A 107840-nucleotide genomic window follows, 5' to 3' on the forward strand; every position below is an offset into this window, starting at 1 on the left:
ATGCTGGTCCAGCAGTCAGCAGCTTGGGCAGAGGAGGTAGTGGGGGGGTCTTGCTCTATCCCTGAATTTCTCATTGCTCTCCATATTAATGGGTGCAGAGCCATCCTCTCCAGCTCACTGGGCAGTGGCCCACCATCTCCATAGCTTCCCATTCTAGCTAGGCTAAAGACCTCAAGAAAAACAGAGGATGCCTGTGAGTACAGTATTCACTATGAAATAGCACCAGAACTTTAATTTCTGGATGAGTGTCAGTGCAAATCTTCCTATTCATGGTGGCTTTTGCTCAGGGCTCTGCTGCTTATTGCTCTTCACCTGGGCTGGCTCTTCAGTTCCTCAAAAAACACAGAGAAAATGACACATGTGGCTGCTGCTGTGCACAGATCAGAGCTGCCAGGAGCTAGTCTCTTGCCTCCAGTCTGGAATGGTGATCAGCCAGCTCCACCAGTGGACATGGCACATGGATGGCATCCACATCCTGGAGACTTCAGGATGAGAACAGAGGGTCTGCTGTGCCAGAGCCCTCCACAGCCTTCTGCTCTTTCTTCTTTTGCCTAGCACTGGATAGAGGTTCCCCCCGTTACCTGTGCATGCAGCCCAATTAATTGGGCGATTACTCTGTTCCTCCTAGGAAGGTGTCTGGTCTTGGGTAGAAGATGAAGAAAGATGGGAATCTGAGTATCCCCTTGACAGCTTCCTCCCAGACATCCCTGACATTGCTAATTATGATGTCTTTAATAGGAATTGCCTCAGCTCAAGCCCTGTGGGCAGCTTTGCACCTTCCCCAGAAGCTGTTCTGGCTGGAGTAACCACATGGCCTTTGGAGCTGCTTTTTGAGGAGGCCTGCTGGGAAAGTTAGGAGTTTTGCATGCCATTAGCTGGAATCCAATGGTCTTTATTTACTCTCCAGACCTGCAGGATGTGAGCAGAGGGTAATGGTCTTAAAAGAAACCTGATCAACTTGGTCAAGATGCAAACTCCTGTAAGTACCAGGGGAGCACGAGGTAGGAGATGGGACCTGACCCAGCAGCAGAACCGTGTTCAAACTTTGATTAAACCTCCACACCCATGGCATGAACATTGAGGAAACCTATTCCCCACCATGTAGGTGGCAGTTTCATGTACTAGCAGAAGGTTTATCAGGAGGAGTTAGGGATTTCCATGCCCCATTCCCTGGCGTCCCAATATCAGGCCCTCCAGATAATGGTGCCACTCTGTGAACATCTCCACCCAGGCACAGGGACCCCTGTCCCAGAGCTCACTCCAGCCCCACGCACTCTCCCAGCTCTCTCTGCAGAATATGCTGGAGTCAGGATTTACAGGTGATGCTTCGTGGGGCAGAAAGGTCCCTTTTCTGTGGGGCACTAAAGCGGTCTCATCCCAGCAACCCTTCACCCTTCTTCACGGCAAAATGCAGCGGGTTAAAGATGTGGTTACTGGCCCCATCATGGCACTTGCCCCAGTTCTTCCAGCACCATCACCTGGAGCACTTGCTGGTTCCATAGGTCCATGTTAAAATTGAGAAGCACTAACAAGTACAGAGCTGGAGCAAATCAGAGAGCAAAGAAAACGCACGGTCTTTCCTTTGGAATTAAAATCCCAAACAGCTGGCGGGAGTAAGAAACCAAGAAAATCAAGGAAGAAAGAGAATGTTAAGCTGTCTATTCTGCTGGAGGCAGATGACTAGGCTGCAGAGCGTTGTCCCCATGGCTGTGCTGTCACTCACCTCTGCCTGCAGCGTCCTGTGCAGCCGCGGGGGCCGCGGGCAGGGCGCAGCCCCTGCCGAAGCCCAGCCCGGCGTTGCCAGCACGCTGCAGCTCCAGCCACCGCTCCAACAAACCTCGGAAGTGCAGGAGCCGCTGACAGGTAGCCAGGGCCCCGCGGATGCTCTAACGCGGCCCCTGCTGAGCGCGCCGTTGGCTGGGACCAAGCCCAGGCACGCAGCAGGACACCAGCCACGGGAATCCCTCCTCGGAGAATGAGCAAGGAAGAACCAGCATATGTCAGGCAGCGGGAGCCCGGGCAGCAGGTCCCATCCGGCATTGTGCCAAGGTCTCAGGTCTTTGCCCAGAGCATGGGGCTGGAGATCGGCTGCCTGGGTTTTGCAAAGCTGTCTGCCTTAGCTCGGGGTGGGGGGAACCCCTTGCAGGGATGCTAGGATGATAACCTGAGATCCCTGCTGGACACGGTGGTCAGCATCACTGGGGTGTCTGTGGGGCATTCCTGGAGCTGTTGGCATTGGAGGTACAACTCCACTGAGACCCACTGTCCTGCAGCCAGCTGGGATGTTCGTGCTCCACGGAGGAACCAAGGGTTAGAAAACAAAGCCTAGAGACGTGATACTGGTCCAGGGTATGTCTGGATGAGGGTACAGAGGGGGTTTAAAAGTGAGCTCACCACAGAGGGACACAGGCATGTGGCTGTGACAAGGAGGGATGGATGTTTTGGCTGTGCGCAGCTCTGCCCAAGGCTGCAGCTGAGATCTGACAAACTCAGTACTTGCATCCAGGAGCCACAGTCACTGGACAGACAGGGATGTAACACTCCTGCCATAGCCTGGGCATGGCCCCAGCAGCAACATAATCCACACATGGCACTTCCCAGACCCTCGTCCCCAGTTTGTGCCATTCTTGTTGGGACCGGGGCAATAACAGGGTCCCAACATCCCCTGAGCTCTGCTCCTGGAGCTTGGCTCCAACAGCAGCTTAATTCCAACAGCATTGCTCCTGCCCCGTGCTCCTCATCTCTCTGCAGGCTGCACTGCTGGTTTTAAGTTTTATGTTGTTTGTCTCACCTGGCATGTAGAGACAACCCCACACAAAACAGTGATGCTGCCAAGCCAAAGAGTGAGCAGAGCGGCTGTCCCAGCCTGGCATGCTGGAAAAAGCTCACGTTTAAAGGAGGGTGGTTTGGGTGCAGGTGAAGCCTCAGTTTATGCCTCACTGACGGCCTTAATGCCAACATAGGGATCATAAAAGTAAGAGAATGGTTTGGGTTGGAAGGGACCTTAAAGCTCCTCCAGCTCCAACCCCTGCCATGGGCAGGGACCCCTTCCACTGGAGCAGCTTGCTCCAACCCCTGTGTCCAGCCTGGCCTTGAGCACTGCCAGGGATGGGGCAGCCACAGCTTCTCTGGGCACCCTGTGCCAGCGCCTCAGCACCCTCACAGGGAAGAGCTTCTGCCTAAGAGCTCATCTCAGTCTCCCCTCTGGCAGGTTCAAGCCATTCCCCTTGGCCTGTCCCTACAGGCCCTTGTCCCAAGCCCCTCTCCAGGTTTCCTGCAGCCCCTTCAGGCACTGGAGCTGCTCTCAGGCCTCCCCTTCAGGAGCCTTCTCTTGTCCAGGCTGCCCCAGCCCAGCTCTCTCAGCCTGGCTCCAGAGCAGAGCTGCTCCAGCCCTCGCAGCAGCTCCGCCGCCTCTCTGTGGCGCTGGATGCAGGGCTCCATCACCACCCCCTGCCCCGCGGACGTGTCCCTCCCCCGCCAGCGGGACGCAAACCGCCGGGCCCGCAGGGATGCGCGGGATGCGCTGGACCCCCGCGGGACGCGCTGAAGGCTCCGGCGGCGCCGCAGGAGGGGCGGGGCCTCGGCTCCACCCCCCAGGGGGCGTTCCCAGCCGGGCGGCCCCGCCGCGGCCCCGCCCCGCCGCTCCCGCCGCTCCCGCCGCCCGCGGCCCGCAGCGCCCGGCGCGCGATGGTGTCTGCCCGGGGCGCCGCCCGCCGCGGAGCGCTGCTGCTGCTGCTGCTGCCCGCGCTCGGGGCCTGCGGACCGCGCCTCGCCCGTGCCGGTGAGTGCGCGCGCGGCTGCCCCGTGACCCCCGCGTCCTTCCCCGCCCCCCGCAGCCCCGCGGACGCTCCTGTCCTCTTCCCGCGCTGCCCCCGCGGTCCCGCTGCGGTTGCTCCCCCCAGCCCCGCGCGCGATCCGCGTCCGCAGGCGTCCGGGCTCCCAGCCCCCGGGTCCCTCCCCGCCCCGCCGCCCCCCGCCCCTCCCAGGCGTAGGGGAGGTGCTGCTGTGGGTTCGGGACCGCTCGGCACCCCCACGACTGGCAGCGGGGTGCGAACTGCTCGTGGGTCCCCTCTGCACTGCCCACCCGGTGTCTGACCCCCCCCGCCTTCCACGCTTCCCCCCGGTACCGGGGCCGAGCAGCGCCGCCGCCCTCCCCCCGCTGCTGCAGGCAGGGTCCCCCCGGGGTGTCAGGAGGAACCCACAGAGATGGGGCCTGTCATAGAGCGGGGAGAGAGCATGAACTGGGGGAGAGGCCCTGCCCCGGGGCCCTCGTGAAGCACCTTTATGGGGAAAAACCATAAAACCAGGAAAACAAACTGCGGAGGTTGCTGCGGTGTCCCGGGGGCGTCGCACCGGACCCAGGGCACCCTGTTTACCCACCCACCAGGGTTGAGGGAGCAGCAGCATTGCCCCGCAGCACTGTACTGGTGACCGCACCTTTTCTTGTCTCCCCTGGGGCAGAACACATGCGTGGCTTTGGTTCCCCACCAGCAGCACCCCATTTCCTTTCTCACTGTTTCCTTAAGGATTGGTTTGGTTCTGGTTTGGTTTGGGGTTTTCTTTTAGTTTTAGAGTCCAGGTCAGAGCGTTGCCCCTCCCGGTGGGTCTTGCACTTGCGTTGTGCCGTGTCCCCTCACTCTGAGCCTGCTGCTGAGGTGTGCGGAGCCATAAACACCCATCTACAATCCCAACAAGCCCTGGGGAGCCCCGGGGGTTGCACTGCTCCCGGTGGCACCAGCCGCGGGTGCCGCGTCCCGGCCTGCGGGACGCCGTGTCTCCGGGCAGGTTCTTTCCGCCTCACTGGCCCCCAGGGCTGGGGAGCTCTTCCTGGCTCCCAGCATTGTTTGTGGATCCCATATTGTTCTCCCTGCTCCGGCTCGCAGTCAGCCGCACTGTGTTCCAAGGGAGAGTGAGGAGGTAAAATACGATTCTATATTTGTTTTAAATCTGCCAGTGGTTCAGATCATCCGGGTCTTTCCGTGCTGGGGCTGGAGGCGGAGGTGGGGATGCTCCTGCGCTCTCCTTCTTCCCTTGTGTCCAGGCCAGGGTGGCCTGGCTGGGGGTACCAGTGACGCAGGCTGCTGTGGGAGGAAGGAGATCCGTGTGGCTCTGGTGCAGCTGCATAATCTCTGCTGCCTCTGAATTAAGGGGTTGAGGTGGGATAAGCCGGCTTGGCAGCGCGGCCGCGGAGGGACCCCTCGTGGGGCTGCTCAGGGCTGGCACGGGGCGGGCGGGGAGGGGAGTTTCCCCTTCCCCACTATTCCCACCCCATTGGCTGGGTCTCTCGGCACAAGCAGGGTTGGGATTTTCAGCTCAAGTGAAGATGGGGATGGTTTCTTTGTGCTGTTCCCAGTCATGTCGTTGTTTTACCGACTGGAAATGCCGATGACAGCATGCCGTTGCTGGGAGGTTGGGATTGTCCAGTGTGTGGCAGTGGGGAGTTCCGGGCTGTTTTCTCCTGGTATGACTGGGACAGCTGGAGGAGCATCTCTGGGATGCTGAGCAGGGAAAGGAGTCACTGATGTGATGAAGTGTTGGCTGCTTCTTCCCATTTTATTATTGCCTTTCCTGGGCGGATGGGGCAGAGCTGGGCTTTCTCTGCAAGGTTGAGGTGCAGGGCCAGGGGCAGCTCCCACACTTCTGTGCTGGTGGAGCTGGTGAGGAGATTGCTAGGGGACAACAAGGTCCTGGACCATCATTACCCACATCCTCCTGTCTCTGCGGCTTCAGCAAAGCTTCTTCAACTGGAGGCTGGCATCTCCTCCTCCCCACCTTCTGCAGCCCAGAGGCCCCTGTAATAGATGCCATCTCCTGGGACACAGCAGCACAGGGCACCGGTACATCCTCGTTGTGCCTGGTCCAAGCTGCAGGAAGGGCAGCAGCTGCTCTGGAGGCGGTGCTGTGGTGGGTCAGTTTTGGCTGGTGCTCCTTAGTTGTGTTTTCCCCACGTGTCTCTATCCAGCATACCCAGCATTGGGCACTGCTTTGTTTCCTTTTCTGGATGCATTTCCTGGAGCATTAGTGGCAGTTCTCACCCCTTCCCAAGGAATTTCATTGCCAAATTTCATCTAGTATTAGTATTATAAAAAAAAAAAAAACCCCAAAAAAATGAGCTGGTGGGCAAGAACCTCTTTTGTTAATAGCCCTGAAAAGCTCAGCCCAGCTGCCACAGCCAGCACTTGACATCAGAAACACCAGAGAAACTGCTCAGCAGAAAACGAGTGGTCCTTTCCAGTCCAAGTGACCCATTTGGCCACATGTGAATCACCGGCTCCTCGCTGCCTTTCCTCCTAGTGCTGCTCCTCAGGGATGCAGGTGGGAGCACAAATGCTGGTGCTGATACCGGCTGCCCCAGCCCTGTGGTGGTGCAGGATCCAGAGCTGGGCACAGCAAGGGGGGGGCCATTCCCTTCCTCACAGCTCTGCTTGTGGTGTATTGTCCACCTCTTGCTGTTTAATGTGCTTTGAAGTCACTGGGAGCCATAGCAGGGTCAGGGTGCAGTGGGCTGTCCCTGGGGACCATCACTGTGAACACTGGAGCTGGAGCAGCTCCAAACCCTTGTTGGAGCCTCATGGTGGAGCCCAGGTGGAAATGGATGGAAAGAGGCCGCCACTCTCCATGATCCCAATTCCCAGTGTGGTCAGCATCAAGGAAGAAGAGTCTATGGAAAAGAGACAGTGAAAATTCCTCCTCTCCTTTCACTGCAGCTTGCTGGGGACCCACAAACCCGTGTGCATCCCAGCTGTGCCCTGCAGGTGCTGGTTTGGGGAGAGCTGGAGCTCAGGGTGGAGACACAGTGGTCCCAGAGCCTGGGAGATGCTGGTGCAGGGTCAGACCTTTCGGATCAGCCACCTCCTTGGCAGCACCAGGTGTGGACTTGGGGTCTGCAGTTGATCCCGAGGGAGCAGGATCCTGGCCTAACCCCACAGCTGGGCTGCACTGCCTGGGGGGGTCCCTGGAGCTGCCCCCCTTCCCCAGGGACCCTTCGGTTCCCAGGGGCACCTGGGTTCTTCCCACAGTGCAAAGGGGAAGATGAGTCTGGGATGTTTGCCTGAAACAGCTCTTCTGGGCCGTGGGGGTATTAAGGATTAAATCGGCTTAGCTCTGCCGGGGGGAACACTGGGGACAGGAGGGGTGACAACATGATGGGGGCACTGGGGACAGGGAGGTGGATGGTGCTGGGGTCTACAGGGGTGATGAGGATATTTGGGATAGGAGAGGTGATGGGTACTGGGGATAGGAGGGGTGACAGTACGGCAGCGGGGATGGGGATGTGTGTGGTGGATGGTGTGCTGGGAGAGGAGAGAGCTGGGGATGTTGGGAACAGGAGGGGTGATAGCATAGTGGGACACTGGGAACAGGAAGGTTGATGCGGGTTGCTGGGGACAAGAGGAGTGATGGGGGTACCAGGGACAGGAGGGGTGACAGGGTGGCCTCTCTCCAGGCACAAGGCACTGGGGACAGGAGCTGCCATCAGTCCTGTGCCTGTGTTAATCCCATAAACACAATGCCCCAGTGCTTCATTCCCGTGGGGGGCTCCAGGTCTATCCCTGATGGGTGCACTGGGTCTCCCCAGATAACTGCCCCCAATACCCCCCAAACCCCACGGCGCAGCCCCAGTGCTGCTGCTGCCACATCTTCCTCCTGTGTCTGGGCTTTGCTGACTGCTGCTGCTGTGGGTGAGCAGAGCAGCAAGTGGCAGCCTCAGGCCTATAATTAGTGTTCCATGAGCTAAAGAGAATTGCAATGGGAAGAAACTGGCCGTGAAGTGCCTGGAGTGCGCTTTGAATTGGAGGAAGGAAATGTAGCTGGAGCAAGTCCCAGTCCTGGCCTCTTCCCATCCCAGAGCACTGGAACTCTGTGGGCTGCCTGCCCGAACCAGTACACTCTGGGGGGTGTTGCTGGGGTCCGGTCTGTGTGGACAGAGGGTGGCAAAGGGGGCAGGTTTGCTCTTTGGTGGAGGGATCTGCTCAAATGTGTCCAGAGGAGGCCATGAGGATGCTGCGAGGGCTGGAGCAGCTCTGCTCTGGAGCCAGGCTGAGAGAGCTGGGCTGGGGCGGCCTGGAGAAGAGAAGGCTCCTGAAGGGGAGACCTGAGAGCAGCTCCAGTGCCTAAAGAGGCTGCAGGAAAGCTGGAGAGGGGCTTGGGACAAGGGCCTGTAGGGACAGGCCAAGGGGAATGGCTTTAACCTGCCCGAGGGGAGACTGAGATGAGCTCTTAGGTAGAAGCTCTTCCCTGTGAGGGTGCTGAGGTGCTGGCACAGAGTGCCCAGAGAAGCTGTGGCTGCCCCATCCCTGGCAGTGCTCAAGGCCAGGTTGGACACAGGGGTTGGAGCAAGCTGCTCCAGTGGAAGGGGTCCCTACCTATGGCAGGGCTTGGAACTGGATGAGCTTTAAGGTCCCTTCCAACACAAACTATTCTGGGATTCTGTGACCGATCCCTTCTCGTGGGTGACATGAGGTAGAGGTGACGTGTCAGCTGGTGTGCTGGCAGGGTCTCTGCACATTGCAGCACTGGCGTCCCCTGCGTTCTGGCCCCCTGTTCCCCTCCTACACTGTGTGATAGAGGTGGGGATGGCGCTGCTCTCTGTGCACCCAGAGCACCCATAGCTGCCAGCAATGCTTGACTGGGTTTGCAGAGGAGCATGTTGGGGATCCTGCAGCTCTCGCATGCAGGAGGAGCAGCTCTGCCTTCAGAGCTCATCATCTCACATCTGTTGGGGATTATTTCCCAGCCACCCACTAAGCCGGGTGGCCCCAGTGAGCCACAGTGATGTGACCCATCCTGCAGCATAATTCTTGGCTTCCTGGCTGAGAAGGAGAGCATTCCCCTGAGCTGGCTGCCTCCTGCAGGGATAAAGCACAACAGAAATCTGGGTCTCGCTGTTTGGCACCGCCTGCAGCCCTTTCCCAGCACCCCGGGAAGCGGCTGTGCCTCCCTTGGGCCCCCGTTTCCTGGGCTCTCTTCCCGTGTCCCGCCGGTCTGTTGCTGGTGTCTGAGTCAGCGCAGGCAGCACAGGGTGCAGTGATGCGGCCCCACCTCTTCAGCCTGCCTCTGCCTCTGCTCTGCGTGTGTGCCAGGACATGGGCTGCTCGCCAGGGGGTCCCCAAGCTGCTGGAAAGCCATAAAAGATCAGTCCCTATAGCCCTGGCACCTCCCGGTGGCTGGCTGTGTCCCCAAGCCCCCATCTCAGGCTGATGGGCTGTTGGGAGCACCGAGGCTGTGGGGTGAATGATGGGGACCTGCTACCCATGTGCTGCTGCTTGCACCTTTGAGCTGCCCAAGAGTGTTCAGTCAGCAAAATCCTATCGGTGCATCTTCAGCAAGGGCTGCAGAACGCCTGTGGCAGCGTGGGACGCAACGAGGAGTGGGAGGGCTCTGGCTTTGCCAAACAGCATCTGGCCCCACGGGCGTAGCAGTGTCTCGTGGGATCTGCTGTTCCGGGGGTGTGTTTCCAGGCTGGCAGCAGGAGTGTGGTTGGACACCATGGCCAAGCTGTGCCAGTCCGTCCACACGGGCTCTTGGCCTGGCAGCGGGCAGCAGTGGGTCTGCAGGAACAGCTCACTGGTGGCTGTGGCTCACCGGGCAGCAGACAGGGCTCTGTGCGTGCTGCCCTGCCCACCAGTCAGTGCTGGCAGGGAGACAAGGACACTCAAGGCTGCTTGTGGCTTCTGATGGGTCCATGCTCAGGAGAGCTGCCAAACCCCCACACCACAGGGCACGTGTGGTGCGACAGTGGTGCCAGCGCTGCCTGTCCTCTGCCTGCTGGCACCACACTGTGCTGCCCACTGCAGTGCCCCAGAGCACTGCAGGGATGCCGGGGCATCTCCATTGCTGATGGAGCCATGGTGCTGTGCATTCAGCATCACACGCTGCTCTCCTGCCTGCGGCGGTGCTTTGAGCCATGGCCTGAGCACCATGTTTTGCCCGTCACACAGTGCCAAACCTCAGAGCCAGTGACAAGAGAACTAAAACCCCTAACCTCAACCCTTGCCCCTGCCCCGTGGGTTCTGGGCAGGGACACAGCCCGTTGGTATTTGCTTGAGCAAAATGTGATTAACACGACTGAGAGTGGGTGGTTTGAACTGAAAGAACAGCAAGGTGGTTTTGGCGTGGGGTGGCATCGGGATCCCTGGTACCAGTGGGTGCACACCCAGCAGAGCTGGGACTGGCAGTGCAGAGCTAGTGGCAGGTTTGGGTGGGCATCACCAGGGAAATTACAGAGAGTATCTGGGATCCCGTTTTATTTATTTTTTATTATTATTTCTTCTTCTCATCCTGAATATCTGAAGCAAAGAACTTGTGGAGCTCTGTCTCCTCCCGGCACTGAGTGCACACCATAGGCAGCAGCCCTGCCTGCAGCAGTGGCACTGACCCAGGTGACTGCCCGTGGTGGCACTTCCATCACTCCTGGTTGGGGACGCTGCTGGCAGGACCATCCCCTTGGTGGGAGCAGGGTGCATCCAAACAGGGGGATGCTGCTGAGGGGTCCGTGTGGAGATACCCCCATACCCCTCCCACGGCACAGGGCTGCTGGCACTGTCCCTCGGCTGTGACACCAGCCGTCTCTGCTGTTGCGTTTTATCAGCTGGATAAAGCCCAGCTGAACCGGAAAAGCTGGAAGCTGGTACGTGAGCCCCAGCAGGCTCAGGAATGGGAAGCACAGTGGCACGTCGCCTTTGCCTGGACAAACCTGACCAAGCACAAAGCAAACAAGTGCTTTGCGCTGCCAAATGCTCTCCCGAGGGCTGGCGTGTGCTGCTGCTGCGGGGGGCCCATGCCTCATCCCTCTGTGCCCAGGAGTGGTGTGACGTGGCTGCACCCCCTGCTCCCCATGTGCGGGGTTGGAGTGTGCGGGAGCTGCCTCCATGCAGGAGGGGTCTCCATCCCCTGCTGCACTGCAGGGGCAGCAGCACGGTGGTGATGTGATGTGATGTACCACAGCACCACGGCTCTGCCCATGATGCATGCGGGCAGCAGAGCAGGGTGCCAGGGCCCCCTGGCTGACCCCCAGCATCCAGCCCCAGGCTGTATCCATGGGCTTAGGGGTATGCGGAGCTGGGGCATGGAGGTGTCTCAGCCCCCTGTTTCTGCCTGCTGCTTGGCAGGAGCCCCTGCCTCAGGGAGGCTGTGGGCAGAGGGAAGCAAAACCTCAGGGGCTGGGGTGTGGTGTGGGGCAAAACATCCATCTGCTCCCGTGCCTGTCTGCCCTGCCTGCCCCTCTGCCTGCTTGCTTTCCTGCCCTGCCTGAGGCTGTCTCCAGCCATTCAGAGCCAGGAGCGATCTGCAGAGCTGTGAGAGCCCCAGCCCCTGCCCGCTCACAGTAGAGGTGGTGGCCGGTGGGCAGGGGGCAGGCAGGTCTTACATTGCCTGGCTGGAGGAGCAGTGACCTTGGTGTGGAGCTGGCACTCGCTGCACCGCTGGCAGGGACCAGCTGTCCCCTCGGCCCTGGTCAGCCCTCGGCTGCAGCCCTGACCAGTGCATGGAGGCTCAGACGGGAACAGAGACCTGCGCCCCTGCTCCCCGGGCACCCAGCAACCCCCACCGCCTGCGGTGGCCCCGTGCCCTGGCTCAGTGGCCAAACCACCCCGGGGACTGTGTCCTGTGCCCACCGGGCCCTGCCAACTCATGCTGCTGGCACCGCGTCCATCCTCTGGGCGCTGGCGCTGCACCGCGCAAGCACCAGCCCTGATGAATCGCCCTCTGACGTTGATACCTCCCCGTCGGCGCAGGGACACGGGAGGGGCAGGCCCGGCCCTCCCGGATGCGTTCCCCACCTGGTTTGTCTTCTCTCCTCACTGGTGAGCTGTGGCACGGGTGTTGAACTGCTCCACCCGGGCCGTGCCCACAGCAGCTCCGTGCCCTGCCCGGCCGGGCCAGCCCCTCTCCCGGGGGGGTCCTTGGGGCAGGGGAGTTGTCCTGAGCTCCCCCAGCCACACTCGCACACCCCCATTTCCTCCTGCGCAGGGGCCGCTTCTGCTCACCCGGCTCCTGCTCCGCTGCTGTTTGTGTTCCGTGTTTCGCTGCTGACCTTGGGCTCAGCTCCTGCCTCCATCCTGCCTGCGGGCACCCACCCTGCCTGCTGCGCCGGAGGCTTGTCCCAGCACAGGGGCACTGTTAATGGCTCCCCTCTGGTGGTGCTGGGTTCGCTGGAGGTTTACGCCAGCAGCGGTGGGATGGAGCACCCTCCTCCTCCAGCTCCCCATGCACGTCTGGGCAGCAGTGTCTTGGCTGAGCCATGGCCCGTGCTGCCTTCAGACTCCAGTTACTGCACGTTCCTCTTGCTTTGCCTTACAGCCAGGTTGCACTGTTCTGCAGGCAAGTCTGTGTCACCCCACTGTGTCCACATCTCCCATCCACCCATGGCCAGGCCGAACCTCCTGCCCCACAGCAGCCATGCTGGGCTGCTCTGGTGCCAAGCAGGGGACATGGCAGAAATAGGGATACCCAAAATTCTCTCAGACCCAGCAGTAGCCCCACAGGAACAGAGGCAAGACTGAGAGGCTGCAGCCTGCAAGCTGGCCCTGGCACAATATGTACTGGTGTTTGGGCATGTAGGGACAGGCCAAGGGGAATGGCTTTAACCTGCCAGAGCGGAGGCTGAAATGAGCTCTTAGGCAGAAACTTTTCCCTGTGAGGGTGCTGAGGCACTGGCACAGGGTGCCCAGAGAAGCTGTGGCTGCCCCATCCCTGGCAGTGCTCAAGGCCAGGTTGGACACAGGGGCTTGGAGCAAGCTGCTCCAGTGGAAGGTGTCCCTGCCCGTGGCAGGGGTTGGGGCTGGGTGAGCTTTAAGGTCCCTTCGAACACAAAACGTTCCATGATTCTACAGGCGGGCAGCGTGGCCATAGCACAGGGTGGAAATGGAACCCATGTGCTGTGCCACCACCTTGGAGTGGGAGCAGGGACCCATGACCAGGATGCTGGGGATGCCAAGGGGTGGTGGGGAGGGTCAGGTACCTGCCAGAATAGGAGCAGGACCCCACCATGTGCCTGCTGGAGCCTTGGGCAGTGTGGCACCAGCCTCCTGGGCACCTGTGGGGCAGGGAGGGATGGTGAAGTTGAGGGATGGCAGTAGTTGAGGTCGGCAGTGTCCCTGTGCCAGTGCTCGTCCCCAGCACCCAGTGTAGCCAGGGAGCAACCGCTGAGCTTTGGGGTGGGCTCAGAGAGCGGCAAAGCCACCGTGGGACCCCCACTCTGCAGGGTGCCCACGCTGCGATGGCTGCTCACCAGCCACCAGTTTACTGCGCACGGGGAGCTCCATCAGCTTCATGCTGCCTGTCTCACTGCTAATGCCAGGCTGCGACAGCTGGGCAAGCACAGCTCGTTCCTCAAACAGAGATAACAACCTTGCTGTGTGCCAGGCTGCCTTTATTTAACTGTTGCTGGGCTCTGGTCGGGCTGCCCTGCCTGGATCCTGCAGGGTGCTGCACTGCCGGGGTCCCATATTGCGGTGGCTTCATCCCACCAGGGAACAGCTTTTGGCACCACCTGCCTTGGGGGGGATGTGCTTCCACAAGCCCATGGCACAGGCATAGGGGCTCCACTGTCCCACCCAGTGCCCCACAGGGATGTGGCACATCCCCACATGGGGCCTGTGCAGTGCAGAACCTCCTCCTGCCCTGGAGCCTGTTTTGTGATGGTTGAACAAAGTGGCCTTGAGCTCGAGCAGGGGGCAGGCGCTCGGGTCCAGTGTAATTGCTGTGTCTGAACACCTGGTTCTTTTCCCATGCAGCTCTAGTTCTCCCCCAGCCACTGGGCTGAGCCCCACTCCATCTCTGGGAGGCAAACCCGGCCCCAAGGAATCCTCTCCAGGCTGCTGGACCTGGTGTGGGCTCAGCCACCCCCAAGTGCAGCTGATGGGAAAACCCTGCCCGCAGGAGAACCACTGCAGCAAGGGCAGCTCTGCTGCTTGTCACTGCCATTCACACTGGCACTGAATGCAGTGCCCCATGGGATGCAGTGGTGAGGGGTCTGGGTGCAGCCTGGGGGTCATTGGTAGTGGTTGCACCCTCCAGTGAGTAGTTTAATGGTGAAATAGGGCTGTGCAAAGGAGGATTTCTTGTGTGTGGCGTCTCATGTGTTGCATGGGATGGCATCCTACTCAGTAACTACACCCCTGCTGGGGGCGTAGAGCTGCCTCCGTGGTCATAGAATCATAGAACCATGGAATGAGTTGTGTTAGAAGGTACCTTAGAGCTCATCCCTGCCACGGGCAGGGACACCTTCCACTGGAGCAGCTTGCTCCAAGCCCCTGTGTCCAACCTGGCCTTGGACACTGCCAGGGATGGGGCAGCCACAGCTTCTCTGGGCACCCTGTGCCAGCGCCTCAGCACCCTCACAGGGAAGAGCTTCTGCCTAGGGTCTAGTCCTGGTGGCTCCATCCTGTGCTGGCACACTCCACTGTGCTGTGCCTGTGGGGACGGGGATGCTCGGGGAGTCCCCCGAGTTGACGTGCACCTGCTCACGAGCTGTTTGGTGCAGAGCTGCACCAGAGCTGTCCCTGGGACTGTTCCACCCCCGGCACAGGAACAGGCAGAGAGTGTTGGTGTGGGCAGGTGAAGGCTGGCTGTGCCGGTGCCAGGAGCATGGGATGGGGCTGGAGCTGTGACTCATCTCCAGGTCTGGCGCCGCTCCCAGTGGGAGCCCTGGTGCGCTCCTGACTGAGAAAGCTGAGGGGATGGCCGCCCCTGGAGGAGAGCAGCAGGGCTGGGAGCTGCGCTCCATCCATCTGTGCCCAGCATAAGGCAGGGGTGCACTGAGCGGTACCCAGCTCACGCTGCCACCAGCCGGGCAGTGAGGGATGTCTGTGCTCTTGCCGTTGGCAGCGTCACTGTCCCAGCAGTTCCTGCTGCCATCAAAAGCCAGGACCCAGAATGTCCCCACAGCCGCGTGCTGCAGGTGGTAGCTCTGCACTGGCCCCGTGTGTTGCTGATCCGGCTGGTCGTGGTTCCCCTCTCCAACTCTGCACAGGGTTTGGCACCATCACCCGGTCTCAGGACTCAGCTTTGCATAGGACCTGGGGCCCTTGTGTCCCTCCAGGAGGTCCTGCTTTATCCCAGGAAGGGTAAAGAACGGGGGCTGCTCCTAGCCGTGGCAGCACTGCCAATGTGTGCTGGGTCTGGATGGGGTCAGAGCATGGGGGTTCCTGCCTGTCCCCAGGTAGCAGAGAAGTCCCCAGGTGTGACACAGAAATAAGATCCTTAATAATGCATCAAGAGAGGTTTGGGCTGTGGTGTGTCACCAGGGGAGGTTTGGGTCCTGTCAGTTTCTTCTGTCATGATGCTAAAGGGATCAAGATGCTGAAGCTCCTGCTCCCAGTGAAGACCTGTCACAGCCATGCTGAGGCTCTTGGTGGGGGCTTGTTTGAGGGGAGGTTGTTTGACAGCTACCACACGTGTGTCAGTATGTGTTGGCTGTATTTCAGGGGCCATTCTGCACTGCGTGGTGCAGGCACACTGTCACTGCCAGCTCTGCACACTTGGGGTGTCCTGGAGCACCCTGGGGCTTGGGGCATCCCATGTGACAGTGGAGGTTGGGGTCCCATGTGGGAGGATGGGCACTGCTTGCTCATCCCTGCCTTGCACAGGTCATAAAATCATAGAATATCTTGAGGTGGAAGGGGCCCATAAGGATCACCAGGTTCAGCTCCCAGCTCATTAGTGCCTGTGCTGAACTGCAGTCAGTTACGGCTTTGTGAGGGCGAAGGGGGCTGAGAGGCACTTCTGGTGAAGCACATCCACACCCTTTACATGGGATGCAGCGGGAGCTGTTTGGTGCGCTGGGTCGCACACTGAGGGGCGATGGACAGACCCTCCTCCTGACCTGTTGTCTCTTGTTCCTGCAGCAGCATCGTGTCCCCGGAGCCTGGACTGTGCTCTGCAGCGCCGGGAGTTCTGCCCGCCAGGCTCGGGAGCCTGCGGCCCCTGCCTGGCCTCCTTCCAGGAGGATGAGCATGGGCGATGCGTCCAGAAGCAGCTCCCCACCGGCGGTAGGTGAACCTCCCTGTTCTGCCCTGCCCTGTCCTGCCCTGCCTGCAAACCTGCCCCCAACCCTGCCCCAGCTCTGCCCTGCAGCTGTGCAGCTGCAGGAGCTTCCCAAGCCCCCAGGCCCTGCTCCCCATCCTCTGGCTTCTCTCCACAGCAGCCAAGTCCCTGTGGGCATGGCAGCTCTGCTCCCTCTCTCCCCAGGCACCAACTGTGGGTGGTTGTGGGGCTGCTGGGGAGTGCATGGACCTGATTCCGCTCCTTGTCTCTCCTGTATCCACACCAGTGACCAGGCATGCTGCTGGGCCCTGCCAGCACCCAGCGGTGCCCAGAGGCCAGGGACTCTGGAGTCTGCCTGGCTGCCTTGCAGGAGCCAGGAACCAGCTCCTGTGCATGAAGCTGTGACTTGTTCAGACACCCTGTGGCCTCACCTGTCCTGGGGCTGAGCTGAGTGTTTGGGATTTTAGTTCCTGGTTCCCATTGGTTTGAGATGTTGGGCTGTGGTTTATGGCTGCAGTCTCCTCCTCTGGTGATGCCCAGCATCCACGGTGGGAGGGTTGGAACCAGCAGCGCTGGGTGGGAGCCCTGCCTGGCTGTGCTGGAGGCACCGGGGTCTTCTCTGGCTGTGATTCCCCTGCTCCAGCTTCCCATGGGAGCTGAGGGGCTGTGGCAGTGGGCAGAGATGGGCAGAGCATCCCCAGGCAGCAGCAGCCCGTGGTCACCTGTGCCACCTGCACAAAGGTCTTTCACCCGCTGCTGCGGAGCCTTGAGGAGCTCCTGGTGCAGCCATGGCACCTGCACCCAGCTTGGCCGCACAGCAGGCACAGGGATGAGAGGGGGGATGGCACAGAGAGGAGAGAGGGAATGGCACAGGGAATGAGAGGGGATGGCACAGGGAGGAGAGAGGGGATGGCACAGGGAGGAGAGAGGGAATGGCAAAGGGAATGAGAGAGGGAATTGCACAGGGAATGAGAGGGTATGCACAGGGACGAGAGAGGGGATGGCACAGGGATGGAGTCCAGCCTTGGCATTTGGCAGTGAGCAGGGCTGGTGCACCCTGCCACAGGCTCCACATTGCCAGGTACCAAATGGCTTTAGCAGTTGTTTGTGGTTTATTTTTTAGTGTGAAGTCTCTGGGAGCAAATTCCCCTCTTGGAAGGGCTGCTCATGCGCCAGCATCTCCATGGCAACCCCACTCTGTGCTGGCTTGGGCAGGGAGATGCAGCCACAGTAGCATCCTCGCCCATCTTTGGCAGAGATGTGGTACCGCGGTAGCATCCTCTGCCAGCTGCTGTGGGACCATGCAGTGTCCTCTCCAGCTTTGTTATGGAGATGTGCAGTAGCATCTTCTGAGAGGACACTGGGAGATGAATGGAGCCCACCCTAGGGTCTGTCCCAGCCCCATGCTGTCATTTCAAGCAATGCCAACAGCTTTGGCAACAAAAGTCGGGGGGGGGGAGGGGGTAAAAAAGTGGGATCCCCTCCCAAATCCTCTATTTTAGCAGGCAGGGGAATGCCCAGCTCCTTTTGGCAGGGAGGCACCAATTTATCCCACGGGTGCTTTTGAATCCTACAGGTACCTCAGTCTGGCAGCAATAGCTGTGTTTGGGCAAGTGCAGTGCAAGTGGGGGGGGACTGCCATGGCTCAAGGATGCAGAACCCTCTAAAGGGACTGCCCATGCTGTGTGGTAGCATAAGGCAGTGTGGGCAGCCCCTTTAAAGGGTTCTGCATCCACACAGCGTGGGCAGCCCCTTTAAAGGGTTCTGCATCCTTGAGCTGTTTGCGACTGGCAGTGACGCCGATCCTGGGATCCCAGCAGCTGCCACCGTCATCCCTGTGATTGGTTGTGCCTCCCGGCAGGAGCGTGGGCAGGCACCAGGGCTCTTCTCCCTCATCATACCCTTACAGACAGGCACCAAGAGCAGGTTTTGGGGGTGACAAGCAGCGGTTTTGGGGTCTCAGAAGAGCGATGCATGTGAGCGGCATGTTCCTGCCATTGGTGACGGCGTGCATGGGTGTCTTGGCGTACCCAGCGTGGCACTGGCACAGAGGTGAGACAGGACGCACGGGACCTCATGGCGCGGAGCATCCTGTTCCCTGCATCTCGCTGGTGCTGCCTGTGCAGGGGTCTGAGCCCCCCAAACCGTGCCAGGACTAGATTTGAATGCGCTATGATGGGTTTGCGTGGTGTGGTTTGGGCTGGTGGGTCCTGGTCCCTGTGTGACCTAGCCAGCACTGAGTGAGGGCTAAACCCCCCAGGCTGTGGGAATCACTTCGGGAAGACGAGGAAAAGGGGGTCCTGGCTTATGTCCCTGGGGATTCCCCCCTTCCTGCCTACTGTGCTGCCAGCAGCTAGGAGGACATCGGCTGTCCTAGGGCAGGACTATAGAAATCAGTGGATTTGTAGGAATTTTGTGCCCTCCTGTGGAGGCTGTCGGCATCAGGTCTCCTCTGCCCGGGGCAGAAGCCACACGTCCCTTCTTGCTCCCTGCTGCCCCCAGACCGATCACAGTAACTCTTCAGACCCCCGTGTTTGTCCCAACCTTGAGCCCTGGAGACCCTGGGGAGGGGGGAAGGGCCGGGGAAGCCCCTGGGCTGGGTGCTGTGTGCAGGGAGGCAGTAAGATCTACCATGAGAGGGCACCCGTGCCCTGTGCAAGCCATGTGTGCACCCTGCATGCACCCTGCATGCCCCTCTGCATGCCTTGTGCATACACAGCCTGCACCCTCCATGCCCTGTGCATGCTTTGCATGCACCCTGTGCCCACCAGCATTCCCAATGCACTGCAGTGGAGCTGGGGGACTCTTGTCAGCGCCCCGATCTGCTCCTCTTGAGAGATCTGGGATCTGTTCCTTGGGGAGCAGCCCTGGGCCAGCATCTCAACCCTGTGTTTCACCTCCGTGGTGCCCAGCGGTAGCCGCCATTGGTGCCAGTGCAGCTTCTGCCCTGCGGATGGGGGGGGGTGGCAGATGTGGCATCACTAGGGGAAGTCTCCTTGGCCGAACACAACAGGGGTGTGGGGATATAGCCCCTGACAGGGAACTTGGTGATGAAGCTGTTGATGAGGGTGAGCAGCACTGCCAGGACACTGCTGGCAGCACTGGAAACATCAAACAGTGCAGCTGCCCTGGCTTTCCTTGTGCTGCTTGGCACAGCAGGAGGCTCAGAGTGACCTAGGAGCTGCTCCTGCTGGTTTTCCAGCTGGTTTTCCAGCTTTATTTTTCCTTTTCCAGCCATGTCACATGCATCTTCCAGAAGCATCTGCTGTTGAAGGCCAAGGGGTGCCAGAGCAGGGCTGAGCCTTGTGCCCAGTCCCCAGGCCTGATGGTGACACATGAGCCCGGGCAAGGCTATCCCCTAGCTGCTGTGGGAATGAGGACTGGCTTTTCCCCAGGTGCTGTAGGGAGCTAAAGCCAGGCTGTCACCACGGGGCACAGGGCTGTCACCCCCATCCTATGTCAGGTCCCTGCCTATCAGGAGAGCCTGGCCCTGTGCTGGCACCTTGGCACCAGGACACTCAGCTGCTGGACACAGCACTGGTAGCACAGCCCAAACCTGGCACTGTGTGGCCATGGTGCTGCTTTGCAAATTGCTTTGGGGTGAAATTAACAGGGTGCAAAGAGCTGTGGGTGCTCCAGCCCCTGCCAAGGGTGGCGACTGGGGCAGTTTGGGGACACAGGAACAGGACACAGTGGCTCTTCATGACTTGTTTAAGGCAAAGTGTCCTCTTCTAAACTGTTCTTGGCTTGCGTGGCTCTGAGTCACAGTGTGGCCGAGTGGCCTTTGTGCCCGGCTCCTGAGGGAAGTGGGGTTTATTTCCAAACACTGGCAGTGAGGCGGGATTCCCGAGGAGCTGCAATTGTTATAACCTTGCATCATCCTGGAACGGAGCTGCCGAATCACCTCACCTTTCTATGGCTTGATCTCCCCTCAGGGCTTCCCTCTGGGGACCGCCTGAATGCAGCAGTGGCACAGGGAGCAGGGATGGGGACAGGGACGTCCCCTGCCTTTGAAGCTGAGTTTAATCCTGTTAAAATCGCAGTGGAGAGATCAGAGCTTGGCTCTGCTCAGCAGCCCTGGGGACAGCAGCTCCACCCGTGCTCTGCACTGTCCCACTCTAGGTGGGCACCGTCCAGGCTGGGATGTGGGTCCTGCCCATGTGCCACGCCACAGGAGCACCCAGAGCTTGGTGGAACCCTGCCCTATGCTGTGCTGGGGTATGGACTGTGGCAGCCAGCTATGGAATGCCCAGCCAGCCCCACGGTGGTCTTCACTGCAGCCTTCCCCAAAAGGGCTGCATTCTGTCAGGCACTGGGCAGAAACCAGATCCTCAGCTGGAGTGAGGGATCCTACCAGCTCCTCAGCAACCCCGGACAAGCTGTGCTCTGGGGTGGCTCCAGCCCTCCAAACATACAGGAGAATGTGGTGTGTCTGCTCTGAGAGACCCCCCCTGCAGCCCTGATCCAGCTCTGGGGCAGCAGCACAAGAGGGACGTGGAGCTGTTGGAGCGAGGCCAGAGGAGGCCATGGAGATGCTGCTGGAACAGCTCTGTTCTGGAGCCAGGCTGAGAGAGCTGGGCTGGGGCAGCCTGGACAAGAGAAGGCTCCTGAAGGGGAGACCTGAGAGCAGCTCCAGTGCCTAAAGGGGCTGCAGGAAACCTGGAGAGGGGCTTGGGACAAGGACCTGTAGGGACAGGCCAAGGGGAATGGCTTGAACCTGCCCGAGGGGAGACTGAGCTGAGCTCTTGGGCAGAAGCTCTTCCCTGTGAGGGTGCTGAGGCGCTGGCACAGGGTGCCCAGAGAAGCTGTGGCTGCCCCATCCCTGGCAGTGCTCAAGGCCAGGTTGGACACAGGGGCTTGGAGCAAGCTGCTCCAGTGGAAGGGGTCCCTGCCCGTGGCAGGGGTTGGAGCTGGAGGAGCTTTAAGGTCCCTTCCAACCCAAACCAGTCTGGGATTCTGGGATTCTAGAAAAACCAGTGTTCAGATGTGCCCTGCCTGCTCTTCAACAGCCCTGCTGCGATTCACCCTGAAAGACCCATCCCTCACACAAGAGCGGGGCAGCTCTCCTGGTGTCTCTCCTAGTCCAGCCCATGTCCCTCCTCCCTCAGGACCCCTGTAAGTCCCCCAGGCGCAGGGACATGGGGCAGGCCCTATACAGTGATGCTGCTCCTACAGGGCTCTGCAGTACTTGCTGGCTGTGGCATGGGGTGGGAGCTGTGGCTGCTGTTGCTCCCACAGCCTCCAGCATATGTGGGGTGAAAAGCATCCAAAAAGCATCAAGGACATGTGCAGATTCCAGGTATCGGCTTTGGGACCGTGGTGGTGCTGGAGGGCTCCATCCAAGTGTGCTTGGACCCCAAACCACCCGCCATTGCCTGTGCTGGATGTAAGCCCCTTCTCGGCAGGGTTCTGGGTGTCCTGGGGCTGGGAGCACATCCCAGGATGCCCGGCTCATGCTACTGTCTCCTGGCCCAGGGCGGACGTCCCTTTCCACCTTGGAGAAGGAAATCGATTTCCTGGCAGACGTGCTGGCCAGGCAGGAGGCTCCTCGCTCCCACCCGCTGAGGGATGGCAAGCTCAGGTGTAAGTGTCTGCTCCCCAGCTCCCACCACTCTCTGCAGTGGTGCTGGGGACCCCATGGCAGCCAGGCCCTGCACTCCAGGCTGCTTTGCTCTCCAGAGCTGCCCGGGCGCTGCTCTGCTCAACCCTTTGCTTTCTCCTGCAGCCACCCCGGTCCCTGCCAGGAGCAGACAGCGTGTGGCCAGTGGGCTGAGACTGGGGCTGCTGCAGCAGGGTCCTGCCAGCAGCAAGGCAGCCACCACCCTCTCCACCTCAACCACCGCCACCATCCAGAAGTACCCGGTGGAGGCGTCCCGCATCCCTTCCGGTGATGATGTGGTGCTCGGTGAGACCTCGGGGATGTGCAGTTCACAGGAAGGGGCTTCCTGTCCCCATGGGGAAGGGTGGGCTGGTGGCTCCATGCTGTTGCGCTCACGTGTCCCTTTGTGTCCCCTCCACCCTTCAGGGCTGATCGTGGTGTGCACACTGGCTGGGCTTTTGGCGCTGGTTGTGGCCGGGGTGTGCTGGTGCAGGTGAGCTGGGGGCTGCCCGTGTGCCCTTGTGCCCAGGGGAGCTTGTTCCTGAGCTTCCGAGGCTGGGGGGATGGACTGGAGGAGAGGCAATAGCTGCCCTGCAGTACAGTCAGGGCTGGATGACACCAGGGGGACATCCCTGTGCCAGGCACATCCTCCTGGGAGCAGGTGACACCTGGATTAGGCATCGGTGCAGTGCTGGGTGCTGACACTCCATGCCTAGCAGGAGGGACATGGCTGTGTGGCACCTGGGGGTGCCACCAGACATGGGTGCCATTGCAGGGAACGGGGTGGGGGGACGGGCAACGGAGCCCATGGGACTCCCTGGCTCCCATATGGAGTCATTGGCTGTGGTGGCTCCTGAGCGCTCTCCTCTGCCCCAGCAGGCTACAGAAGGAGGTCAGGCTGGCACAGAAAGTGGACTACTCAGCACAGAGAGTGGCCAGCCCCCTGCCCTACGACAAGATCTCGGTAAGGCGTGTGCCCAGCAGGACTGGGGCACTGATTGTCCCCGTGCACTGGGCACTGGTGAGGCCGCACCTCGAATCCTCTGTTCAGCTCTGGGCCCCTCGCTACAAGAGAGACATTGAGGTGCTGGAGCAGGGCCAGAGAAGGGCACTGGAGCTGGTGCAGGGCCTGGAGCCCAAGTGTGATGGGAACGGCTGAGGGACCTGGGGGGTTCAGTCTGGAGAAGAGAAGGCTCAGGGGGGACCTGATGGCTCCCTACAAGTGCCTGACAGGAGGATGGAGCCAGGAGGGGCTGGGCTCTGCTCCCAAGGAACAAGGGATGGGACAAGAGGAACCGGCCTCAAGCTGCACCAGGGCAGGTTTAGATGGAGCTGAGGAACAATTCCTGCCCCAGAGGGTGCTCAGGCATTGGAACAGGCTGCCCAGGGCAGGGCTGCAGGCACCGGCCCTGCAAGTGCTCACACCCCGTGGAGACGAGGCCTCAGTGCCATGGGCTAGTGGTGGCCTTGGCAGTGCCGAGGATGGTTGGACTTGAGCTTAAAGGGCTTTTCCAACCCAGTTGATTGTATGTTTGGTGTTCAGGCCAGGCCTGTGCTCTGCTTGAGGGGCTTCCAACATGTTGGGGGTTCCCCTGCCAGCAGAGCTGGGGCTTCTGCAGCGCAGCCTTCATGGCCCTGTCTTTGCTCTCTCTGCAGCCCGGGGACAAGACACTGGCTCAGAGCGCCCAGATGTACCACTACCAGCACCAAAAGCAGCAGATGCTCTCCATGGAGAAGTAAGCAGCCCAGGAGCAGACAGCAGCCGCTGGTCCATGCCCTGCCGTTAACTGGGGTACCAGTAGTCATCCCCCTGGGCTTCACCCGCTCTCTGGTCCTTTCCCCCCAGGCATAAAGAGGAGCCCAAGCTGCCAGACTCTGCATCATCCGACGAGGAGAATGAGGATGGAGACTTCACTGTGTATGAGTGCCCTGGGCTGGCTCCGGTACGGAGGGGGGCACCCTGTGCATGCAGAGTCAGATCCAACCTGGGGATCCATGGGTTGGGATCCATGTCTGGGATGTGCAGTTCCTCACGAGGAATGGTTTCAACATGTCCTGCATCAAACCCTGATATGGTCCAACCCCTGCTTCTCCCATGTGCCCTGGCTAGGTCATAGAATCACAGAATAGTTAGGGTTGGAAAGGACCTTATAATCATATAGTTCCAACCCCCACTGGAGCTCTCAGAGTGTCCTGGCATGTGGTTTTACCCTGGGGGTGCTGCCCCATACACCCTGGAGCAGGGAGTTGGGACAGCCCTTGGCAGATCCATAATCAGGGATAGGGCCACCTCGGATTCCTGGGCACTGGGACCATGGGGCTCATCCTTGTGCCTTCCCAACGCCTGGACCGGGGAACCTATGACCCCTTAAAGCCAGTGTGGGGGGTTGGAATACGGAGGGGGGACGCTGGCAGGGGACCCCGGGGAAGGGCAGCTCCTAACAGCCCTGGGTACAAAGAGCACAAAGAGACCCAAAAGGAGCCTTTCACATGGTAATGGCTGTGGAGCCCGGCCATCAGGACCCAGATTGAGGGTCATCATTAGGTCTTTACAGGCCCATTAAAGGACACTTAATGGCAGGCAGGCAGTCTGGGCACGGAACCCCATTCCTGCCAGCCAGGCTGGGGGTCCCGTCTTGGGGTACCCAGCCAGGCTGTGGGATCCCATCCCACCCAGGCCCGTGGGTTTTACACACCATCACCCCATGCCAGCATCCCCAGCCACTCCTGGCCGGGAGGCAGCACCTTTCAAGGGTTGATGGCAGGGTCCTGGTGTGAGTCACCCCATCCCAGCCCAAGAGTTACCCCCACCTTCCCTGCTGGGCTGGGGTTCAAACTCAAACCCCTGGGGATGGGGCCGCTCAGCCCTGGCTGGTGTCTGACCTCCTGCCTTTTCCTTCCCATCCCGCTCCCTCCGCCGCTGCAGACCGGAGAAATGGAAGTGAGGAACCCGCTGTTTGACGACTCCTCCTTACACCCCTCCAACCCCAAGTCGCACCAGTAACACCCCTCTGACCCGAGCTTGCTACAGACTGTGTGCCCGGCACCACACCGATGGGCACCCGCAGCCGGGTGAAGGGGCTCTGCCGGACTGTTCGACGCCTGCCCAATAAACACCCACTAACAGCTATGGAAGGGGGGGATCGCCCCCATTTCCAGCGTCCTTGTCCTCTTTGCTGCTGTGATCCTGCTGTGACCGCGTCCCTGCCTTGCCCTTGGCTCACTGCTCGCGGGGATGTGCCAGCCCCATGGCGGGGAGGCAGCTGCCTTGGCACAGAAACTGGGGGGGGGGGGGGGGAAAGGGGGGGTTGCTGCGCCGCTATTTCTTTGTATTTGGCTTCAAGGCAGCAGCTGCTGCCCTGATTGCTGCTGGACTGATGCAAGAGCAGCTGGGAAAGGGATGGAGAGAGGGTCGGGGAGCGGGAGAGGGGCAGTGGAGCTCTGCAGGGAAGGTGCCAGTGCTGCCAGCTTCCCAGCGCCCCTCTCACAGGGGTGGAGACTTTCCCTGGGGTGCATGGCATGGCTGAAGGCTCCTGTGCCAGGTCTGTCTCTTCCTCCCCAGCCCAGGCAGCCCCTGGCAGCAGGCTCCTGCTCCAGGAGCTGGGGGCAGGCACTGGCTTTCCTCCCCAAAATGCACCATCAGATGCTGCCCTTTGCAATGTCCATCCAGGAGCAGAGGCTCTGCCCCAGCCCCTGCGCTGGCTCCATCCCCTTCTAGGAGTGCTGGTGCTTGGGGTTCTGCGGTGCAGGCAGTCCCGGTGCCTGTGGCCTGATAACAGTGCCGGGCTGTGCTGGCAAAGGATTCCCTCGCAGCAGCCCTGGGTGCCAGCTGGGCTCTCTGGGCCTCTGTGATGCTCAGAGAAAAGCTCATCTCTCTGTGATGCTCAGTGTGAAGCTCAGAGAAGGGGTTGAGGGGGTTGATTTTAAGCCTGTGTAGCCATGGGGAAGGAAGGAGCGAGGCTGATGGGGGCTGGGGTGGCTGCAAGGGGTATCTGCGGCAAATGGGTTTGCTGTACTGGTCTCTGCCCTGCGCAGGCTGGCTCTGTGCTCTCTGGGCATCACTCCATGGCAGGGGACGGTGTCTGCTGTTCTATCCCAGGCACCCCCTGGGCTCCAGAGACCCCTGCACCCCTCCACTTTCCATGTGTGTGTCTGGGCTCACCAGAGCTCCTTGTTCAGAGCTCAGTGCTGTTCCCCAAAGCCTCCCAGGTACGCTGGCCGTGGCCAGTGTAAGGGTGGCTTTGAGTTGCTTTTCACAGATGTGGCTCCATGTCCAGCTCCTGATGTGGACCGTCCCAGCTGCAGGTCACCTGTTGCATGCAGGGGGTGTCCCCTCGCACACTCAGGAACCATTGCACGCACGGGCAGCACGGGAGGAGGGGGCCACAGTGGCCGGGCTGTGCTGGTGACCGGTGGTTCTGCGGGACCGGGGCCACGGGCAGAGCCGTCACCACACAGCACCTTCACCTGTGCACTGCTCCCGGCCCCTGGGCTGCTGCTTCCCCACACCCTTGTTGTTGTATGTAGTTCTTTTAACAGGAGATTTTATTAAACGACCATGTTTGAGACCCATGCAAGTGTGTGGTGTGGGGGCAGCTCCCTGGTCATGCTGCTCCTCTCAGGAGTGGGGAGGGATGGGGTAGACAGGGAGGATGCTGCGGGTCCCCCATCCCAAAACCTTCCCTGGGGAATAGCTAACATAGCCATCCCGCCTCTGCCCCCAAACCCTTCCCAAGGGATTTTTCCCAGACCAGGCAAGAACCAGAGTCGGTTTTCTTGCTCCAGTGTTTGCCAGGAGATGTTTCCCCAGCTGTGCCTGCACAGCCCACACCCAGCCCTGCAGCACCCAGCACCCACCCGCCCCATCACCCCTCACCCCAGAGGCCCTTCGCACCTCTGTGGGGCCAGCAGATAAGGGCTATCCTGTCCCTGCATTGTACTCTCCTGGCCCTTTGATCACACCAGACCCCCATCAGGCTGATACAATCTCGTCTCCTCCTGGTTTCAGCAGCCCCAGGGTGGCTGGTGGGTGCTGACTCACCGGCAAAGCACCTGGGCACCCTTGGGGATGCTCAGCTCAAAGTCACCCATCATCATCACCATCATCATCAGGACCATGGCAACATCGCAACCCAAATCACCCGGGACTGCCCCAAGGCTCACATGGGGACACCCAGCCTTGCACCCATGGGGAGACTCAGCCTTGTACTCTCCTCTCCAAATTCATCCTTTGCTCTCAGGGCCCTGCAGCCTCTCACAGCATGCCCAGGCTTTTTGAGAAGCCCTGAGTCAAACATAGTTCCTCCCAGCAAGACCCTCCGGCTCAGGGCACCAAAGCAGCAGGAGCCCTTTGTTCCTTGGGGAGTTGCGTCCTTACCGCATCCTGGTATGGAAGAAACATTGGTCCTGGGACACCAGGTTTGTGCTGCAGACAGCCCAGGACAGCCCGGGGCTGGGTGCAGGGTCTATGTTCAGCCCCAGCATGTCCATGCCTCAGTTTCCCCAGCAGGAAGCAGCTTCCATCAGCAGGAGGAGCAGCCGGGGTGTTCAGGCACTGTGGTGATGCAGGCGATGCCCAAACTGCACCCGGGCTCTGTAACGCAGAGGCCTTTTAATTCTTCACTGGTGAGGCGCTGGCACAGGGTGCCCAGAGAAGCTGTGGCTGCCCCATCCCTGGCAGTGCTCAAGGCCAGGTTGGACACAGGGGCTTGGAGCAAGCTGCTCCAGTGGAAGGGGTCCCTGCCCGTGGCAGGGGTTGGAGCTGGAGGAGCTTTAAGGTCCCTTCCAACCCAAACCAGGCTGTGACTCTATGAGGGAGCAGAACTGGACCAAAATATCCTCCTATGAACTTTCCATCCTGTCCACCCAGAGCAGCTGCAGGCAAGCAAACTGGTGCCATGGAAGAGCTTCAGCGTTCTTTCAAGAGGTGTGGCTTCTGAAGCTGAACACACTGCCCAGACCTTTGGTGGACCCAGGGTGCAGACTGGGGCTGGCTCTGACCAGAGGATCAAGGTGAGATTGCTTCGGGCATGAAGCTCAAGAGCACCCAGCACAGCCCCAACTGCTTCTCCATCATCTGCCACAGAGGGTGCGTGGACAGTGAATGGAGCACCATCTGCACTCATACACTCTTTTAAAATCTGATCTCCACTCCAAACCAGCCTCAAAACAGTGCACTCAGCAACACGACACGCAAATGTGCAGCTCTGTCCTCCCCAGCCTGCTGCCGCATCAAGCGAGCTGGGGAAGCTGGACACATTTCTTTCTCCTTCTTCCTAGCGGGATCTCACTTATCCCTGGCTGCATTGGACCACAGAGCTGTGCCTGAGATACATCCTCCTGAAGCAGGCTGAAGTCTCTGCTCCAAATATGTGGCCAAACCCAGCCATTGGTGCACAGTGACCCCACACAGTAACTGGGGACCTCTCACAGCCCCCCCAAAATCGCCCCATTGAAATGTGTGGGGGGGGGCATACACTGAGAACCCCTACTGACACCCTCCACATCCCACAGCTAAAACCATCACCGCCACAATAGGCCCTGCTCCTACAAAGGGGACGGTTCAAAGTCAACGTCTCCCTTCCCCTCCGCCTGTATATGAAAGGGAGCAGGAATGCGTTTGAGGCCTGTCGGGCTGGGAGGGTTGGGGGGGCTTCCTGGGGGGATGGAGAGAAAGAGCAGGTTGGCAGGAGGAGGGGGTCCTGCCCGGGAACAATAAATCAAAGGGAAGGGGAGTTACTGCCCAGCCAAAGATCTTCTGAAACCCCGGGCCACAGCGGGAGCCCGGGAGGAGCAGGGTTGATGGCTGCCATCGGAGTCCTGCAGAGACACTTCCTCTGCCCGCGGCATCCCGGGAAGCGCGATGCAGCACAGCCCAGGGCCCCGCTCTGCCCTGGGCACGCCTGAGGCCAGCACCAGCACAGACAGACCCGCACCGGGGTCTGAGCAGGGGTGAGCCCCCCAGTGGGTCCCGCAGTCCTGGGGCTTGCTCAGGGTGACCCGTGTCCTGACGCGTTGTCCATGTCCCCTCACGATTGCCCACATCGTTTCAGGATTGCCCACATCCCCCCTGACTGGCTTTTTACATCCTCTTGTCTTGTTCTTGGGGCTGCTCAGCATCACCCACCCTTGGCAGAGCAGCCTGGCACATACGTCACCAGGACTCAGGATGGGGCTTTAACTGATTCCAGCTCAGCCACTTGGTTGGCTTTTATTCTTTTTCTCCCTTATAAGTCCATCACACAGAATTCATCCTGCCCCAAGGAGCTGTGGCTGCCCCATCCCTGGCAGTGTTCAAGGCCAGGTTGGACAGGGCTTGGAGCAAACTGCTCCAGTGGAAGGTGTCCCTGCCTGTGGCAGGGGTTGGAACTGGATGAGCTTTAAGGTCTCTTCTAACACAAACCATTCTATGATTCCATGATCATTACAAGGGGGGTTGTTCTGCTACCCCCATGGGAAGCGGTGCCCCGGTCTGCTGCTGGCATTACGGGTCCCAGCACTCCCAGGAGCCAAAGCAAGTGCTTCATGAGGAGCACCAAGTGCCTTTCCCCAAGCTGCCCCATCCCAGCGCCGCGGGGGAGGCTCCTCCAGCCTATCTCTCTGGCATATCTCCAGTGCCAGACAGCAGCAGGCTGCCCGTAATCCGGGTTAATAAACAGGGAGCCGTGCTGGCAGCCGGGTGGTCTCTCACCCTGCTCCGGCTGTGGTCAGGGGTACCCGGGAGCATCAGGCAGGAACTGGGCTGGCAGATCCCAGCAGAGGCTGATGGGGCAGCAGCGTCGTGATCAGGGAAGTTCCCAGTTCTGTTGGAGGAGGGAGGGAATGGGGAAATGGCTGGAGCTGGCCCTGATAGTGGCATTGTGAAGGGCAGTATGAGGAAAGCCCTTAAGATAGGGAAAATATCAAGTGTGCTCCGTTGTGGAGCAATGGGGCTGATAGCCAGGGCTGCAATTAACTCTCTGGTGGCACACCCAGAGTTTTGGGGCCTCTCTGCCTACAGAGGCCTCCAGGAAGGACATGGTCCCTCAGTCATTGCCTTCTTCTGTGGGGTGAGCAAAAGGAGGTCAGTGGGAGTGAGAGGGAGCCGGGGGGCCCCCGCTTTGCTCATGAAACATTCTGTAGGACACCCCATGGTGTGTGAGGCCGCAGCTGGGACCAGGTGTTGCAGAGGGGCAGGAGGGGACGGCCAAGCACTCTTCCAGCGCGATGGCACCAGCATCCCCAAGACAAGGTTGCTGCGGCTCTTGGTAGGCTGCACCCCTTGCATCCCAGGCTGTGGCTGCTGCCCAGAGCAGTCCCGTTCCCTGCCTGTGCCTGGACCCGGCGACACTGGGGAGCTCCCAGGTGGGGAGACGCTGGGGCTGACGCTGCGCCTACACTGGAGGATGTGAGTCCCACCGAGCACCCCGGAGTTGGGGCGGGGGGAGCTCTGCCCTTCGCCGCACACGGGGCGAGCGGAGCCGGAGGGGCACAAGACCCCGCAGTGGAGCACTCCCCGCCCCGCGGCCAGACGGGAAGGGGACAGACGGGTCCCAGCACCCAGCCCATCTCCCATCGCACCTGCCCCCCACCCTCAACCCCTCCCGGGGGGATCAAGTTCACGCCCGACCCACCGGTGCGGGGCCAATGGGGCCGGGGTCCATTTCCATACGGCCCAGCACGGCCCCGCCGCCCTCAGAGGCCCCGGTGGCGCCGCAGCAGGGAGGCAGCGGCCGGCAGCCCCCACATGGAGCCCTAGGCCCGCGGGCAGCATGTTCAGCCCGGACGGGGGGCTGCCGGCCGCCCACTTCGGCCTCCTGCCCGAAGCCGGCCCGCCCTTCCCCCGCGGCGGCTTCGACGGGGCGGCCACTCAGCCGCTCTTCTTCCCTTTCGCCGCCGAGCCCGAAGCCACCCGCGATCCGCCGCCAGCCCGCGCCTGGCTGCCCCCTCCCGCGGGGCCGCCCGCCAAGGCGGAGGCGCGCCCGGTCCGGCCCTGCAGCCAGCCCTCGCCCGAGCCCCGCACCGCGGCTTGCTGCGGGTCCACCTGGACCTCCCCGCCCTGGGCCGGGCCCGCGCCCCCTGGGGCCGCCGCCGCCGCCCTGCCCGGTCCGCCCTTCCCCGGCCCCGCTGCCTTCCCCGGCCCGCAGCTCTGCCCCGCCGCCCTGCAGCCGGGCTCTGGTGGCCTGTCGGGGTTGGGCAGCAGCGGCAGCTCCAGCGGTGCTGCCAGCGAGGGCGGACACTCCAGCGACAGCGGCGACGAGGTGAGACCCGACGGGACGGGAACAGGCAAGGGCTGCCCTCCGCCCGGCCAGCCCCGGCATCCCTCGCAGGTACCGCGCTCCCATTTTCCTGCCACCGATGCCGCTGGGGAGGCGAGGGACAGAGCCCGGCCTCTCTGCCGTGACGCCCCGTTGGGGCAGGGACCCGCTTGGCAGCTCTCGGGCATCGCTGTTAGGGGGGACCCTGTCGGTGCCGTCCTGCTCGTCCGTCCCCTCCTTCGGGTATCCCCCTCCAAGTAGGCCCGACGATTCCTTCTTCCGCGGGTGGAACACTTCGGGGAGGCTGTTTTGGGGAGAGAAGGGCGGTTTGGGGAACTCGGCAGCTTTTCTTGTGCTGAGCCCGGCACACGCTTTGCCGACCCTGGCCACGCTGCGGCCGCGCTGCGGCCCGGCGACGGGCAGCATCCCCTGTGCGCTCCTCCCGTGGCTTCGTGGGTACCGGGACGGGCAGAGCCAGCCAGGGTTTGGGTCGGGGGCAGCGGTAGTTCTCGTGTCTGGCAGTTGAGATTTCGGTTTGGTTTTAGTGTTCTTAAGCCGTAGCACAGTATTAGCCCGTCCTCTCGGGCAGGCTTCGCGGGCGCGTCCGCGCGGCTGCTGCGGGGGATCAGAGCTCTGCCGGTGAGGGCGTCGCGTCTCGGGGAGCAGTCCCCGCTTTTGTGGGGGCTACGAGGAGCAGCTTTTCCCTGCTGAGGGTCGCCCCGTGGCGGGGATGCTCCGGGGTTCCTGCTGAGAAGTACGGCAGGAATTCAAACCTGAGGCTTAAGTGGCAGGAGTGAGATCCGAAATTGCGTTGCCAATATGGAAATCAGATTCCAACATGCGCCCCCAGCAGCTGAAGGCTGCGCTGAGGGAGGAAGTACAGGGAAAAGCAGCCCTCCTGAAGGAAAGAGCTGGGTTGTGGCATGGAAGTGTTGGGATCCTGCTGGAGTCCTGGGCCCTTTCATCACTCGCTTCACCTGAGGCGTTTCACTTGTCCCGGGCGCAGGGCTGCCCCGTCGAGGGAGGGGGGGTGGGTGCGCACTCCCGGCAGCGCAGAGCTCGTGGGCACGTGCCGTGGGCTGAGGGGACATTCCCAGGTACGGTGGAGCAGAGCTCTGAGTACTCCCGCACCCTCTCTCTGTCCTTGGGCCACCTGGGCGGGGGGGTAGTCCAGAGGGTACGCAGGGGGTGCTATGTACGTCAGGGTGGGGGAGACATTTTGGGATCCCTGAGCAGAGCCCCTCTTTCAGAAATTAGGGAAAACCCTCCTGTCACCCACCCCATCGCCCAGAGCTGGCAGCAGCTGGTGGGTGCCAAAAGGTCTACTGAGCCCCCCTGTCCCACACTGACCACCCCAAACCGGCAGCCCATGGGCAAAGGTTGTCCTCTCTCAGCTTCTCTCTGCCTCTCCAGGATGCACCGACCTCGGAGGAGCTGGAGCAGTTCGCCAAGGACCTTAAGCACAAGCGCATCATGCTGGGTTTCACCCAGGCTGACGTGGGGCTGGCTCTGGGCACCCTCTATGGTGAGCACCCACTAGGGGAAGGAAGAGGCCTTGGGGGGATGGCTGGGGGGAAATACCTGAACGCCTTAGCAACCTGCAAAGGAGGTGGCAAGTATCAGCCCTGGGGCTCCTGTTAAGTACTTGCTTAAGCTCAGAAAGGTTTGAGAACAAGGAGCTGATTTTAAATGGCTGCAGCTGCTTCTGGAAGAGTGTTGCAGTGGTTTAACTTGGGGATGAAGCATCAGGGAGGGTGCCTTGCCTTGTTCCCCACCCCGAGGGTCAGGGGATGTTGGGGGGAGGGCTCTGAGGGGACTGGTGGGGGGCTGGAGCAGTGTGTGATGTCCTGCCTGCCCACGCAGGGAAGATGTTCAGCCAGACCACCATCTGCCGCTTCGAAGCGCTCCAGCTCAGCTTCAAGAACATGTGCAAGCTGAAGCCACTGCTGCAGCGTTGGCTCAATGAGGCAGAGAACACGGACAACATGCAAGAGGTGTGGGGCTGGGGCACGTGGGAGCCAGGGCACTGCACACTCGTGAGCCCTCAAGCTGCAGCTTCTCCCTTTCTTTAACATGAGATTTTTGGGAGGGGAGAGGAAAGGAGCAGCACGTACTTTGTGCCATAGCAGCATCTCACTGCCAGGCACAGCTGGGCTCCTCCTTCAGCCCAGCTGTGGGAGGAACCACTGGGTATCGCCTGGTGCCAGGCTGGGGAGACCCCAAATCACCCCCCAGAATCCTTGTGGTCCCATCTTGGAGCAGGCAGGTCCTGTTGGAATCACAGATAGGCTGGAGGTGCAGCTTGCTGCTCCCTGGGGGGATGCAGAAAGACATGTCCATGTGCACCATGGACATGGACATGTGCACCACGTGTCTACACCAGCTGCAGGCAGTGGTGGGACACTGGGAATGGCCTCAGTCACAATGGGATGATGCTCAGTGGACAGTAACAGGGACAAATCCTGTCCCCATCCTGCCTAGACCACACGTGTGTCCAGATCCTGGTGGGGACATCACTAGCCTTGTGACCCAAGTGCATGGTTCCTCTCCCATTTTCAGATGTGCAATGCGGAGCAGGTGTTGGCCCAAGCACGGAAGAGAAAGCGCAGGACCAGCATTGAGACCAACGTGAAGGGGACACTGGAGAGCTTCTTCCGCAAGTGTGTGAAGCCCAGTCCGCAGGAGATCTCCCAGATTGCTGAGGACCTCAACCTAGACAAAGATGTAGGTTGGAGGAGTTTGGAGTGTGGGTGTCCAAATGGCCATGGTTCCTAAGCACTTGCATCCAGCTGGTTCAATACTGGAAGCTGGGGGAGAGTGGCCATCTTCAGCCTGCCCCAGGAGGAGCTGTGGCAGGGTTGGGGCTCTGCTGTGGAGATGCCACCCACAAAAGGGTGTCCTTGTCACCCTCTCCCCCCTCACCCTGCCCTGTCTCCCCTCTCTTGCAGGTGGTCCGGGTCTGGTTCTGCAACCGGCGTCAGAAGGGCAAACGGCTGCTGTTGCCCTTCGGCAACGAGGCGGAGGGGGTGATGTATGACATGAACCAGCCCCTTGTGCCCCCCGGCCTGCCCATCCCGGTGACATCCCAGGGCTACAGCCTGGCACCCTCCCCGCCTGTCTACATGCCACCCTTCCACAAATCTGAGATGTTCCCCCCCGCGCTGCAGCCCGGGCTCTCCATGAGCAACAGCAGCCACTGAGCCAGGGCTGCGCAGGCTCTGGGGCAGCTTTTCCCCGAGCAGGCTCAGGCACGGCCCCACTCCCGTTCCGGGGCACTCACTGGGATGTGCAGGGCAGGGGAAGGGCTGGAAGCCTGGCACAGGGATGTCACCTGCTCCCTGCAATTGCTCCCAGCCCTTCCCAGTTAGGCGAATTTACTGGTTTCAGCATCATCCAACCTCTCCTGGAGGGCAGCTGCCCCACTGCACCCTGCTGAAGCCATGTGTGCCGGGGTGCTGAGTGGAGCCATTTGTGCCCAGCTGAGCTGCTCCTGTGAGACCCAGAAAAATGTGGGGTTTAGATGATTTGGGGGATTGGAGGGGGGAGGGAGGGTGGTTTTATTTTGATTTTTTTTTTTTTTTAATTTTTTTTGGTTGTAGTTCTTAAAAAGCCAAACTCTCCGTAGTGATTCCTAGTTTCCCAGCTTGACTCCTCCCTGTCACACAGAGTGGGGCTGGGGTGCTGTGCCCAGGGGCTTTGCCACCCTCACCCAGTGGCACAAAAGGGCTTCACCCATCCATGGGCAGGCTACTGCTGGGGCTTGCTTTGGGGGGTGCTCAACATCACCCCGGGTCCCCTGTGCCCTCTCCAGTGTGGTCCCTCTGCCCCAGCATGGCTGCCCCAAGGATCATCTTTCCCGGGGGGCTGATACTGTCCTGTCTGTGCTGCGAGCACCCCTGTGCCTTTGAGCCTGCTGTAGTTGGTGATGATTTCTATTTTTTCTTAATTATATTCCCTCTGACAATGAAATAAATATCGGTTCTTTGGTGCCTGAGAGCAAGTTAACCCTTTCCTTGCCCATTTCATCCCTACTCCTGCATGCTGCCAGCAGGCCAGCCTGGTTGGCTCTGGGGCAGCAGTGTGAGGCTGGACCAGAGCACCCAAATAGGGTGGAGGAGTCCCTGTCACACCAGCAACACACAGCTCTCTGCTGCCTGTAGGCCAGCCCACTACTAGGACAGCAGCAGCTTGTTGAGTTCTGTGCCCCACCACCCGGCTGCCCTCCATCACCTACACCCACTTGGAGCTGCTGTTTTTCCGTGGCTGCTTTTGGGAAGGGTGGGAATGCAGCAGTATCCTGACTGCAGGCTGCAAACACTGTGCACCTCACAGGGATGTGGTGGGAGCTGCAGCACTCCATGCCCTGGGGTGGGCAGAGAGAGGTACAGGAAGTCTGGACTGCCGTTGCTGTGGGGCTGCCAGTGTGACACTGGTGGACAAGGGACGCTCCTGTGCATGATCCGACCATGGTGGCTGTGCCAAGTGGTGCCAGTCCAGGTAGGTCCAGGTGAGCATTAGGGGCTGAGCTGTTTGAGATTGGGGGTGCCAGACCAGCCAGGAAAATCGAGCATCTGAGAGAGGCCACCTCACTGTTCACTGCCATGGGCCCTGCAGTCTGGTTTGGCACCAGGCTGTGCTCCTGTAGGGAAACTGGCTTTGGAACAGGCTGCCCAGGGAATCATCCCTGGAGGTGTCCACAAACCATGCAGTCAAGGCCCTCAGTGACATGGGTTAGTGGTGGCCATGGCAGTGCTGGGGAGCAGTTGGACTTTATGGTACCAAAGGACTTTAACAATCTGGCTGAGTCTGATTCTAGGAAACTTCTGAGAAGCCCCTTCCTGGATTTGGCTGCCAGCAAATGGGTTTGTTCTGGGTCTGGCCCCAGCCTTGCTGCCATTGCCCAGGCAGGAGTGGGGACCCTGCAAAGGCTGAGGTGCACACAAGAGGCTGGGTGCCAGCCCCATGTGGTTGTGATCCCCTTGGCTCGCCCTGTGTCCCCACTAGCTCCCCAGTGCCCTGTGCCCAGGGTCACACAGGGCAGGGGCACAGGCCACTGCTGCCTTTTGGTGCTGGTGCTCTAGTGGGTGCTGGGGGCTGGTGCTGCAGCATGGTCGGTAGCAGGATGCCTGGGAAGGATGTCACCTCTGAAGTTTGCTCCTCCACATCTCCAGCATCTGATTTTCCCCTCCAGCATAAGGCCGGCCAGGCAGGACCCCTGCTCCCCACGAGGGGACCCCAAATCCCACTGCCCAATGTCCTGCCCCTGGGCACTCTATAAACCCTTCCTGCTGCATTTTCAACTTGCCCAGAAGGCAAAACCAAACTGAAATTTGAAGCCTCAGAAACTGGAAGTGCACAGCATGGCCACTGATCTGCAGTCCAGCAAGGGCTGGGCTGGGCACATGGGTGTGTCAGCCTGGGGTAGGTACAACATCTGCAGAGGGTATGCTGCTGCATCCCGGGCATGGGGAGTGGGTCCTGCCACCTTGAGTGGTGGCAGCAGTGGGGTTAGGTGATGTAGGGCTGCAGGGAGGGAAAGGGGCAGGAAATGTGAAAAAAGAATGTATCAAGGGGGTTGATGGCACCAAACTGAGGGGCACGGAGCAAGGCATGGATGGAACTGTTGTCTCACTGCCTAGTCCTGTTGCCCAGCCCCAGCATTGCCACTCATCCTAGGTGGAGGTGTCCCCTCGGGGTGCCTGGCATTGCCTGTGCCCAGGTGCAAGGTGTGTGCATGGGCCAGGGTGCCCACAATGTATGCACCGGGTCCAGCTCTGCACCGTGCTGGTAGCGTGGTGCCTGGTGTGTGCAGTGCAGGGTGAGCAGGACCTTCCATGGCAGTGCCCAGGGCACATGGATCAGGCTGCTGATGCCACACGTTGTCCAGAGGCATGGCTTTGCTCTGGGCTTGCTGCTAGGCTATAGCCTCCACCATGCCGCTGGCTTCCTGCCGCATCAGGGCAGGAGAGTGAGAAACCGCAGCATCCCTCTGACTGCACTGAGCGGGCTGAGATTGCACCCAAGCGCATCCGGTGTCCTGGTCCTCACCAGCATGGTGACACCCACAGCTCGGCAGTTGGGACTGTTGGGGGAATGCATGCTGGGGTGGGCCAGGAAGTGGGGGAGCAGAGGCTGTGCTAACTCCAGCCATGGGGTGCTGGGTTCCCCCTGCTGACCTGACCTTGGCTCCTCCAGCCCAACCAGGAATGTCACCACAGGGTCTCTGGCACTGCAGCTTCACTGGGGAGGGCACAGAGCAATGGCAGGGGAAGGCTGGGGAGCCCCACACCCCGCTAACCCCTTTCCCTGCCCTACAGCACAGGCAGAGCCTTTGCAGCACTGTCATTTATTTCCAAAGCACCATCTGATCCTTCCTGCACCAGGGCAAGGTGGGTCAGTGTTGGGTCAGGTGGGGGGGGTCGTTCAATTTTGCAGGAAATTAAGTTACAAGTAGTTGCTCAATGTCTCAGTGTGGCAACAGCCAGGCTGGGGGGAGAGGTGGAGACATCCATCCCTGCCCCATGTCCTGGTCTAGGACTGCCCCGTGTATCCTCTGTACCCCACCCCTGTATCCTCTGTACTGATGGTCCCAGCACACCAGCTCTAGGTGTTGAACCAGCTCTCGAGGTCAGGATAGATGTGGCCACGGGGCAGGCTGGGGTAGGTGCTGCAGATGGTGCAGATCCGCTCCCTCCAGTCGGTATAGAGCTTCACACTGTACCGCCTCTGCCAGGCAAAAAACTGCCGGTAGCGGCTGGAGTTCATGGTCTTCAGGAAGGTGGCCAGCTCTTCCAGGGAGCTGAAGTCATCCACGTGGATGAAGGAGTCTGCAGGGACAAACTGCTCGTAGTTGGCCCGGGGAGGACCGAGGACCACGGGCACAGTGCCGGCCATCAGTGCGTTCCTCCAGAGCTTCTCGGTGATGTAGTCTTGGTGGATGGAGTTCTCGAAAGCAAGGTAGAACTTGGACTTGGATGTTGTTGGCAAGAGGCAGTCCTTGCAAAGTGGCATTTTGTTTGCTTTCCCGTATATGTTCACATGGAGGTACCTGGAGAGGTTCTTGTAGACTTCAGCTCTCTTCTGAGTCCTGTGGTAGTTGCTGATGACCCAAGACACCAAATTGGTCTTTGCAGGGATGTTCACAATGGCCGACCGGTTGGGCACAAGTTTGCCATAGGGGATGAAGATGTCCGAGTCCCGTCTGTAGGTCATCACCCAGTTGAAGGTCTGGTTCCATCTCGCTAGAGCTTTAGTGTTGGAGGGGGACTCCAGGGACACCCATACCCAGCTCTGCCACGGTGGCCTGTCCTTGGGCAGGCTGTCCCTGCTGGGCTGCAGCCTGGTGTGGGGGAACACCACAACATCTGCCCAGTGCAGGAGCTGGCGCTCCATGGTGACCCAGCAGCCTGTGATGCCATACAGCTCATGGCAGACATCCCCACTGATATTGGGGACCTGCTTTGTGGGCCATTCCCAAACCAGGACCAGCAGCGGCTCAATGTGCTGGGGGGCTTCTCTGGAGACCTGGGGAGGGTTGAGGAAGCACCTCAGGCTCCAGAGGGTGGTTGCAAGCACCACTGCAATGGCCACTGCCTTCACAGCGGGCCGGCCCCCCAGCAGCCGGGGCAGCAGTGACACCCGGGGCATGCTGCCAGGCTGGCTGTCACCGCCAGTGACAAGCTGATACCTGGGAGAAAGGAAAGGACACCAAGGCCTGTCAGCTCAGCTTGCAAGGGACGGTGGGGAGGTGCTGGGGCTGGCAGGATGGGAGAAACGGCTTCCCCACTGACTTGGGCTCCAACATCATCCCTGACCCTCCTGCTGCCCCCCATGCCCCTGGTGTCATCCCATGGTGGCTTTTGTGCCACCCTCCCACAGTCCTCACCATCTATAGGACAAGCAGGGAAGTGCTGCCAAGGGGAGTTCTGCATTCAGCTCTGGGGCAATGAAATAGGGATGTGAAGCTGTTGGAGCAAGTCCAAAGGAGGCCACGGAGGTGCTGCGAGGGCTGGAGCAGCTCTGCTCTGGAGCCAGGCTGAGAGAGCTGGGCTGGGGCAGCCTGGACAAGAGAAGGCTCCTGAAGGGGAGACCTGAGAGCAGCTCCAGTGCCTGAAGGGGCTGCAGGAAACCTGGAGAGGGGCTTGGGACAAGGGCCTGTAGGGACAGGCCAAGGGGAATGGCTTGAACCTGCCAGAGGGGAGACTGAGATGAGCTCTTAGGCAGAAGCTCTTCCCTGTGAGGGTGCTGAGGCGCTGGCACAGGGTGCCCAGAGAAGCTGTGGCTGCCCCATCCCTGGCAGTGCTCAAGGCCAGGTTGGACACAGGGGCTTGGAGCAAGCTGCTCCAGTGGAAGGTGTCCCTGCCTGTGGCAGGGGTTTGGGACTGAAGGAGCTTTAAGGTCCCTTCAACTGAAACCAGGCTTGGATTTTGTGAAGGGGGGGGTACAGGGCTGATGGGCAGCAGCCAGCTGTGTCTCCTGCACTGGCACCACTCCGCATCACACACAGTCCTTGGTACTTGCTCTGGTCCCCAGTTTTCCCATTGACAAAGAGCTATCTATGGTCCCAAATCCACAATTCCTGCTTGCCCAGGTCAAGTCTGGAATGCCACCTGGTGCCTGGGAGTGTGCAGGATGGGGCCACACACCAAAGGGCAACAATGGGGGACATCCCAGGCCCTGCCTGGATGACCCCACGGCAAGGCCCAAGCTGGGAATGGCGTTTACCTGGAATCACTGAGAAGTCTGAACCCCCAACTGGGGTGTCCTGCCTGAGAAGTGCCCCCTTGCTCCAGCACCCTCCTGCAGTGATGGGCAGGCTGCCCCCAGGCTGAGGGCTCTCCTCAGGTTTGGGGTGTTCTCCCCAGCCACCAAGTGCACAGGGAGCCCCAACAACCTGGGAGCTTGCAGCCTGAGCCCCTCAGGCAGAGGGAATGCCAGTCCCAGACATGGGGCACCCACATCCATCCTCGAGCATTTGGCACCCAGGGTGGTTTCCTTTTCCAGGTAACCTCTAGAAACACATGGGGGGTCAGCCTTGCTGCTGGCCAGGGCTGTGCACATTCTTCCATGGTTTTTGAGCCTTCTGAGAAGTGGTGCCTGGCTCTCCCACCCCAGCTACTGCAGCTTTGTGACAAAACCCTTCCCTGCCTTTGCCCCTCTGCTAAAACACGCAAGCTAAGTTTAGGCTCCAGAAAAACCTGGCATCCCAAGCAAGGAGGGCTGGGAAAGCTTTGCCTGTTCCCTGCACTGCACACCAGTGCTTCTGATCCCTCTGCCCACCAGTCCCTGGCCCTCTTCGCAGATGCTCTGGTGGGTACGCCCTCCCTGGCAGTGCTGGGGTTGCCCTGTTCCTTAGCCCCTCTTCCTGCCATGGGCATCGGTGCTGAGCTCAGACTTACCAGGCCGGGCGGCGGTGCTGTGCGAGATGCCTGTGTGTGTGTGCCCTGGCACTGCTGCTGCTGGGCTGGGGCACTCGAAAACTTCCTCTTTTCTGTGGTTTTGCCTCCTCGTGGCCCCACAGTGGGTCCTTCCTGCCACGCTGCAGCTGGCACAGCCCCCTCCCTGCATTTCCCCTGCACCGCATGGGCACTGGCTGACCCACAGCTGGTGCTGCCCCAGAGGTGGATGGGTGCCCCATGGCCGGGTAGGTACCCTGTGGCTGGGTGGGTGTCCCACAGCTGGTGGGTGCCCTCTGGCTGCATGCCCCTGGCACATGCAGCTCTCTCTGAAGTCACCCAGCAGTAGCTGAACAGCAAGATACTCATTTGTCTTGCACTGACACCAGGCGCTTCTTCAGCATCTGCTGCCGCCCGTTGCAGAGCCAGTGGGATGGAGCCACAGCCTGGCACAGCCACCAGCACTGCCTGTGTCATGGCAGGGCCATGGCACGAGCCAGCACTTTGCCCTGGTACGTGTGCGGCGTTGGAGGCCCTGCTTCTGCTGGGATGGGTGCAGGAAACCTGCCCTGAGCCTCGCCAAGGTGCCACCCAGTTGAAACCAGGACACCAGCCTGGTGCTGGCTCCCACTGACTCACCTTGAAATGGGCAGGTACAGCAGCTCCTCAGTGCTGCCAAGCCCCGCACCTGCCCCAGCTGGGTGTTTGCTGCCAGAAGGGGAAGTGGGCATGTGTGAGTCTAACAGAAAGCTGCCACACGTACCCCAGCTCTCTCCCTGCCCCTGCCCCTGCCCTCCTCTGGCCACACACTTGGTTGTCTTCAGTGCTGGCACTGCTGTCTGGGTGCCAGATCTTCTGGAAAGCCCTGGCAGGCAAAAAGAGATGGGGAAACTGAGGCAGAGGTGGGGAGGGGGCCCCTCGGCATGCAGCATTGTCCCTGGAGCTGGCACACTGGAGCTGGCAGCAGGGCCAATGCTACTCCGCGGGGGTCCTTGGGCTGCTCCAGCACCCCTGAGGTCCGCATCCCCCCTGGCCCCTTGCTCCTGCCACTGTCCCAGATCCTGGGAAGGCTGCAGGTAAGGGGCCAGGCAGTGGCTGGGCACAGTGCAGTGCCACCATACCAGGGTGTAGCTGGGCTCTGTGGTTTCAGTGCCACCCTGGGAGCCCTCAGAGGCCAACAGCAGCTCTGAGGCTGGGTGTTTTTTCCTCCCCAGCCATGTCCCCTGTTTCCTGTTATCTTTCTTGCCCTCTTTCTGCATTTCTTCCCCCACACGATTGAGAGGCCAGATACTGGGTGCTGTACAGCCCGTGGGGCACCATTCCCAGCCTCGCCTGCCCAAACCCTGCTGGCTGCAGGCAGCATTCCTTACCAGCACCATCTCTGCTGCTGTCCCCTTCACCCCTGCACAGCCCCAGGGGCAAGGGTCACACGGGACAGGGCCATTCCCCTTCACAGAGGACAGCACCGGGGACACTGGGGGCAGCACTAGGGACATGCCCTGGGGGACGCTGGATGGGTGGCAGAGCAGGAGGGAGCTTTGGCACATGTAGCTATCACTGCTGGATGCTGCCCCAGGACACCTTGGCACAAGGGGCAATGTCCTGGGGGTTCCTTGCAGGCAGTGGGTGCAGACACCTGGACCCCTGCAGCACAGGGACGTGGCAGCATGGTGCTAGAGGCTGGGACTGCCTGCATGCTCTGAGCCAGGCTGGGAGCCAGGGCCAGCTCTGCCAGAAGCAGGGCACCTGGGGCCAGGCCATAGGACCATCAGGCAATGTGAGCACTGTGCAGGTGGGTGCTGCCATCTGCAGATGACACCACACAGATAGAGGAGCTTGGCCACCCCCCAGGGAGGTCCCCTGAGGGATGCTCAGAGCCCTAAGTCCATGGAAGAGATAGGCCACCAGTTCCCCAGGACTTCATGTCCCCAGGTCCATAGAGGAGATGGGTGACTGGGTCCTGGAGATATGCTGTCCCAGCATCCAGTCGCTTGGGTCTTGTCTCTTGCTGGCCCCTCACGGGGTTTCATGGTCATGCCAAGCAGAAGAGGAGCTGTGGAAGCTCATCAAGACCACCCAGGGGCAGGAGGAGGGAGCTGGGCAGGAGATCCAGGTCAGGGCTTTGAGCCCACATCACCCATAGCCCCCCCCACATGACCCTCTGCTCTGCTCCTCTCTGAACTGGGGACTCGCTCTGTTGCAGGGCAGGGCTTTTTGAGGTGCTCCTAGTGTGGGCTGGGGACAGCCTACATGCAATTCCTTGGGAGCAGCCAAGGGTGGACACATCCCTCCTTCCCCAGGGACTGAGTAACTCACTGCTGGAGCGGGGTGCATGGCTGGCCAGCCTTTTGGCTGACCCCCCCGGCCCAGGTCACCTCAACACCAGATCTCCCCAGCATTTCAAAGCTGGAGAAACACCAGGAAAACTCTGGGTCATGGCAGAGCAGCAGCTGCGGGTTGCAGGGCAGGTGGGAAGCACCCTGCACCCTGCCCGCACACCTGCGGTGCTGCCAGCAGCGGGGCATGGGGCTGAGCAGCGGGGTGCCTCTGACCACCCGCACCCCGGGCACCCCTGAGCACCCCACCCCGCACACCCCTCAGCCTCCCTTGCCCCAGGGCAAAGCTTCACCCGGAACTTCTTTGAATAACGGCTCTTTGTGGCAGCACAAGGGGAACTTTCGTCAGGGCCCGGGTGGCTACTGCTGAGTCCACCCCGAACCAGCCACCCCCAGCAGCATCACAGGCTGGGGCAGCCAAAGGAGTCGCCACAGCTCTGGCTGCTCTGGCCCTGACAGCAGTGCTGGGACGGAAAGGCGTAAGGAGAGAGGGAGAGAGAGGGGTAGAGAGAGGTGAGAAATGGGGAGAACCAGAGGAATGGAGAAAGGAGGGAGAGAAGAATGGAATGCTGAAAGGAAGGAAGGAAGGAAGCAAGCATGGATGGCTGGAAGGAAGGCAGAAAGGAAAGCTGGCCTGGTTCATCTGGGTGTGCACTTGCTGCAGGCAGGTTGGTCCCCTCCAAGGACACATGGGACGGGGTGGGCAGGGGCTGGGGCAGCTGGGCCGCGAGGGCCGGCAGGGTGCGGGGACAGCAGCACCACTCAAGCTTCCTGCAGTGCCCCCCCCCGCGCAGGTGCGTGCTGGAGGGACACAGCCGGGGCTCAGGGACACAAACACAGAGCTCTCCGCACCCCTGGCTCGGGGAGCAGCAGCTCCTGCAGGCAGAGTTTGCCCTCCCGCAGCAGGAGGACCCAGACCGCACCGGGCACAGCCTCGGGGCTCCGTGCTGCGGTCCCCGCGGCCCTCCAGGGACACGGTGCCCTGCCCTGCCCTGCGGTGCGGTGCCACGGCTCCCCGAGGCCCTGCCCCAGGCGGAGCGGCCGCTGCCCCGCTGCGCCTTTAAGGGGCGGTGGCGGGCGGGCGGGCGGCCCAGGCCAGGGGCGGTGCTGCGCAAGGCCGGGCCGGGGCTGAAGCGGGAGCTGTCACTGGGGTCTGTCCCGCTCCCTCCCTCCCCGCGCGCTGCGGACAAAGGCGGCGGCGGCCCGGCGGGGGATGGCGGTGTGCGGCGGGTGAGCGCGGAGCCGAGCGGGGCCGCCCCTGCGGCGGGGCCGGGCCGGGCCGGGCCGGGCCATGGGGTTCCTGCATCAACTCCATCTCCTGCTCTGGAAGAACGTGACGCTGAAGCGGCGCAGCCCGGTGAGCGCGGGGGGGGGGCCGGGACTCCGCTGCGGGCCTGAGCAGCTGCTGCGGCCGGGCGGGAGACAAGGCCCGGGGCGGGGTGTCCCCGCGGCCCCCGCGGCCCGGGCCGTGCTGACCGGGCCCTCTCTGCTCGCCGGGCGCTGCCGGCAGCCAGAGCCGTGGGCACCGCTGTGCGGAACCCCCGCAGCGGCGCCGGAACTACCCCGGCCCTGCAGCCCCGCGGTGGGCCCAGCCGCGGGGCAGCAACAGTTGGGCCTCTCCTGCCCCGCACCCTCCGAGGCCGCGGTCGGTGCCGTCCGATGTCCCGCATACCCCGTGCACAGGGAATCCTGTCCCCCGGGCCCCAGGGCCGACCTGCGGGTACGACAGGAGCTCTCCCCGAGCCCTCGCTCCCTCTGGGCTATAAATAGATCCTCTCCCCTATGTGGGTCAGAGCTGCCGGAGCGGCTCCCCCTCTGAGGACCGCGGGGGCCCGGCGGGCTCTGCCTCTCCCGGGTGGGACCGGCCTCGTAGCATGGCAGCTTCCACGTAGGAATCGGTGTAGGGGGTTCCGTAGGTGAATCGGTGTAACCGTGCCCTGGCTGCGCCTGTGCAGGGATTCCCTGCCAGAGCCAGTGAATGGGCAGAGGGGACCGTAGCCCCAGGGTCCCCGGCAGCGCTGGGCAGGGATGGAGGTGCTGTGGGGCAGGGATAGGGGTGCACTGGGCAGGGATGGGGGTGCTGGGGACAGGGATGCTGGGGGCGGGGATGAGAGTACTGAGGGGCAGGGGTAGGGATGCTGGGGGGGTTGGGGATGGGGGTGCTGGGGACAGGAATGGGGGTGCACTGGGCAGGGATGGGGGTGCTGGGCACTGAAGGAGCCAGTTATTTTTAGAGGTGGGGGAGGGTAGCGAGCTACTGTGGAGAGCGAGGCAGCTTCTCTTCCCCCTCCCAAATATCCTGCAGGCCTGATCCTGCTTTCGTTCGCCAGCAGCCTGTGGGCACCAGCCCTTGCACTGTCTTGGTGGCTGGAGCACCTAGGACCACCCTGAGCCAGGGGCAGGCAGGGCTAAGGCAGGTGCCTGCTCATGGGCTGCCCTTGTGCCCCCAAGATGCGTGATGGGGGTCACACTTTGGCTGAGTCATCCTTGCTTTGTACCCCATGCGGGCATGCTGAGGGGCTGCCCAGTGGCAGTGTGCCATGGATGCTGCCCGTGAGGCTGCGTGGCAGCACTGCTCTGCCCTGGCATGCACTGGCCGGGGCCTGGCTGATGTGGCTGGTGGCTGGGCACATCTTTTGGGGACCTGTTTCTCCCTGACACTCCCCAGCCCCGTGGGCAGTGTGGGGAGCAGCACAGGAGGCTGCAGTTGTAGGATGAGCCCAGACCCTGTCACTCCCACATGTGGGGACCTGCCCTGATTGCTGCTGGCAGAGTGGCAGGGGAGGGACCAGCCCCTCCTTACCCACCCAGTGATGCTGTAGATGGGGCATGTGTGTGCCAGAGCGTGGGGTGCCCCTGTGCTGCTGGTGCTCAGGGATGGATTTGGTGCAGCCCTTGGGCAGTCATGCCCCGTGTGTCATCTATTTCTTCATGCCCCTGCTGCCTGCAAGTCCCGACATCACCTCACACTCCCTGTCATCGTCCTGCCCGGTCCCAGGGAGTGCTGCCGTCTCCCAGCAGCCCAAGAGTGGAGCTGCTGGTGCTGGCCAGGGAAGAGCCCAGCCTGTGTTCTGCTCTCCTTGGCTGCCTCCCGCAGCACAGGTCTGCTCTGGCCCCATTCAGAGCTGGATGCTTTGCCCAGCTCCTTGTCCTGCTGCAGCAGGCAGAGGCTGGGAGCTTCGAGCAGGGAAGGGGTCAGCTTGAGCCCCCTCCCCTGCTGGGGAGTCACTCTGGGGGGCAGAGCTGGGGTTGCTGGGTTCTCCCAGTCTCACAGATGGAATATGGTGGGTGCCTTGTCTTACTGGTAGCTGCCTGTTGGCACAGCCCCATGCTGCTGGATGGGATGGGGAACAGGCACTGCATGTTTGGCTGAGGATGCTGGGTCTCAGGAGAGCTGGGGCCAGTGCTTTGCACTGCCCTGAGTGCTAGTGACTCTAGGGGGATGCCCATCATCCCTGGCCCCAGGGGCTCTGTGGGGAGCAGCGCTGTGGCAAGGCATAGTGATGGTTTTGGGTCAGACTTTGTGGGCACTTCTTGAGGGCTTGGGTGGTGTGGTTGAGGTTCAGCAGTGGTGGGTACAGGGACCAGGTGGCCTTCAAGAGAGGTGTGAGAAGTGTGCTCTGACCCACAGCACCATGTCACAGGGTTCAATGACCCCCTCTGTCACCAGAAGAGCTTGCCTGTAGCCTGGTGAGGTTGATGGCTGGGCACCTCAGCAAGGGTTCATGCTCAGCCTGAGGGATGGTTGGACTTGGTCTGGTGTGGCTGAGTGGTTCTGGCAGCCGCTCTGAGGTTTAGCTGTGATATGATTCTCTCCAGGGCAGGACTTCAGGCAGGAGCCCTGGGGTGGTGGGCTTTGAGCAGAACAGTGGAGGGAAGCCAGGGCTGTGGGTGCCCAAGGCAGCCCTGGCCAGTGCAGGCATTGCCTTGGCTCTGCTGGCACAGGGGCTGAGCTCAGCTGCTTGTATCCTAAGGGTGGGCTCCTCAATGACTTCTGGTAGCTGGTTTAAACCCCTGTTGGATGTAAAACTGACAGACAGCGTGACTGCTTCAGCCTGTACGGGGTTTGTGCCTTCTGCTCCTTGGCCAAGAGCCGGGAAAGCTCCCTCCACACAAAGGGGTTGTCCTGGGAGATCTGTCCCTTTCTCCCTGGTGTGTGGGAGTGGAGCTGTGGGACCTTGATACCTCCAAAGTAAGAAAGGCTGAACTTTGGAGTACTGGGGTTTACCGAGTGGCAGGGCCCTGCTGCCGGCGCCGGCTGGGGCGGGAGCCAGATCCATAGCAGGAGCTGATGGGGCCAGCACCACCTGCTCAGGGTGCTCTTTGCCCCCTTGCTGTTTGCAGCTGGCGATGGGGTGGGGAACCCAGAGAGTTGGCAGGGTGCTGCTGGCCCAGCAGCACTGGGCAGTGTCCCCTGGAACACCCGCTCACAGGCGGCTGTGGGGGCACTGGTTGCAGAGCGGTTGGTGGCCTCGGTGGCTGGGAGCAGGGTAGACATGAGCTGTCAGGGCTGCAGGGCTCCGCCTTGTTCCTGGCCCGCAGGGAGAGGCTGGGGTGGCTGGCACTGGCCTCCGCACTGCCACTGCCAGCACAGTCATGCCACTGCTCAGGACAGGCCTGTGCCAAGGAGGGTGTCCCTGTGCCGTGTGCCTGTGCCGAAGTGCTACCGTGTCCCCTGGCATGCTGGCACCCACAACACAGCACCGCAGGGCTGGCACCAGGGACAACCGTGCTTCGCTCTCTCTGGGATCCCAGCTCAGGAGAGATGTTGGCAAACCCCAGTGGGATTTTCCTCCTCTTCCAACTTCATAGAATCCTGGAATGGTTTGGGTTGGAAGGGACCTTAAAGCTCATCCAGTTCTAACCCCCTGTCATGGGCCCGGACACCTTCCACTAGAACAGCTTGCTCCAAGCCCCATCCTACCTGGCTGGGCAGACCCACACAGCTCAGCTGAGCCCCCACCCCAGGTGGGGGGCCCCAACCCCAGACACCTACTGGTCACCACCAGCCTGTGCACCTACCAGGGCTCCCCAGAGTGACCTGCCTGTGCCCTCACCAGTGGGGACAGTCAAGGCCTGGCTGCAGCTACCTCTGCTCCTGGTCACGCTTTTGCTCAGTGCAAGTTGTGCCCATCCATCTCCTGTCCCTCTGCCACAAGCTCCCAGCGAGGGCACAGGAATGAGGAAGGGAACATGTGAGAGAAGAGGACAGAGCACTCTGGTCAGTGCAGGGCACAGCCAGCTTCTAGCAGGCACTGGCCCTTTTCTTCTCCTTGTCCTGTTGCTCTCAGCTGCATGGATGCTGACTTTTCCCCTCTGCTTGCTTCCCCATACAATTCCAAAATGTCCCCTAGTGCCCTGCACCTGCAGGCAGGGACCCCCCCATCCCCAGGCTATGCCACTGTGGGGTGCTCCCTTGGGACAGCATCGCTGCCCATTGCTGCATGCCCGAGACTCTGCCCCACTGTGGGTGTGGAGCAGCCATGGTCCCACTGGGAAGCCCCTGCAGGTGACCAAAAGGGGCAGGATCAGCCCAAGAGGGTGTGGGCTGGGGAGCCCCACTCTGCCCCTCTGCCCATCCCTGTGTCAGCCCAGGCTGGTGGTGGGGACGCTGTGCCCTGGCTCTGGGGGGTGCAGTGGTGCAGGCAGGGTTGGGGACAGGGGATGCAGGAGATGAGCAAAAGGTCAATGACCCACGTAAAAAAGATAAATAACACGAGGCAGGTCCCTCCCGTCACCACCAAGGACCCAGCGGTCCCCAGGGGAGCCTGGTACGGCCTAGCGGGTTTGCGGGGACGGTCCCACAGGCGCCTGGGCACAGAGGCCCGATTGTGTCCCTGGTAAACAGGCAGGAGGTGGGTGCAGGCAGTGAGGGGCAGGGCCAGGGGCTGGCAGAGCAGCTCGGGGTGTCCCTTGTTCCCTCCCTTGTACTGGGGCAGCGACACTGGGGACCATGCCTTAGACTGGTGGTGCCAGAAAGATGGGGATCCCCTGGCACTGCTGCTGGGGCATCTACCCTCCCCATCGCCTCCAGCCTTTCTTTCCTCTGGTCTTCACCTCCCCCAAAATTAGCAGCTCTGGAAGTGGGGAGGGCAGCATGGGGGGCACCCGTGGATGCAGCCGTGTCCATCCCATAGCCCTGCCGACGCTGGTGCTCATGGGAGTGCCGCTGTCACATGCCAGTGGGGGCCTGAGTGTGGGGGTGCCTCAGGGATGCTGGGAATTTCTGCCAGAGTGTTTGCAGCCCCTGGCTGAGGGCAGTGTGGAGGTGACGCTGCTGGGGACAGGGGAGCCTGACCCTGCCATCAGCTACATCCTTTCAGGCAGGTGCTGTGAGGTTAAAGCTGTCTCTTCCCAGCCCACTGCATCGTTCTGGTACCTGGACACTGTGGGTAACTGGGCTGGTACAGGAGCTGGTGGTTGGTGCCCAGGGGAGGTAGGGCCTGTTCTGTTTGTGGTGGCAGCAGGTTCCAGGGTCTCAGTACCAGCCCGGCATCAGATCTGGCCATGGGGCAAGCTGAGGTTGGCTCACCTCACTCCGTGCCTCAGTTTCTCCTGTCAGCAGCAAGGGCAATGTGACTGTGACGTGGCCTGGGCACTCCCAGTGCAATTCAGCAGTGGATGCCCATCTCCAGGGCCTTTGGGCACGGAGCCCAGCCTGCACTGCCTGCGCGATCAGGGTCAGGGATTCTTGGGGATTTGCTGTGGTTATCTGTATGCTGCTGGAGGAAATCCCATGCAGCTGTAGCTTTCTGGGAGGGCCCAGAGGGGGTGCCTGGACCCCCAGCGCTGCCCCCCTTCTGCATCTGGAGCCAGTGCCAGGGTCTGGCCAAACCGAACCTTGTCATGGCGCAGTTGGGGTCTGTCCCCTACACAGTCCCCGGTGGGACATGTCAGTGGCACGGGTGGCAGGGGGACATCATGGCAGGCAAGTACTGACTGCGAGGGCACTGCCAGGATGAGGGCCTACTGCTCTTTGCCAGCCATAAAGACTTGAGGTCATCTTCCCATGGCAGCCCCGGCTGTGGAGGCTTGCTGGGGTTGGGCTTGAGCCCCAGCATACTGTTCATATTGATGGAGTAGGTATCCCGCTGTGATACCCTCTCCTGTCCTGAGGTGCCCCTGGGCAGGATGGAGCAGGCAGGGTGCAGGCAGGGGCAAGCAGGAAATCCCGGGGTGCCTAGGGACCCTTTTATCTCTTCCTGAGCTGTGACAGTGACAACAGCCACCTGCAAGATGTGGACATGGTGCTTCCCTGTGCGGGCATCCCAGGGCCCTCCATCCTGTCCATGCTCCTTCTTGGCAGCTGGGTTCTGTCTTCAAGCATCATGATCCCTCTGCTTTGTGTCATCCAGGGGAATTGTAACTGGATGGTCTTTAATGTCCCTTCCAACTGAAACCATTCTGTGATTCTGTGTTCCCCAGTGGGTGCTGACCTTTGAGATCTTCATCCCCCTGGTGCTCTTCTTCATCCTCCTGGGGTTGCGGCAGAAGAAGCCAACCATCCCTGTGAAGGAAGGTGGGTGCCAGCAGAGTGGTGCTCAGCGCACTCATACTTGGGGCCACCCTGAGGTTCTGGGGAGCTGCTTCAGCCCCCCAGGGACAGCCTGGGGATGGGGAAGGACACGCAACAGCTGGTGGGACCCAGATGGGTCTTCTGCAGGACACATTGCTGGGCAGGGGCTGCAGCTGAGGGCTGGTGGTGCAGATGCAGGGGGGTTGGAAAGCCAGAAGCATCCTATCTGTGGGTACCACCCTGCGGGTGCCAGCACCAAACAAGGCTACCATCAACAGGGGTGTTTGGGGGGGTAGAGGGGAAGTTGGAGCTGGATGGTGGTGGGACAGCTGCAGTACCCCTGAGCGCTCAAGGAGTGGTGGGGTGGTGCTGGGAAGGGTTCCCAGCTCCTCACGGTGCTGGGGCGAGGAATGCCCTGCATGGAGCCCTGTGCCTAGCTGGGGCACTCTGGGGCACTCACAAGGATGGGACCAGAGATGTGTGCTCCTGGAGGTGTGCACCCGGAGCTCTGGCTGGGCTGTGCCTTCTGGTGCCTGTGGGCTGTTGACTTGCCAGGGCTCCATGGGCCATCAAGAAACCCTGTGGGATGCCCACCCTGGCAGGTGCCATTGCACTAGTGGCCTGGTGGGGCCAGTGGGAGCTGCTATGGTGGTGACCCAACATAACACTGGTCCAAGCCTGTGTTTCAGTGCAGCCGGCGAGGGAGAGCCCAGGCCGACCACGGGTCTGGCTGCAGGCAGTGGCAGGTGCTGTCCTGCCCCTGCCCGACACTGACGTGTGCTCTGTTGTGTGCTGGTTTGGGGTCGGTTTTTCTTTCTTTTTGCTCACGTTTTCTTTTTCTTTCCTACCATCTCCCCTGCCTGCCTGCCCTCCATGTCTCTACTGCATGCGCCAGTCTGTAAGTTGGTGGGGCGGGTGGGTGCCTCCCCCCCTTCCCTGCCTCTGCCAGCCACATATTCTGGGGAGAAAGAACCTAGTTTGGATCAACTCACTCTGGCCTAATCCACACCTCTGTAACCTCATCGCCTTCCTCTGTGGCTGGTGAAGATGAGCTTGGGCATTGGGGGCTGCCCAGGCATTACTGGCCCTTGGTGGTGTCCCCACCAGGCTGGTGGTGCCAGGTTCTCCCATGCTAAGGCTGCTGGTGGCGATGTCGCCAGTCTCCTTGCCTGCAGAGACCTCTCCAGGCCAGGTGGAGGCTTGTCCTACCCTGTTTTCTTGCCTCCCTTCTGGGGCAGACCCTGCTGGGTGCTGGCACCCATGTCATAGCCTGTGGTCACCTAAGTCTTCCCTAGGCTGGTCCCCAAGAGGCTGGAGTTGGCTTCCACCCCTGCACCACCACCATCCCTGTTCTGGTGCCTTGCAGCTGGGACATGGCACTACCAGGAGCCTGGAGGCCAGCAACATACCATCTGTGCGCTGGCTTTGTCACCAAAGTGTGGCATGGCCACTAACTATCTGTGCTGCCACCCCAGCAGGCTGCTGGCCCTGTTCCTGCCAGAAGCCCATCTTCACCAGCCCCTAACCGCCACAGCTGTGCTAACAGCACTGACCTGCCTCTTAACCATGGGGCCACCGGCCGGGGTGCAAGAGCAGGGCCCCTGCCCCATACTGCCCAGTAACAACCTCTGGTCCCCCTTGGACAGGACCCTCCTGGGCTTACCCTCCATGGAACGACCCCAGCAGGGATGATGGCTTGGCACTAGTGGAGGGGGGAAGGTTTGCTGTCCCCTTGCTGCTTGTCATTTCGTCTGTCTCTTCCCACTGTGTCTCCATGTCCACACATCTCCAGCAGTCGGATGGGGGGAGGCCGGGTGCTCTCAGGGCTGTGGGTGATAACTCTTCTGTTCCTTGTCATGTTCTTCCTTCTTTTCCTCTGGAGACCTGGTGGTGCCTCGGAGGTTACTAACAAGGGGCCAAGAGGCCGGGGGAGGTTGACAGCCATCTTGGGGCAAGCAGCAGAACCAGCATTGTCCTGGGGCAGCAGGGACCTGCCACGAGGGGGGAGTGAGTAGGGGCAGGAGCCATGGTCCAAGAGCTGCCCACAGCCCCAGGGCCAGCCTTGTGGGAATGCTGCAGCCTTGTGACCTTGACCGTCAACCTCCCGCGGGGCTCGCAGCGCCCAGCTCCTCTTTGAACTGAGTGTCTGTCTCTCTGGTGGCCCCTTGCTTCCCCTCTGCCTCCTCCCTGCCTCCCTACCTCTCTTCCTGCCCTGGCCGCACCTTTCCTGGCCTCTTCTGCACTCTTGCTGGCTCCAGCTTTCTACACGGCGGCACCGCTCACCTCGGCCGGGATCCTGCCCGTCATGCAGTCCCTGTGCCCCGATGGCCAGCGTGATGAGTTCGGCTTCCTGCAGTATTCCAACTCCACGTGAGTCGTGCCCTCGCTGTGCCTCCTCCTCCCCCTGGCACTCTCCTGCACACAGCCTGTCCCCTCCCACGCTGGCACTGCCCCACTACAGGCGAGCCACAAGTCTGTGTCCCCCATAGTGTTTGGGTGCAGAGCACCATGTCCCTGGGCTGCAGGGGACACCTCAGCCTGTTCCCCTCTGGGCTCCTGGGTGCCTGGTGCTGGGAGGAGGATGGTGGCCCCTGGGGACACCTCTGAGCTCTGCTTTGTGCCCCTGCCATGGTGGATTTGGTGAGGGCAGCTCCACAGCAGCGGTGCCTGTGGCAGGCAGCACTGCTGCCCTGTGCACCCTAGGGGCTCTGTGGCAGTTATTCCCATACCCTCTGTCCCTGTCCCTGAAGCTGCAGTGGTGCTGGGCTCTTGCAGGGTGACACAGCTGCTGGAGCACCTCAGTGAAGCAGTGGAGCAGAGCAGCCTCTTCGACCCAGAGCACCCGGGGCTGGAGGAGGAGCTGGAGTCACTGCGCAGACATTTGGAAGCTCTCAGCAGCAGTGAGCCCAGCTCCATGGAGACCCACTTCAGCAACCCAGCAGGTAGGCTGTGTCGTGCCTGCCCCTCACTGCCTGTGCGGGCAGGGATGGAGATGCCCATCCACCAGGCAACCAGCAATGTGATGGCATGTGGGCAGTGCCTCATTGCAGGGCACATATCAGTGTGTCACACAGGGCCAGCTGTGATGTGTCCCCAGATAGGACTGTGCTATGTCCCTGATGCTGGGGGGCTGCTCTGACTGCCCTGTCCTGCTCCTTGTTCCTTGACAGGATCCAGCTTCACGCTGGCATGGGCAGCCAAGGACCGGGGCGAGCTGCACCGCTTCCTGACACAGAACCTGTCCCTGCCCAACAGCACAGCTGAGCTGCTCCTGGGCTCCAGCGTTGATCTGCGGGAGGTGGGTGACAATCTGTGGGAGGTGGTGACTGCCCAGCAGGGCTCTGCACTGCCCCAGCCAACGGGCATGTCCTGACCCAGACAGCTCTGACCACCAGATCTGCAGGGTGGGAGTCCAAGGGCACTCAGCAGGACTTGTCCTGTGCTGCCACCCCACCATGCCAGGGCATGGCTGGGCAGGTGGGTGCCTGTGCTCCTGCATGCTCGGCAGCCCTGCTCCCACCCCTGGTGCAGGTCTATCGCCTGTTTTTTGGTTCCTTTCCTTTGGTATCTGATGAGACCTGGGAGCGAGACCTGTGGGATGGGTTTGGTGCCAGTGAGAAGATGACACGTCTGGAGGTGAGGAGCAGTGCCATGCATGGAGGATGTGGTGGGGTAGAGCTCATCCTCCATGTCCCACCACAGTGCAATCTGGGGGTGTCTATCCCAGCAAGTGGGATGTGATGAGACTCTGGTGGCCAGAGGAGCTGCAGGGATGGCTGAGTCCTGTCCTGATGCTGCCACTGGTTCCCCAGTGCTTTGAGATACATCAGTGCCTGTGCCTCAGTTTCCCATTGCAGTGAGAATGGGATGGTGAATGTGGAGGGAGTGAGGCAGATTGTTCCCTCTTGGCTAGGGTGCAGAGGACCCATGCTCCCCCCATCTGCATATGCCTCTTTCTTCCGCTCTCTGTGGAGACTGTGGACATGGGTGCTGTAGGGCTGTTCCTTTGTGCCTCGGGAGGACACCTGGAGGGGGACCCCAGGGACCCCTCCCCACCAGCCACTCTTATTGCAGCAGAGTCTGCCAGGTGGCTGGAGAAGCCTGCAGGAGGGGCTGGTGCACAGGGCACTGCGGGACCCAGCCGCAGCTGCACGACGCCCAGCACTGCTGCGCCTGCTCTCCCGGGCCCTGGGCCTTGCCACACTGGCACCCGCTGCCTCCAATAGTCCCCAGGCCCTCGTCACAGAGATGGAGGTGAGCAGCTCGTGGGGCGGGCGCTGTGCCAGGGCCCTGAAGCCTGCGCAGTGCCCACATGGCTCCGTGTTCCGCAGGGTGTCCTCTTCACGGGGCCGGTGCTGGAGCAGCTGACGTGTGAGCGGAGCCCTGCAGGGCTGCGGCGCCTCCTGCGCGTGGGCCCAGCGCAGCAGCCGGTGCTGCAGGCGTACCGCATGCTGGCCTGCAACGGCAGCCGTGCTGCCCGCCGCGACCGCTTCACCCAGCTCGCAGCTGAGCTGCGGGACCAGCTGGACACCCCCAGGATCGTCAGCAGGGTGAGCATGGGGCTGTGGGACGTGCTTCCTGACAGCTGCAGGGTGGGTTGTGACCGGGATATGGCCTGGGCTGGGTTTATCTCCTCACCAGGGATGTGTGGTGACGGAGGGGCTCTGTTACATGGCTCAGTCCCTCCTTATCACCCCTTTACTCCACATGGGCACCCACTGCCCAGTCCCACAGCAGGACCCCAGGTGATTCCCCTCCTGGCACATGCTCATATGCTGCCCAATGGATGGGGTTGGGTGTCCCCAGCATTCTCCAAGCATGTCCCTGCAGGGTCCTCTCCTATGGACTGGCAGTGTCCCTGGTGGCACAGCTCCCCAGGGCTGCCTCTGAGGTCCCTCTCCTTGTCCCACCTGACATGTCCTTTGTGGCCACCCCTCCTGCCTGAGAGACATCTGTCCCCAGCAAGACCATGCCAGCATTTGCCTGCACTCCTGCTGTCTGATAACCATGGGTACATGGCACTGAGTGTGGGGCCGCAGTTCGATTTCAAAATCAAGAAGTGGGAAGTGCTACTGCTTGGGACTCCCCATGTCACCCAGCCATGGGTCACCACTTTCCTGCAGCTGAAGCTGGATGAGGTGAACAGCACGGTTGCCCAGCACCGTCTCCATGCCCTCCTCGAGGACCTGGCGGAGATGGAGAAGGTTCTCCGTGACATGAACATCCTCTCGGCACTGGCCAAGCTATTGCCCAGGGGAGCCTGTGCCACCAAAGTCCCACCACCCACTGCCAACAGCACTGGCTGGGGCAGTGCTAATGCCACAGCCAGCAACACCACAGTGGAGGAGGGTGCTGAGGGGAGCCCGGCTGGGGGTGAGAACCCCCAGGGACAGTTCTCGGCATTTGTGCAGCTCTGGGCTGGGCTGCAGCCCATCCTCTGTGGCAACAACCGGTACGAACCCTGGGGGATGGAGCAGCTGGATCCAGGTGCTTTCTGACCGGGACAGGGGTGTGGGAGCGTGGTCGAGGGCCCCAGTCACCCCTTGATTAGCACATGGGAGATGGATGCTGCACTGCATCCTTGTGTGGTGCCCAGGGGAAGCTCCCTGTGCTGGGCAGCACTGCGCTGGCATGGGATTGAGTGGGGTGTCCCCTCACAGGTAGGGGTGGGAGCTGCCTGCAGTAAGGGGTGCTGGGGAGCGGCATTGGCAGCCTGAGCCCCTTTTGCAGGACAATTGAGCCTGAGGCGCTGAAGCAGGGCAACATGAGCTCACTGGGCTTCACCAGCAAGGAGCAGCGGAACCTGGGCCTCCTCGTGCACCTGATGACCAGCAACCCCAAAATCCTGTATGCGCCTGTGGGCACCGAAGTGGATAAGGTCATCCTGAAGGTGAGGGTGCAGAGGCCAGGGCTTCTGTCCTTCCTTTCCCAACAGCCCCTCATGTGCCCAAGCAGGCTTAGTGGGGTCAGAAACAGGCAGCTGCCTTGGCCCTTGGAGCAGCTGCCTCCATGCTGCTGGTCATCCCAGAAAGCAGGGGACCTCCTGCCTGCTCCCAGTGTGTGACCTTCCTCCCTTCCAGGCCAACGAGACTTTTGCCTTTGTGGGCAACGTCACCCACTATGCCAAAGCATGGCTGAACATCTCCCCTGAGATCCGTGCCTACTTGGAGGAGGGCAGGCTGCAGAGGCGCATCCGCTGGCTCCAGCAGGTAGGATGGGTACTGAGCCAGCCTGGGCCTGGGAATTGGGTGGGAATGGGGTGTCCTGCCCCAAGGCATCTCATAGCTTCTTCATGTGAAGCTCTTGGGTGGTCTTGGGTGCCCGCCCTGCTCTTGTGAGGACCAGGCTGATTTCCTGGTGGATGCTGGGGTGGACGCTGCTTTCCCCCATTCCCAGGAGTGTTAGGTCCTGCCTGTGCCCATAGGAAGGACAAGGGCACTGAGAGGCAGGGTTTGTCCCAATGTTTCCCTCTTGTGTCTCTGTCCCAGTTCACTGCTGACCTACACAAGCACCCAGAGATCCTGAATGTCTCTGACAGTGATGTTCTCCACAACTTCCTCAACGGCAACTTCTCCCTGCCCAATGCCAGCGTCCTGCTCCAGCAGCTGGACACCATCGACAATGCTGCCTGTGGCTGGGTCCACTTCATGGCCAAGGTGAGGTTGTGCCCTGTGGGAACACGGGTGCCAGAGCAGCACCCACTGCCAGCAGCCGTACTCTGTGGGGCTGAAGAGGGTTAGGTCTGCTCAGACTATCTTAAAGCCATGGGACAAGAGCCGTGGAGGAGACAGTGGCTTCAGTAGTGCCATGTGCCTTAGGATAGATGCAAGTGGTGGAGGTGCCCGTTCACCAATTGGTTCAGGGGCTCATGGAGTGGCTGCGGGTGCACATGCTGCACTTTCTCCAAGGGTCCAATTGCTAGACCATCAGGAGCAGTGGGTTCTCACCAGCCTTTCCCTCCGCTAGGTCAGCGTGGACATCTTCAAAGGCTTCCCAGATGAGGAGAGCATCGTCAACTACACACTGAACCAGGCCTACCAGGACAATGTCACAGTCTTTGCCAGTATGTCCCCAGGAACCAGCCCCTTCATAGGGGTCCCTGAAGCTACGTCCTTCTCCAGCTGTGCTATGAGCTGGGGCCACTGGGTCTGGGACATGCTGCCTTGGTGCATGCATTGGGTGGATGAGCAGACCTAGCATCTCACAGTACCCATCCTCTGCCCTGGCTGAGCCCTGCTGGGTGCAGCACCCTGCTGCTGTCTTTGGTTTCCCACTGCCACTGCTTGCTGCCTGCGTGCCCTTTTAACCAGGCCAGGACCATGCCCACCCCACCTAACCCATGGCAGCCCTTGTGGTGCCCTTGCCTGGGACACGCTGAACCTCTGCATGTCGCTGCCTATGACTGCAATGGCTGTGTCTTGTGGTACCAGTGGGCTCCCTGCCTCTCCCACTGCAGGTGTCATCTTCCAGACCAACAGGGATGGGTCACTGCCTCCCCACGTCATGTACAAGATCCGGCAGAACTCCAGCTTCACGGAGAAGACCAACGAGATCCGGCGGGCATACTGGCGGCCTGGCCCCAATACTGGTGGCCGCTTCTACTTCCTCTATGGCTTCGTCTGGATCCAGGGTGAGTGCCTGTTCCCTGCCACGGCTGCCTGCCGCCCCTGCCTGTGCTGCCTGGTCAGCTCAGCCTCTGCTCCTCCTCTCAGACATGATGGAGCGTGCCCTCATCAACACATTTGTTGGCCACGACGTGGTGGAGCCTGGCAACTACGTGCAGATGTTCCCGTACCCATGTTACACCCGGGACGAGTGAGTAGCACCCATGCGAGCAGGGGCATGACCTTCCCTCTTCTCCTTTGCAGGCCAGGACACCTCAGCTGGGAGAAAGGGAGAAATCTGGGGGCCTGTGGGAGGTTGGTGACATTGGGAATGATGAGCAACCAGTTAAACACTGTTCCTTGGACCACCAGGCTAGGCAAGCAGGGAAGGGACTTTATGCCCATTTAGTGGGTGAAGTGAGGAACTCATGGCTGTGGGGTGTCTTGGAGGCTGAAAGTCTTGGGAGAAAAAGAGGAGTGCAGTAAATGGATAGCACATGGATCTGTTGGTGGTTATTGAACACAGTGGTCTGGAGAAAGTACCTGGAGAAGTCCCAGATGCACCAACCTTCCAGGGCAGAACGGTGGATAGTGTCTTGTCTACACGACGGTACGCAGGGTGCTGGGCTGATGCCTGCCAGTACCTGAGAGCCAGGACACTAGATTGTCCTATGGGCTCATTGGAGAACCTCTTTCAGGGTACTGAGGAGCAGCTGGACTGGAGGGCTGGTTGTCCCCGAGCAGTGGGAGAGCCCCTCTTCTGCCCTGTGCCTGGGGTCTCCCCAAGTCTCTGTAGTGCCACCGTCCAGCTCTCCCCTCTCTACCCCAACAGCTTCCTCTTCGTCATTGAGCACATGATGCCCTTGTGCATGGTGATCTCCTGGGTCTACTCAGTGGCCATGATGATCCAGCACATTGTGACAGAGAAGGAACATCGCCTGAAAGAGGTAGGGATGGTGAGAGAGATCCCTGGGGAAAAGCTGGCATCTCTGAGCTCTGCGTCCTGTGCTGTCCCTGGGCACCTTCCCCATTCTCTGGGGTGCGTGAGCTGGGGCGGGCTCAGATCTCACATCACTGGGCTGAGCTGGTCCTTCAAAGTGTTCCCAGCATGAGCCCTGCCCAGTCCTGGAGGGAGCTGATCCCATTGACACCCTGGCACAGGGTGCTGTGTCCTGCCCATTCTCCAGCCCCCAGGGACTCCTCAATGCTGCTCGTTCCTCCCAGCCCCATCGAGTGAGGCAGCTGGGGTGCGCAGGGTAGGGGACAGTACCACTGAGCATTTTTGGCCCTGCAGGTGATGAAGATGATGGGTTTGAACAACGCAGTGCATTGGGTGGCTTGGTTCATCACGGGCTTCGTCCAGCTCTCCATCTCGGTCACGGCGCTTACGGCCATCCTGAAGTATGGCAAGGTCCTGATGCACAGTGATGTCCTCATCATCTGGCTTTTTCTTGCCATCTATGCAGTGGCCACTATCATGTTCTGGTGAGTGCCTGGTCCGCTCTGTGGGGTGAGGAGGTGTGGGCAGTGCTGGGGTCCTTGTGCCATAGGGCTGATTTATCACCTCAAAGCTGCCAAAATCAGATGGTGTGGGGAAAGCCCTGGTGGGGTAGGACCCAAGGTGATGCTGTCTTCCCTGCAGCTTCCTGGTATCTGTGCTATACTCCAAGGCCAAGCTGGCCTCTGCCTGTGGTGGCATCATCTATTTCCTCAGCTATGTGCCCTACATGTATGTGGCCATCCGGGAGGAGGTGGCGCATGACAAGATCACAGCCTTTGAGAAGTGCATCGCGGTGAGTTGGCTGTGGCTGCTGGGGAGATGTTTTGCCCTGGGCACCACATGTCCAGTACACAGGCCACCAAGCCCTGGACAAACCTCTGCCTGTATGAACCAACTTCCCAAGGGGCTTTGGAGGCATCTCCAGAAAGTTTGGTGCCTTGCAGGGCAGGGACCATCTCCACAGGGCTGGGTGAGGCAGCATGGGATAGGAATTTGCCCCAACCTGCCCCTCTGGAGGTGCCCTGTGATTCCGGCTGATGTTTCATTCTCTTCACCTCTCTGCAGTCCCTCATGTCCACCACAGCCTTCGGGCTGGGCTCTAAGTACTTTGCTCTGTATGAGGTGGCGGGTGTGGGCATCCAGTGGCACACCTTCAGTCAGTCACCTGTGGAAGGAGATGACTTCAACCTCCTCCTGTCCATGATGATGCTGATCGTGGATGCTGTGGTGTACGGGGTGCTCACATGGTACATTGAGGCTGTGCACCCAGGTAGGTGTGCGCAGTAGGGCATGAGGGCACCTCTAATCCTATGGGAGTCTCCTCGCTGGGTAGGCTGCTGGTTGCTGGTATTGCTCAGCCCTGACATGGTGGGATTCAGCACAGTGTGCCTTCAGGGTGCCCTGCGTGTGTTCTGCTGGGGACACCTGCCCATGTGCCCTGACCTGGTGACACCAGCAGGTTCCTTGGAGATCTTCAGTCACATGTCTCAGTCCACTGGCCAGCTGTAGCAAAGCAAGGTGTCCACACTGGAGCACAGATACCCTTTATTGTCAACTTGAGCAGGGGTCTCACCTACTTCCTTGTCTTTCTGGTGAAACCAAAGTGTGAGCCAGGCCCACCCCGAAGCCCAAAAGACCTTTCTTCCTTGCACAGCCCAGCAGCATTGCCCTGAGCCCAATTGGCCAAAGCACCTGTAGCCTCCTCCCCATAGTGATGTCCCTGAGCTGGGAAACCTGCAGGCCCGTGCCCGTACCTCTGCCAACCTCTGTCCTGGCTCTCAGACATGGGTGCAGGGCTACCCTGACCACACTGGGTGATTGCAGGTATGTTTGGCTTGCCGCGGCCCTGGTACTTCCCCTTCCAGAAGTCCTACTGGTTGGGCAACGGGCGAGTGGAGACCTGGGAATGGACGTGGCCCTGGTCCCGCACCACCCGCCTCAGCATCATGGAGGAGGATCAGGCCTGTGCCATGGAGAGCCGGAGAATGGGTGAGGGCAGGCAGGGACTGCAGTGGGTGGCACAGGGTCCTGCTGTGGTCATGGAGCCCTATGTGTCCCCTGTGCCCTTCTAAGGGCAGGATCCTTACCCAGGCACTGCTGCCTGTCTGGGAGCTGCTGTCTGTGGCATGGGATGAGGGGAAGCTGGCAGGAAGCAGAGGGGAGGGGGCCATGAGCTAGCACAGCCGCTGTGTGATGAAGGTTCATCCCCTGGGGATCCCTGCTCCAAGCTCAGCTTTCCTGACACACTTCAGTTCCTCACCATCCCGCTCTCACAGCAGAGGAGACACGCGGCATTGAGGAGGAGCCCACCCACCTCCCCTTGGTTGTCTGCATTGACAAGCTCACCAAGGTCTACAAGACAGACAAGAAGCTGGCGCTGAACAAGCTGAGCCTCAACCTCTATGAGAACCAGGTGGTGTCCTTCCTGGGGCACAACGGTGCAGGGAAAACCACCACCATGTGAGTGCCCCTCAGGGTGAACATGGGCCATGTCCTTCTGGCCAGCTGCAGTGGATGGGAAGGTGCTGCATGGTGTCCTGGCAGGGCCCATGGGCAGGTAGTGTTATGCAGGCAGTGGTGTGGATGTAGGGGTAGTATGGAAGGGGGACAGGCAGCAGGCCCTGCACTGACTTGCTCTGCTTGAGCCCAGCAGATGCTCCTAGAGGTGGTTGGGATTGACATAAGACAGAGGAATCCAAGATTCCTCATACTGTTGCCTTTTCTTATCCTTCCAGGTCCATCCTCACTGGCTTGTTCCCTCCAACCTCGGGCTCCGCTACCATCTATGGCTATGATATCCGAACGGAGATGGATGAGATCCGGAAGAACCTGGGCATGTGTCCACAGCACAATGTGCTGTTTGACAGGCTGACAGTGGAAGAGCACCTCTGGTTCTACTCACAGCTCAAGAGCATGGCAGAGGAGGAGATCCGCAAGGAGATGGACAAGTAGGCACCCTCCAGCTCCTTTTGCATGAGTGGGTCCCCTTCCTGCTGCCTAAAGCCATGGTGGGTGATCTGTGATTCTATGATCTGGTAGCAGAGCTGTCTCTTGGAGCAGCTCCACCAAGTGCTTTCCAAAACTTGGGGTATCAGGCTATGGAAGCCAGCAGAAGGTGCTGTTGTAGCCTGGCTGCAGCTGGGCTGTCCCAGCAGCTGAGGGCCGTGCTGGGAAGAGGCATCATTTGGCACCAGTACAGTCCCCCAGCATCCCTGGTGCTTCTCCCCTGTCCCCAGGATGATTGAGGACCTGGAGCTGTCCAACAAACGTCACTCCCTGGTGCAGACCCTCTCAGGGGGCATGAAGAGGAAGCTCTCGGTGGCCATAGCCTTTGTGGGTGGGTCACGGGCCGTTATCTTGGATGAGCCTACGGCTGGTGTGGACCCGTATGCACGCAGGGCCATTTGGGACCTCATCCTCAAGTACAAGCCAGGTGAGTGGAGGTGCCAGAGCCCAGCATTGCTCCTCTGGCTGCAGTGGCGCTGGCCCCTCAACTGAAGCTCTGTGACACTGTCAGGGAGGACCATCCTGCTCTCCACACACCACATGGATGAGGCTGACCTGCTGGGTGACCGTATTGCCATCATCTCCCATGGCAAGCTCAAGTGCTGTGGCTCTCCACTCTTCCTTAAGAGCACGTACGGTGATGGTTACAAGCTGACAGTAGTGAAGAAGCAGTCAGACACCAGGAACAGCACAGGTCTGCGGGCAGTGGGACCCTCTGTTTAAAGGCATACGTGGGACCAGTCCTTCTTCACCTCAGGAGAGGAGCGAAGGTCAACACCCAAGTGCTCTCTCCCAGAGTGTCAGGCCAGATGGAGGGTGGAGGGGGATGAGGCAGGGTTGTAGAAGGTAGCATTGTTCTGCCTTGATTTCTCCTGTCTGGGTCCCAGGTTAGACCCTGCTTGGTGATACTTGCTTCCAGGCACTGGTTCTCTCTGGCCCATGGACTGCCCTTGGAGATGTCCAGTGTGGCTGCAGTGCAGAGCACCATCCCCATGGCAGGCTGGGCTGCCAGGAAACCATAGCACCCAATGATGAAGGCTGGAGGAGCCCCCACAGCACTGGGGTGTAGGGTGGATGTGTTGTGTCCTGATGGGAGGCCAGTTGTATAGTGACCAACCAGTGCTTCCCCTCTGCCCCAGAGCCAGCCCAGCCACACAGCCCACCGGCCCACTGCTCTGTCAGCCCGTGCTCTGAACCTCGTGTCTCCCAGTTCATCAAGAAGTACGTGGCCTCCTGCCTCCTCATCTCGGACACCAATACTGAGCTCTCCTACGTCCTGCCCAGCGAGGCTGTCAAGAAGGGGTGCTTTGAGAGGCTCTTCCAGGTACCCACTGGGGCTGGCAGGATGGGCAGACAGACGGTTGTTGGGGGCCCTGGCATTGTGGGCACCTCCTGCCCTCCTTACGCCGCTCTTTGCCTCCACAGCACTTGGAGCAGAGCCTGGAGGAGCTGGATCTCACCAGTTTTGGGCTGATGGACACCACACTGGAGGAGGTCTTCCTGAAGGTGTCTGAGGAGGACCAATCTCTGGAGAACAGTGACGCGGGTACGAGCAGTGGGAATGCACATGGTGCTTCTGGGGCTGGTGGGGGCCCATGAGCCTTTGCAGGTGCTTCATCGCTTCTGTCCCCTTGTGTGTGGCTGCCTTGGGAGCCTCCTATCCCAAGGGCAGGAGAAGTCTCCAGTGGAGCCCATCCTAGCCCAGGGCAGCCAGCTTTTGTTCCACATCTTTGCAGAGCAGGTCCGTCCCTGCTCTGTGCCATACTTGAGGGGTGGCATGGCCAGTGGCAACCTGCTTTCTCTTTCCAGACATGAAGGAGTCCAAGAAGGACACGCTGCAGCCACCCACCACCGAGCTGGGTCCAAAGCCTGAGGCCAACGGGGAGGTCCAGGCCGAAGCAGCTGTACTGGAGAAGCCCGAGGTGGAGCTCAGCAACCTGGTGACATGCTCTAAGCTGGCACAGTCACAGGCATCCCTGCGCTCAGCCTCCTCGGTGGGCTCCGTGCGGGGTGACGAAGGTGGGGCTTATTCTGAGTTCTTTGGGGATTACGCGCCCCTGTTCGATAACCGGCAGGACCCCGATAACATCAGTCTGCAAGGTTGGTGCTGCCGGCGCCTGGCCAGCGGCAGGCGCCTGCGAGGCGGGGATATGGAGGGTGGCCAGGGCAGTGCCAGCGCCTGTCCATGCCGCTGGGCAGGGGACATGGGTGTGCCTGGTCTGGGGAGGGCTGTGGCGAGACTCTGCATGGGGTCTGATGGTGCATCCACTGATGCTGCACCCTGAGAGCTGCAGCCTGGGTGGGAGGGCTGGAAACGGGTCCTGTCACCAGTACACACTCCCAGACTGGTGGGGTATGCATGGGGGACCTGTGCTGAGACATGGAGCTGGTGGGCACAGGCACAGCCAGCATTAGCTCTGCCCCTCACCTCTCAATCCCACGAGTGCCACCTTGCAGACACACCCCACTAACATGCTCATTGCACTGGCTCCCGGGTGGTTTGTCTTCTCTTGGCCTTTGGGCATGCAGTCATCTTCCAGCCACTGGCTTCACTTTCCATACCCTGACCTGGGCTTGGGGCTCTCCCTGCCCAGATGCTGAGGTTGCTGGAGGATGGAGAATGCAGGCAGGCAGCAGGAGGCTGCTGTTTTGTCTGCAAATCCTTCTCCGAGTTATCTCAGTGGGTCTTGTCGTGGTTAATTCAGGGACATGCTGTGCTGCTTCCCTGGCTGGGACTGCTCCAAGTGCTGTGATTTGGTGGTGGGAGGCAGAGCCAAGGCAGTGTCACAGCAGAGCTCCAGCCCCATGCCCACTGCCTCACTGGGTCCCCCCACTCATGTCCCAGCTGTGCTGACCCCTCGCCGGTTGGGAGAGCTGATGGGAAAATGGAGGGGTTCTGCCAAAACCGCCAATTTGGTTGGTTTTTCTTTTTTTGAACCTATTGTCTAAATTTCCCATTTTGGGCCAAGAGGAACCCACCAGCCAGCTGCCTCACTTCACGTCCCAGTGCTGCTGTGGCTCGGGCTGTCAGGGTTGGGTGCTGCCCTGTCCCATGGGGTGGCTGCGCCCAGCTTGGAGCCCAGTTCAGCTCCTTGGAGGACACAGCCGGTATGGGAGTGGCTGTGCTGGGGGCTGATGTCCTTCTCCCCTCCCAGAGCAAGAGGCGGAGGTGGAGGACCACGACCTGGCTGGGCAGGGGAGCTTCAAGCTGGAGGGCTCCTGGCTGAAGCTGCGCCAGTTCCACGGGCTGATTGTCAAACGCTTCCACTGTGCCAAGCGCAACACCAAGGCCCTCTTCTCGCAGATCCTCCTGCCCGCCTTCTTCGTCTGCGTGGCCATGACGGTGGCACTCTCTGTGCCCGAAATAGGTGTGTGTGAGTCAACCCCACACAATGGGGACTACTGGTGGCCTTTTCTACCTGCCCCAGTGTGGCTGGTGGTGACAGCGGCTGGGGCCGGGCAAGGATGAGGCTTGCCTGTGTTCTGCCGCTCTGCCTGTGGACAGTGGTGTGAGTGGGTTTGTGTCCTTGTTCCCACAGGTGACTTGCCACCCCTCATCCTCTCGCCATCGCAGTACCACAACTACACCCAGCCGAAGGGCAACTTCATTCCTTATGCCAATGAGGAGCGGCGTGAATACCGGTGAGAGCTGCTGCCTGCAGGTGACCTGGTGTCTCATGCCCCATCCCCATCCCTATCTCCATCCCTGTGACTACGGTTGGGGCCAGCAGGGAGGACAGCCTGCAGCAGGGCTGGCTCAGGCTTGGAGCAGAGCCTGGTGTTCCATGTCCCCACGCAGAAAGCAGCCTCCATCCTCCCCAGGATATCTCTGGGTGAGGTGCTGACTGAGATCAGCAGCTCAACTCATGTTGGGCGTGGGCTGTGTGTGCCTCTTCAGCCATGTCTGTTCAGCCCATAAGTGCCAAGGCCTTGAGATCCCATGAGAAGATGACCACGGTGGTGAGACCCATGTCTCTTGCTCCTCTCATGCAGCATCAGGCTGTCTCCTGATGCCAGCCCCCAGCAGCTGGTGAACACCTTCCACCTGCCCTCCGGTGTGGGGGCCACCTGTGTGCTCAAGACACCCTTCAACAACACACTGGACCAGCCCATGCAGAACCTCAACAGCAATGAGTCCAAGATGCTGGCAGCCAAGTACTTCGATGCCATGTGCATTGACTCCTTCACCCAGGGCTTGCCGCTCTCCAACTTCGTGCCCCCGCCTCCATCCCCGGCTCCCTCCGATTACCCCATCTCGATGGATGAGGACCTGCTCCGTGCCTGGAACTCCACTACTTTCTCTTCTGCTGTCAAAGGTATCACCTGCACTTGGTGCTCAAGTGTGTCCAGGCCTAGGATTCAACTCCATCAAGGAGGTGTTGCATCTCCCCTACAGAAGCAGCTCTAGAAATCCTTGTCAGTTTGGCCTGGCCATAGCAGAGTATCACATTGCTGGGCTGGGCTTCTGCCTCAGGGCTGGTACTGGCCATGGAGCACTGCTGTCTGTTCAGCCCTGGCAATGCTGGGAGAACTCCCCTGGGATGGTGACACCTTTGAGAGCCCTGTAGCCAGCCTTGTGTCACCCTCGCTGTGCCATTGCCTTCTCCAGCCACACTTCATGCCCACTCTCTGAAGTGTTTCTGCCCTCTGAAGTTTTCCCCCATGTCCATCTCTCAGTCCTTCTCAGTCCCCAGCACATAAAAGCCCTTTCACTGGCTCAGAGCATGCACTCCCTCTCTCCCTGCCTGGCTGGGACCCCTTGGCTCAGCCTCTTGCCCGACATTGTCCTGGGCAATGAGGCAGACAGGAGCCTGGCTGTGAGCTGCCCTCTCTGCTCCTCAGAGACCGTGACGTCGGCTCCTGCCCTGCCCCACATTGTCCACGAGCCCATCAAGTGCACATGCTCCATGCAGGGGACTGGCTTCTCCTGTCCCAGTGGTGTGGGGGGCCACCCGCCACAGATGAAGGTGGTGACAGGAGACATCCTGGCAGACATCACAGGGCGCAACGTCTCTGAGTATCTGCTCTACACCTCGGACCGCTTCCGGCTGCACAGGCAAGAGGGAGGTGGGGAGGGCCTGCCCTGAGCCATGAAACAGGGCTGGGGGACCAAGGGGCTGGGGAACACCTTCCTGGGGTGCTGACAGGAGCATGGCCCCAGTCCGGGAGGTCGCGGATAGTGGCCACGGCTCTTTGATGGTGCCTCGTCCCACAGGTATGGGGCACTCACCTTCGGCAACGTCCAGAAATCCATCCCAGCCTCCTTTGGGGCCAGGGCTCCTGCCACGGTGCGCAAGATTGCTGTGCGGAGAACAGCCCAGGTATGAACACACTGCGCCATGGGCTGGGGATGGAAGGGCAGCGGCAGCCACAGGTGGGTGGGGAGGAGAAGGGGGCAGCAGTGCTGTGGGCACAGCAGGAGCCTCTCGCCCTGCTCTACAGCTGTGCTCTCCACTGAGGAATCTGGCGGGGCTCTTGCCCCATGGTGTTCTGCAGCTTCCACCCCAGCATGGTCAGCATTGACCTGCTGTGCCCACAGCCAGGGGCACAGGCTGTCCCATCCAGCACAGATGCCATGGGCCCAGCTCTCTTGCCACCTCCCACCATTCTTCTCTGCTTCAGGTTTTCTACAACAACAAGGGCTATCACAGCATGCCCACCTACCTCAACGCTCTCAACAACGCCATCCTGCGAGCCAACTTGCCCAAGAGCAAAGGCAACCCTGCTGCCTATGGTGAGGACCTGGAGGCAGATAAGGGCAGGAACAGCTTTAGGGCATGGTCCAACCAGGCTCTAAAGTACAATGTCCCCTTCTTGGACCAAGCAGCCTAGTGCCCAGTTGGGGCAGGGAGGTCACACATCTTGGCTGTGTCTGGGCTAGGCAAATCTCGGGTCTGGGCTGGGAAGAATGCTCCAGAGTGCTGCCTGGAGGCACCTGGACTTGCAGTGTGTATCTGGATGCTCTCTGCCAGCTGGTGAGGGAGGGCTTGGCCTCAAGGTGCTTGGAGGCTTCAGACACCTCAGCTCCTGCCAGGCTGCAGGGAGAAAACCTGTTCTGCTCAAAGGCAGGACCAGGCAGGCTGGGGACAAGATTTTTTGCGCTGAGCCAGCCTTCACACTGCCATGTTTCTTCTTGGGTCATCTTGCAGGCATCACGGTCACCAACCACCCCATGAACAAGACAAGTGCCAGCCTGTCCCTGGATTACCTGTAGGTCCAGGGAGTGGGTTGGAGGGAGGGTGGCTGTCCTGTGGGAGGCAGGATGCTCCTCACTGTGGGTTGCAGGGTAGTGCTGATGTTTCTGCCTTACAAGCTGCGTGGCAGGGAACCGGGTGGTTGTGCTGTATGGGTCTGTGTGCCGTGCCGTGTCCCACACCAGGACATGTGGTCCTCCTCTGGGCAGCTGAGAGTGATGGGGTCTCTGCTCTCCTCCTTGCTCCCCATGCAGCCTGCAAGGTACTGACGTGGTGATTGCCATCTTCATCATCGTGGCCATGTCGTTTGTGCCAGCTAGTTTTGTGGTGTTCCTGGTGGCTGAAAAGGCCACCAAGGCCAAACATCTGCAGTTTGTGAGCGGCTGTGACCCTGTCATCTACTGGTTGGCCAACTATGTGTGGGACATGGTAAGCAGGGTGCATGGTCCCACCCCATGGCTGAGCCCTCAGGGCTGTGTGTGTGGCTGAGCAGCCACAAACGTTCCTGTCTTCTCCAGCTGAACTACCTGGTGCCGGCCACATGCTGCATCATCATCCTGTTCGTGTTTGACCTCCCGGCATATACTTCTCCTACCAACTTCCCCGCCGTCCTCTCCCTCTTCCTGCTCTATGGGTACGTTGCTTAGAGGGGTGGTCAGGATGCACTGGTAGGTCCCTGTTGTGCCCCATCTGCACTGTGGCTGCATTGGCAGGATCTGGCCTTGGTGCTGCTAATCTGGCTGACGTTCTGCAGCTCCCATAGCTGGTGGGCTGCAAGGGCTGGGGTAGGAGAGCCAAGGGAGGGCAGTGCTGTGAGATGGGTGAGCCCAGGGTTGGCACTGCCCTGTCCCTCTCCTGCCACACTGACGTGTACTCCTGCTGCTCACCTCCCCAGCTGGTCCATCACACCCATCATGTACCCTGCCTCCTTCTGGTTCGAGGTGCCCAGTTCTGCCTACGTCTTTCTCATTGTCATCAACCTTTTCATCGGCATCACAGCCACTGTCGCCACGTTCCTGCTGCAGCTCTTTGAGCATGACAAGGTATGAGATTCAGAGCTCTGTCTGGGGCCACCAGGAAGGGAGAAGCTGTCATCAGGTTGTGGGACAGCTCAGGCTAGGAGGCATCTCCGGAGGTCTCTGCTCCAAACTCCTGCTCCCAGCAGGGTCCACTGTGGGACCTGACTGGGCTGTATCGTAGAATCCTAGAATCCCAGACTGGTTTGGGTTGAAAGGATCTTAAAGCTCATCCAGTTTCAACTCCCTGCCACGGCAGGGACACCTTCCACTAGAGCAGCTTGCTCAAAGCCCCATTCTACCTGGCCTTAACACTGCCAGGGAAGTGGAACCATATCTTGGTGGAAATCCTGACCCTGCCATGCTCTCACAGCCCTCAGGGGTGTTTCTGATGGTTGTGTCCTCTGTGCCCATCCTCACAGGATCTGAAGGTGGTGAACAGCTATCTGAAGAGTTGCTTCCTTGTATTCCCTAACTACAACTTGGGTCATGGCTTGATGGAGATGGCCTATAATGAGTACATCAACGAATACTATGCCAAGATTGGTAGGGCTTCTTGTTCTTTCCCTCCTTTGCTACAGGGCATGTGGTGCTGGGGGGGGGGGGGTCCCCACACATCCCTTTCACCTGCCCTGGGTGGTGTCCTGAGCCCCAGAACACTGTGGAACAAAAAGTCAGGGGCTGTGGACTAGACTGGGTGAGTTACAGTAGAGGGTCAGCCATGGCCTAGTGCTAGTGATGATGAAAATGGTTCCTTGGGCTATCCTGAATAACAGACCCATGGGGAGAGCAGCTCTGGGAGAGCTGTATGCTGCTGCTGCAAACTGGTGGGGGCGGGCCATGGTGTGGCCCCATGGTGGGGCTGTGGAGTATGAGGGATGGGGACTGCAAAGACTCTTTCCTTCCAGATGTATCACTTGCTTGCAGGGCTGCGCTGCCCAGCCAGAATGAGCCCTTTTCTACTCACAGCTTCAGCTTGGTCACAAAAAGCTCTTGCTGCTCTCTGCTTCCCAAACAGCTTTCATATATAACCAAGGTGCTGCTGGCAGCACGAGGGACAATTTTAGGGTAGGATCTGACAAATCCATCCCAACTCTCAGTGAGTTGATTCATCCTACTGAGATTGAAAAGTTGGAAGATGATTTCAACAGCCCATGTGCTGTGAATGGAAATCCTCATGACCAGGCAGCTGCGGCGGGGAAGGGAACAGAACAGGACAGTGTCATTGTCTCAGACCAGCTCAAGATGTGTAGCTGGGTTATTCCCACAGTAGGGTGTCCCCAGCTGCTCTCTCCTCTTCCTCCCACTCAGGGCAGTTCGATAAAATGAAATCGCCCTTCGAATGGGACATCGTGACGCGGGGGCTCGTTGCCATGACAATCGAAGGCTTTGTCGGCTTCTTCATCACTATCATGTGCCAGTACAACTTCTTCCGGAAACCCCAGTGAGTGTGGCTGGGCACTGGGGGCAGGCCCACCCATGGGAAGTGCTTTGCTGTCAGGGCCCCCTTAGCTCCAGGCTGCCCCTCCTGTGGGTGCAAGCTGGGAGCAGGGATTCCAGCCAGCAGCTCCCATACACTCATCCCCATGCGTGCCCGCCTGCAGGCGGTTGCCCGTCTCCACCAAACCAATTGAGGACGACATCGATGTGGCCAATGAGCGGCACCGTGTCCTGCGCGGCGATGCTGACAACGACATGCTGAAGATCGAGAACCTCACCAAGGTGCGGCAACAGTGGGGGATGTGCCAGGGCTGCAAGGAGACACCTCGGAGCTGTGGGGCTGGGGTACAGGTGTCTCTGGGTGGGCTGAGTCCCCGTCCCCTGCCCCACAGGTGTACAAGTCCCGCAAGATCGGGCGCATCCTGGCCGTGGACCGGCTGTGTGTTGGTGTGCGGCCCGGGGAGTGCTTTGGGCTGCTGGGTGTCAATGGAGCGGGCAAGACCACCACCTTCAAGATGCTGACAGGGGACGAGAGCACCACTGGTGGAGAGGCCTTCGTTAATGGGCACAGGTTGGGCAGCATGAGCTGGGTGGGAGGAGGGCACTGCCTGCTGTCCTGGGGTTGAGGTGGGTTCTCCCAGGATGAAAAAGTGTGAGTCTGCCCATGTGGCTCTTTGGGAAGCTGCAGCCATGTCCTGCTGGGCTGACCATCATCTGAGAGGTGGCAAGGGACACCAGCTCTCAGGCCAGGCTTCCTCTTATGGATTACCTGGTAGAAGATGCTGCAGTATAAAGGCATGTGAAAGTGGGGGTGAGCAGTGGGGTACTCCCGAAAAGCAATTTCTTCTCCCCACGGCCCCTTCCTTCTTTCCCGTAGCATCCTGAAGGAGCTCCTGCAGGTGCAGCAGAGCTTGGGCTATTGCCCCCAGTTCGATGCACTCTTTGACGAGCTGACAGCCCAGGAGCACCTCGAACTCTACACCCGCCTGCGTGGCATTCCCTGGAAGGATGAGGAGCGGGTAGGAGCCTGGGTGGGCAACATGGGCTGGTGCTGTGCCATGAGGATGGCATCTCACAAGCCTCTATCAGGGACCTGAACCAGTGCTGGTGCCCTCACGGCAGAGCCATCCTGGTGGTGTATGCGCATGGGGTACCAGGGGTGGGCACATGTGCTTGCAGGTCCCTACCAACACTTGTGGCTGTGCCGGGGGCTCCATGGGGCTTCCCTGGCTGGCACATGGCTTGTGGTCCCCTTGGCTGCTGGCCTGTGCCATGGAGCTCAACTGTGGAACCGCTGCCAGCTCTGCCAGCCCCATGGCCTTGGCAAGGTGATGGCAGCAACCGCCGTGCTTGCAGGTGGTCAAGTGGGCCCTGAAGAAGTTGGAGCTGACAAAGTATGCGGACAAACCTGCCAGCACCTACAGTGGTGGCAACAAGAGGAAACTGTCCACAGCTATTGCACTGATCGGATACCCAGCCTTCATCTTCCTGGTGCGCCCTGGCCTCCAACACCCTGCCTGTGGGATCCTCCTCCCCCCCACTGCCTGTCCCTGGGGTTGGCACTACGCAGGGTGGAGAAATGCCCCGGGTGGGAGCTGCCTGCCCCCAGCTCCACCACGTGTCCTGGGGTGTGGGATGGTGTGACGGGAGGGGAAGGGCAGGGTACCAGGGGCTGGTTTGAGGATGCTGTCTGTCCCCCAGGACGAACCCACCACGGGGATGGACCCAAAGGCACGGCGCTTCCTCTGGAACCTCATCCTGGATGTCATCAAAACGGGGCGCTCCGTGGTGCTCACATCCCACAGGTTCAGGGGACTTCAGACTGGGCCTGTGGTGCCTCTGGGCACCTGGGTGCTGTGGGGTGGGGAAGTCTCTGGACCCTTGGGCAGGCAGCAGAGGGAACCTGGGACACCCTCTTGCCTTCTGCTATCCGTGGTGGTGGAGCCACAGCACCGGGGTAAAGGTGTGGTGTGTCCCCATGTCACCCTGCTGAAGCCTGCTCTGTCTCCCAGCATGGAGGAGTGCGAGGCGCTCTGCACCCGCCTGGCCATCATGGTGAACGGGCGGCTCAAGTGTCTTGGCAGCATCCAGCACCTGAAGAACCGGTAAGAGCCCAGTGGGGATTCACATGTGCTGTGGGCAAGGGGTAGCGGTGTGGCACCCATGGTGAGATGTCAGTGTGTGTGCGAGTGCTGCTTTGAGGGTGGGCAGGGGACGAGCTCACTGGAGCATCCTGGCACTGTCGTGGGTACAGTAGCTGCCAGGGAGCATCGTCCTCTTCCATGGGGTCCTTCTCCACCGATGTGGAGGTGGTGGTGTGTCCTCATGGGGTCCCTTGTCCCTGTGTAGGTTCGGTGATGGCTACATGATCACCGTGCGCACCAAGTCCAGCCTCAACGTCAAGGAGGTGGTGAGGTTCTTCAACCGCAACTTCCCTGAGGCTGTCCTCAAAGTGAGCTCCCTGGGATGGTGGTGCAGTTCCCTGCCAGCCCCTGCCTCAGGGCACAAGCAGCTGTCATCCTCCAAGGGACACCTCTGTGGGACCCCTGCAGGGGACAGGAGGGGTCAGGGAGTGAGGGCTCAGGTGTCACCTCATGTCCCACAGGAGCGGCACCACACCAAGGCCCAGTACCAGCTGAAGTCGGACCAGATCTCACTGGCGCAGGTCTTCAGCAAGATGGAGCAGGTGGTGGACGTGCTGGGCATTGAAGACTATTCCGTCAGCCAGACCACACTGGACAATGTGAGACCGGGGATGGAGCAGGCTGCTGGATGTGTGTTGCCAGGGAGGGTGGCCATGCCCACTGGGGTGCCCATACCAAAGTGCCTGGCAGAAACTGCCTTTGGAGTGGGAGGTGGAGCTAGGTGGGAGCATGTGGTGGCCACAGCCTGTGGGATGCTCTGGGGCCTGTCCCCAGTGGAACGGATGGTAGGCGAGGGGTGGCCCTAACTCTTCTGGCCCTGCCCCCAGGTATTTGTGAATTTTGCCAAGAAGCAAAGTGACAACCTGGAGCAGCAGGAGACAAGCCCAAGCTGCGCCTTGCAGTCGCCCCTGGAGCGTGTGCTGAGCTTGCTGCGCCCTCGGGCTGCCCCCACTGAGCTGCGGGCCCTCGTGGTGGAAGAGCAGGAGGACCTGGAAACCGACGACGAAGGCCTCATCAGCTTTGAGGAGGAGAGGGTGAGGAGAGGTTGCCCCAGATGTGGGTGTCCCTGATCCCAGCTGTGTCCCTGGCCTGGGCACCAGGAATGGGTGCTGCAGCACCAGACCTCATCTGGGGGTGGGGCCAGGGATGACCCAAGTGAGCTCTCAGGGGGACAGGTGATCCCCAGCAGCACTGGGTGTTCTGGGCAGAGCAAGCAGTCCCCAGCCAGCCCCTAAGCCTGCTCCATGCCCTTAGGCTCAGCTCTCCTTCAACACGGACACTCTGTGCTGAGACTCCGGTGCAGCCACGTCCCCCAGCTGTGAAGCCACCGAACCCTTTCGGCCTCTCCCCTCTGTGCCCTGCTGAGTGGAGCTGTCGCGGCTGGAGGCGTGTGCCAGGGATGACATGGTGCATGGACCCCATGAGCCACCACAGCAAGATGGTCCCCTTCAGCTCTGGGGCAGTGTCACCGTGTGGTGCCAGGGCCACCGGCTCACCCAGCCAGCACATGCCATGGGCGGAGACTGGGAAGAGAAAGACGTGTCAGCACCAGTGCCACCGGCCCTGCCTCCTGCGTGGCAAAGACGAGGCCCTAGAGTGGTGCCTTGTTTTTGTACCCATCCCTTGGACCCCGGCTGCAGGGACACCCCCCAGCACTGTCACCACCGCAGGCCTAGCCCCAGCAAGGTCAGAGGAAGGATTTTCCAAGCTTTTGCCTTGTTTTCATTGTCCCTGGCTTGGCACTTGCCCTTGGGTAGCTTGCAGTCTGGTACCAGGGCTCTGGTGCTTCACCCCAGGTTGATTTCTGCACCAATGGGGTGGCATCAGTGATCTCCCGCTTGCCTGAGAGGGTTTCCCCACTGGAGCATCCTGCCCAGTCTTGCCACACATACACTGGGCACTTGGCCCCATCCTGGGGCCAGGCAGGGGGCACGCGGGATAGCAGGGGGGTATTTCACAGGGTATTTCACATGCTGGCACCAGCTGTTTCCCCCCTCTGCCCCCAACCACGTCCCTCCTCCCAGAGCCACTCACCCCGCCTCCTGCCAGCCCACCACAGGGCACTGCTACAGTGGTGGCATGTTGTGCCCCCCTCTTTCTCCACTTTGCCACTCATAGCTTAGTGTTCAGCCCTGTGCTGGAGACACCTGCATTGGTTTCTTACTGTTGGGGCACTGGTGGGACTGGGAGAGGGGTTGCTGCATCCAAGGATGGCTCTAGAAGCTGGGAGTCCGGTGGCCTTGCGGTAGAAGGACAAGACAGCACAGCGTGGTGGGGGTGCAGTGCCTGGGCTGGTGGGGACACGATAGACTGTGGCAGCAGGGCTGTCAGTGCCCCTCCTTTCTGCAGAGGGTCCTGCTGCCTTGTCACCCACAGGGACCATGCCTGGCAGCACCCCCAGCCTGCAGTGCCCCACAGCTGTGCCCAGACATGGGGTGATGGCCGGACCCATGACATGGACCCCAACCATCCACGCCTGCATGCCCCATGTTCTGCAGCAGCCGGGGAGCCTGTGCGCAGTTCCCCTCTGTTCCAGGAACACCTGGACCTGACTGCCCCTCCTGCCTCCTGGCATGGGCTCACCAGGAGGCCCGGGGCTGGCTCCTGCCACGGGCAGCACCTGGTGCCAGCGTGGCCCCACTCGGCCACAGGAGCAGGGATAGCCTCTCCATTGCCTCTGGTCCCCTCCAGTCCTGTATGCCACCTGCTCTAGATTGTGATACAAAATACAGTATTTTCAATAGGGGAACCTGGGGGGAGATGAGCTCTATTTTCAGATTTTTCAGACCATATTTTTTTTACGGCATACAGGCCAGGGGCTGGCGGGGGCGGGTGGGGGTGGTGCTGCACACGCACTGCCTTCCCTGGGGCACCCTGTGGATGAGCCAGCTTGGGGTCAGCCCTTTGCCACCAAGGCAAGAAGGGATGGTGTCACCTTTGGGTCCCAGCTGACCTCAGTGGTGGCACCCCAAGGCAGAGCCATGCTCTGGCCAGGGCTTTGTGCCTGCCCCCCTGCCAGGTTCCGGGTGGTCGCTGGCACTGGGGGTGTGGAGCATCCCCATAACCCTCCCATTGCACAGCTGCCCCCACCCTGTGTGTGCCACTGTCCCCGTGCCCCATGGCTTTTGGTGGTCAATGGAGATGCAACCTGGGTAGCCATGGTGGCACAAACCCCACTGGGGGCACCCTTAGGGTGGCAGTGGGGTGGGAGCAGGGGTAGGGGTGGTTGCTGCCTTAACACTATTTGCTTGGTTGAGTTTGGCCTCGCCTCCATCTTGCCTCCCTTGGCACGTCCTTGGCCGCGAGCTGCGGGCACAGTGCCGGTGCCATGCGGCGTATGGGGTGAGGACGCCTTGGAGGAGCCTGTACATTGCTAGCAAAAGAAACAACGAGATTAAATGTGAAAAATAATGATCGTTTTAAATAAAAAAAAATAACTGGACCCAGCAAGAGTGTGTGTGTGCTGATGGACAGGAGCACCAGGCTGGGTGCTGGGGAGGGCAAGGGCTGAGGAGGGGGGGTCACAGTGCACACGCACGGGCAGGAGCCTGCAATGGGCAAAGGGATCTGGGCCTCACACAGGGCTGCACCCAGCACTTGGCATCTCCAGGGTGGGTGGTGGAGCTGGCTGGGGGCACAGGCAGGAGCCACCCATGCAGGACTGGGGCCAGGCATGGGTGGGAGCAGGTGCACCCTGGGGAGGAATGTGGGCTGGGACCAAGCACGTCTCTTGGGCACTCACGGCACCGCCACCACTCAGCCAGGAGCCACCACCCAGCATGGCCGAGAAACCCCAAATCCAGCTCTTCGTTAAGGTGAGAAGGGTCAGGGGGACCTGGGCTGCCCTAGGCCGGTGGGCACCTCTGGCAGGACCTCAGGCGTTGCTGGGCTGGCTTGGCTGTGCTGCCTCTGCCCACTGCAGCGCTCATGTAGCGCCATGGACAGCAGTGAGCAGCTCAGGGCTCTTGCCCAGCACACAGCATAATGCTGCCTGTGGGCAGGGAGGGCTCCGGTGCTCAGCCTGGGGTGCTGGGCTGGGATACCCCCCTCTTTCCCCCCCCGCCACAGCCCCCCCACTGCAGCATCCCCTGCACCTGCGCAGCCCTTCCTGCCTCCACCCAGCCAGGGCAGTTTGGCTGGCTGCACCGGGCAGGACGGGCCCGCCTGGGCTCACACCCAGGAGCGATGGGGCCACCGGCACCACCATCACCCTTCTGCAGCACGGTCCCCACCGTGCCTGGCTCTCCCCTGCCACAGCTGCCCCAGGCCCCATCTTCCTCAGCACCGTGGGGCTGGGGTCCTCGTGTCCCCCAGCGGGCCAGGGACAGCATCCACTGTGCACGGAGGCTGCCAGGGTGAGGCCGCACAGCCCCACGAGCTGGGAGGTGCTGGTGCCCTGCTCTGTGCAGCCGATGCCAGTGCTGCTCAGCTGCCTGTAGCCATGCTGGGCAAAGGGGCCACTGAGTTCTCCCTCTGCCCACAGGCAAGTGAGGATGGGGAGAGCATGGGCCACTGCCCCTTCTGCCAGCGGCTCTTCATGGTGCTGCTGCTCAAAGGGGTGCCCTTCACCCTCACCACCGTCGATGTGAAGAGGTGAGTGATGCCACCTCCCAAGGGGCTGCCAGCCCTAGAGTCACAGGCAGGGTGGACAGACTTGCCGTGGCACAGCGATGGGGGATGATAGGTCCCCAGCACCTTGGGAAGGGAGCGAAGGATGGGCACTGAGGGATCCATGGCAACTGTTGTACATCCCCCCCTGCCCCCCTGCTGTCTGAGGGAGGTTTGTGGGCTTCTTCAAGGACTGAGCTGCAACAGGCGCATGCTGAGGAGATGCAGCCTCAGAGCACCACCTCGTCCCTTTGCCCAGGACACACGTGGTGCCCTGCAGAGCCCTAGGAACTCATGGGGAACGGCTGAGGGACCTGGGGGGTTCAGTCTGGAGAAGAGAAGGCTCAGGGGGGACCTGATGGCTCCCTACAAGTGCCTGACAGGAGGATGGAGCCAGGAGGGGCTGGGCTCTGCTCCCAAGGAACAAGGGATGGGACAAGAGGAACCGGCCTCAAGCTGCACCAGGGCAGGTTTAGATGGAGCTGAGGAACAATTCCTGCCCCAGAGGGTGCTCAGGCATTGGAACAGGCTGCCCAGGGCAGGGCTGCAGGCACCGGCCCTGCAAGTGCTCACACACCGTGGAGACGAGGCCTCAGTGCCATGGGGCAGTGGTGGCCTTGGCAGTGCTGGGAATGGTTGGACGTGAGTTCAGAGGTCTTTCCCAGACCGGTTGATTCTGTGGTTCTATGATCTGTCCTCATCTCCTGCAGGGCACTGGACGTGCTGAAGGACTTTGCGCCGGGGGCCCAGCTGCCCGTTTTACTCTACAATGGCGAACCAAAGACTGATACTGTCACCATCGAGGACTTCCTGGAGGACAAGTTGGGCCCACCCATGTCAGTGGTGGCTGCTGCCCTGACAGGGGTTCAGGGGCCAGAGAGGGGCAGGACAGGCTGAGGGGGGGCAGCGGGCAGCACATGAGCTCCTGCTGGCTCCTGCTGCCAGCCTCAGCTGTGCCTATGTCCCTGCAGGTTCCCCAGCCTGATCCCGCAGTACAGGGAGTCCAGCCTGGCAGGGAATGACATCTTCCACAAGTTCTCCACCTACATCAAGAACCCAGTGCCTGCCCGGGACCAGGGTGAGCCGCTGGGTGGGGGACAGACACCTCATGCAACCTCTCGGGTGGCACCACCCTAGAGCCCCATCGGGTCACCCCGAGCCATTGCAGCCCTCCCCTGCCCCAGCTGGGGCCCCAGGCGCTGTCGCTCCCCACACAACTTAGTGTGGCTGGGCCCACGCGCAGGGCTGGGCGTGGGGCAGGAGCTGCAGCACAGCTGAGGGGCCCTGATGCTGCCACCCCTCTGCAGCGCTGCAGCGGAACCTGCTGCGGGCCCTGCTGAACTTGGATGAGTTCCTGAGTGCCCCCCTGGAGCACGAGCTGGCCCACGAGCCCCACCTCCGGGCCTCCCGACGCCGCTTCCTGGATGGGGACCAGCTCACCTTGGCAGACTGCAACCTGCTGCCCAAGCTGAACATCGTGCAGGTGAGTGCAGCAGCTCAGCACCATGCCCTGCTCCTCTCCCTGGCCCCCCAGTGCTGCCCCTTGGTGCCCGCAGCAACCCCCTGTTCACTTGCCAACCCCTGTGCCACCTCCATGTCCTCCATGCAACTCCTCATCCTGCATAGTCCCAGGGATGTTCCCTGGCCTCCTGCCACCCTCCTGCTTGTCAGTACCAGCCCCTGGCCGTGGGGCCCTCCTTGGCACACCCCAGGCACGCAGTGCTGGGCAGCGGCTCACCCCGTTCCTGCCCCCAGGTTGTGTGCCAGCACTACCGGCGCTTTGGGATCCCCAAGGACCTGCAGAGCGTGTGGCGGTACCTCAACAGTGCCAGGGAAACCAAGGAGTTCAGATACAGCTGCCCCAGCAGCGAGGAGATTGTACAAGCCTATCGCTCCGTGGTGCGGTCACTGCAGTGAGCACTCGCCCTGATCCTGCTGTGACCATCAAGGTCCTGCCTGCATGCACTGGGGAAGGCAGTGAGCACGAGCTGTGCGCTGGCACCCACGTTCCCTCAGCTGGCACCCCTACCCAAGGTGCCGGCAGCTATCTGCACTCACCTCTTGTGCCACCCTCCCAGCCCAGCCAGCACCCCCTCAACCTGCCCTCTGGTTCCTCAAGCATTATAATGGGTACAAGGGAGCCACATCCACAGGCACCATCTGTACCAAAGCTGGGCGGTGCTGAGGACAAGGGCAGCAGCTGGGGAGGAAAAGCTGCCCAGAGCAGAGGGCTGTGGGGCAGAGAGGGCAGTGGGCATCCCTGCAGCTTCCCTTGGAGGCACAGGATGCCACCTGCCAGTCAGTGACCCACAGCATGATGCTCCCAAGCAGCTGCACCAGTGAGGGGAACAGCACAGCCATGGCACAGCCCTGGGAATGGGGGGGGAACATGGCATGGGTGGAGGACATGGCAGGGCCCCAGCCCCTGGGCAACGGGAGTGGAGGGCACCGTGCCCCTAGAACCTTTCATTAGGAAGCTCTCACGAGCAGATTTGGGAGAGGGATGGGGGTGAGGCAGGGCAAGTCCAAGCCATGTATCAGAGCTCCTGGAAATCAATAAAGGCTTTGCAAGTGAGACAAGTGTGTCAGGAGTGACCAGCCTCAGCAGTTCTCATCCCTCACAGGACTTTACACCCGATTCCCAGTGCGTAGCAGGGCCTGGGCCCATTTTCCCAGCTCTCCTGGGGAAGCTCCAACCACTTACCCACCAGCCCACTGGCACAAAGCTGTCAGGAAGGTGAACTCTGAGCCCCTGGCCCTCCAAGGTCAGCTGAAATTGGTTACAGGATTCCCAAGCAAAGGAAAGGCAAAATGAACCACCCATGTTGTCCTGGTCCCCAGAGACCAGCTGGCTAAACTTGTCTTTACTGGCAATAAGTTAAGCACAGGCAATCTTTTAGTTACATGGCAATATAAAAATTCTTTAAAAACCCCACAAATTCATGGCAAGCAAGGTGGGGAGGTGGCCCCTGCCAGCAGGGAAGACCTGCAGGGAAAAAAGCCAGCCTTCTGGGTCCTGCTGGTCCTTCCGTCTCCCCAGGTGCAAGTGAAACTTCCACCTGCCAGAACCGCAGCTGGCCAGGCTCTGGTAGGGCAGCACAGGTCAGGAGTCCTCAAAGTCTACTCCAGACGGTGCCTTCTTGCTAGGAGGAGATGGAAGGAGCATCACACATCCTGCTCCCATGCAGTTACAGAGCAGGGTCCACGGGACCTCTACACAGCCCGTCCGCAGCACTTGGCCCCAGCACTCACCTTTGAAAGCCAGGATTAATGAGAGATTCCCCTGGGATCTTCCTCCTGGCTGGCAAAGAAGAGCCAGCACTCCTGTTCTTCCCAGGCCTGGGGTCTGCCTCGGTGAGGGACAGGCAGGACAGGGATTACAAGGGTCAGCCAGTTGCTCTGGCAGCCCTGCAAACCCCTCTATGCCCAGGGTGAGTGCCCAGCAGCCCAGCCTGGCACGCCCAGCATCCACGGTGAGCAACGAAGGGCCAAGCCTGGCCTCCTCCCCAAAGGAGCAGGGAGACATGGACCTGCCACAGCCTCCAGCCTGGAGGAGCAGTGAAGCCTGACCTCCTCCTGGAGGCTACCAGGCAACCTGCCTCGTGATGCCTGGCACCTGACCTGAGCACAGCACATCCCAGACACACGAGACACCATGCTGAGCCCTGGCCTCTTCTGTGCCAGAACAAGCCACAGTCAAGGGGGCTCAAAGTGTCCTGGAGAGCACATGGACACAGAAATAACAGCCTCCTAGGGAAGAGAAGACAAACAAACAGCAGGACCAGGAGAGGTGCCTCCTGACAATTGCTTACCTGGTAGGAACTGCTGCTGGTTCTGGGCTGTATTCTTCTCAGGGCTGCAGGAAGACACCAGTGTCTCCACCACTGTTGAGACAAGACACACACACGCTCTAATGCAGCAAGCAGCACCCCAGGCCTTCCCTGCAAGTTCCCTCTCCTCTACAGCCAAATCGAGCCGTATTCTCCTCCCAGAACTCTCACCCAGGCTGCCAAAGCCCCAAGATCTTCCTAGACCCCTAAAACAGAGACCTCTGTAAGGTGAATCTCCCCTCCCTGATTATGGGGCCACAGGAACAAGGCTGTGTTTCTGCACAGGGACACAACACTGGTCCCACACAGAAGCCTTTCCATCCGAGGTGATGAAATGCAAATCCCGGGCAGCTTTGGGAACTAGGCAGCCAACGAGGAAGAAGGCAGCAGCAGCACCTCCACTGCCTCCTGGTCAGCCCGTGTGGGACCAGGGAGAAGAAACCACCTTTGGTGAGGCCAGAGAGGCCCGGAGCTGATCTGGATCCCTCGGGGCACCTCTGGGAGGGGGCAGGATGCCATGAAGGCTGCAGGGAGCTGCCCACGGCCCTCGCGCTTTACCCCGGTTCAAATCGGCCCGCACGTACCGCTGAGCCGTCTCTCCAGGCTCTCGATGCGCCCCGCCATGCCGAACAGCAGCGCCCGCAGCTGGCTCCTCGCCTCCCCGGCGGGCAGCGGGCACAACTCCAGGCCCGAGCACGGAGCGGCCCCGTGCAGCCGCAGCGCGCCCGGACCCTCCCCCGGGCTCAACGAGGCCGCGCCGCGCCCCAGGGCCTCCCTGCGCGGGCGACCCGGAGTCAGCGGGGCCCGGAGCCGGAGCCGGGGCCGGTCCCCCCGCGCTGCCGCACGCACCTGAGCTTCGCGCCGTGCTCCTCCGGCTGGCACCGCTGCACGGGAGGAGCGCAGGTCCCGAAACCGCTTGGCCCTGGCACGGCCCCGGTACCCGACCCCAGCCCCGGCACCCGACCCCAGCCCCGGCACCCAGCCCCAGCCCCGGAACCCAGCCCCAGCCCCGGCACCCAGCCGTAGCCCCGGAACCCGACCCCAGCCCCGGCACCCGACCCCAGCCCCGGCACCCAGCCGTAGCCCCGGCACCCGACCCCAGCCCCGGCACCCGACCCCAGCCCCGGCACCCGACCCCAGCCCCGGCACCCGACCCCAGCCCCGGTACCCGACCCCAGCCCCGGCACCCAGCCCCAGCCCCGGTACCCGACCCCAGCCCCGGTACCCGACCCCAGCCCCGGTACGTACGCAGCCCAGCGACGGGCGGGCGCCGAGCGCCCCAGCCCACACCTCCAGCGCATCGGTCACGCTGCGGAGAGAGCGGCTCAGGTTGCGCCGGGGCTCCCCAGCCTCCTCGCGGCCGCGGCCCCGGCCCCGGCCCCACTCCCGGCCCCGCACTCACTAGACGCTGCCACCGGGCCGGCAGTAGCACAGGTACCGGCACGACCCGGCCTGCAGCCGGTAGAAAGGCCCTGCCGGCTCCGCCATGGCGGTCGCGCCGGAAGAGGCGGGCGAGGCCGTGCGGGCGCTGCCTGCCGCGCCGCCGCCGGCCTGGCCATGGTGACGCTCGGGCTGCGGCGGGTGGAGGATGAGGTGGCCGCCAAGCACCCGGTGCGCTGCGGGGCTGGGGGAAGCGGGGTGGGCTCGGGGGTGAGGGAGCCGGGGCAAGGGGGGAACGGGTGTCCGCGCCCCGCGCTGAGCGAGTCCCCGCAGGCGCTGCAGCAGTACGCGGCCTGCCAGTCCCACGCCTTCCTGAAGGGCATCGGCACCTTCCTGGCAGGTAACGGCCCCGGAGCCAGGAGCTGCAGGGGGCGGGGGGGTGGCAGCGGCCCGTGCGGGGCTGTGGCCGGTAAGAGCGCCCGAACCCTGGGTTTCGGCAGGCAGCGGGGCCGCCTTCGCGGTGCAGAAGCTGGTGAACAGGAAGGTGCCGTACAGCCTCCAGTGGAGCTTGCTGCTGGCCGGCGGTAAGTGTCCTGCCCCGCACTGCCCCAGGGGCGGGTGGCAGCAGGGACGGTGCCGTGTTGCAGGCAGAGGAGCTGCTTGTCTATAGTCTATATGTGAGGGATTCTTTGCCCTGACTCATCCCTCCTCCATGTAGCACTGGGGGGTTAGGGATGGCCCGAAAGGCAGCTGCACCTTGCATGCCAGTAGGTGCTTTCATAGGATTATGGAATAGTTTGGTTTGGAAGGGACCTTAAAGCTCCTCCAGCTCCAACCCCTGCCACGGGCAGGGACCCCTTCCACTGGAGCAGCTTGCTCCAAGCCCCTGTGTCCAACCTGGCCTTGAGCACTGCCAGGGATGGGGCAGCCACAGCTTCTCTGGGCACCCTGTGCCAGCGCCTCAGCACCCTCACAGGGAAGAGCTTCTGCCTAAGAGCTCATCTCAGTCTCCCCTCGGGCAGGTTCAAGCCATTCCCCTTGGCCTGTCCCTACAGGCCCTTGTCCCAAGCCCCTCTCCAGCTTTCCTGGAGCCCCTTTCAGCACTGGAGCTGCTCTCAGGTCTCCCCTTCAGGAGCCTTCTCTTCTCCAGGCTGAGCAAGCTCAGTACTCACCACTGCTCTTAGCAGATGCCCTTGCTGTTAGCTTTCTCAGGAGCATCTTGGTCTCTTTAGCTGCAGGGTCCTTTGCCAGCTATGTGGTAACCAGAGCTGAGACACAGAAATGCTCCGACTTCTGGATTTACCTGGAGACAGGCAAGTTCCCACAAGAGCTCTCCATGGCTGGTGGGGTGTCTCAGCCTGCAGGTATGTTCACATCCCTCCCTGCTGCCTTCCCTGGGCTTGTCAGGCCTGGTTCTTCCTTGCTGTTCCTGCCTCATAATTAAGCTGGTGACTGTCATTGCCAAAATCCCCATGTACATGTACACAGTGGCATGCTGCAGCTGAAGGCTGGGAGCTTGTTCTTTCTGTTGCAGAAGATCTGCCTAGTCCAGAGGACAGAGGGAGTGCGGCACCCCCGGTGAGGAAGAACAAGTATGGGGACATTGTGGAGTAGTTGGTAGAGCCCAGAGCACCATGCCTGTGTCCTGCTTCAGCCCTTTCTGCCCTCCCTGCCTGCTGTGCCTGTGCTGCCTGCGAGACTGGTGGGTCTGTGGCGCTTCCCTGCACTTCAGATGAGTTGATCGTGCAGTGAGAGCGTGGTAGAGGCACCACGGGGATTGCTGACTCCCAGGTGGCCTCTGAACATCACATGTGCGGGATGCAATAAAAGCCGAGAGCTCTTGTGGACGGAGGCTGGCGGAGGGACGGGAAGAGCTGGCGTGCAGTTCCTGAGCCTCGCCACGGGAGGGCATCCCTGTGTCGGGGAGATGGGGGGCCCGGCGCTCAGAACATGGTCTGCACTGGAATCACGCTCGCTCTGTGCAGATGGAGAGCCGCCAGCAGAACAGCTGAAAGCAAAGTGGCTGCAGGGGGCGGGTGTGCTGAGCCACAGCGCAGCGGGAGCAGGGGAGGGTGTTGGTGGAGCAGAGGTCGTGCCAGGAAACCGTAGCTCTGTTGAAGCTGCTCCTCTCACAGGGCGTGTGGAGGGACACAGAGGGTGGGGGGGATCGCTCCAAATGGGGTTGGCAAGTCGGGACTGGGCCTGTGCTGGCAGCTGGATACCTGAGCTGTGAACAGCTACGTGAACAGAATTGCCAATGCTGCGGGCTGCTCTCCTGCTCTGCCTGGGTACCAGAACCAGCCTCTGGGAGCAGAGGTTCCCTATGTGTTTGCCTTGTGTGGAGTGAGCACAGCAGTGAGTGCACAGGACAGTCAGCTTGAGAGCTGTCTGCTCATGTCTTTGGGCCTTCTAGGCTGATTAAAACTCTTCCACCTCCTCTTGGTCCCAAGTCTGGAGTGAGGTTTCAAGCCCACCTCAGTCTGTCTTCAGGCTGGTAAAGCACATGAAGCCATGGTGGTGTCTCAGCACTGGGCAGGCTGCAAAGGAATGAGACCTTCAGGCAGAGCCTGGCTTGTGGCTGTGTCCATATAGACCCTGTAAGTGGGTCTTACCCCTTTGGATCAGCCAGGCTTGACCAGCCTGTTGCTGATCATGAGCCACAGAGCCATAGGAGTGGTTACAAAGATTTATTTCTGATTATAAACCCCCCCCAACCAAACAAACCCAGACCTGCCTGTTTGCATGTCCCTGTTCTTGCTCAATGAGAAATGAAGGTGCGTCCTACCAGCTGCCTGGGGAGGGGTGATGCATGGATCAAATCCTAAAGCAGAGCAAAGCCCCACTCCCACAGTGAACCTATCACCACTGCACTGGTGTGGCCTTAACCAGGGAGCTACGGGGACTTTTTGTGCCATTACCTGGGGATGGAGGAGGCTCTGGCTGTGGCCAGAGGCGAATCTGGGTTAGGAACCACAGGAATGGAGAAGGCACCATGAAGTTACTGGAGTGGGACCTGGGAAGCTGCCTGCTCCCCATGTCTGGTTGTTGCTAAGCTGCTATCCAAAGCCTGTGTGCTGAGACCAGGGAAAGTCTAGGCCAAGGTCTGACCCTCAGAAAGGTCAGTGGGATCTGTGTGTCATCCAGAAAGACAGCATGGGCTCTGGGTGATGCCCAGAGCTCCCAGGAGGCAGGGCTTGTGCTCCAGGGACAGGCTAGAGAGATCAGCTATAAGGATTAGTGTAAGTAAGGTTCCCCACCCACGCCATGCACATGGAAATAAATCCTACTATTGTCTTGACTTGCTGACCCAGTTCAGCCCAGGTCTGGTGGCAGAAAGATGCCCCAGGTCTGAATGTCCAAATCCCGAGTCTGCTCTGGGGTCCATCCCTGAGTAGCACTGGGAAGCCCTTAAGCCGTTGTCCTGCCAAGCCAGCAGTCCTTTTCTGTCCCTCCCTTTCTGCAGCTTGAAAGCAAGGGGAGGGCATGAAGGGCAGCTTTCCTTCTGGGACAGGCAGCATCAGGCATGGGAGGAGGACATCTCTGAGCACTTGCTGCATCCCAAGTGTCAGGCCATGGAGACTCCAGCAGGAAGGACGGTGCAGGGCCCTGCAGACAAGGCTTCCTGACAAGGCCTTTAGATTGTGCCAGACTTGCTGCGCCGGAGCAGGCAGACGGCGGTCACCAGAGATGTCAGGGTGGTGACCACAAAGAGCAGGATGAGGATGACCCAGTAGTTGTACAGCATGCTTTTGTGGGAAGAGGGCTTCTCCGCTGGGATCATGTTGGTGAGGTTCAGCATGTAGCCCAGGGCCCAGCCGATGGAGGTATCTCCTGCCTGTTGGAAGAGCATGGTGTGGTCACCCCCTCACTCAACCCATCTCCACAAGCCTCAAGAGACCTTCCAAGGACCACCTCAGTGTCAGCCCAATGGAGGAGATGTGTGTGTGTGGGGGAATTCAGCACCCTGAGCCCTTGCTCACCCATAGGTCCAGCCAGCCCAAGACTGAAGCAATGACCATCCTGTGCTGAGCTGGGCTCATCCAGTGGGAACAGGATCTGGTCTGCTCAGGCTGGTCCTGATCTCACTGCCCATCCTGTGGCTCAGGAAGGTGTCAGAGGTGGGATTCTGCCCTGAGATAACTTCCCAGCATGCCTGGGCAAAGAGTTGTTTGCAGTGGCTTTTGTCTAGAGGGCCAAGGAGGGACTGGAGGACCTTACTCCACAACCAGTTAGCTTAGCTCAGTTTTTTTCACCTCCCAAAAGATCCACCCAAACCCCGAGAGTCCCATCCTGTCCCTGCTCCCCAAGATCTTCCCTCACACTGCTTAGCTCTTTCTTGGTGTGCGACTCTCCTGCAGAACTTTCTGGCCTGACTCCAAGCAGATACCATGGGATGGGGAAGTGCTCTGGCATTACCCACCTTTTTCTGGAAGGCAATGTTGGGGAAGGAATGGTTGTTGAAGTTGTAGCCTTTGGTGGTGAGCAAATAAACAAACATGGTGACGGCGCAGTAATCTGGCAACCTTTTCTCCAGCTTGGGGGCTTTCTGGAGCAGCTGGATGGAACACATGGAGGGGGAAAGAAAAAGGGTCAAGCCAGGAGGGTTCAGGCTTTGTTTCTGTGGCCTGAAGCACCTGTCTGGCCAAGGCACTGCACATACCCACCCGAGGCACTCCTGGTCCTATCACCTATCCCCCTATTCCATTGGTGCCAGGACACCCAGCTCCCTCCAAGGGCTGCTCTCAGTTCCTGGGTGATGCCCCACGTGAAGTAGCCCTCTCCACCCCACCATGCCAAGGGAGCCCACCTCGCTCCAGTTGGTGGCACAGATCATCTCAGCAGCATCCTTCAGGTCACTGGGCAAGTGCACAGGTCTCCCCATCACTGTCTGGATGAAGTCCACCGTGTAGAAGAAGGCAGAGAAGGCCTGATGGAGGAAAGGAGACAACTGTGGGACAGGCTGGGAGGAAACCTTCTTGCCACCAACAGCCACTATGGTGTGGTAGGCATCAGCGACTGCCCTTGCAGAGCTGGGGATTTGGCTTTGCTGCTGCATGATGCTGAGAGGCTGGGGAGACCTGGGCCACAATCCCATTCCATGCCAGGACTTACGATGAAGTTTCCTGAAACCTCTGGCTGGAAAATGCCATCAAAGGAGCAGCGGGAGAAGGAGCAGGAGGTGAAGTCGAAGAGCTTGTTGACGTGCAGAGCACAGAGGCTCCCATTCCCAGTGCCAACCACAGTGATGGTAGTGTCAAGGGCAAGGCTTGGCCTCTCCTTCTCCGTGCAGGGGCTGTCATAGACACTGCTCAGTGATAGGCTCTTGTGGTAGCCCGTGGGCCAGCAGGGATGTGAAACAGTGGCTTGGTATCTCTCAGCCTGCCGGAGAAGTGACATGAGATACGTGAGATGAGCTGTAGCCCTGACAACTCCAGCACTGCTGCCTCCATTCCCTGCCGGCAGACGCAGAGGGGACTGGGCAGCAGGATGCAGAACTGGCAGTTGCCGCAAGCATCTCGAGATGACTTGGGACTTCTTGGCTCTGGCCAAGGGGTGCAACACCTTATGGAGAAGGTGGGAGGAAGGCTTGGGACCATGGGAGAGGGTTGTGAGCAAAAACCTAGAGATGGGTGGGAAGGAGATGCAGCCAGCCCTGTGGGGCTGTCCTAGACCCAGGGCTTGGGGCACCCTTGTATAAACACCAGTGAGGGGGCAATGTGGATGACAGACGGCATCCTTATTGAGCACATGCTGGTACCTGGAGGAGCTTTGAGAGCAGTCTCTTGAGGACCTGGTCCCTTCCATAGCAGAGGAAGCTGTGGGTGTACACTTTGTACACCTGGCCGTAAAGCTTCAGCATCACCTCATTTCTGGGGTCTTCAATGGTGTCCCTGGTTTCAAAGGTGATCTGTGTGGAAGCGCCCCCAAAGTCCATTGCCCCCAGGGTCTTCTTCTGGGGCTGGATCCATTCCCCAAGCCATCCACGCTGAGCAAGAAAGACAAGAGTGGGCATAAGGATGTGATGAGCTATAGGGCCGCCCAGCCAGCGCAGCCACCACTGTTGAGTGCCACGGTTCCCTGCTCACCTTGATGAAGTTCTCCAGGAGGTAGTTTGCGGTGACCCAGCCGAAGACCCCTTCTTCCTCCCCAGACAGGATCTTTGAGCCTCGGAAATCAAAGGGGTATGACTTCAGTGTGGTCGCCACAGCACTGAGGACGGCGTCCGAGGCCTGCTGGCTTGAGATGCTGTGGAGCAGGCAGAGTGGAAGGCTGGGCTGGGTGCTGTGAGCACAGCCCCACTGCCCACACAGCCCTGCTGTCACCATGGCACTGGGGCAGGAGAGAGGTGGGTCCTCACCCAGGTACATGGGTACCAAAAGCCCCAGCTAATTCCCCTTCTCTCTGCTGGAGGAGGCAGGGACAGGGATGAGGTCTCCTCCTGAGCCAGATCCTGTGGCTGGGCAAGGGGGGCACAACTCCTTCGTTTCCTTTTTTTGGGGGCTAATTATTCTCACTGCATCCCATCAGGCTGCAAAGGGTGCAGGGGGCCTTCCCTCCCAGCTAGCTGCGAAGACTGGATGGGTTATCCCAGTGCTGGTCCCACTACAGCCCCTTTTCAGTCAAGGGTGTGCTGGCCGAGCACTGCAGAGCATCTCCTTCTCTGAGAGGCAGGAAGACCTCTGTGAGGGACACACAGCCGGGCAGCTGGGAGGGTGAGGAGCTTTGTCTAGCAAAGGGGTTCCCTCAGAACTGTTCTTCACCATCTCTCACCCCTGGGTGAGAGGGTGCAGGGTGTCATGGCAGAGCCCCCGTGCAGCGTTTAAGGCTGATGTGCACAGGACACTCACTGGAGCAGGCGCATGCCGGCTGTGGCACCCAGGTAGAGCGGGGTGCCCACATGCTTCTCCTTGGGCACATCTCTCAGAGCCTGGTTCAGGCATTGTACCAAGCTTGTCCCGGCAGCCGGAGGATTGGAGCTGTAGCTGGAGATGCCGGGACCTGTGGAGAATAAACAGCATTGCTCCCTGCAGGCGGTGGGAAAATGCTCCATGGGCAGCTTTGCCTCTCCCAGGCTGGGAGGCCCTCCCAGGCACAGCCTGCTCCAGAGGCAGGTGCTCCGGGTTTCTGTGGGTATGGAGCCATCCAGAGTCCAGTAGTACATCTCCCTGCCCATGCTGCATCCCCCTGGCAGACAGCTTGGGAAAGGTTGCTTAAATGGAGTGGAAAAGCATCCTCGCTCCTCACTGGGCTAGGCAGGGAGCTGAAATGTTTCCTGGCAGTTCAGTGTATGCCAGGAAAAGACAAACCCCAGGCGTGCCCTGCAAGCCTTGGGGGAGATGGCAGAGGTCTGGGGAACAGAGCTGGACTCAGACACCTCCCACGCATTGTGGTGGATGCACGGGGAGGCAGCCGGGCATGGCAGAGCATCGACACCATCGTGGGGCCCTGCCTGCTGGGGATGGGACACACCCTGCCACCAGCCACTCGCCCTTGGGACCAGGACAGCCCTTACCCTCCACGTCGCACATGCTGTGCTCGCTGACCACCCCAGTGTCGTTCTCCTTGTCTGCAGGCCACTTGTAGACGAACATGGCCGTGTGGGAGGACCCGGCGTCCAGCACGATGCCGTACTGCAGGGGGGAAGCAGTGGGTCAGGCCTGGAGGCAGCACCGCCCTGGTGCTCCAGATCATCCCAAGGGAAGGCACCGGGGCTCGATGACCCACTGCAGCCTGTGCCCTGGCCGGCATCTTCAGGAGCACTGTTTGGCAAATGCAAGCACTGGTCAGCCCAGTGTGGGCATGGCCTTGCCCTCACCAGGCATGGGCCCTACCAGGATGGGTCTGGGAACAGGCGCTCTTCCCAGCCGGGGTACTGGACATCTTGGGATGCTGCTTGGCACAGGACTGGGACTTTGACTTTTGGGGCATGGGAACCCCCTCACCTTCTTGACCATCTGCTGTCTGCTCCCAACACCCCACAGCATCGCTCCCGGCAGCCACAGGCATCCATGGGCATCCACAGACATCCACGGGCACCCACAAGTGCCCACAGACATTCATGGGCACCCACAGACACCCGTGGCTAACACAGGCATCCGTAGACAGTCCACAGGGATCCAGGAGCATCCATGGGCATCCACAGGCATCCACAGGCTGCCAGAATCATCTATTGGCACCCATGGCCACCCACAGGCCAGTGGGCAGTCATGCTGAGCTGTGCGGGCAGGCCCCTGCGCCGGGGGGACACCTGGGAGTGTCCCCTCGGGATGCAGCTCTCCAAAGATGGTCAGCCCGGCACCTCGTCCCTCCTGCCCTTGTATGGCTCGGCCATTCTCTGGCTATAAATAACCGGCTCCCTCCTGCCAAGCCATGGTTCCTGCTCCCAGGGAGGGGCTGCCCTGTGCCGTCTGCACCCCCTGTGCTCAGGGTTGCTGCACTGGGAGGAAGGGGTGAGGTGGGATTCAGCTGAGCAGCTCTGTGGTGAAACCACTTCAGGCTTAGACCTGGCTTGTACAAAGGTCTCGCCCAGACTCTGGGATCCACGTCAGCCCTGCTCGGTGGGTGCTTCTCGTCCCATTCCTGCCCCATCCCTGTTCCCACAGAGCCAGGGTGGCTGCAGGTTTGGGGTTTAGCCAGCAGAAATAAATTGTCAGGGCACAGGCCTGTGGTCCCTGCTTACAGGCAACTCCCATTCCCACGTGCAGCCATGGCCCCACACCAGCAGCACCCCCAGCTTCCCCGGGGGAACCATTTCCAATGAGTGAAACCCCTGCAGCGTCCTCCAGCCCCTATTAACCATCAGAAGCTTCCCACATGTCCTGGGACAAAAGGCACTAGCCAGCAGAGAATCCACACACTGGTGTGTGGGGAGCAGCTACTGGTGACTGAACCCTGCAGAGAGGAGGAAGTGGGTTCTGCAGCAGCAGCAGCACCACCACCCCCTGCCCCCGCTGCTTCTCTGAAGCACAGCACTGGGAAGCAGGACCCCCAGATTGGGCCATTTCTGGGCATTTTGCTGGGCTCAGTTGCTCTGAGCAGCCTCTGGGCGTCTCAGCCCCTTCCTCTGTCCAGCGGGACATGGACCATGGGTCAGGCACCCCCTGAGTGTGCCCCCAGTCCCTCCTCACGACAGCATCCTCTGCCTCACCCAGCCCATGCCCCCCTGCACCCCCGGATGGGCGTCACCCACCAAGCACAAGCACTAGGGGACACTGAGGCTGCTCCAGTGAAGCTGCCTCTCCCAGGGACTCCCGCTCACATGTCCCCACTAGCTCCCACCCCATGATCCTCTTGACATGTCCCCTTTAGTGTCCCAGTGCTCACAAGCGGGTGCTGGCATCCCCAGGAAGGGTCCAACCCCAGCAGACCCCCGCATCCACCTCTGCCACACATGTGCCCACAAACCCTGCAGACACCATGCAGATGCCTTCGGTGTCCTCATGGGCACAGCACCATGCCAGACATCACTTGGAGTGACATGAGCATCAGCAGGACAACGCTGTCTGCAAAGGGAAAGCATTGACAGGTCACCCCCAGACCTGAGGCTGAGCATGGCCAGGATCCAGGGAGCTGTGTCTAATCTCAATATGATAGGGGAGGAGAGGACCTGCAGCCCTTGGAGGGGAACAAAACTCAGAACTGGAGATGGGGATGCATACAGGGTTGCAGGGGTTAAGAAATGCTGGAGCAGGAGGTAGTGAAGATGACCTGCAGTGCCTGGGACACAGTGCCACACACCAGGAATAGGGACAGCCCAGGAGGATCAGTGCTGTGGATGTGCATGGATGTGCATGGATATATGTATGTGTGCGTGGGGTGTGCATGCCTATAGATGCCTGTGTGGAGGTGTGTGTGTGCATGGCTCAGCACTATGAGGGTGCTGAGGCGCTGGCACAGGGTGCCCAGAGAAGCTGTGGCTGCCCCATCCCTGGCAGTGTTCAAGGCCAGGTTGGACACAGGGGCTTGGAGCAAGCTGCTCCAGTGGAAGGGGTCCCTGCCCGTGGCAGGGGTTGGAGCTGGAGGAGCTTTAAGGTCCCTTCCAACCCAAACCAGGCTGGGATTCTGTGACCATATGTTATGCACGTGTGCAGATTTCAGTGTGGAGGTGTGTGTGCAGGGTGCATGGGTGAGCTGTACATGCATGCAGGCATGCTGGCATGTCTGCATGCACGAGTGCACCTGTGTCTGTGTGCACACAGGTGGTGTGTGCTGTGCAGACATGCGTGTGGGTGGGTGTGCCTGGGGCAGCCGTGCTGCCTGCTCAGCCCCTGCAGCCGAGCACACAGGGCTGTACCTGCCCTTCCTGGTTGTACTGGGGTGACAGGGACAGTGCTGGGGCTGGCATCAGCACCAGCCGAGCCATGCAGGCACATCCCAGCGCCCTTTGCAGCAGCGCCTGTGGGTCTGGGTGGGGGTCTCTGCTCTCAGACACTCTGCACAGGCAGACCCCATCACTGCTGAGTGTGGAGCAGCACCTCCAGGCCTCGGCATGGGATGGTCCTCAAGACCCCTGACCGCCATTAGCCTGGCCCCAGCTCCATGGCGTGCTCCACAGGGTGCTCCATGGTGTACTCCATGGTTACCACAGCATGAGAGGAGCCACTGTGGCCTCATGGCACCCACCTGCACCCCCTCCCAGGGCACAGGGCTCTACACCCCAGGCCATCACCCTCCCCAGCACTGCTGGTGGTGGTAGGCAGGGCAGGAAGGCAAGTGCGCACATGTGGGGCATAGAGGCTGAGGCAGACCTGGAGGTTTCCTAGGGATGAACAAGAAGTCCCATCTCCTACTTTAGACCCAAGAGTGTACGCATGCCTCCAGCACCCACATGGGACTCAGGGGAGAGTCACCCACAGCAGCCCCTGTCCCTGCCCCTGCCCCAGCCCCCTTCCCAGCCCCTGTCCCTGCCTCAGCCATTGTGCCCAGGCACTGGAGCCATGGCTTCAGGTGCTGCAGAGCAAGCGGCTGTGTCGCACAAGCCATGGCCAAGCTGTGGACCCTCAGCCACATGGGGGGCACAGACAGGTCCCAGGATGGAGAAACCGGGCTGAAAGTCCATCTCATGAGTGATCTGCAGTGTAAGCACTGCCCTCAGCTCTTCAACAGAGGTGTCCTGCACCTGCCAAGGAGTGGGCTAGAGATGAGGGCTGGAGGGACACAAGGATGCCCTGACATGCCCTGGCACCAGTGCCTGGCTCTCGCCATCCCTCTCATCCACCCCACACGCTCAGCTGCCAGCATTCTGGGGCTTGCCAGATCCTCAAACGTGTTCATGGCCCTGGCCCCAGCCTGCAGGACAGTCCCCAACCCCAGCACCTCCTGCTGGCCCAGGGATGTGAGATTTTCCTAACAACAGGACCCCTGACCAGGCCCTGGTGATGCTTCAGGGCTGGGGGACACGGGTGGACCTGGCATGGCCCCACATCAGGACAGTGTCTCTGAGGCAGCCCAAGCCCTGCAGGCTCTGCCCCACCACAGCATTGCTCAGCCCAGCCCCAGACTTGGCTGCTCATTCCCAAAGCCCCTGTAGAGGGGATGCTGGGGGAGGTGGTGTCCCCAAAGGCTACAGGGCAGCAAGGTCCCAGGTAGGGCTCCAGATTCCTGATAAGCCCATGGCTCTGGCCAGAAGCATCCCACACCCCAGGCAGGAGGTGGAGCTGGATGCTGGGAGCTGCCCAACTTGCTGCAGCTTGGCTGCATGTCCGTGTCCTGTGCTGTGCCTGAGCTTCCAGCCCCCACCCCCAATGGCTCTCAGTGCAGAGGGCCCAGCCCTGCCCACAACATCCCGACGCCCTTGATGGTGGTGAGACCCACAGGGCCCCAGGTCTGCGGTGGTTTCTTTCCTGCCACAGAGCTGCAGCTCCCCCCGGGACAGCTGGCAAGGGAAGAGCCCAGTGTATTTTGTAATGGTCACTGAAAAGATATGCCAAAAGAAGGAAAAACAAGGGATGCCAATAGAAGACTCTCAGCCATCAGACAGCAGTGCCCTAAGCCCCACTGCAGACCCACAAGGGAAGGGGAACACTGTGCTCCTGTGATCAATCCCTCTGGCAGCAGGATAACTAATTCAGGGTATTATAGGGCTGTATTCCAAGCAAAAGGAACTGGAAAGGGAAGATTGGAGCCATAGCTGAGCAGTGAACAGTGCTGTCATCCAGCAGCTGCTGTTAACACTCACCAAGACAGCAAGGACCATGTCTTGCCCAGGCGGGCAGGGATGATGTGCCCCACAGCTGGACCGACCTTCTCTAAATCATGTCAACCTATTTTGGGCTGAGTTAGGCTAAGACAAAGTTTTGCATTCCCAAAGCAGCCCTGAGCTTTGTGCAAAAGCAAACCTCTTGGTGCCTGCCGGGTGTCAGGCCCATGGGAACAGGCACTGCAGGACACTGGCGCCGACCTGAGCCAGACTTTGTATGTGCTTGACACATCCAGGAACAGTGCAAGCCCCCAGGTCCCTGAGTTGGGCCAGGACCCATCTGAGTGCTTGGGGTTGCTCAGCCCCACAGTGCGGGGCTGCCTGTGGACTGGGGGATGCGTCCATCCAGAGAGCGAAAAAACACAAAAAAGCACAAAAATTAAGTATCTGGGAATGCATCTGGCTAAATGCATTCCAGATTGGAACCAGGAGGAGAAATGCATTTAGAAATGCATTTGGCTAAAGCTCCAGCTTGGAACCAGGAGGAAGAAACACTTCCCAGGCTGAACCAAGTGCCGCACATATGGCTCTTAGGATCTCTCTAATTCCCCCACATCCAAAGAGACAAAATCCATTTTGAAACCAGCCCAAGAGGCCCCAGCACATGGCAATGCATGGCCATGAAAGGTGGCACAGGGGAAGAGTTCATCATTGCTAGTTATACCAACAGCAGCAAGTGTCTTGGCTAAGCCAGCTCGTTTTCCTAACCTAATTCTCATTACATCTGACAAAACCGGAGCAAAGGCAGCACATCTGGCATTTGTGCTGGCTCTGAAAGTTTCCAAGCAAATTGCTTGGGATGAGAAAAAGGGGGTTTTTGATGAATCATTTTTAAGGACAAGAGCCTTTTCCCCACGGAATAGCTTGGTCTGTCACTGAAACAAATTACCACCATTTTAAAACAAAAGACTTGGGCTGCAAAGGAGTCAGCTGGGGGATTTGGCCAGCAAGAGATTGCTTGGGAGCTTCTTTCAGCATCTGAATTTAGAATGAGAAAGAAGACGGAGCAGCTCGTTTTCACAGGGAAGCACATGTCTCATCTGGCAGCGCTGGCTCAGGCGATGCAGCCGGAGCCCAGGGGCGATGCTGGGTGTGTGGGGTGCCCTTCCTGCAGATGCCCACAAGGCTGCTCGGGGCTGCGGCCCATCCCGACAAGCCACCCCCAGAGTCCTCTCTGCAGGAGCAGGTCTGAAGTGCTGGGGACGTGCGGTCGGGTGCCCCCGAGACCCCCGCCCGCAGCTTGGGATCCCCCCCGGTCAGCTCCGGGGAGCCCCTGGCTGCCGGCGCCGCTCCCGTACGGCGTATCCGCACACCGGGTGCCCACTGCGGCTGTCCCAGTCCCCGGGAGCGGCGCTCCCCCATGCCCGGTCCCCCAGCCGTACCGGCCCTGCTCACCTTGAAGCCGGGCGGGCCCCGCGTGTCCCCGGACCCGAGGCAGAGCAGGAGGATGCCCAGGAGGCAGCCGAGGGCGAGCAGCAGCAGGACGGCGGCTACCCGGCGGGCCATGGCGGGGCAGGTGAGCGGCTCCGCGGTGGCTGCGGCGGCTCCTGCGGCTGCTGCTCCTCCTCCTCCTCGCCCGCCTCTCCCGGCTGAGTCACAGCCGCCGCGGCCCCCCCGGGCGGGTCACCGGGCTGCGGGTCCCGCGGCTGCCCCGAACCGGGGTCGTCTCCGTCCCGCAACCCCGCCCCGGGCATCGCCCCTCGGCATCAGCCCCATCCACCCCCCTGGGCATGGTCCTTGACTCGGGACTCAGCCCCGGCCCCTCGGGCATAGCCATCACATCATCGTTCAACCCTTCTGTCCCCGGGGTCGGTCCCATCTTCTCCACCATGGGAGATCAGACACTATCAGTCCCATGATGCGCCCCCCCCCCCCCCGGCATCACCCCCACCCTGGGGCTCAGCAATGGGTTTGGTGGGAGGTGAGAACACCCCAAGCCACAGAAAAACTCTGAAAAAGTCTCACTTACCATGATTAACTCCAAACATTCTCTACCATGGTTAGCAACTCTGAACATCTTTCCACTTTTAATCATTACAAGGAGTTTGTGACAGCCCTGAGGAGCCCAGGCATATATTGAGATTGTTTTTAATATGGTCACAAGTGAATAATGTAATGCTTTTCCACATGGAGTAGCACGCCAAGGAACGTTGGGCCCCTGGCTCTGAGAAGGCCATTTTGAGCTTGCTTACACAGTGGGATAAAACAGTGAGCAAAATAATAAACAAGGAGATATCACCAAGGAGAGGAGGCTGAAGGAGGACATAGCTCCCAGCCCAGCCGTGCTGCAGGGTCACACTTCAGCTCCTCACAGCCCGAGCTCACTCAATTCTCTTTGAAGCAAGTGGCTCTTTCTGTTCCTCGTGCTGCCCCCATGCAGCATGTGTTGAACCAGCACTGGGGGTTCTTCAGGGCTTCCTGCCAGGGTATCTGGGTGCAGAGGCACTCGAGGGACTCAACCTATGCCCATGGTCCCACGGAGGCCCTGCTGCTGGGGGTCCTGTGGGGAGCAGCTCCAGTTTTGTCCCCCAAAGCAGTGTCTGGCATCAGAGTTTGGGGAAGAAAATGGCTCAATATGGGCACAGCGAATGACTCTTATCCTGCAGGTGCCCATCACCCCATTATCTCTGCATGACCTTTGCAGGTGTGCCTATCTCCTCACTTCAATTCATGAAGCATTTAACCTCTGGAATACAAAACTGCAAGACATCAACTTCAATCAACTACAAGACATGAATATTTTATTTATGTGAAAAAATTATTCCTCTTTGTTGCTGCTGCTGCTACCACAGGAGACCACAGTCTTATCTCAGAGGCTTAGCAGAGCATTGTTTTCTCTGCCTTCCTTGCTGGTTTTAAGGTGCTTCTCAAGTTTCCAGGGGGAAATACCTGCCTAGTCCTGGCTGTTCTTTCCCCCATCCTCACCCATGCAATCCTTCTGAGGCACACTTCTGTAACCCTCACAGGTGCAACTGCACCAGGGATTAACACAGAAGCAGAAAGATCTCTCTGGATTGCACTTAATCCCTTTTTTAATATTTGCCAAGCCTCCTGTTTCTCTCTTCGACCAGACGAGCATTGAGAAGAAGTCTTCAGAGCCTGAAAAGGAACAAAAAATCTCTTTTCTGACTAGTAACAAGCAGAGATGGGGCTGGAGGAGCCCTGTGGGAGTGGGAATGGACCCTTGCTCCTCATCCTCATTTTGCTTGCGGGGACTTTGGAGAAAGTCCCTTTCTGGCAGGTGGTTACTTGGTGTGGTGCAACCCTCCTGGGATTTGAGCAGAGATGTAGGTATGGATCTTGGTCTTGCGCAGGTTTGGCCACACTGTTCCCAGGCTGGCATGGAGCAGAGGGTTTACATTCCTTCCCACTGCAAAAGGGGCTCTTCCTCCTTTTCTTCACTGGGTTGTATTTGCTGCCCTTTGTCTGGCCCCATGGAGTGGTGGGGTTGAGCCACAGTCTGAGGGAGCCCTGGCTGACTGCTGGTGCCCCAAGAGACTCAACCTCCAGCACAAACAGGGAGGCACCGAGAGCTGCAGTGCACTGGGATGGTAATGCTCCCAGCCATGCAAAGGGAATGACAGCCATGCAGACCCATGTATAGCCAGAGACATCTCCATGACAGTGTGTTCAGGCAGGGAGCATCTGGACACAGTTGCCCTGAGCCCGGCCAGGGTCAGCCCCAGGAAGGGGAGGTTTCTCATTGTCACCCATTTACAGGAGGCATGACCCATATACAGGAGGTGCCACCATTTACTGGTGGCACCACCACCAGAGAGCATCCCACAATCCTCATGCCTATGTCCACTCTTCGCTGTCCAATCCATCATCTTCCTGTATTCCAAGCCCTCCTCTGCAGGGCTGCTTTCCATCTGCTCATCCTGCCTTGAGTGTCCCCAGGGACAGAGGCAGACAGTAAAATGTTAGGGGCCTGCTTTGATAGAGGAGGGACAGAGACCCTCAGTGTGACCAGACACTTACAGTGACCTGAAATAGCCATTTAACCAGTCAGATGCAGGGCTGGGGTTTGCTGTGAGGCACAGTCAGTTCCGCACAGTTCAATGCCAATTTTCATGCTCACATCCCATGTCTGGGGTACCTCTGTTAGGGGGTATGGCAGCGAGGGGCCAGGTGTAGCTGTGAGATGGGGCATGGTAAAGGGAACCCAGCAGAGAGCATGGATGTCACAGGCAAAGGGGAAACCACATCAGGAGCCCCAACTCCCAGCTGTGCTGGTGCCTTTTGCTCACCTCATGCCCGGGTAAACACTGAGAGCTTAGTGCCAGGTAAAGCTGGATGAGGATGTGCCACCAGCAAGCCTGAGGTGTCTGCAGGCTCTTGGTGTTTCCACATCCCCATGCAGCTGATGTGGACACTGACTGCAGCTCAGCAGCATGAGGGATACAGAGCTTTCCTCCCCCAGCTCCGAGCAGAGGTGCAGACTCTGCAGGGAAACCGGGTCTTGGTGGCATTCCCATCCCAGCCTGTCCCCTTGTTGTGGGGCTCAGGCAGAATAAAACATTCACTGAGGGCAAAGTGGCAGGTGGGGAACAAAAATGAGAAGATGAGGAGTGTGTTACCCACCCAGCAGTGCGGGATAACCACTTCCCGGATGGAATAGCCACTTCCCTGTTGGGATAACCACTTCCAGGAGGAGATAACCACTCTCGGGATGGGATGACCACTTCCTGGAAAAAGGGGAGAGGTTTTTCTAATCCACTTCCAACAAAAGCATCTGGCAAGGGGCCACCTGGGCGAGGGTGGCCTAAGATGAAGGAATGATTAGTAGAGATACTGGAGCAAAAGGAGGAATTCACTGGCTGGGCCTGAAAGATGGTGCCTGGAGATGTTGGGGTTTGGTGGTGGTGGGGCTTATGGCTTCTCAGTGTCTTCATTAAGCATGGACAAGCACATCTGGGAACAACGGGTGGGCGGCACATCTGGAACACTGCCGAGCAGCACTGCAGCTCCATGTGTGGTTGGGAAATAACAGGAAGAACAAAATGAGCCTGGAGACACTGCAACAGGCGGGGGTCCAACATGAGAGACTATGAACAGCATTTGCTGCTCCCATCTGCAAGCTCCTCAGCCAAAAGCAAGTGCAGGGGAGATGCATCCAGGAACATTCAATAATCTTGGGACTAGGATGAGCCACCAGCGTGGGCCAGCCATGAGCAATGTGCAGACAGTCCCACAATGCACTCAAGAGCTGCTACAGCACAACACCGACCTCAGCCCTGACAGGAGCCCCAGCGTGGTCCCGACCAGCTCCTGAGGGAGTACAGGAGGGCAATGGGGCTGTGGTTACTCTGCAGGGACACCCAGGGCAGGGAGCAGCAGGCAAGAGAGAACAGCATGGTCCCTGTGCAGCCAGCACCACGTCCAGGATGGGGTGAGGCTGTGAAGGTGTCCCCAGCAGGAGCACAGCTCCTGTCTGCCCCACAGGTAGTGTGTAAGCCAGGGCACAAGGGCAGGGGATCTCTCCTCAGCCACAGGCTGGGTTGAGTTTGCTCACAGGCCCACATGCTGTGGCCCATGGGAGATGGAATCCCAATCCTGCCTGGGAGCAGCACAGGATGCCCAGCCCAATGACAGGGCTGTGACCTGCTCCCAGTGAAGCTGGATAAACTGCGCAGCTCTCACTGGGCCCAGGACCTGGATGGACCCAGACTTGGAGACTTGTCTCAGAAATTAGGTGTATGTTTGGCAGGGTGCAGGCCGGCACAGGCCCGCCACCCGCTAAACCAGAGCTGTCACTTCCTCAGGGGCCTCCAGGTCCAATCAAAGGACTTCAGTGTCTGGGCTTCCCGAACAGCTTGTGATGATTCTCTCCCAGGTGTCTCACTGCCTTGCACGGAGGAGTCCCAGAATCATGCAGGGTACCAGGAAACCTCCCAGTAGCCTGTCCTGCTGGTGGGTGCATCCCTCAGCTCAGCAAAGACGTCCAGCTGGAGCCAGAATGATGCTTTTGCTTGAGGTGCTCCCACCACATCTCCACATTTCCAGTGCTACCTATAAGCAGGAGCCAGCTCAGGGCTGGCTGGGAGCAAGTGCCTGCTGGGAATAGCTGGGAGTGCCCGCACTGGCCCCAGCACTGAGCAAGCCCACAGCACGTGTATGCAAGGCGTTTTGGTTTGGGTTTGAGTCTGTGGGCAATGAGGCTGTAAATCCAACCAGTGTTTCCACTGGTAGAGGAGAAAAATAAGGGGGTGCAGCAAATGGAAGCGTGACTGAGGGCAGGTCCTGCTGAGCCAGTAGCTTTGCCTTGACACCCTGCAGGTGGGAGCCCCCCACTGAACTTGAGACTTGGCTTCAAGGCCAGAGTTTTTTGTCCTGCAGACACTGAAGGACTGAAAAGACCCCAGCGTATCCAAGGCTATAATCCTCTTCCTGGCAAGGATGCTTGCCTGGAAGGAAGATCAAACCCGAGCAGAAGTCTCCATTCTTCCCTTACTTCCTAAACCTTTTTCTCTATCTTGTTTCCCAGGGCAGCGTCTCTGTGATGCCAGCCTGGTGGGACTCCCACGGCAAGGGATCTGCTCCCTGTTGTCCAGGCAGCAAAGCAGCCAGGAAATAGGCAGCTTCTCTGGCAAAGCGCCACTGGGTTCTCCTGGCTGCCCTGCCAGGATCCCTCACGTGACAGAGCAGACGCTGGGGGCATCCGGCCGTGGGACAGCTGCCACAGCGAGGGGCAGCATGGGCTGTGGGCTCCCAGTGCTGTCAGCGCTGCTCATGTAGCTGTGGGGCAGCACCTGATGAGCTGTTTCCCCAGGCTCCTGGTAACAGGCTGAGGAACATGCAACATGGACCTACTGGCCCATCCTTCCCCATCTTCAGTGCGACGGAGGCAGGACAGCACTGTGTGTGATGATAGCACACACAGGACAGATGATGATGGCACACGCAGGACAGACCATGATGGCATACGCAGAAGAGATGATGGCACATGCAGGACAGATGATGATGGGACACACAGGACAGACTTCATCTCCCACCACCACAGCAGCAAGGACAGCACGAGGTGACAGGAGCAGCCTGGGGTGCACCTGGCTGTTTACAAGGACCTGTTTGCAGGGATAGCAGCAAAGGAACACTCTGGAGCACAAGGACAGGGGAGCAGGATCTACCTTTTGGCCAAGACTCAGCCACAGGAGCCCTTGCTTTCCCATATTGCTTCCCAGTCCTTGGTGCTGCCCTGCCCCTCTGCCTCGGCCTGCTGACAGCTTCTGCCCTGGTCAAACGCCACAGGGAACTCTCCTGGAGACACTTCCTCAGCATCCGCCTCCCAGCAGCCCTCCAGCATTCAGGCTCATCTCCTTCCAGCAAACCCAGTGCTCCCCAGGGCTGCCTGGGAGCAGAGATGAGCTTCACGGAGCTGTCATGAAATTGTCTCTCACTGAGATCAGGCTGTTGAACTGATCCATACCCCGGTCAGGAATGAATCAGCTGTCATCACTTTTTAAAATCCATTTTTTTCTGTATATAACCCTCCTTTTTCACCAGCATTGCCCACCCTGGGGGCTTTCGTATGAACCTGCCTGCTGAATTCCCAGTGCACCCCCAGCTCCCCCAGCTCCCTTTAGGTTTTTATCTCAATTGACTCAAACCTCAAACATGGGAGTCAAAGAACCCAAAATCCTGACATTTAGAAAGAAAGGAAGAGTTTGTGAGCTGCAGACATTTTCAGAGTTTCACTTTTCAGGTTTTGAACACAACTGCAAAACTGGAGTTTTATTTATCTTTCAAAGAGAACTGGAGCTTCTGAGCTCATCATGGGATGCCACCAGCTGCAAGCTGAGAAAATTATGTGCTGTGAAACTCTCAAAAAGCCCTTGAAAGCCTCATTCATTTCCTCTTCTTCCTCACTACAAAACAGTACAACTCGTGAGCAGATCAATGCTCTGAGCACACACAGGAATCTCTCCAACTGCAGATGGACACCCTCAAATGCACCCCAGTGCTTCAGGTTTTCCATTCCTGCCCCAGACAGAGACATCTCCGTGGGTCGTCTTCAGGACACTCCAGGATGGGCAGCTGGCCTAGTGCAAACCTCAGAAAAGTGAGAGGAGATTGCTTCAGCATGAAGCAATGAGGGACTGCGGCACATCCCCTGCCTAACCCCCCTCCACCGGCTCTCTCAGCTCTGGGAGTGGCCGCCTGGGTCCAGCCTCAGGATGGGTCCAGCCCCTCCCCTTCACTAATGTTTGCAAAATAGTCTGAAGAAACACAGTCCCACACAGCTGTTACAGGCTGCAGGACAGAAAAGCAAGCAGGCCCACGCCTGCGGTGGCACCACTTAAACATAAGTCACTGAGGCTGAAGCAGGTTGCAGAGGTGACGGAGTCATCGTAAGGGGAAAGGAGATGGAGAATAGCTGTGTCCTAGGATGATCTTGGAGGACTTCAGAGCTAATAATGCTCCACTCAGAGCCACCACCTTGCCCTTTTGAGTCTGTGCTTTGTAACAGGGACAAAAGGAAAAGAAACACGCAGGCAGGTTCAGCTGTGGGAAGCTGGCAGTGCCACCTCCAGGTGCCACTCTGTGCCCACTGGGATGGGGCCGTGGTAGGGAAGGGCATGGGAAGGATGCTTTCCCACCTCCAGGTTCAGTCCTGCTCTCAGGCTTCAACAGGTGACTTGGATGAAACTACTAAGTGCAACTTTTCCAGCTTCAGCTGTATTTTGCTATTTGTGAGGTAGAAGAGCAACTATTACTCCTCACACTGCTGCTGGGCGCTGCAGGGAGACAATACCCTGCTCAGGAAAGATACTGTTTGCTGGAATGAGTTTTTCCAGCTTGAAGGTCCCAGGGCAGGGCTCAAGTTAAACCCTCACTGCAGAAAAATGGGACTTTGCACGAGTCCGAGGTTTGGCTCAACCGGGGCTGCGGGCCTTGCCAGAGGAGCACTCCGCAGCCAGCAGCCGGCGAGGTCCGGCTCCCGAAACACACCCTGTGCTGGTGTCAGAGGAGCTGCGCAGGCTGGGGAGCCCTCACTAGAGCCACATCCAGCCCAGGCATGTGGGATGCTGGCTGTTGGGACAGAAATGATCCTTCCCAATACGTGTCAGCCAGATGGGAACTGGGCAGAAGTTGGTGTAGACAAGCATCCACATCCCGCTCCCAGTGCGTGCTTCTGCTCCAGCCTTGTCCTCCTCCTGCCATGGAGACATCTTGCCCTTGAGACTGCACTGGGTTTACATGGCCAGGTTTTGGTACTGGGAGGCTGCATGGGTGGCTTCTATGAGAAGACACCAGAAGCTGCTCCCATGTTAGGCCTAGCCAGCTCCGGCGATCTCCAAGATGGATCCACCACTGCCCAAAGAGCAAAGTTGGTGGTTCTTCTGTAATAACATATTTACGAAAGGGTAAAAAGCACTGCACAGCAGCTGAAGAGAGGAGGCAGAATATGTGGGAACAGCAGCTCTGCAGATGAGGTCAGTGAGGGAGGAGGGCAGGAGGTACTCCAGGCACTAGAACAGATCTGCCTGTGGCCTGTGGTGCAGACTGTAGAATTACAGAATCAGAATCAACCAGGCTGGAAAAGCCCTTTAAGCTCATCCAGTCCAACCATTCCCCGCACTGCCAAGGCCACCCCTGCCCCATGGCACTGAGGCCTCGTCTCCACGGGGTGTGAACACTTGCAGGGCCGGTGCCTGCAGCCCTGCCCTGGGCAGCCTGTTCCAATGCCTGAGCACCCTCTGGGGCAGGAATTGTTCCTCAGCTCCATCTGAACCTGCCCTGGTGCAGCTTGAGGCCGGTTCCTCTTGTCCCATCCCTTGTTCCTTGGGAGCAGAGCCCAGCCCCTCCTGGCTCCATCCTCCTGTCAGGCACTTGTAGGGAGCCATCAGGTCCCCCCTGAGCCTTCTCTTCTCCAGACTGAACCCCCCAGGTCCCTCAGCCATTCCCCATCACACTTGGGCTCCAGGCCCTGCACCAGCTCCAGTGCCCTTCTCTGGTCCTGCTCCAGCACCTCAATGCCTCTCTTGTAGTGAGGGGCCCAGATAATGGTGAGGCAAGCTGTGCTCCTGCAGCCCATGGAGGTCCATGGTGGAACAGATATCCACCTACAACCCAGTGAGGACTCCACACCCCCACATTCCTGCAGCAAGAGCCTGCTCAGTCTCTGAGGTGTGCTTTGAGAGCCAAACTGCTGCCAGGAGGCTGCCCGGCTTCCACCGCATCCATTCCCCACCTTGCCGTGTAGGAAAGCTTGCATGTATTTTGCATGATTCAGCTCTCCTTTCTCACTGTACGTGTGCCTCCCTTTGGAAACGAGCCCTGAGGTCAACCCTTTCAGCTCTGTTCTGGTTACTGGGTGCTGGACTGCAGTGGGACTCCCAGAGCTGGGGCCAAGCTGCCACATCCCGGCCAGCGCCAGCCAGGGGTTCACGGGGCCGCATGGAGATCCTGAGCCATGCCTGATGCTGCAGATGGAGCTCAGGCTTCTCTCATCCCCCTGTCAGGACTTTCTCACTGCAGAGTGGGAGGAGATGGGTGCCAGGTCCCACAGCTTCAGCAGTCAGTGTGAGGAGCCACATTTCCAGTGTCTGGAGTAACTGGATTCCCCTGGGAGTCACCAGGCAGCTCGTGGTGAGAAGCTCACCAAGGAACCAGGCTTAGACCCTTTACAGGTATAAGTTTCACTGGTTTAAAAAATAACCATCTCAGGGTCCAGCCAGAGCCTGTGCTTGCTGCACTCCTGCCTGGCACACACCTCTGAACAAATGAGCCTGGGAGCAGCCACCAATAACACAGTTATGATGTCCCCACTGTCCTGCAGTGTCCAGAGGTGACAAAGATGACAGCAAGTGTATGCTCTTGTGAGACCTCACTTGGAGCATTGTGTGCAGTTCTGGTGTCAGCATGAAAAGGACATGGAACTGCTGGAACAAGTCCAGAGGAGGGCCACGAGGATGATCAGGGGACTGGAGCACCTCCCATATGAAGACAGGCTGAGGAAGTTGGGGCTGTTCAGCCTGGAGAAGAGAAGGCTGCATGGGGGACCTCAGAGCAGCCTTCCAGTACCTGAAGGGGGCCTATAGGGATGCTGGGGAGGGACTCTTTGTTAGGGACTGTAGTGACAGGACAAGGGGTAATGGGTTAACACTTAAACAGGGGAAGTTTAGATTGGAGATAATGAGGAAATTCTTTCCTGTTAGGGTGGTGAGGCACTGGAATGGGTTGCCCAGGGAGGTTGTGAGTGCTCCATCCCTGGCAGTGTTCAAGGCCAAGTTGGGTGAAGCCTTGGGTGGGATGGTTTAGTGTGAGGTGTCCCTGCCCATGGCAGGGGGTTTGGAACTGGATGATCTTGAGGTCCTTTCCAACCCTGACTGTTCTATGAATGTATGATTCTATGTGATACTTCCCTTGAGCCCTCTCCCTGTCTCCAGCTATTTTCATTTCCTGCACCACATGTGATTTTCCAACTTCTCTGTATTTACACTCGTTAGTAGATCCCTCCTTTTCAGACTTGTCAAAAAAAACCCCTCTGGGCACAGGCAAACCCCCAGCATCAGCACGATCCCTCCACAAGGCACTCCTGCCACCCCCGGGTGGAGAACTGCCTACTTCAGGTTGGGTTAAATCTGGCTGCCACCTTCACGTCATGTGCTGGAAGAGCCTCTTAAGGACAGTGCTCAGTTTCCAGATGCCCAGTTGTACCTTCTCTGGCTGGAGGCTCCCATCCTGCTCGGCTAGGAAGGTCCCTTCCCACCAGAGTTTCTCATGGTGATGCCTGCAGGCAGGCTTATCCTTTCTTGTGCTCATCTGCTCCTCACACACCACCCTGTGTGCATCCCAGGGAGCAGGATCAGCCCCTCACAGCCCTTGCTGCCACACTGACTTCACTGTGAATCCAGGTCCCATCCTGCATCCCACCTAGGGCTGAGCAGGACATTCACCATGGGACAGAGGTACGCTGTTATGCCACTGGCTGCCTCCAGCCCCTTGAATTTTCCCTCCAGCAATGTATTTTCCATTGCACTTAAAAATAAAATCCCAGCAATAAAAGCTCTGGCTAATTTTATACTCGGCCTGGTTTTCCCAGGCTCCTGCAGGATGTGGTGCCTCTCCAGCCTCGTGGTGCTGGTTCCCCTCCCAGCACTGGCACTGCCCGCACGACCAGGGGGGATCCCACAGGGGACTGTGGGTGGATGTGGAGTGGCTGGGTGGATGTGGAGTCACTGGAGCGGACATTGAGCCCTAGTGCTGCCCAAGAAGGGGATCCTTTCTCTTTGCCTTGCTGGGGAGGCAGGAACCAAGTGGGAGGGCAGGGGCTTGCTGTGTGGGGTGGGTGGCGCAGTTTGGTGGGGTGGGAGCACAGACATGCTGTGAGCATGGACACAGTGTGAGCGCAGACACGGTGTGACCATGGAAACAGGGCAAGCACAGACACGGTGTGACCATAGTCACGGTGTGCACAGTGCCAGCGCAGCCTGGCACGATGGGACCATGAACATGCTGTGCCCACGCCTGTGCCCACGTGTCTGCCCAGGGCAGGGAGGCTCTCCAGGAGCGCCTGAATCCCAGAGCATTCCCTCGAAGCAGTTCCAGAGCACTGGCATGCTGGTGTTTGTGCCGGAGTCTCCCTCTGGCAGCTCCCCATCTGTCTGGCATTTGAGTGTATTCCGTAGCACTCTCACTAGCTGTGCTGGAGCTCTTTAGCTGCAGCAGTTGTCTGCAGTGCCAGGCACATGCGCAGGCCTGGGTAGCTATCACAGCCTGACACTGGCACACGCGGGTACAGGGAAAACGACCTCCTGCCCTGCTGCTGGGCTGGCAGCTGGAGAGATGGACAAAGCTGCCTTGGCCCTGCATTACCCTGCAAGTGGGAGCCTCCAGCCAGCACAGCCACTGTGGCTGCAGCAGAGGGTGTGAGCGCCAACCCAGGTAATGAAGCGACCTGGCAGAACAGATCCCAGAGTCCAAGACTGGTTTGGGCTGAAGGGACCTTAAAGCTCATCCAGCTCCAACCCCTGCCACGGGCAGGGACCCCTTCCACTGGAGCAGCTTGCTCCAAGCCCGTGTCCAACCTGGCCTTGAGCACTGCCAGGGATGGGGCAGCCACAGCTTCTCTGGGCACCCTGTGCCAGCGCCTCAGCACCCTCACAGGGAAGAGCTTCTGCCTAAGAGCTCATCTCAGTCTCCCCTCGGGCAGGTTCAAGCCATTCCCCTTGGCCTGTCCCTGCAGGCCCTTGTCCCAAGCCCCTCTCCAGGTTTCCTGCAGCCCCTTCAGGCACTGGAGCTGCTCTCAGGTCTCCCCTTCAGAAGCCTTCTCTTCTCCAGGCTGCCCCAGCACAGCTCTCTCAGCCTGGCTCCAGAGCAGAGCTGCTCCAGCCCTCGCGGCATCTCTGC

At 60.1% G+C, this 107840-nt stretch overlaps 8 protein-coding genes across 18 annotated transcripts; 5 read left to right on the plus strand and 3 right to left on the minus strand.

The window, feature by feature from the left end:
* The first annotated feature begins 3658 nt into the window (after positions 1-3658).
* Positions 3659-24713, plus strand: NPDC1 (neural proliferation, differentiation and control 1). 2 transcript variants are annotated; one of them, XM_065695696.1, is made up of 9 exons: positions 3659-3781; positions 15846-15989; positions 21460-21567; positions 21710-21889; positions 22010-22076; positions 22463-22547; positions 23240-23319; positions 23430-23526; positions 24510-24713. In XM_065695696.1, the coding sequence occupies exons 1-9, from the start codon at positions 3688-3690 to the stop codon at positions 24585-24587; spliced, it is 933 nt and encodes a 310-aa protein (XP_065551768.1). In that variant the 5' UTR covers positions 3659-3687; the 3' UTR covers positions 24588-24713. The 2 variants fall into 2 exon arrangements, with proteins under 2 accessions (XP_065551768.1, XP_065551769.1); XM_065695697.1 differs by having other exon boundaries at positions 15849-15989.
* A 5618-nt stretch (positions 24714-30331) lies between these two features.
* Positions 30332-34343, plus strand: LOC136022341 (POU domain, class 5, transcription factor 3-like). Its single transcript, XM_065695485.1, has 5 exons — positions 30332-30891; positions 32233-32344; positions 32683-32813; positions 33379-33543; positions 33768-34343. The coding sequence occupies exons 1-5, from the start codon at positions 30334-30336 to the stop codon at positions 34017-34019; spliced, it is 1218 nt and encodes a 405-aa protein (XP_065551557.1). The 5' UTR covers positions 30332-30333; the 3' UTR covers positions 34020-34343.
* Positions 34344-37149: 2806 nt separating this feature from the next.
* On the minus strand, positions 37150-40296 carry FUT7 (fucosyltransferase 7). The gene is made up of 2 exons (XM_065695442.1): positions 40218-40296; positions 37150-38506 (listed from the first exon to the last, which is right to left on the minus strand). The coding sequence occupies exon 2, from the start codon at positions 38464-38466 to the stop codon at positions 37423-37425; it is 1044 nt and encodes a 347-aa protein (XP_065551514.1). The 5' UTR covers positions 38467-38506; positions 40218-40296; the 3' UTR covers positions 37150-37422.
* A 3359-nt stretch (positions 40297-43655) lies between these two features.
* ABCA2 (ATP binding cassette subfamily A member 2) lies at positions 43656-75912 on the plus strand. Of its 6 annotated transcripts, XM_065696040.1 has the most exons (49): positions 43656-43907; positions 49976-50069; positions 52325-52436; positions 52842-53008; positions 53237-53364; positions 53598-53702; positions 54141-54320; positions 54398-54616; positions 55190-55518; positions 55797-55956; positions 56147-56275; positions 56555-56722; positions 57033-57129; positions 57523-57696; positions 57779-57881; positions 58503-58617; positions 58965-59155; positions 59313-59463; positions 59736-59940; positions 60495-60659; positions 60950-61130; positions 61406-61618; positions 61907-62103; positions 62188-62370; positions 62816-63000; positions 63102-63222; positions 63486-63776; positions 64832-65044; positions 65216-65318; positions 65670-65992; positions 66519-66732; positions 66892-66997; positions 67299-67410; positions 67826-67886; positions 68125-68299; positions 68389-68504; positions 68766-68913; positions 69309-69432; positions 70198-70330; positions 70491-70608; positions 70719-70897; positions 71204-71345; positions 71683-71817; positions 72028-72131; positions 72339-72431; positions 72676-72778; positions 72932-73069; positions 73298-73504; positions 73725-75912. In XM_065696040.1, the coding sequence occupies exons 1-49, from the start codon at positions 43842-43844 to the stop codon at positions 73758-73760; spliced, it is 7512 nt and encodes a 2503-aa protein (XP_065552112.1). In that variant the 5' UTR covers positions 43656-43841; the 3' UTR covers positions 73761-75912. The 6 variants fall into 6 exon arrangements, 5 of the variants coding, with proteins under 5 accessions (XP_065552112.1, XP_065552108.1, XP_065552111.1 ...); XM_065696036.1 differs by lacking the exons at positions 43656-43907; positions 49976-50069 and adding an exon at positions 51098-51785 and having other exon boundaries at positions 60947-61130; XM_065696039.1 differs by lacking the exons at positions 43656-43907; positions 49976-50069 and having other exon boundaries at positions 51098-52436; positions 60947-61130; positions 63486-63695.
* Positions 75913-76249: 337 nt separating this feature from the next.
* CLIC3 (chloride intracellular channel 3) lies at positions 76250-79593 on the plus strand. Its single transcript, XM_065696010.1, has 6 exons — positions 76250-76285; positions 76954-77063; positions 77789-77914; positions 78050-78156; positions 78386-78561; positions 78834-79593. Exons 1-6 carry the CDS (start codon positions 76250-76252, stop codon positions 78993-78995), a joined length of 717 nt encoding a protein of 238 aa, XP_065552082.1. The 3' UTR covers positions 78996-79593.
* Positions 79594-79901: 308 nt separating this feature from the next.
* Positions 79902-82434, minus strand: PAXX (PAXX non-homologous end joining factor). Of its 3 annotated transcripts, none has more exons than XM_065695426.1 (7): positions 82311-82430; positions 82157-82217; positions 81758-81792; positions 81493-81683; positions 80891-80962; positions 80331-80428; positions 79902-80221 (listed from the first exon to the last, which is right to left on the minus strand). In XM_065695426.1, exons 1-6 carry the CDS (start codon positions 82394-82396, stop codon positions 80346-80348), a joined length of 528 nt encoding a protein of 175 aa, XP_065551498.1. In that variant the 5' UTR covers positions 82397-82430; the 3' UTR covers positions 79902-80221; positions 80331-80345. The 3 variants fall into 3 exon arrangements, 2 of the variants coding, with proteins under 2 accessions (XP_065551498.1, XP_065551497.1); XM_065695425.1 differs by having other exon boundaries at positions 80331-80424; positions 82311-82429; XR_010616121.1 differs by lacking the exon at positions 79902-80221 and adding an exon at positions 80700-80794 and having other exon boundaries at positions 80339-80424; positions 82311-82434.
* On the plus strand, positions 82026-86802 carry TMEM141 (transmembrane protein 141). 2 transcript variants are annotated; one of them, XM_065695428.1, is made up of 5 exons: positions 82026-82519; positions 82622-82688; positions 82789-82872; positions 83521-83652; positions 83823-86802. In XM_065695428.1, the coding sequence occupies exons 1-5, from the start codon at positions 82466-82468 to the stop codon at positions 83900-83902; spliced, it is 417 nt and encodes a 138-aa protein (XP_065551500.1). In that variant the 5' UTR covers positions 82026-82465; the 3' UTR covers positions 83903-86802. The 2 variants fall into 2 exon arrangements, with proteins under 2 accessions (XP_065551500.1, XP_065551499.1); XM_065695427.1 differs by having other exon boundaries at positions 82370-82519; positions 83527-83652.
* ENTPD2 (ectonucleoside triphosphate diphosphohydrolase 2) lies at positions 84961-96029 on the minus strand. Of its 2 annotated transcripts, XM_065695422.1 has the most exons (9): positions 95883-96029; positions 89802-89919; positions 89137-89287; positions 88375-88534; positions 88047-88274; positions 87401-87667; positions 87096-87215; positions 86709-86843; positions 84961-86123 (listed from the first exon to the last, which is right to left on the minus strand). In XM_065695422.1, exons 1-9 carry the CDS (start codon positions 95991-95993, stop codon positions 85923-85925), a joined length of 1491 nt encoding a protein of 496 aa, XP_065551494.1. In that variant the 5' UTR covers positions 95994-96029; the 3' UTR covers positions 84961-85922. The 2 variants fall into 2 exon arrangements, with proteins under 2 accessions (XP_065551494.1, XP_065551496.1); XM_065695424.1 differs by lacking the exon at positions 89137-89287 and having other exon boundaries at positions 88375-88454.
* Between the last annotated feature and the right edge of the window lie 11811 nt (positions 96030-107840).

Source organism: Lathamus discolor, chromosome 15, assembly GCF_037157495.1.
Source record: "Lathamus discolor isolate bLatDis1 chromosome 15, bLatDis1.hap1, whole genome shotgun sequence".
NCBI lineage: Eukaryota > Metazoa > Chordata > Aves > Psittaciformes > Psittacidae > Lathamus > Lathamus discolor.

Bases quoted from the DNA above. Each gene is read 5' to 3' on its own strand.
- NPDC1 (XM_065695696.1), top strand. From the start codon at position 3,688: ATGGTGTCTGCCCGGGGCGCCGCCCGCCGCGGAGCGCTGCTGCTGCTG. The intron at 3,782-15,845 runs GTGAGTGCGCGC...TTGTTCCTGCAG, and splicing joins ACCGCGCCTCGCCCGTGCCG to CAGCATCGTGTCCCCGGAGC. The intron at 15,990-21,459 runs GTAGGTGAACCT...CTCCTGGCCCAG, and splicing joins GAAGCAGCTCCCCACCGGCG to GGCGGACGTCCCTTTCCACC.
- LOC136022341 (XM_065695485.1), top strand. From the start codon at position 30,334: ATGTTCAGCCCGGACGGGGGGCTGCCGGCCGCCCACTTCGGCCTCCTG. The intron at 32,345-32,682 runs GTGAGCACCCAC...CTGCCCACGCAG, and splicing joins GGCTCTGGGCACCCTCTATG to GGAAGATGTTCAGCCAGACC. The intron at 32,814-33,378 runs GTGTGGGGCTGG...TCCCATTTTCAG, and splicing joins ACACGGACAACATGCAAGAG to ATGTGCAATGCGGAGCAGGT.
- FUT7 (XM_065695442.1), bottom strand. From the start codon at position 38,466: ATGCCCCGGGTGTCACTGCTGCCCCGGCTGCTGGGGGGCCGGCCCGCT.
- ABCA2 (XM_065696040.1), top strand. From the start codon at position 43,842: ATGGGGTTCCTGCATCAACTCCATCTCCTGCTCTGGAAGAACGTGACG. The intron at 57,882-58,502 runs GTGAGTAGCACC...CTACCCCAACAG, and splicing joins CCATGTTACACCCGGGACGA to CTTCCTCTTCGTCATTGAGC. The intron at 61,131-61,405 runs GTGAGTGCCCCT...TTATCCTTCCAG, and splicing joins GCAGGGAAAACCACCACCAT to GTCCATCCTCACTGGCTTGT.
- CLIC3 (XM_065696010.1), top strand. From the start codon at position 76,250: ATGGCCGAGAAACCCCAAATCCAGCTCTTCGTTAAG. The intron at 77,064-77,788 runs GTGAGTGATGCC...CATCTCCTGCAG, and splicing joins ACCACCGTCGATGTGAAGAG to GGCACTGGACGTGCTGAAGG. The intron at 78,562-78,833 runs GTGAGTGCAGCA...TCCTGCCCCCAG, and splicing joins CCAAGCTGAACATCGTGCAG to GTTGTGTGCCAGCACTACCG.
- PAXX (XM_065695425.1), bottom strand. From the start codon at position 82,396: ATGGCGGAGCCGGCAGGGCCTTTCTACCGGCTGCAGGCCGGGTCGTGC. The intron at 82,218-82,310 runs GTGAGTGCGGGG...CTCTCTCCGCAG, and splicing joins CGGCCCGGTGGCAGCGTCTA to CGTGACCGATGCGCTGGAGG. The intron at 80,425-80,890 runs GTAAGCAATTGT...TCACCGAGGCAG, and splicing joins CCAGCAGCAGTTCCTACCAG to ACCCCAGGCCTGGGAAGAAC.
- TMEM141 (XM_065695428.1), top strand. From the start codon at position 82,466: ATGGTGACGCTCGGGCTGCGGCGGGTGGAGGATGAGGTGGCCGCCAAG. The intron at 82,689-82,788 runs GTAACGGCCCCG...GGGTTTCGGCAG, and splicing joins CATCGGCACCTTCCTGGCAG to GCAGCGGGGCCGCCTTCGCG. The intron at 83,653-83,822 runs GTATGTTCACAT...TTTCTGTTGCAG, and splicing joins TGGGGTGTCTCAGCCTGCAG to AAGATCTGCCTAGTCCAGAG.
- ENTPD2 (XM_065695422.1), bottom strand. From the start codon at position 95,993: ATGGCCCGCCGGGTAGCCGCCGTCCTGCTGCTGCTCGCCCTCGGCTGC. The intron at 89,920-95,882 runs GTGAGCAGGGCC...TCCCCCCTGCAG, and splicing joins GGGGCCCGCCCGGCTTCAAG to TACGGCATCGTGCTGGACGC. The intron at 88,275-88,374 runs GTGAGCAGGGAA...TTTCTTGCTCAG, and splicing joins TCCTGGAGAACTTCATCAAG to CGTGGATGGCTTGGGGAATG.